The 144179-nt window shown below is 40.6% G+C and overlaps 8 protein-coding genes and 1 long non-coding RNA gene across 12 annotated transcripts; 3 read left to right on the plus strand and 6 right to left on the minus strand.

The window, feature by feature from the left end:
- Window positions 1-231: 231 nt before the first annotated feature.
- smpd2b (sphingomyelin phosphodiesterase 2b) lies at window positions 232-15232 on the minus strand. The gene is made up of 11 exons (XM_034205826.1): window positions 14968-15232; window positions 7291-7404; window positions 7104-7200; window positions 6852-6928; window positions 6288-6381; window positions 5654-5743; window positions 5485-5567; window positions 5109-5241; window positions 2953-3057; window positions 2664-2835; window positions 232-1750 (listed from the first exon to the last, which is right to left on the minus strand). The coding sequence occupies exons 2-11, from the start codon at window positions 7338-7340 to the stop codon at window positions 1326-1328; spliced, it is 1326 nt and encodes a 441-aa protein (XP_034061717.1). The 5' UTR covers window positions 7341-7404; window positions 14968-15232; the 3' UTR covers window positions 232-1325.
- Window positions 15233-16112: 880 nt separating this feature from the next.
- Window positions 16113-58358, minus strand: tead3b (TEA domain family member 3 b). 2 transcript variants are annotated; one of them, XM_034205699.1, is made up of 15 exons: window positions 58188-58358; window positions 57714-57859; window positions 44424-44678; window positions 31310-31374; window positions 29855-29917; window positions 22986-22997; window positions 21947-22072; window positions 21796-21836; window positions 21546-21602; window positions 21035-21099; window positions 20813-20949; window positions 20272-20445; window positions 19576-19719; window positions 19319-19471; window positions 16113-18280 (listed from the first exon to the last, which is right to left on the minus strand). In XM_034205699.1, exons 3-15 carry the CDS (start codon window positions 44428-44430, stop codon window positions 18167-18169), a joined length of 1158 nt encoding a protein of 385 aa, XP_034061590.1. In that variant the 5' UTR covers window positions 44431-44678; window positions 57714-57859; window positions 58188-58358; the 3' UTR covers window positions 16113-18166. The 2 variants fall into 2 exon arrangements, with proteins under 2 accessions (XP_034061590.1, XP_034061591.1); XM_034205700.1 differs by lacking the exons at window positions 22986-22997; window positions 29855-29917 and adding an exon at window positions 29648-29710.
- A 2507-nt stretch (window positions 58359-60865) lies between these two features.
- LOC117539579 (tubby-related protein 1-like) lies at window positions 60866-83035 on the minus strand. 3 transcript variants are annotated; one of them, XM_034205794.1, is made up of 16 exons: window positions 82974-83011; window positions 72649-72763; window positions 72466-72553; window positions 71491-71530; window positions 68764-68896; window positions 68523-68639; window positions 68257-68385; window positions 64898-65023; window positions 64568-64732; window positions 64396-64478; window positions 64122-64286; window positions 63662-63774; window positions 63460-63568; window positions 63214-63312; window positions 62692-62863; window positions 60866-61896 (listed from the first exon to the last, which is right to left on the minus strand). In XM_034205794.1, exons 3-16 carry the CDS (start codon window positions 72510-72512, stop codon window positions 61763-61765), a joined length of 1632 nt encoding a protein of 543 aa, XP_034061685.1. In that variant the 5' UTR covers window positions 72513-72553; window positions 72649-72763; window positions 82974-83011; the 3' UTR covers window positions 60866-61762. The 3 variants fall into 3 exon arrangements, with proteins under 3 accessions (XP_034061685.1, XP_034061687.1, XP_034061686.1); XM_034205796.1 differs by having other exon boundaries at window positions 72466-72763; window positions 82974-83035; XM_034205795.1 differs by lacking the exon at window positions 82974-83011 and having other exon boundaries at window positions 72649-72775.
- On the plus strand, window positions 78889-89571 carry LOC117539582. The gene is made up of 2 exons (XR_004568037.1): window positions 78889-78985; window positions 88550-89571. It is a non-coding gene; the product is annotated as an uncharacterized LOC117539582 (long non-coding RNA).
- A 2372-nt stretch (window positions 89572-91943) lies between these two features.
- On the minus strand, window positions 91944-93764 carry LOC117539581 (adenosine receptor A1-like). Its single transcript, XM_034205798.1, has 2 exons — window positions 93392-93764; window positions 91944-93151 (listed from the first exon to the last, which is right to left on the minus strand). Exons 1-2 carry the CDS (start codon window positions 93718-93720, stop codon window positions 92503-92505), a joined length of 978 nt encoding a protein of 325 aa, XP_034061689.1. The 5' UTR covers window positions 93721-93764; the 3' UTR covers window positions 91944-92502.
- Window positions 93765-101269: 7505 nt separating this feature from the next.
- Window positions 101270-106823, plus strand: LOC117539580 (adenosine receptor A1). Its single transcript, XM_034205797.1, has 2 exons — window positions 101270-102396; window positions 103936-106823. Exons 1-2 carry the CDS (start codon window positions 102041-102043, stop codon window positions 104573-104575), a joined length of 996 nt encoding a protein of 331 aa, XP_034061688.1. The 5' UTR covers window positions 101270-102040; the 3' UTR covers window positions 104576-106823.
- Window positions 106824-107819: 996 nt separating this feature from the next.
- rplp2 (ribosomal protein, large P2) lies at window positions 107820-109757 on the plus strand. The gene is made up of 5 exons (XM_034205754.1): window positions 107820-107912; window positions 108938-109061; window positions 109165-109213; window positions 109302-109400; window positions 109630-109757. Exons 2-5 carry the CDS (start codon window positions 108939-108941, stop codon window positions 109704-109706), a joined length of 348 nt encoding a protein of 115 aa, XP_034061645.1. The 5' UTR covers window positions 107820-107912; window position 108938; the 3' UTR covers window positions 109707-109757.
- A 2066-nt stretch (window positions 109758-111823) lies between these two features.
- LOC117539572 lies at window positions 111824-115825 on the minus strand. The gene is made up of 6 exons (XM_034205786.1): window positions 115657-115825; window positions 114174-114781; window positions 113953-114063; window positions 113559-113620; window positions 112627-112887; window positions 111824-112457 (listed from the first exon to the last, which is right to left on the minus strand). Exons 1-6 carry the CDS (start codon window positions 115659-115661, stop codon window positions 112419-112421), a joined length of 1086 nt encoding a protein of 361 aa, XP_034061677.1. The 5' UTR covers window positions 115662-115825; the 3' UTR covers window positions 111824-112418.
- An 8237-nt stretch (window positions 115826-124062) lies between these two features.
- Window positions 124063-125748, minus strand: LOC117539519 (potassium voltage-gated channel subfamily A member 10). The gene has a single exon (XM_034205715.1). It carries the CDS (start codon window positions 125746-125748, stop codon window positions 124063-124065), a length of 1686 nt encoding a protein of 561 aa, XP_034061606.1.
- Between the last annotated feature and the right edge of the window lie 18431 nt (window positions 125749-144179).

Genomic DNA, 144179 nt, shown 5'->3' on the forward strand with positions numbered 1-144179 from the left:
TTAAGTGTACCACACCCATGGGTGCCTTTTCTTTAGTGCCAGTTGGTATTTGGTACATTTGGCTGTCATCCCACATGCTCCGAGATCTTTGCAACTGCTGATGAAGTGTCAGTGTGGGGTGAATGCTCCCATCCGTTAGCGTGAAGTTATAATGGCCTCTAGTGGCGAATGTGAAGAACCCATCATGCACTGCCATTCCCATTCATCCAGAGCCTCAGCAGTCAGGAAGGGTGGATTTATAGTTTTTATTATTGCTTTCATAATCATGCCCATCACAATTTTCAATTGGAATGAACTTCATGTTTTATTTTACATTTTATTACCTTTATGAGATAAATAACTACTTGTGCTTTTCCAACACTGAGTGTAAGAATACTGTTAAAATTATCAATACAGTCATGGTTAGGTTTCAGCTGAGTCTTAACACTGTTTTCCAGCAGCATGGATCATTAAGTACTTTCACATAACAGGAAGTAGTGTATCTGGTTAGTCAGCTAAGTGCACTGCACACTAATGATATATTAAGCATTCATAGTTCTCTACACAGTACATGATGTTTCTTTTAAAAAGTAATTCAAGTGATCCAATTAGATCAAGTTTGAAAGTATATATACACACACACACACACAGTGCATTATCAATGCGATACTTTGGGAAATAAGAGTGTAGATGGTCTAACATTAAAATACTTTACTGTGTAATACAGTAAACATGACATGCAGATCTTACAATACTAAAAATAAAAGTATTCACTGGCGCATGAGTTTTCATATAAGTGCTTATGGACGCTCTAAACAATCTGGTCAAAATAAAAAGGTACTGACTTAAATGTAAACCTTCAACATTAGTCTGTGTCTTCGTGCAGTGGAGTGCACAGGGTTTCTCTTTGCAAGTACATCAGCAAACAGTCTGGACCCACTATGATTGTGTCCAGATCACAAAAGGGAAGCATGAAAACAGAAACATCTGGTCCCGCTGAAACTACTGGTTGGTGGAATGCAAGTCGGACAAGCGGCTTAAGAAACACAAATGGTCACAGTTATGAGCGTTAAGAACAGCAGTAGCACACAAGTGTCATGTTATGTAACAGGAAGTGTTTGTTTAGCTGAAGAGGGAAATCTAGGGGTGAAGACGAGTATATAAAAAGTATAAAAAGCATGTGTCCTGCACTACTTTCAGAAAAGTCCTTCAAAAACGTTTGCATTCTGCAGTATAAATCTTAAGAGCATAAAACACATTCATAGGACTTTCTCCAACATTCATCTTAAAGCTCACTTCAAAGGCTCCTCTCACAGAGCCCACTTTGACCGCAGTCTGCTCCTCTTTTATTCCTCCGGGGCCAATGCACTGGGCTCATGACCCTCTGGGGGCCTCCGCGGGGCGTTGTGGGGCTGAGCCAGAGGAAAGCCCCTGAGCTTCTCCTGCAGACTCCCCACAGCCAGCCTCATCTGGTCTTCAGCCCCCTGCAGAGCCTTCAGCTCCATGGTGTAGAAGATGTACAGCAGGAAGGTGGTCAGCAAGATGGCGAAGCACAGAGCAGCCAGCAGGTAGAAGGAGGTACGAGGGAAAGGCTGTTCTGTCCCCAGGGCCAACCAGGGCACCGCAGCGATGGCCAGCTCCAGGACCAGCAGAGCCAACCCCATCACTCCGGTGCGCGTTGCCGTGTAGCGCATCCCCTCAGCGCAATGCAGGCCCACTTTGACTTCAGTGCGCGCCTCTGTCACAATGTCCACCAACGCAGCCAGCTTCCCTGAAGACAGGACGGACAGAAGAGGCAATTCAACTTTTGCAACAGTTGACTTCAACACAATTTCATCTGTGTGTTTAATACCAGTTGAACAGTGAAGCAGAAAAAGGCTGTGCATGATTTTCACATATTAGATCACTTGGGGGCAAATCTACTGTAACTTCAAGTAATTCACAGCATGTCAAAGAGCTACAGACAGGAGGCTTCGGAGCAGTTCTGGGACTACTACGGGTCACAGAGGTGGCTTGGCGAATTGTTTAACTGTTCGCTCCATCTATTAATTCTCCACTTATGTCCTGGCCTCAGTTTAGAGGTATTTATCTGTCTGTACAGACAGCAGTCATTTGGCCTCTCTTGTATCAAGATTAGCTTGAGCCTGTATTCTGGGGCTCTCTTCATCAGCTATGTTAGTGGATGTCCTCCTTGTTAATTCTGAATATGCATAAAGCAAGATTGTAAACATTCTCTCCTTCAGACAATGACAGGACTAAACATGTTATTTGTCAGAGAGTAAACCTAATCTGGAGCCTGCGCCTCTGCAAGGAATGTAACTGGTTATCTCTTGCTGATGGAATTATCAGCTTTCTATTTGGTAACAAATGTTTAGGGTACAGAACTTCAGAGTTAGTTGGTCATAGCTGTGTCATTACAGTGCCTCAGCAAATGTCTTTGTCAATTTGCACACACAAGATTGTGTCTTCCAGTGTCTAATGCTCTGTCACTGTCAGATCTGCTCTATGAGGTGTTGACATTAGAGGTGTTGACATTAAAGGTGACTGCAAGGTGTCTGTGCATTTCTTTGATTTGAATAGAATTGTACAATCCTGTTTGTCAAAGTAGTGTACAAGAAAGCAAACCATGTGCCATAGAAATATTTATTATTTTTTTTAATGTCATTCATTTGCTATAAACATACCTGCAGCAGAGTCCTTAATCTTTGGTTGCCTGTCACTTTGTGTCTGAGTGTGTGTCTCCAGCCTCAGTCCAGCAGTCAGAGCCTCATGGTCGGAGTATGGGAAAGGATGGTTTGGGGCGGAGCCTTTGGTGGTGGACATGTAATCACAATAAATGTCTGTTTTGGTAGAACCCTGGGAATAAAAGAGGAAATGGGCTTTAGGAATTAAAACACATTACAAATGAATCCTTTGACTCAAACATCTTGCTGAAGCCACGAGGTGATACAAATACCGAAAGCTTTCACCCACCTTGAACAGGATGTAGTCGATTCGAATTCCCTTTTCAAAGGGACAAAGCTCCTTTTTATTGATAAAAGGATTGTCGGCTATAAGGGTCATACCATCCTCACATCCCTGCAACAGAAAAGCATTTTTAACATTTATAAAATATTTTATAAAGTATATACACATAGTAAAGAAAAACTAAATGTCTTCTTCTTCATGTTTTTATAGTCTTCTTGACAATCTTTGGCAGCCACAATGACTCTGCCTGGTACAGCTTTAAAGGTCCAATGTCATGGCGATTCTACTGATCATAATTCCATTGTTGTTAAGTTACCATAGCTATGCGGATGACACACACATTTACATAACAATTTCACCAGGAGACTATGCTCCAATTCAAACACTGAGTAAGTGCATTGAACAAATCAATGACTGGATGTGTCAGAACTTTCTCCAATTAAACAAAGATAAAACTGAGGTAATGGTTTTTGGCGCCAAGTCAGAACGTATAAAAGTTAGCGCTGAGCTTCAGTCTGCAATGTTCAAAACAACAGATAAAGCCAGAAATCTAGGTGTAGTCATGGACTCTGACCTGAGTTTCAACAGTCACATTAAAACAGTTACTAAATCAGCCTACTATCACCTAAAGAATATATCTAGGATTAAAAGACTAATGTCACAGCAGGATTTGGAACAACTTGTCCATGCTTTTATCTTCAGTAGACTCGACTACTGCAATGGTGTCTTCACAGGTCTCACTACAAAATATATTAGAAAGCTGCAGCTGATTCAGAACGCCGCTGCTCGAGTCCTCACTAACACTAAGAAAGTGGATCACATCACTCCTGTTCTGAAGTCTTTACACTGGCTTCCTGTGTGTCAAAGAATAGATTTCAAAATACTGCTGCTGGTTTATAAAGCACTGAATGGTTTAGGCCCAAAATACATTTCTGATCTTCTGCTAAATTATGAACCATCCAGATCTCTCAGGTCTTCAGGGACTGGTCAGCTTTCTGTCCCCAGAGTCAGAACTAAACATGGTAAAGCAGCGTTCAGTTATTATGCTCCAAATAACTGGAACAAACTCCCAGAAACCTGCAGGTCCGCTGCAACTCTGACTACTTTTAAATCCAGGCTGAAGACTTTTCTTTTTGTCGCTGCTTTTAATTGAAACTGAGCCGTTGTGTTCATCAGTAAAGTGGAACTTCTGTGTGAACTATTCATATCTTAAACTGCACTGTAACTTTTTATTCATGTACTTTTTATTCATGTATTTTTTCTTTTAATGTTTATTTTATTATCTTTTCTTTTTAATGACTGATTTTAAATGTCTTTCATTTTTTGTAAAGCACTTTGAAGCTAAACCCAGCCCGAAACACACAAACACCCGCAGCCTGGCTGGGAGTTTGTATGTGTGCTCAGGCTGAGTTCCGCTGTGTCTCTCTGACCCCACACCAGTGAGCCAGCTCACACTGTCCGCTCCTCGCAGCAGCGAGCCTCGCAACGTCCCGCCGAGTATGTGTGTGTGTGTGAGGAAGTCCGCGGATTGGTCCAAACGTAACGGACGTCCGCGGACGTAACGGCTCCGCGGACGTAACGGCTCTGCGGACGTAACGCACGTCACTATAGCCAAATATGTCACTATACCCAAGAAGTAAAAAATGGAAAAAGAGAAATCTCCAAACAGGCGTTCTGGGGCAGCATAGACAGGTATTTTCTGTGTTAGAGTTTTACTCGCTACAGGGTGTACTTTGAGGGTTTGTGACTCTGCAGACCGTTTACATGCAGAAAAAGCTACTTAACACACAAGGGGACGGGTAATAACCGGAAAAGCATGACATGGGACCTTTAACATTTTGCAGAACTACTCTTTGACAACGTGCACTTTTTTAAGTTGTGTGTGCAAGTGCCTTGGGTGATTATGGTCTACTCTTAGTGTCACATTCACATCAAAAGTTGAAAGACTGCCGTAACATTTGCGGGGTGTTTTTTAAAACAAGCCTAAATGCTAGCCATCTGTGCTGTTGTAAAGATGTCTACCACTGTCATTGTGCCCCATATTTCGTCATTAACCATATAACATGTCAAATAAATGTAAAAGTATGGCCAAAACTACAAGAATAAGTACATTGCTATAACTGAGTTTTCTCTTAATTACTGTATCAGCAGACACCACCTACATCAAATTTAGCAGTCTCCAAATAAGCGTCTTGGAGTCCAGTGTAAGACCTGAGGAGTCTGTTGCCGAGGTCCTGGGGGTGCATGTTCAGGTCCCCTCCCAGAATCACCATATCTGCTCCAGCGGAGGTGTGACTAATGGGTACAGAAAAATACATTATAACCAATCCTGCAAATGATGTTAAAACTGTATCAATAAGTAATAACTGATTAGGAATACTGTAGTTTAAACCCTACTGTCAGGGACTGCAGTGTTGCTTTACAGTGCCTTGAAAAAACAACAGGGGAAGTTCTGAGAATAATATGCAAATTTACACCAGAGTAAACAAATACTGGCTCAGTCTCTTTACACAGATTTAACAAACAAAGCCTCTCTACCGGATGAACTGCTGCAGCTCCCAGGCCTGGACCACTCTGTGAGGTAGATAAGAGTCCTTGTCTCTGCAGTACTCAGCATGCAGCTGCAATCAATACACAGGGACAACAGCACATTGATCAATAACTGTAGACAATACATAAAGCTAGGGTTGATGTTAGGAAACCTTACATGAGTCACATAGACGTTTGCAGTCAGGCTGCCAATGTTTAAGACAGCCATCCCAACAGCTTTACCTCCAAACCAGTCTCCATGGTGAGCCTAAATATAAGGTAAATACAAAAATAAAAGTTAGAAGAAAAAAAGAAAAGACTGCAAATAATGTCAATTCAGCTTTATATTAGCTCAATATATGTTTTAAAAAGATAGTTGATCTCCTTTAAGGCATATATGAGACTTGCGCCCCACTCTTTTGCAGACTTGCTAGCTCGATACCTGCCCAAGTTAAACATAACATTCCAGGACTTTTCAAACCCAATCCCCTCAGATCAAAGGACCAACACATCCGATATTGAGGCCAGGACACAGATTGTTCACTGTTACATGCCTAATATTTTGTATAGGCACACAAGGCGTCTGAAACAATGGTCCAACTTCAGCAGAAACGCATGCAGACAGCGGATCGTCGCCTATATCATACACAGTAGATTCCATTGCACAATGCATGTTTTGATTTTGTGACTTGTTGTTTATAGGAATAAAGTTATGAATTTTGTATTTGACAAATGATGAGATTATTATGTTTACTGGTGTTTTGTATCATACAGAACAGACACGTTCTCTGTCTCAGGCTCTCCAGACTTACCATGTAAGGATAACCATTCAGTGAGTAGCGAAACAGAAATGTGTCATGGATTCTGTGTATGGAGAAAATAGCCAGTCCACTGCCGATGACTCCGCTGAAGAAAGAGAGGAAGAACAGGACATGATGAGAAGTTATATATTCCAGTCTTAACTACAGATTATTAAAGAAAGTCCGATCATTGGTTTACATGTAGATCTACATTTTTCTTAAGAATGTGTTATCTGTAGTACTGTAGATGTGAGAAGGCATCAACTAGAGTAGATTTCTCTTTGAGTTGCAGAGGGGATTAGTTAAAGGCCTTGGATTCATCTCATTTTTGTGCTTTGTATGGAGTTCAAAAAGAATTAAGCTGCATAAGTTAATCCTTTAGGTTGTGCCTAGGCTTCAATACATGTTGGGTCTTTGGATCAATGCTATGCAAGTACATTTTTCTGACAGAGGGGCACTTCAGAGACCTTATGAAAAAAAAAAAACACTTACTCATGACTTTTTAATTATAGAATAAAAGAGTGAAAAGATTCAGAAAATATGCACATCGACCTTGGGATGATAGTAAAAATGTACCTCTTGAAGTAATGCGAGTGAGGATGACTACAGGCGAGTTTCTTTTTCAGGGAGAGATAGTCTTTCTCACTCCACACCTGGAAGAAAATCAATCTGTCACTTAAAAAGTTAAATTTAGCCATCTCTGCATTATTTATATTGCTCCTAGGAGTTTACAAGAAGATCAAGGTTGTTTTCATTGCTAATATCACCAAATTCAACTGAGGACATGAGCTAATGAAGGTCAGATGACTTTGCATGGCCTCCACTTACCTCCTGCAGTAAGACGATATCGTGCTCTTCCTTGCACAACATATCTCCAATCATTGCATAGCGCTGAGGACACTGTTTGCTGAGGTAGCGAATCCCCCTGGAAAATAACAACACATTGTGCTTTACTTAATGCGTCAAGACAAAAAATATAATGCATTAAGAACCAATACAAACCACAGCCACTGACCAGCAATTCAGAGAGAGGACCCGGACTTTGACTGAGTCTGTGTTAGCCATGCTGTCCTGGGGGGGGTCAGTCGATGTGATGATGGGGGGTCAGATCAGGTGACCTGGGCAGCTCCTGATGTGACATATAAACATTATTTATGTTAGAAGTTTTAAGGTCAACTTTTGTTATGTAATGTAGTGGCTCTCAAGGGACATCCAAAGGGGTCACAACATAATGTGTAGATGGTTTTGGAGGGAAGGAAAACATTTAGAATGGGAAATGGTTTTTATATTAAATCGCCTATATTTTTTAATATAATTTGTGCTTTGCTGAGGGGTTTACAGCAAGCGTATGCCAACCTTTTTAGAAATCAAATAGCATTCAACCACTTTGAGCATAGGCATGGCGGGGGGTTGATAACATAATCTGCATTTTTCTGGGTGTTGCAACTTGAAAAGCTTGATGCCCCGGCCACACGAGGACGAAAACGGTCGTTTGCGTTACTGTTTAGTGTCATATAGACCGTTCGGCCACACGAGGACGACCGAATACGGCACTAAACGACTGCGGAAACGATAACGGGTCCCAAGGTGGATAGAACGGCATACGCAACGCTCTGGGGGGGTCCAACGGCTCCGTGTGTACGCCCTATACGATCATTTTCTGATAATGATGAGGCAATAGCCCTGCCTCTCCCCACCTCTGTTGCTCACCCCCGCGTCAAAGTAAACTGCACACTGAATTCAGATTATTTATCTTTCTCTCGATATGGACATAAACGCGAGTGAAGTCTTTCTGACAGGACGGAGACACCTCTCAAACTACCTAAACTAGTTATAAATATGTTTATTTTTACTGTCGGCCGGGTCACTCATTACTGGATCAGCTGCTGCATGAAACAGACACTGACGCTGTCCGAAGAGAGGGAGGAAAAAGAGAGGCTCCGTCGTAGGGCTGTGCCATTATGGCAAAAATCATAATCACGATTATTTGGGTCAATAATTGATATCACGATTATTTTGACGATTATTCATTGACCATTTATTGAACTTTAAAACAAATAATATTTTACCAATAAACAAGATCAACAAATATGTTGGAGCGCACTTCCAAAACCATACTAAACATATTATTAATATGATAAATACAAATAAATTAGACCAAAATAAATTAAATATGATGCAGTGCACTGTCACAACCTACTGAAAACTCCTTAACATATTACATTACATTGCATTTAGCTGACGCTTTTATCCAAAGCGACTTACAATAAGTACATTCGACCAGGAAGACACAACCTTGAAGAAAACAGAATCATATAAGTACATCAGGTTTCATAGAGCCAAACATTTCAAGTGCTACTCAACTGGCTTTAGGTAAGCCAGTCCTTTATTAGTATAAAAGTGCTTCGTTAATAGTTCTAACGCTCGAAGTGGAGTCGAAAGAGATGAGTTTTCAGTTTGCGCCGGAAGATGTGCAAGCTATCTGCCGTCCTGATGTCAATGGGGAGCTCATTCCACCATCTTGGAGCCAGGACAGCAAACCCACGTGTTTTCGCCGATGGGAACTTGGGTCCCCCTCGCTGCGAGGGCGCAACGAGTCGTTTGGCTGATGCAGAGCGTAGTGCACGCGCTGGGGTGTACGGTTTAACCATGTCCTGGATGTAGGAAGGGCCAGATCCATTCGCAGCATGGTAAGCAAGTACCAGTGTCTTGAAGTGGATTCTAGCAGTTACCGGAAGCCAGTGAAGGGAGCGGAGGAGCGGAGTGGTATGGGAGAATTTAGGAAGGTTGAAGACCAGACGAGCCGCTGCATTCTGGATGAGCTGCAGAGGTCGGATGGCACATGCAGGTAGACCAGCCAGGAGGGAGTTGCAGTAGTCTAGGCGTGAGATGACGAGAGCCTGGACCAGAACCTGAGTCGCTTTCTGAGTCAGCTGGGGACGTATCTTCCTGATGTTGTAAAGCGTGTATCTGCAGCAACGGGTTGTAGCAGCGATGTTTGCAGTGAAGGACAGGTTGTTATCTAGGGTCACACCCAGATTCCTTGCAGTCTGAGTCGGGGAAACAACTGAGGTGCCGATGTTGATTGTTAGGTCAAGAGTGGGACAATCTTTTCCCGGGAGGAAGAGCAGCTCAGTCTTGTCAAGGTTGAGCTTGAGGTGGTGAGCAGACATCCACAGAGATTTCAGCAAGACAAGCAGAGATGCGTGCAACGACCTGGGTCTCTGAGCGGGGAAAGGACAGAATTAATTGGGTGTCGTCAGCGTAGCAGTGGTAAGAAAAACCATGCGGGCTAATGACTGATCCGAGCGAGTTTGTGTACAGGGAGAAGAGGAAGGGACCAAGAACAGAGCCCTGAGGGACCCCCGTAGTTAATTGACAAGGGTCGGACTCAGACCCTCTCCAAGTCACCCTGTAGGTACGGTCTTTCAGGTATGAGGTGAAGAGGGAAAGTGCAGAGCCTGAAACTCCAAGTTTTTGGAGAGTGCGAAGGAGGATCTGATGATTCACCGTGTCGAATGCAGCAGACAGGTCCAACAGGATGATGACAGAGGAGAGGGATGCAGTTTTGGCAGTGTGCAGTTCCTCCGTGACAGCAATGAGAGCAGTTTCTGTGGAGTGACCTGCCTTGAAACCAGACTGGTGCGGATCCAGAAGGTTGTTCTGATTGAGATAACAGGAGAGTTGTTTAAAGACAGCGCGTTCAAGTGATTTAGACAGGAACGGGAGGAGAGAGACAGGCCTGTAGTTTATAACATCAGACGGGTTGAGAGTGGGTTTCTTTAGGAGAGGGTTTACTCTTGCCTCCTTGAGACTGTTTGGAAAGTGACCAGAAGTTAGAGAAGTGTTGATGAAATGGGTGAGAAACGGTAGAATATCAGGAGCGATAGTCTGAAGGAGGTTTGAAGGGATAGGGTCCAGAGGACAGGTGGTAGGGCGGGCAGAGGTAATGAGGGTAAGAACCTCACTTGGAGAGAGAGGGTAAAAGGAGGTAAGTGTGTTGGTGGAAGGAGGGTCTGGTGACCCAGCGGTGAGTAAAGGTGAGTCAGAAAAAGAAGAGCGAATATCATCAACCTTTTTTTCAAAGTGGGTAACAAAGTCGCTTGACAGAAGTGAGGAGGGGGGAGGAGCTTTTGGAGGGTCCAAGAGGGTGGAGAAGATGGAAAATAGTTTTTTAGGATTGGAATAGGAAGATTGGATCTTATCTTGAAAGAAAGTGCTTTTTGCCTGAGAGATCGAAGCAGAGAAAGAGGAGAGGAGAGCTTGATAGGTTAGGAGGTCGTCACGGTGTTTGGATTTCCACCATTTCCGCTCTGCTGCCCTAAGGACGGTTCTATTAGCACGCAGTGCATCATTTAGCCAGGGAGCAGGAGGGGACTGACGAGCCTGCCGAGATGTGAGAGGACAGAGCGAGTCCAGAGTGGATGAGAGAGTAGAGAGGAGAGTTTCTGCAGCAGAGTTTGGAGGCAGGAGTTGGAACGAATCAGAGGAAGGGAGGGCTGAGAGCACCGACGAGGCAAAGGTAGAGGGGGAGAGGGAGCGAAGGTTACGGCGGACAAGTGCAGGATGGGAAGAGATTAGTTTGTTATGTTTGGAAAGGGATAGAGAGAATGAAATTAAGAAGTGATCGGATGTGTGGAGCGGGTTTACAGAGAGGTTAGAAGTAGCGCAGTTCCTTGAGAATATGAGATCAAGGACATTGCCAGCTTTATGAGTCGGTGGGGATGGAGACAGTGAGAAAGCAAAGCCGGTTAACAGAGATGTTAGTTCGTCTATCTTCCCCGTCTGGAGGTTGAAGTCTCAGAGAAGTACAGCGGGAGGGCCAGTTTCAGGGATGAGTGAGAGGAGATTATCTAATTCCTCCAAGAAGTCCCCCAAGGCGCCTGGTGGACGGTAGAGAACAACAATGGTTAACTGTATAGGATGGGTTACTGTGACGGCATGGAATTCAAAGGTGGAAGGAGTGAAGTTAGGTAGCTTGAAGAGGGAAAAGCTCCATTTGGGAGAGAGCAGGAGACCAGTGCCACCTCCTCTGCCAGTGGGTCTGGGTGTATGGGAGAAGGAATATGCAGTGGAGAGAGCTGCTGGGGTGGATGTGTTGGATGGAGTAATCCAGGTCTCAGTGAGAGCAAGGAAATCCAGAGACTGCAGGGAGGCGTAGCCAGAGATGAAGTCAGCCTTAGGAACAGCTGACTGGCAGTTCCACAGGCCACCTGAAACTAGATGTTGGATCTCAGTGGAGCATGTGGGATAGACGAGAGCAGGCCGGTTATATCGATTACGAGATACACGGGGCCAGTGATAATTGCGAGAAGACACATGAACAGGAATGGAGAAAATACACATGATTATAGCATGAGGGGCTAAACAACAAAATAAAATGAAACAAAATAAAAAATAAAAACACCAGCGATATTTAGCTCAATCAAAGTAGGATTTGCCTCCTCTTTGCCTCCCTCGTGACTCCTGTAGGACTCCAATGTCTTTGTCAGTCTTACTCCTGTAGGACTCCAATGTCTTTGTCAGTCTTACTCCTGTAGGACTCCAATGTCTTTGTCAGTCTTCGGCTGTCTGACGCTGAAGCTGACGCTCCAGGAAAGAGCTACCTAAAATGGACGCCTGATTGCTCAGTTCTCTCAGCTGTAGGGGCACACCCCTCTAATTAGTTAACTGATGGGCGACAATAGACTGGCCCTGCCTATATTAATAATGCAGGCTTGAGTGCTGAGACCTGTGAAGGAGGTTTCGCCTGAGCAGATCTGAGATTTAAAATCTCTCAAAAGCGATTTAGTCGTTTAAGCTACAATAACAATTATACAGAGTCGAATAAATGAAACCGAGAAGTCTAATTAAACAAGAATATAACTTACAGTGGTTGCTGCGTCAATAGGTAATGTCGTCACCGGGTCCAGATGCACACATATAGCCAACATTTTGGTAAAACATATTCAACATATTCCACTCAGTTAAACGTTGAAGGCTGGCCAACCGTCATGGTCCAGAAGTAACAGGAAATAAATGTTGAACTACAATTTAAGACCAAATAAAAATGTTTAGGCCACCATGGCAAATGCTGGTAGGGCTGCTCATGTCATCTCTTAAAGATTTTTTGCAAGAAACACCAGCCTGTTTACATGGTCTGGTTTCAGAGATGAGCGCAGGGAGGTGACAATATTGCCACCTGTACTGAAGACCCTCAGCCACGCCCCGACACATGGGGTGACGCCGGCCAATCACAAAGCTTTGATGCGTTCAAGTGCATTATTCTGGCACAGGAAGATTATGTTACAGGACATTAACGATAAAACAGAATATTGTTGTTCTATTTTTAGACACATCTCGCGATCGACTGGTTGGGCACCCCTGGGCTAGACCATAGGTCTGTTGTGGTAGCAAAGTAGTCAGCTGAAGCCACATCTCTCTCAACTTCCCCACGGCATTTGTCATATAGTGCAGGCAGCGCAGACCTGCTGAAATAATACCGAGACGGCATCGCGTAACGCTTGTCCAACGTGTTGACAAATTGCTTAAAGCCCTGGTTGCTAACAGTGCTAACTGGGCAGATATCTTTAGCGATGTGGAATGTAATGGCAAAGTACTTGCAAATAGTGGAAATAGTTGTACCCTTCTTTTTAACGAGTTGCTGCTCTTGTTCTGACATCTTCGCTCGCGCTGAACACTCACAACACATGTCACTCCCACGTGGCCGAGTGGGCTTTTAGGGAGGGGCGAAAACGCACCCAGCAAAATAATCGTATTTTGTCAATTATGCTGTTTTCATAATCGTCGCAAGCCATAATCGTAATCGCGATTAATTGCACAGCCCTAGCTCCGTGTATTTTATTATATAGATTCGTTATTTATTTGTTTTAAAGCTCAATAAATAACAAAGAAGACCTTTGACCGGCACTTTTATAATTTTGTCGGAAGATTTAAACTTTAATACACGTTGACTGGCGAAAAACTCTGCCCAGTTCCCTCGGCCCCCACCGCGGAGAATAAACAGAAGGGAAACCATGACAACCATGCTTCTTCGCTGCTTTTGTGGAGGAAGTTACAGCGCCACGTACAGGCTCCTGCATATGTACTGCAGCTTCTCCAGCGGTTGGAGCTAAACGGAGCTGTCTCGTGTGGACAGACACTATCCGGATGACTATTGCGTGTGGACGGAAGCTTTTTTGCGATTGCGTTTGCGTTAATCCTATGCGTTTAGCCGTTTTCGTCCTCGTGTGGCCGGGGCATGAGAATCACTACTAATCCTACTTGGACACAATAAATACATACATCTACAGCATTAAAATGGACGTAATGAAGCGAGGAAGAACAATATTACATTTTAATAACTGGAACTTATACATCAAATGCACACATATTATTTCAATTAAAAAACTATGAACTGAAAAAGCACAGGCACATGTCTCAGAAAGAAATAGTGGTAAAAGACTTTAAAATAACCATTACAAACGGCAAAGTAAGCACAAGAAGTGCAAACTAAGCAGGTCGCAGCGTGACTTTAGTTCAAGATATTGCCCTTTAACTGCTTTAATGATTCAGCAGATTTTTCACATTTAACTGGAAAACTAAGCGTAATCTGATTTGCTACTCTTGAAAAAAACACTGAAAACAATTATATTTTACAATACTAACATAATGACATGGCATTCATAAAAGCATAGTCAGTTGGATCTGAAAATAGGCAATTATGTTGTTTTTTTAAGAATGTATTACACGGAGCTGACCCTGACAGGCCTTGCTGTGTCACGCAGCGGGGAAATGTTGATCTTTTCAAACAGAGACATAGTAAAGAGGCGATTGCATTCACTCCTCTCTCCTGGGAGTGCAACAATACACCAACCATAAACAGTGCTGACATGGCTCTGCTCAGTCTGGAGAAATAGGAGGAAGCAGCAACGCAGTGAGGCATCAAGGGGCTTTGGTGTCAGAGGGAGAATGGGTTGTTCAACACAGAGAGAGCAAACAGAATAAATACAATTTCCCAGCAATTCCTGAGGCTAAACATTAACCTTAAGTTGAACAAAGCATCTGGAGAAGGATGTGTATTCACAAAGGAGTGTGCAGATGGGGGATGCCGTAGCCAGGTAACAGTGAGAGGCACTGGGACTGGACTTTAACCTATGAGGTACACACAATGACACTACATCTCAAATAAACTGGTAAATTGGGTCTAATCAATGTCACTTTAATAGCATGCATGTCACTTGGATGTCCATATACTTTAGACCAGGTCGAATTCAAAAACCTAAGACTTGTCAAACTTGCATTAAAGAAGCAAGAGAGTCTTTAAGACACAGTTACAGTCTTGTGAAGCCTTTAATCTAATTGGGTCAGGTAAAGTACAGGGATTTATCAGGGAAAGTGGATACAGTTTTGGCTAACGCAAATGCTACACTTACTAGCCAACTCTTTGTTAGTGGATACTTTGATGAAAGCCAGTCACCCTCATTATCAGGTAACGTCAACTGTTAGAGACCACTGTTAATCACCTACGTTACAGGTAACGTTGACGTATCGTTGAGCAGTATAAACCTTTATATATACAGTCTATGGTATAAACACGTTAACAACTCTAGCTAGCCATTGACGTACTTTAGTACAGGTACTGTGGACGGCTCCAGTTTCTCATTGCTTGTTACCAACATGTTTTATTAATTGATAAGCTAATATAACTCACCTTACGAAACTGTTGGCGTCAGCTGAAGTTAAGGGGACCGTTTGTCCCTTCGTGCCGAAATGTGTGTTTTGGCTGTCGAACCAAAACCCTTCCAGTGTGCGTGCTAGTTAGAAAACTATTTGTGAAATCTTACATAAATAATATCACCATGGTTGGTTGGTGAGCATCTCCTATAACAAACACTAATTTAGCAGTGTTTGGCCAATTGCATTGCTACGTGCTCTCCTACCACTGTTAAGTCAGCTGGTATATAAATCATTATGCAGTTATTTCCGGTTGTGACCTTCCTTCAAAATAAAACAGGAACTTGATCAGTGTCCGTATTTCACCGATTGAACAACGATGAGCACACACGTATACATGAATAGTAACTCAAATGAATGTATTGGAAACAATGGTTCGAATTTAAACGAATAACAATTTATTTCCGCAACATTTTCATTTGGAGTGATTCACCAACATCCGGTTTTATTTTAATGTATTTAAGAAACGTTTCCGGTTGGAGGTGACGTTCTTTCCGTGAAAAGCTTGGTGCATGTAAGTAAAAGTCCTTCATTCAAAGCCCGAAAAGTACAAAAGTATTATTAGATAAATTAACTTAAAGTTCCAAAAGTAAAACATGCAGTAGGCAGTAAAGTGGTCCTTGTTAAAAATAGTTCATACAAACTAGCAAAGTTCCCCCTCAAAATGTAGTGAAGTTAAAAGTAGGCTAATAGAAGAAAGGTAAAACCTCCATGTTTATTTATAGTATTTACTGAACCAAATGCTGTATGATCTTATTAATATAATGATAGTATATTATTCGGTTGTGCTATATTCCTTCATAATATCAAATATTGAAGGTTATGCTCTATTCTGATTTCAATATAGGCTACCGTCCGTCCCATATACCAAATTCCCTCACCTGTCAAATTTTATAATGCATAAGATACAAGCTTTTGTATTGGCAATACCGGTCACAGAATCTGATTGGTCACAGAATGTGGTGCAACAAGACCCAATTGAAAACTGTGAAATAAATGCTAAGCTACACCTTTCTTTCATTACAATTGGTAGAATCTGACCTTGAGCCAGCTCATATACACAACATTTAGTTTCATAGGTGTGTGCGATAATAAAATAAAATGAACGGTCATGGACAAAACAAATGTACAAACATCTTTTAATACGTTTTCTGGGGGGAAATGGCCCCAAAGGCACCATGCGTCTTTTATTGTTGGATACATTTGTTTGATTACATAGTCCAAACTCTACTTTGAAGTATAAAATTGCAATGCACAATGGTAACAAAGACAACAGTAAACCACCTTAAACCAAACAAAACAAAAACAGAAAAACTGCCCACACCATTCAGAATATGATACATTAGATATCTCATTATTAATTATCAATATCAGCACAATCACACATTATTTTCAGTGAAGCATATGGCAAACACTGAAAGTCAAAAGACAACAGAATCAAAACATTAATATTGATAATGGCGAAACATGTCTGTATAAAAGATAAATTGAGAGACCTGCTAAAGTAGAAGTGTTATTGAATCTAGCTTGTGAAATATGACATTCAAAGCCAGGTGCAACTTTTCCGCCATACAATATCTTAAATGTGAACTCTTTATAGCACAATTGTCCAGTGAACCACACAGAGTAGACACTTGTCTAGCAGGATCCATGAAGAGACAGTTCTCTTGTCTCTAATACGGGGGCCTGCAATACTTTAAATATCTCCATCACAGTGGAACATGATCAATACACCTCCAGTTCCCCACCCTGCCCTCCCACTATTTCTTTTCCAACCCCTATAAATAACAATCAATCGTCATACTACACAGCACAGAGACAATAGCCCTCATTCAAGACAGTTATTTTGGGTTTGTAAAAAAGAATTGTCTTAAATATCAAAACTGAACTTTTATCAACAGATGCAGCTTCTCCACACATTACAGCGGAGAACAGTGAAGCAAATGAACCAGCTTCACAGCATACAATGTCTTTTTTAAACAAAAGAAACAGTGTTTAACTTCTCTCCACTTAAACCATGGTCTCTGTGCTGAGTTACTTGATCACAAATATGAACAGAAAGTCCCCCTCCAAAAAATACTCCTATGTAACACATATTCCTTTAGCATCCACTGACTCACAGTACAGAAACAAATGATTTTTCAATTAGGCTACATAACTCAAGGCAGAAAATAAGCACTGCTGTTGCTTCACCACCCCTTCTTGATCTTTTAAGTGCAACCAAGCACACGTCTTCAAACAGAGAGAAATAACATGGGATCTTGTAAGGATGGCAAAGCCCGGGCTTTATGTCTGACAATGGTACAAGGCATCCCTAGTGTCAAAAGTCAGTAATAGATAGATGCTTGTAAGACCTGATTTTTAAAACTAATAAAACATTTTAAAAAAGCAGAAACTAAATAGTACGGTTACACAAAAACCTTCTCCCTATACATGTGGACTGTAAAACTTGGGACGATCTTTTGTAAAAACAATAGGCTATGAAAATTAGTACTCCTATCCCATTCCTCTGTGTGCCCAAATATAAAAACCTGCTCAAAAGATGTCAATCTAAGAGGTTTCTTTCCAATTTTTTTGGACAAAATACACCAGTCTGACTATTTTTCTGTTTGTTTAAAAACAAGAGGTAGTAAAAAAAGGCAATCCAAAGTGGCAGGCAATGATAAAATCTTTGGAGAAAAGGCACTTGCTTTTCTTACAAACCTACTGTAACAACACCACTTGGCTCTGGTTTTCCCCTTCCGTGGTCCTGTTGTCTCTCTACTTCTTCAATCTTATATACACTTCTCTTACTGCTCAGAGTGTGATCCCCTTGCATGCTAAAACAGGTCTTTTCAACCCTAAACACATTCTCGTTCCCTCAATTAACATTTCAAGCTCCATCAATTACCTTTGCAAAAGTGACCCACTTCATCTAAAGCATGTTTAAACACACGGAAAATAGCTGGTTGTTCGAAAGATCCGTTATTCTTCAACATTTCTTTGTGTGTTGGCACGTTGAGATTCACTCTTTTTTTCCCTTGCGAACAAGACTTTCTTTTTAAAGCAATAAATGTGTCCATGTTAGTTCGGTCTAGCAATGTTTGAATGTTTGTTTTTCCTGGATGGTTGAGCTGGTCAAAGAGAGATTGTTTCACGCTTTTGTCTGGCTTTTCCAGAACCTCCCTGAAGAGCTGTTAGTCTTTAACAAGTCTGTAGACATGATACTGAGCTCCGTGTTCACTCGTGGAAACCTCAAAAACAAAAGCTATACAGAGCAAGGTCTCCTGGGTGTCACGGTTCGTCACCACCTGAAGGGCAAAAGGAAAAATGTCAAATGAAGCAGCCTGTTTAGAAATACTGAAGTTAAATAAAATGTGATTGTTTCTTTATTTGGTAAAAATAACAGTTTTGGGAAAAAGGCAAAGGTTGGCTTTCTTGCAGAGAATAAGATTTGAAGATTCATGGTGCCTCTCTCACACCTGTACATCAAATGTGAAGCTACAGCCAGCAGCTGATGAGTTTAGCTTAGCTGAGCTTAGCGTAGCTTAGCGTAGTGTAAAGGCTGACAGAAGGAAAAAAGAAAACTAGCCTGGCACTGTTTTTAGGTCACACAATTGTCTAAACACACATCTAAAGCCAAATAGTAAACAGATGTATCTAATTTGTTTATTATGAACGATTAAGTGATCATATAGCTAACTGTACGTTTCCTCCTGTTTCCAGTCGTTGTGCTAAGCTAGGCTAAGAAGATGCTGACTATAGCTTCATATTGTGATGGGATTTGTGGACCAAAACACTGGAAACACATGAAATACACTGAAGGGCTTCAAATTGATGTCCGACACCAAGTGAAGGTGGTAGAATTAGCTAAGACACCATAGTCACACTGCCTCTGCCCAAACAACATTGAAGTTAAGACATATGCTCAACATTGTATTAACTGAGTACAAACTGTCCCCAAGGAGTCATCAACCTTATTGATTGACTCCAATGTGTCTTTCCTGCTCTCTGACCCTCTTCGTCAACTCTGTTACTGTTTGAAGAAGGGAGGTCCTATAGCTAAGACACACCACAGCTGAAAACCAGTGAGTAAAGAAAGGGCCTGTCTTATCACACAGAGACATTGTAAAAGTCCAAGTCCATTAAAGAGGAGTGAGAGGGCAGGTGAAAGCTGAGAGGATTTCAAGTAAAGGGACGTATGAATAATTCCCTATCACAAAATTGACCATACAGACATGAGAGTGGTATCTATCATCTTATCTAAACTTCTTAAAGTAAAATAATATTAAATACATTTCCCAAAATGTCCTTCCTCCTTCAACAATCTCAATTTAAACGTGTGTTACCTGTAGGATAGTGAAGTTTTCGAGAACACTATTCATCATGTATTTTTCAGGCAAGTGTTTGAGTTTGTGGATAAAGTTGATCATGTACTCGCACATAGGAGAACGATGGATCCTGTAAACACACCTTCCTCCTTCCAGGCGGGCGTACTCTGTCTGAAACACACAATCATAGACAAACAAGTAGTAAACGAAAGATGAGCGGCTGGTTGTATATGCGTTGTTTGAGAAGAGAATACAGAACCAGTGCACGCTCTTACCTCTACTTTCTCCACAACCTGCTTGCCGAACGAGCAGACTTTGGTTGAAACAGTGATGGTCATGTTCTCCAGGCTGCTGTACTGGCTGCTGACGCCATAGAAAGAGCCAGGGCCGTCCTGCATGCCGCTGCTGTTCAGGTCCGCCTGCAATCATTTGTTCAGATTGGTTATGATCATCACATACTTGGATGTAACTCAAATGTCCTCGTATCCTGGGGTTGCACAATGATTTTAGGGTATTTTCAAGTTTTTCGACAAACTTCTTGAGACTAGATATTTGTGGACAACATAAAGTGTGCAGAGACAATTGAAGATAAATGCAGTTAACCAATCTATTTATAAAAACACTGTTGTTTCATAAGAAAAGGAAGTGGTTTGCATAAGCTGTAATTTGCTACCACAATTGTGTTGTAGGCCTCTCAGTACACAATCCAGTCACTGATAGAACAAAACATTGACATTTTATGGGCTTTTTGTCAGAAAAATGTAATTACATTTGCAATTATTTAAAAATAATTTACATAGTCAGTTTTGTATTTTTAAATATGGTTGTTGTTACTCTATTAGTTTGAACAAAAAAGTTGTACATAAATACATTTCACACTTTTCCATATTTTGATAATAAGCATAAAACAGACAAAGAAAGACAAATGCACAAAGCAATGAATAACTGGTCGATGATCTTCTAAAACTCACCCAGAATTTAACTAAGAAGAAAGCGTTCTGAGGGCCTTTCTCATAAAGATCTTTGAGCCCGCCCTTCTTCTCAGGGAACTTGTCGTATATCTGCCGGATGTCCACAGCCTCGAGGAGCGGGTCGCTGTAGGAGGGGTTTGTCTGTCCAATGTGGACAAACAAGTGTTTGCTGTACTGCAGTGGACAGAGACAGGAGGGACGAGAGGGCGGGGTTAACCTTAGCTCATCAGCTGCAGAACTACATATGATAATCTGCTCACTTTTGAGGAAAAGGAAAGAGGAGAGTATTAGGTTGTACTAATATTCTGTTTTGTTGTAGTACAAGATCGTTTTTCAACATTAACATTGACTTGTAAAACACATTCTAACTATTTCATTAGGATCAGGAGCAACAAACACGTTAATGACATTCTTCTATTAACTAAGCTCTGTGCCTATGGGAAGAAAAAAAACTTCCCCTGGCCCCCCCATCCCTGCCAGGCCTGTGCTGTTCTCTATCTATTTCTGTATGCGGAAAGCCTTATTGTGCATTTTCACTCACGTTTTCAGGGTCTCTCTGGACCTCCATGAAGGCTAAATACTCCAGCATCCGCAGCTTTGAGGAGGCGATGGTCCGGTCCTGCCACACCGGCACTGCAGTAGCAGACGGAGGAAGGGGGGGCGCCAGGGCCTCATAACCTGGAGGCACACACACAAACATTTAACAACAAGTATACTGTGGTTACATTTGTTTTATTCTCGCAGATTGTTCCCTCATACTTACTTGGTATGGATTGCTGTACAGGACCTGATAGGCTTGGGTATGGGGGCTGTGCAAAAGATTTGATACTGAAACAAAACACATTTTTCAGTGAGACAATGACTTCGACAACAGACAATCAGTAGCAGATGTTAACGGCACTTTGGTCATTCTATATTTGTATTTCTGATAAAAGCATTTTATTGTGAAAATCTGTTAGTGTCAAAATATGAGCTTGTGTTGTTGCACCAGCTAGTCCACCTACTTCATTGCTTCTTAATGATGCAAAATAGCATCAATTAATTGTGCATTTACTGACAAATGAAAACAATTTTTTATTTTTTGTTTTAAATGTAAAACATAAAAAAAGACGAGGATTGATCTCCCCCATTTCTTTCTTCTCAATTGAATTTGAAGCAGTTAATTTGCCTGGTGGCAGTTTACATCAGTGCAGGAAACATACAGTAGTGCAGTGATGAAGGAGAGTTAGTTCTGGTTTGTGCTCACAGCGGGACTTCGGCTAGGGGGAACTTACGAATGACTAGTGCGACCAAGCCCATGATTCCTTCCCGGGTTGAGATCTAGAACCAGCCTGGTGTGCAAAAAAGTGATCCGTTAAACATGCCCTGCAATACCCACCTGCTATAGGGTTAGGTTACTATACCCTGCACTGCCTCAGTCACTCTTAATGCACTTTTTACACATCAATAACACCAATCTCTCTCCTCATGATCTAAATATAACCCCACAAGCATCCTGCAGGGTCAACAGAGGGGCTTACTTACTCCTGAGAGGGTCCAGGCTGTCCTGGGATTGAAGACCAGAACTGCAGAGCAAGAAAATAAATGTTACTTGCTTTTGAAAGACGAATAAATGTTGTTTCTACTCAGATATTCAAAACAAAAATGTGTGTAAGAGAACAAGAGGTGGGCTAACTCTGGGTGGCCCGTAGGGGGCAGGAGGCAGTGGCGGAAGGTGATTCTTTATCATACTCGGGGAGACGATCTGTGCAGACGACAGTGCTGCCATGTTCTGCAGGGCTTTGTCTTTAGATGCCTGATCCTGTAGAGTGAAACAGAGGAATAACATGAGCCACAAGAGGGCAGTACAACCTAAACACCACCTACTGCTGTATAAGAGTGGAGTGAATAGACTAACACAACCATGTATTTATTTGTATGTGCTTAATAAATAATTAAAACAACACTTGAATGTTGACTATGTTTCACAACCTTTAGGAGAACTTAACATGAGCCTCAATAAAAACAGCTATTTTAATTATTCCAATAGACATTTTCTTTTTATTGCAGCTTGACAGAATGAAGCAAAGGTAGGAAGAAAAAGCTGCATTTGTATTTAATCTTAGGTCACGAGAATAATTGAATGTCAGTGTGTTACCAGGATCACCACAGGAAAAGTAGAGTAGAGAGGGCATTTGTATGAAATGCAGGTTTGTATTTGTGTTGCATACATTTTTTTTTCCATCAGCAAATTAAATTCCTGCTTTGCAATGAAAGCAGTACTATGTCAGTGAAATACAAAATATACAGACATATAACATGATGAATGAGACGTATTTCATGATTGACAAAAATATCAAATCTTTTAAAAAAAATTATTATCTTGCTTTTTTATCGTGTTTGCAAAATAATGCACTCACACTAATTTAGCTGTGACTTTGCAATGTAAGGACAGATGCCTCAGAAGCGTGACCCCCGAATCAAATAGACACCTTAATGCAAAGCAAGCAAGAATTTGGCTTTTTGGGAGAGGCTGGGGGGATTACACTACATCAGGAGGGGTGGCAGCAGTATGGTGTTCAAAGCGTGGCTGTTTCCTAAGCATTGTTTCATTAGAGGATAGTAACGGGGCGGGGGACGCCATGCCAGCAGAGGGCCACAGCAAGGGGACAGTGCACTGGTGCTGCCAAACAAAGGGAGGAAGGAAGCATATTGCACAAGTCAGATCCACTTACCAAATTCATCGCCTGGATCAAAAAAGAGAGAAACCATTAGTACTCAGCAGTTCTAAATGATGTTTTAAGATGAATTAGTTTATGTTGATATAAAATGTGTTTTTTAATCCTGGTCTGCCTCTTCTGTTTTTAAACTGTAAAAGTGGTGGGTAAAATCTTACATTTGCCCTGGTTCAGTACTAATTAAGGTGTTAGAAGAAGGCATAAATACAGAATTATCACATCTTTCAAAGGTCCCCTATTATACAGTTTTTCATCAATATATTATAGGTCTCAGATATATACAAAACATGTCTCTGAAGTGTTTGGCTCAAGATACCAAACAGATCATGCATTGCAGCATCCCATAAACCCCTCTGTTTCAGCCCTGTTTCCAAAGTGCTGATTCTCTGTCTGTTACTTTAGATGAAAAATAAGGAGCCCCTCCCCACGCCCCTCTGAGAAATATTTGGTTAAAAATAACACAACGGTGCTCTAGGAGGGGATTCAGGTAATAAGGTGGGGGGGTACCTTGGTTGGTGGTTGGTTAATGGTTACACAAGTCAACAAATCGTTATGACATCATAAAGTGGCCAACATCTGATCAGCTCATTTTCAGACAGGTTTTTATATAAATGGATCAGGACAAAAAGAGAGAATCTTTTTTCCTGAAACTTTCAGAGTCTCTCTACACAGAGGGGACACATGTTGATGTATTACAGACATGAAAAAGTGTATTTTACATAATAGGTGACCTTTAAAAACTGTTGAGTAAGTATGTGTTGCCAGAAACTTTAACATTACATCATCTAATGTAATCTATTATCTAATTTCATTGGACAACATAACAAGGTTGAAATAATACACGTAGTTCATGGAATTTAAAATCATGTTTAAAGACCATGAAGGAAAGTGTAAGGCTATATTATTATACGGATTTTCTTTTAGTAAAGCCAATAAAAATACAGTATAATTTGGGAGCATAACCCCTTATAACACTAAACTTGTTCCACACTACAAGATTGACAGAGGAAATTCATCAAAGAGCAATTAGTTCAAAGATGAAATCCTTGGAGGTATACTGCACTACAAGGCTTCAGTGTATTACGTCCAATGGACAGCTACTAGTGTGTAGCCATTTTAGCAGTAACACTTTAACTTCCTGTTTGTTCAGCTGATGCTACAGTTTCCCTTTAATCCCCAGGGGAAGGAGTTGCTCTTTGTCTGCCATCGGAACTTAAAAGAGTTACTTGGAAACTGTGTTTGTCTTTGCCAAAAAACAATTTGGCTCAACTTCATAAAGGCTTGATAAACACTTGAACAAGGCGTTGGTAGAGCTGCGACTGCATACACTCTTTATAAGTCGATATTTAACATTTAAAATATACAGGAAAATATATATGAACAGCATTTAAAGATTCATTTGAGTGCTGCCAATGCTGTCCTCAAACTAAAGTGAACTTGTTCATCATAAAAGCTAAATTACATTACAACATTTAATATGCATGATTTGATGTACATGGGGTAAACAAGAACACAGAAGAATGAGGATATTTTTTTCATATTACATATTTTTGCTAGAACAAAACTGTCAACCTATACTTTATGCCATGTTGTGTGAAGGAGACAAAATACAGATGGTTGTGTGTGCAACAAAAGTCATCACAGACGGAAGAGAAGAGGAGTAAAGTCACAAAACAGAATATAATACAATCCTTGAAAAACCCTAAAACCTGATTTTAAATGCACAATTCTTTAAAATTGGTCAAATCAATTTAAGAGTGTATTTTCCACTGGAATGGTTCAGATATGCCCTAGATATGAAGATAAGTGATTTTTAAGCTCTGCAAACATTGGAATTTAAACCTAATTCTTCATACCATAATGTGACATAATGTAAGACGAGTAGAGGGGGGGGGGGGGGGGGGGGGGGGGGGGGGGTTAAGTGGGGGTGTAATAATGGCTGCTCTGTTCTGTAAGTCCTGTGACTTTAAAACAAAATTATGGAGAGCCTTGCATGATGAATAATTTGCATTCAAGATTTGTTTGACATTTATGGAAAGCTCACACACTTGTATCATTGGATGAACAAGTTAAGGCTTCCAACTGCACTTTATAGAATCACAAGGTCAAAGTGTGTAAGGGAAGTAAAGAGCCATTGTTGGTTCAACTAAACTACATATGACACAAGTGAAAAGATTGTTAATGTATCTTTTTCGATTTCTTGTGTATGCTGAATGATGTCCACTGCCGGATTAGTCAAAAAAAGGGGTTAGGTTCAACTGAAGTTATCACTAGAGAATGCCACAATTGCGGCTTTCACACCAGCCCTTTTCCCTTTCTAGCTCCGAGCTAGAGCTTTTCTGGTTCAGCTCCGGTTTCCCTTTTCTGCTCCCGCTCTGTTCACACCGCCCAGCACCCGACTGGTGCTGCCGCTGCTGCGTCATGACGTCACCGTTTACATCGCTGATTTGCTCCCCAACGGCATTACGGCGCTCACAACAACAACGGGGAACTGCGTCGGGTCGATGATCGTGTTGCTTTTAATCACACGAAGCCAGAATAAATTGAATAACTACTTCTCCAACCTTATACTTTGCTCCAGAGTGCCGTGGTTAATTGTTTATTAATGTGTTTCTGCAGCATTTACCGACCGCTGCAGTGTTGGCTGCTCTTCCACGGGAGTTTATTCTCCTCCGTTAGCTCCCGGTTAACTCACATTGCAGCGGCCGCTCTAAAGTATTCACTGTCCGACTCACACAAGCAGCTGATACATATCCCCAGTTCTCCTTAGCCTAAGTGAATGTGTGTCAGTCTGAATTGACGCTGTTTGGTATCACAACGCTGTTATGAATGTTTCTCTGGTATAAAATGGGTGATGTTAGCATAGCAACCGAAGCTAAACTGACTACTTGCTATTGCTATCCTATTGTGGCATAAACCGTTTTCTACAGGCACATTTTACCGGCGTATTTTTATTATGATTCTACTTGTGATAGTCGGACACGACAACCTGTGCAGCCCATGTATTGATTCCATCCGATAGCTGCTATAATACAAAACAAAACGTCTGCCTCTCTCCACAATGATCAATAACAGTGAACGGATGGTCAAAGTAAGGTACAAATAAACAGAATTACACGAAGCCTGGTTAGTGTTGCCTGACTTTATAAAGTGTGTTTATAAGCACTACTGCTTGTAGGCAGGCATGACAGTCGACCCATGTTCAGGGGAGGTGGGTTTAGTTTCCTGCACGCCTCGATGTAAGAGAGACGTAAGCGACGCCACCTCTTAGCTCCGAAGCTCTTGCCTCTAGACCAGGGGTGGCAAACATACGGCCCGCGGGCCGGATCCGGCCCGGGAGGCATTCCAGCTTGGCCCACGGAGCTGAAGGATTTTGCTAAGTAGGCTACTGTATGAGAGGAGGGGAAAAAAACTGCTATTTTGAATCCTTCCACTAGTGGGCGCACTACCGCACCGGTATCAGTGAGAGCGCAGCCAGACTGTAAAAAAAGTGATGAGTAAGAGTAGTGATTGCAGTCAATAACCTCTGACACTCTCATCCCCAAATGTCTCTGTCAAAAAAGAGAAAAGTGGACACGGAGTGCCGAGTTTTCCAAGAAAAATGGACCGCATCCTATTTTTTTACAGAGGTAAATGGAAAACCTGTATGCTTGGTGTGTTCGCAGCAAGTTGCTGTGCCCAAAGAATATAATATTCGCCGCCATTATGAGACTCACCATGGAGAGAAATACGACTGCTTGCAAGGACAACGGAGAAAAGAAAAGATAAATGACCTGCTATCAGGTCTAAAGAAACAACAGGCCGTTTTTACCCGGAGCCGAGATATAAGTGACGCAGCCGTGAAAGCCAGCTATCTCATTGCTAACGAAATAGCATCAGCCTCAAAGCCATACTCTGAGGGTGAGTTTGTGAAAACATGCATGCTGAAGGCTGCAGAAATCGTGTGTCCTGAGAAGCGACAGGCTTTTTCCAACATTAGTCTAACGAGGAATACAGTGAAGGATAGGATTGCCGATCTTTCAGCAGATTTGGATAGCCAGAAAAAAATAAAAGTCAAGTCATTCGTAGCATTTTCAGTTGCAATCGATGAGAGCACTGACATTACAGATGTTGCTCAACTGGCCATATTCATTCGTGGTGTAGATGAGACTTTGACGGTCACCGAAGAGTTCCTTGAGTTGGTTCCTATGACAGACACCACTAAAGCGGATGACATTTTTAGCGCTCTCGTTGAAGCACTGGACAGGGTCGGAGTGGACTGGACCCGTGCTGTCAGTCTGGCTACAGACGGCGCACCATCAATGATCGGGAAAAAAGCAGGTGTTGCCACGAAATGCAGGGAGAAAGTACAAGCAGCAAATGGAGGAGATCGTTTTTGGACATTCCACTGTATTTTGCACCAGGAGGCATTGTGTTGCAAGACGTTAAAAATGGATCACGTCATGAAAGTGGTTGTCCAAACTGTTAATTTCATCCGAGCCAGAGGGCTGAATCACCGTCAGTTCGACAGCCTCCTCAGTGATAAAGACATCACCTGTAGCCTACCATATCACACTGAAGTAAGGTGGTTGAGCCGAGGTGCCGTGCTGAAGCGTTTTTCTGATCTACGCGAGGAAATTGGACAGTTCATGGAGAAAAAGGGTAAGCCAGTGCATGAATTAAAAAACCCAGAATGGCTGCAGGACCTTGCATTTATGGTGGATATTTCAGAGCACTTGAATAATCTAAATATAACGATGCAAGGTCGCAAAAAAGTTGTCACAGAATATTATGACAGCATACGCGCATTTAAGTTGAAGCTGGCTTTGTGGGAGACACAGCTGTCAAGTGGTGACCCTGCTCATTTCCCTCATCTAAGAAATGTGCATATGACCGGAGTTACTGCTGACATGAGTCGGTACAAAGACAACATTACGGAATTGCTGCGGGAGTTTGAGTGGCGGTTTCAGGTCTTTGGTGAGCTTGAGACAGAGTTTGCAGTGTTTCGCTCGCCATTTGCAGTTAAGGCTGCGGATCTGCCCGTCGACATACAACTTGAGATAATCGACTTACAATGTGATCAGGATTTAAAGGACACATTTGCCTCATCGGACTTGGGCACATTTTATCGGTATCTTTTGCCAGGATACCCCAAATTGACAGCCCTGGCAGCAAAAGTTTTGAGCATGTTTGGGACCACCTACCTTTGTGAACAGGTTTTCTCTGTAATGAACATTACTAAAACAAAGCTGCGCTCAAGACTCACACACAAGTGCCTGAATGAACTCATTAAATTGGCTGCTAGTCAGGATTTTAAGCCTGATATTGATGCCATTGTGAGGGCTAAAAGATGTCAAGTTTCAGGAGCAAATTAATCAGTGACGTGAAAATAAGAACCTACTGAAATATTTGAACATGTTATATTATTATGTCATAGAACATTGTGTATTATAATGTCAATCAGCAGCTGCATTAGGCAAACAATAGTTTGATTTGATGTGGCACTGCCCAACTTCTTTTTAAAATATAGAAATGTTATATCTTCAAGGCAAGGGGGGTAACTCAAACTCCTCACTTAATAGCTCCCACGTTTTTATTTGTATTTTGTGGTGAGTCAGTTCAGGTGGAAACTGTGATCTGTTGTAAAGAACATATGTGTAGCACTTGAAATTGCACTTGTTTTTTCTTAATAAATGTCAGTTTGTTCATAACGTTTTGCGTCTCATTACATGTGGACATTTTCCGAATGTACTTGTAGCCTACTTATTTGCACTTAAACAGAAATATTGTCGTTATAGGGCCTGTGGGTTATTATGCTATGATTTTACTGGTCCGGCCCACTTTAGATCAAAGTGGGCAGTATGTGGCCCCTTAACTGAAATGAGTTTGCCACCCCTGCTCTAGACCGACAATTTTTTGGAGCTGGAAGTGAACCGGATTCCGGAGCTAAGAGCCGGCGCCGCTGCGGTGTGAACAGGAAAAACCGGTGCTTTTCAGGCTCCAGCTCCAAGCCGGAGCTGAAAAAGCGCTGGTGTGAAAGGGGCAAATGTCTCCAGTATTTACACAGGTCTGCATTATGAGTGAAAGAGGATAGACAATTAGGAAAAAAAGTACAAGGAAAGAACATAGGGACTGAAAGGGCTACAAAACAAGTCATAAGGAGTCATATGATGAAGATGAATGCAGTTTATGAAAACACATCAGAAACACATTGAAGGAACTAAAGGTATCAAAGTAGAGAGAGTTTTAGGGAAGATTAAGTCTTAGAAAGGTACAGTATGCTGCAGAGGCAGAGCTGGAACAACATGCAGCTGGATGACAGTTCAGTGGGCTCATCATATCAGCTAGTGTAGCATTCCCTTAAAGCAGAAACTATACTATTTAACTATTGAGTGGTGATGTTAGTCTTACAAGTAATGGAGCTCTGACCTAGAAGTTAGAAAGTGTTGTGTGTGTGCAATACATGCATGGTACAGTAGCAAGACAGTGTCGGAGAATGACCTCCTTAAGCATAGTTTTATATCTGATTTATACTTCAACAATGTATTTTACTTGCATTCACTTATCTAGCTGAAACTGATTGCACAAAAGCAAGTGATACTTTTTTTCTCACAAATATGGTGGTTAGTGCAAAGCCAAGCCTTTACCAGCCCCCGCCGAGCCCGCGGTGAAGCGCATACCTTTAGCTTTGACTGGATCTCGCGAGATTTTCTCCGGGCGAGAACCTGCAAGTGGCTAGAAACCTGCACAGAGGAATAGCCAAGAGGAGGGAAGAGGAAAAGGTGACAGAGGAAAAGACAGGGGAAGAAAGAGAGAGAGAGAAGCCGTAACCAAAGAGGAAAGAGACGCCCAGTCAGTGTTGCCCGGAGGCTGTTGGTGGCACCTACCTTTATACCCGCCTGGTATTCACGAATTTTCTTCCGTGCTAACACCTGTATGTGACTAGAGACCTAAAGGGGTGCGAAACAGTTTTTGAGCATAAAAACAACATGCACTCAGATGCGTTCACACACATATACATGCACGTGCAGACACACACATGATCACAGAGATATAATCTATAGTAGTTCATGCAAACAATAACAACAATATGGGTTGGCAATAATCTATTTTATGGAAAATCCTCATGCAAAGACCAAAATGATGGATGAACTGATCCCATTTAGCCTGTGGAGCTAAAGCCTGATAAAGCTACTTATGAGACCCCCATTGTTTTCCAAAAAACACACAATGAGTCAACCTGTTGCACTGCGTTTTTATTATTATACACACAGGCACCGTAGTTTAAGTGAGTGTGACTCAATCCCACATCTGCAACGTGGTGATTCTCAAAGTAGGTACATTTTTTGAATCTATAATTGTTATATAATGAGCCCAAATCTAACAAATCTATTACACTTAAATATGTTTAATATCCTTCTAAAACATTTCTCTTTCGCTGGTATATACGTCAAATTATTCCAAGGGATATACACAAGGGGTCTTGATAGTGCCTATCTTGTAAGTAGTCCTACACCAGTGCATCAAATGTGTATTCATCCGCTGATCCTGAATCGGAAAATAGTTCACAATTAATACACTATTTACTCCTGCTTGAGTAGTGTGCACTTAAAACTAGAGTGCCTAGCTATTTTAAGAAACCACTTTCCCTTTTAAAAAACTTTTAATTTGTAACCAACAGCATTTTAAAATGTGCATATTCAGAAGAAACAGAAAAAGGTTTGTGAGCCACATGGTAGGTTAATTTAAATTGATCCTGACATTTTTTGGTTTTGGTCTTTCATGGGATTTTTAGACCAAAATAAATATTTACAGTATATATCAAACCAGACTTGTACATAATTACTTGTGGTCCAGGCTTTTTGGTAATTCAGTTTTGTCATGTGGATCTAAATAATTATATTAAGTATCTAAGGCAGGGGTGTCAAACTCAATTTAATTGCGGGCAACATTAACATTATGGTTGCACTCAAAGGGACGGTTGTAACTTAAAGACTATATAAATATACATATATAAATATATAATATATATAAAATAATGTATTATATTACATTATTGGCTCTGCCTTGGATTATTATCAGTTCTGGTAATAAATTCATACATAACTACGTCTGAAAGCAGAAGTCTAGGGCACATAATTGAAAGCAAATATTCAACAATTACACCAATTGTATTGTATATTATATTCTTTGCAAGCTCTTGCGGGCCACATAAAATGAGGTCAGGGATGGCCTTGAGTTTGACACCCCTGAGCTAAGGTAGCTGTTATGTCTTGTACTGTCAGTAACTAAAAGCAAACTCATGCAATATTATTTTATTCCAGTCATTAAAACGTGTGTACCTGTTTTCTTGTGCGGGTTTTGCCCGTCCTCAGCTTGATGTACCTTGCTATCAATTCATTGCGACCTGGAACACAAAACAGAAAGGAAGGTCAAGCACAAAAACAATGACATTCAAAATGACAAAGGATAATTCATTTTTACATCATTGACAGTTCCCTTAAATGGACAGAAGGTGGCACTCTGGTCATTTGTTGAATAACCATTTTCCAGCAGCGTGACCTTTCCCAGAACTCCTCAGACCTGAGGCAAACACTTTGTCACAGGTCACAAGCACCTCAGCTTCCTATAGCAGACTGTAATTCATGTTCTGTGTTTTATTTGAAATACAAAATAAATAAGGTATTAAAGTTGTTTTTTTGTTTAGTTTTACCCACAACTTTTATTAGCTTGTTTCACACCTACTTATTGTCTGCTCACGTGGCCCTGAAGCCTAATTATAGAGAGTGCTAAGAAAACGGACCATGTTTTTCATCCCATAACATCTACTCTCGACATTCTGCACAAACAGGTTGTGCAGAGAACAACTTCTATTCTGGGATTTCATGGTCCTCTTTGCTGTGCACAACATTTACAGTAACAAGCACTGCCTTTTCAGCAAAATGCAGCTGGAATCAGGCAAAAATCACCATTGGATGAAGTGTAACGCGCATTATTATGTTGTCTTGAGGGGAAATCAGTCCATCAGTGTTTTTCACTTTGTTTCTTTGCCAGGTCACGTTTACTGGGTTTCTGTGGCTGAAAGTTGGGCCAAAAGGAGAGGTCGGACTGCTGTATCATTATGTATAATGACCTTAACTCTTCAAAACTTGCTTACAGAAATTGAAACCAATACAAATCGGTCAATATGTTCCCCCTTAAACCCACACACAAAAGACTGTGTGTCTAGGAAGTTGAACAGTCTTTGCAGTATCCAGACACACAATGACAGGAGAAACAAGTCCTGGTTTTTCACACACTCTGTAGCACTTGGCCTCCAGAAGGCCCTGGTTAGTGCAATTACCATACAAGTCCTGCCGGCCATCTCCGGCAGGCTTGCAGCCCTCACCGTCCTCTCCAAAAGAGTCAGCCGGCGGTGGGCCAGCAGAGGAACTGTCTGCCGATACTCAGCTAGCCCGTCCCCTCTGCCCCGGGCCAGGGATGGACACGCCCGCTCCAGCGCCTCCGCATTCCTAGCATTCCTCTAAGCCTGTCACATCTGTGCTAGCCAGTCTGATTGGCCTGGACCTGCGAACACAGCCGGGGCTCGGGTGAACACACACATGCACTTCCAGCTCTGGGAGTAGTAGGGGTTAGAGCCGGGGTGAGGGCCATTAGGTTGGGGTAGGGGGTCGTCGGTCGAAGGGGCAAAAGGGGCAGCTGATGCAGTAACTCTTGGAGGAAACACAAAGCCATAACTGTCTCTGCCAACAACTGCCACCTGGCAGCAGCCCCCTATTCCCAAAACAACACCAGCGTGTGACCCTGCACTCAACGGACTGCAGCACCTGCTGCCGGCCATCCCAGCGCAGGATGGCAGAGGAAGAACAATGCCAGCCCGACCCCCGCGCAACTGTCACTCTCAATCTCTTCAGCAGAGGAGCAAAAGGGGGGGACACATTACATTGTCCCAACCACAGAGTTCTGCCTTTAATTTCACAGATATCTCATTGCAAAGTACTGACATACAGTATGAACTACAGTTTGACTAAGAAAGAAACAGATAAGAACTTCTTGGTGTTCTTACATTAAAATGAAATACACAGCAAACTTTTGGACTTTGAAAGGTCCAGAAAAAAATGTAATCTCTTATTCAAAAAATGATGGTTATAAGTTCAAGTAAAAAGACAATATGCATTTTTCTTAGAGTGTTCAGCTCAGAAATTATATTGCGTGGTAAATCAAAAATGTGTTTGGTTCACCTGTTGAACAGTGCACTTCTGTGGATGTGAGCTGCGATGATATCTCTTTTTTTTCAAAACATCTGGTTGGTTTTGTAATATTTTAAGTTACAGCTTTTGTTTTATATGATATGTAGTTTGCTGCAGAAGCACCACTTTAAAGCAGGCTGGACGAATCACTTCAGTGTTTGATTTCAAAGTTTCAAATAAAGTTTTTATAAAGTTTAATGTTAAAATTATTTGTAAATGGAACTGTAAGAGACATTCCCTGACACTACTCTTTCTGCTCGCTGGAAAAAGACAAACCTGATCCTGATAGAACTGCAACAAATTGACAAAAGCCTGGATTTATCATCAACTGTTACATCCTAAAAGTTATATCGGACTAACTCATAAAAACACAAATGTGATGGGAGCAAAATCAACGCTGAGATAGTGAGTCCCAAATCCCTCATCCTACACTTTAACCTTTGCACTTGAAGAACATATACACATTTTGAGAGGCAACATAATCACTCAGCAGATCTGTGTTCAACCCGTCTTCAGACACAAAAAGCTGCTGAATTGTTTATTCAAGAGACTCTCGATCCCTAAAGTGTGGGTATGATGCATTCAGAAAAAACCTGTAGCTGTATGAGATTCATCTATTTAATAAATAAAAAAATAAAAACCTGACATAAGTGTTAGAAAAAAGTACCAGGTGTGCAAAGGACCATTTAATGCCTGATTTTGTCAGAACAGCAACCAAGAATGGGTGGTCATAATAGTAAATATGTTTTGCACAGTGTTCTATGTAACTTCAACAAAGAGTATAAGAGACGTGATCTGTGTGTTGTGAGTGGCAGCTGCAGCCGTGGCAACAGAGATCTGCTCAGACTTGGTGGAGGTCAGACAGATCGTGAAAAGGCTGCTGTTGCACCCAGCAGGGGAACATGAGAGGTGCTAACAGACACACAGAGCTGCAGCCATTAAACATCTATTGACCAGACGATAAACAGAAAAATAATCACCAACTATATTGAACAATTGATGAATAGTCTAAACTAGGGCCGGGACTTTAACGCGTTAATTAAGATTAATTAATTACACAAAAATTAACGCGTTAAAAAAATTAACGCATTTTAATCGCACTTATTTTTGCACCGCGGAACGTTTCTCACTGGATGAGTTTCAGGCGTACCGATTATACTGGAGCACCAACTAACGTTCATGACTTCAGACAACAACAAACCACAGTGAACAACAGTGGGAAATGTTGTTTTAAAAAACGGACGGATGGAAGCGTCGATAAGAGCACGGTTGTGTGCAAATTATGCAAAAAGGAATTCGCATATCACCGCAGCACATCAAGCCTCAAGTATCACCTCAATGCAAAACATATAGCAGCTAGCGTGGAAGCTAGCGTGGACGTTAGCCTCTTTTATCGCGTTCACACCAAAAAGAGCTGGTACTAAAATTAGTTCATAAGAACCTTTTTACCCCCACGAAAGTCCCTGCTAGAGAGCAGAGAGCTGCTAGAGAGCAGGGACTTTCGTACGGCTCTCTTGTGAGAAAAGAGCTATATGTCTGATTGGCTGGGCGGATTGCAAACCACGCCCCGTAAAACTCCCAAAAAGTTTTGTGAAGCCGCCATTTTATTATCCTCGCATTAGCATTATTAGCATTAGCCCAGCGCAGAAACGCAGAGAGACTAACTTATGGCAACACAAAATAAAACATGGGAGCGGTGGAGATGAGGAGGTGTCGGCGTTCTGGCGATTTACTCGGAAGGCTTCAGTAGAAGCTGCTGGGACTCCCAGCAGCTTCTACTGAAGCCAGTCCCCAACTCCGGGGACTTCCGGCCGGGGACTTTGGGCGGCAGTATCCCATGGGCAGTATACGCCGTTTGCGGCCTGCCAGTAAACCCAAAGCAGAAGAAGAAGTGACGTCAGCGGCTTCATTTGCCTAATCCACCCCAGGTTCAAAGAGTTCTCATGAACTAAATTCTCATGAACCTTTATGGGAAAAGTACTGCGGTGTGAATGCGCCTAATGGTATACTAAAATCCATGTGAAAAAAATTGCTTCTCACTGTTCTCAGGTCAAATATTTATATGTGATTAAAAATGCGATTAATTTCGATTAATTAATTACAAAGCCTCCAATTAATTAGATTAATTTTTTTAATCGAGTCCCGGCCCTAGTCTAAACATATTCATGCAAAAATGGCTTAAAATGCTTTACTGAATTCGTATTCTTTTGTAAAATGTGAATATCATTAGGTGTTTTTTCAACCTCACTTTTTTCTAACTAACTTAATGATTCTGTCTTTTTTCCTTATGTATTGCATATATGTACTTGGATTTCGTGACTTGTAATGTTTCTGTTATTGTTACCCGCCTGAGAAATACAGATGTCAATGAGCATTTTTCAGGCAGCTTGACATAATTACATTACATTACATTGCATTTAGCTGACGCTTTTATCCAAAGCGACTTACAATAAGTACATTCGACCGGGAAGACACAACCTTGAAGAAAACAGAATCATATAAGTACATCAGGTTTCATAGAGCCAAACATTTCAAGTGCTACTCAACTGGCTTTAGGTACATAATGTATGTTGTACTCATTTTCATTTATTTGCAATGTCCCTATGAAATAAACTAATAAATACAGCTCGAAATTATTTTAGCAGAAGTGATTAATAATGAAAATAATAGTCCTAGAGAGACGCTCTAGTAAAATCACAGTCACGGCCTCACTTGTCGTCAGCCTCTTACATGATCACAATCGCTATCTCTCCATATCTCTACCCTCTTTTTAAACTGCTTATGATTTCCATGCTGATTGCTCAACACGGCTCAGATCGCTGCAGGCTGCAGTTCTTAACCTCTTCCCCGGCAGGACACGCCTATCTTTTTATTTTACTACATGACCGCTGGAATTTTCCACTTCCATGCTAAGATAGTGGGCAAAAAGGTAATCTCTCCTCCCTCCCCGTAACCCCCCCCCTCTACAGTACCTCTCTTTCTCTCCAGCTCAGTCTCCCTCCTGAACCCTTTCTCCACCCATATTCTCTGCCCTCCTCCCTTCTCATAACATTGAGGTAATCCTAAATTGCTAACATACTGCTCAGCCATGACTGAAAACATTCCTAACATCTCAGCGAGTGGGCTGACAGGGAAGGCCTGCTCAGTCATCATTACAGAGCTCAGCCCCCTCCCCTATACCTCCTCACACATCTTCTCTCACAACTTCACACATGCACACACTGGATCTGCTGCTAGGTCCTAATGTGGTCTGCATAGGTGAAAACAGACATAAGCCTCCCTCTAGCACTGAGGTCTTTCTCTTCTTTTGTACCCAGATGCTTTGCAGTAAAGACAGCTGCAGAAAAAGAGAGAGAGAGAGAGAGAGAGAGAGAGAGAGAGAGAGAGAGAGAGAGAGAGAGAGAGAGAGAGAGAGAGAGAGAGAGAGAGAGAGAGGTGTGTGCTTGGGGTTTGACGTACCTGTCGAGGCCAGAATACTCCGAGGAAAGACATGTCAGTACAGCCCCAGAGCAAAACAAGACAAGCAACATTTCTGTGACACGCACACACTTCCTCTGAACTCAGGTCGCAAAATGTGCCAACTATTAAATTCCAACAAGGCATTCCAATGTACCAAAACTGTTATTTGCTTATAGACAGTGTTAATTGCTTTCTGAAAATCAAAGGAATCAAAAGTTAGATTTCTTGCCAAGTCAGATGAGAAGTATAACACACACTCTCTCACATCTCTCTGTTGAATATAAGGCTATGGCAGCAGCTAGTTAGCCTAGCTTAGCGTAGCATAACGTTGGAGACAGGGGGAGAAGCTAGCTTTCCTTTGTTCAAAGATAGAACACCTGCTATAAGGATCTCTGAAGCTAACCTGTGATATAAACCAAAGGTTGCAAAAAATCAACATGTTGTTGTTTGATGAGGGTTATACTTGTCTATTTATTTACAAGGGACATTGATCATTATGTTGTGACCTTCTACTATGTATTAACGGCAAATTCACAGCTAACGAATACACAGCGATTTTGAGTTTCAGGTGACTATGCACTAATGACAACATAGTTATCAAAATATTATCTATTTCTCCTAGCAGTTCAGACTAAATCTATTTTACCAATGACAGAGCCTAGCAAGATGTTTTCCTCTGTTTAGAGCCTCTATGCTAAGCTAAGCTAACTGGCGGCTGGCTTCATCCCAACATATGTTTACCATACAGACATCATAAAAGGTGGAAATGGGAATTTGTGCTAGTATCACTGAGGAAATCTTGATTTGTACTCAGTACAAAGTACTCAGTGATTGTTGAACATATGTGTGACTTATTGAAATTAAAATGTATGCTCTTTTGAACTTTTTGTCAACCCTAAACTTCGCAAATGCTTGGCAATGCTTCTGGTAAGTCTAGACAGGTTGTAAGGGCAAAGAACACACACATGTAAGAAGCAGTCATCTTGCTAAGGCGATGGAAATCTGCAAAAGGTTCCTCACCAATTGAAAAAAATCCTGGCAGAAAAAGTGGAATTCCCAATGGGAAGGATGACTTATTTTAGAGGCCACTGGAAGTCTGAGACTGCAAGGTAGACAGTATTACACAGTGCAATCGTTAACATTCCCCTAAGCTCACGTCAGGGCAGCTTTTAGATGTCTGAGGTAATCACCTTGTGAGACGGCTTCTTCTTGGGCATGCCTGCGCTTCCAGCAGAGCCTCAGATGACTTATTGTAAATGGAGAGGGTGTTTAGTGCTCTAGAAAAAAACGGGCCTCTAAAAGGCCTCCTGACAGTTTGTTGCTAAGGGGGCAGGTTTGTGAACAGCCGGCCTCTTTGTTGACATTCTCATGACAAATGTATAGAGCCTGGGACACAACACTATACTGCTAAACAGGCCTGAAGAGTTATTTGGGTAAATGTAAAGATGCCTGCAGTGATTTGTGGACAAGGTCTGTACGCATGTTGTAAAGTAGTTGTGCCATTCTGGAAAAGTATTATTATTTTTAAGCATAAGTCCCTCTAGTTTGCCTAAAATTAATATTTGATTAATTTTATTAGATGAATTTAGATTTCAAAATGTAAATTTACTACTGAATCAAGCTCAGAAATGCTTTAACATGGTAGCATGAGTTTAATCAGTATGCAGTTTTTCTGTTCTAGTGCTGAAGCCAATTTCTTTTTTTTAATTATTGATTATTTATGCAAAGTTTAGTTTTTCCTTAAATGTCAGAAAAATAGTGCCTGTGTTGAGCCCGAGGCAATGTCTTTACATTTTAAATAACCAACAGTCCAAAAGGTGGAATCAGCTAATGTGTGGCTTTTTTGTTTGATAAATTACTTTAATGATTAAAGAATCAGAAAACAAAAGCTGTTGATTCATATTCTGTTTAGTAATCGATCTATCCACTACTTGTGTCATCACTATTATGATTCCTAAGCCAGGATCAACAAAAGCTGAAACAGTGGCAGAGTTATTTCAGGTATGTGCCCGTCCTTGAATACCCAAATCTGCCTGAAAAATTATAGGTTGAGAAGAATCTCGTCAAGTAAAGACAGCCAAAAAAAAACATTGCTTTAAAGGCCCCATGTCATGGCCATTTCTACTGATCATAATTCCATTGTTGAGGTCTACTAGAATATATTTACAATGTTCAATGTTCCAAACTCACATTGGTTTCTCATACAGCATCTCTGTATAGTATGTGTATTCACCAGGTATTCACTCTCTGTCCTAAACGGCTTGTTGGAGCTCCTGCACCACCCTCCCTGTGAGCCCACTGTGCTCTGATTGGTCAGCTCGCCCACTCTGTTCTGATGAGTCCACCACCGTTACAGCGGAACATCAGTGATTATGTTTTACAATGACGTTTGTTAGCAACCAGAAAATGACACCAGTAAGGACAAACAGATGAGAATGCTGCGTGGGGTCTGGGTGCCGTGTTGGCGGGACGTTGCGGGGCTCGCTGCTCCGCCCTTTGAGGCTCGAGGAGCGGACAGTGTGAGCTGGACTACTGGTGTAGTTTCCTGGTTGCTGCGTGGGGTCTGTGAGACAGCGAGACACCGCAGAACTCAGCCTGAGCACACACACACACTCACAGCCAGGCTGATGGATTTTTTTTAACAATGACGGAAAAATCTGAAAGCAGTCCGTCATTTTGGCAGATTAGAACAAACTCAGAACAGCGCCAAAGCTAACACCGCGCTACAGTTCACGAGCATGCTCTCTCTCTCTTCCCCCCCGTCAGAGTTGTCTAAAGCTACAACGGAGCCTCCCTCCCCCCACCACCCCTCTCCAAACACCGGTTGCTGTAACGGACAAAGACAAATATCTGCAAACTGACGACATTGTGCATTTAAGCAACAAAAATGGACTACATATTTTTCATCTGAACACTAACAGCCTGAGACACAAACTGGCTGAACTCAGGCAGCTATTCATGAACGGTAAGGCAAGCATATTATGCTTTTCTGAGACCAAATTGGACAATTCCATTACAGATTCAGAGATTGAAATTGAAGATTATTTTGTAGTGAGAAGGGACAGGAATGTGAATGGAGGTGGTGTCTGCATGTACATACATAAAGACACCAATTTCAAAAACCGTACTGACCTGCATCATGAAAATATTGAATCTGTGTGGGTTGAAATTCTTTTTGACAATGCTAAATCTGTAATAGTCGGGACAATCTATAGACCACCGGAACAGAGTGACTTTTATGATACATTAGATGGGTGTTTGGCTGATGTGGGGGATGTAGAGACAATTATTATTGGAGACTGGAACACGGATATGCAACGTAAAGACACGTCCGTCTTCAAGTCCTTCAGTAGGATTTGTGATCTGCACGGCTTCAGCCAGCTAATCACCCAACCCAACCGGGTATGTGAAACAACACAAACTACCATTGATCTCATTCTGACCTCTGACAAGTCCAGGATCTCCAGTAAAGGGGTTATAGCATGCGGTTTAAGTGATCATTATATGATATTCTGTACCCGCAAAAAGCTAAAACAAAGGGCCGGCTGTCACAAAACAGTCATATCTAGAGACCTCAAAAACTACTCTAGCGAGGCCTTTAACCTAGAACTGGAGAGCCTGGACTTGTCAGATGAGCTCAGTGGTACACAAGTTGAAGAAACATGGCTTGGTTTCAAAAACAAATTCTCTGCAATACTCAATGATTTGGCCCCCCTAAGAACAACCAGGATAAAAAATCGCGCTGAGCCGTGGATGCACTCCGGCATACTGACCGCCATGAAAACCAGAGACAAAAAATGCTCTGAGTTTCATAAAGTCAGTCAATGCTTTCCAAAAGCACGAGCAGTGAACTCCAGGCCCACGTGACTGAACTAAAAATTGAAAGAAACAGACTAAGAAATGACGTAAGCTCCATGATCAAAACTGCCAAAAAGAGTTTCAACAATGTCAAAACTGAGGAAAACAAAAATAAACCCCGTGAACTTTGGAAATTACTCAATAACCAGCTTGGCTGCAGTAAAAAACTCAAAACGAGATTTTCTAACTTAAACATAAAGACAGATAACAGGCTCATCACAGACAAACTGGATGTGGCCAAGTACTTGAACATTTTTTTTCACAAACATAGCCACAACTCTTGTAAATAAATTACCCTCCCACTCAGGGCTTTTTGGAGTAGATCACATCATGACCTACTACAAAAACCTAGGGGTACGCAAAGATGATTTCAGTCTAGCAAGGGTAACAACAGCAGAGGTACTCATTAAACTGAGCGCCCTCCAACCTAACAAGGCCACTGGCCACGACAATATCCCCTCCAAATTCCTCAGAGACACAGCAACCGCCATCTCACCAGTCATAGCTCACATAACTAACCTCTCCATAAAACAGGGAAAAGTACCCAAAGACTTCAAAATTGCAAGAGTAACCCCCCTGCACAAAAAGGGCAGCAAATTGGACCCAGGCAACTACCGCCCTGTTTCTATACTTACCTCCATCTCGAAAGTCATGGAAAAAATAGTATATGAACAGGTCGAAAAGTACCTCGCGGAAAAGAAACTAATCTATGAATTTCAATCTGGCTTTAGAACATCCCACTCCACGGACACATGCCTTCTTTATTTGAGCGACCACATCAAACAAGAGGTGGACGAGGGCAAGTACTGCGGCATGGTGATGCTGGACCTACAAAAGGCTTTCGACACTGTCAATCACCCCATTCTGATTAACAAGCTAAAAGCAATTGGTTTTGATAAACTATCGGTGAGCTGGATGCAATCCTACCTGGAGGGGAGAGAACAGATGGTGGAGGTAAACGGTACTCTGTCCCCCCCCCTCCCAGTGAGCTGTGGTGTTCCACAAGGAAGCATATTAGGTCCGTTACTGTTCCTAATTTATGTAAATGACATGTCATCAGCATGTGACTGCAACTTGTTCCTGTTCGCGGACGACTCAGCCCTGCTGGTCTCTGACAGGAGCAGGTTGCAGGTTGAAAAAACCCTCAGCTCCGAGCTCGGCAGAATCTGCACCTGGCTCGCCGATAATAAATTATCATTACACCTGGGTAAAACAGAGTCCATTCTCTTCGGTTCGAAACATAATCTTAGCAAATCTGACGACTTCTCAGTTGCAGTGGGCGACATTATTGTCACAAGTAAGAAGGAAATTACATACCTAGGATCTATTCTTGAGGCAAACCTCTCCTGTGACAAAATGGCATCCAATGTAATAAAAAAAGTCAATCAAAGAACTAGATTCCTATACCGGATCTCCTCTCTGGTAAACAAAAACACCCTGAAAACTCTGGCAGGAGCACTCATTCAAGGGTACTATGACTATGCTTGCACGTCATGGTACCATAGCACCTCCAAGGCGCTAAAAATAAAACTTCAAACATCGCAAAATAAACTGGTCAGACTACTGCTTGACCTTTCATCTAGAACCCACCTCACCTCTGCCCACTTTGACAACCTAGGATGGCTTAGAGTAGACGACAGAGTACAGCTACTTGCAATGGGCCTGGTCTACAAGATCCACTACACCTCTATGGTACCCATGCACATGTCAAAATTCTTCCCAAAGGTCAAGGAATACCATGATCATAACACCAGAGGGAGCTCCACAAATCATGTGAAACCCAGATTTGGCACAAAAAAGGGGGAATACACGTTTCGCAATTATGCCACATCAAGGTGGAACGCTCTTCCCACAACTGTAAAGGAAAGTAAAACTATACTTACCTTCAAAACCTCTCTTAAAGAGCACCTTCGGGGGAGAGCATTGCAAAACTGGCCCCGGTAATGGTACAAATCTCAACCTGTCGTTCAATGGACAGCTTCCCCCCCCCCCCCATCTATGTATATACTCGCATTTTAGACTCTGTTACTAACTGTATATCTGTAGACTTGGTATGTCTTAAATGTCCGGTTAGGATGTATTAGAACGAAATCTAAAATGAAAATTGTAAATAAGCAATCTGTATGTAAAAAACCACCAGTATGTAAATTGTAAATAAGCCATCTGTATGACAAATATGTCTTATATGTCTTAAATGATATGATGAATTGGAAATGGGGGACCCTGATGTAAACAAGACGAAAGTCTTTCTCTGGTCTGCATCCCCTTAACAATTGTATGTTTTGAGCTGTACTGTACTGTACCCAATATACAAGCTGTTAATAAACTTTTCAATCAATCAATCAATAAAGACCAACGGGTAATACGGGATTTTGACGGAAACGTTACGATCCTGTCCGTCAAAATGACGGGCCGCAAAAAAGTCTAGCGCTACCTCTGGTGCGGAGATCCGTGGAGATCCGCGGCTGAGAAAAGATAAGGCTGAGTGAGTGTGTGTCCGTTACGTCACTATTGCAAGGAAGAAAAAAAATGGAAAAAGAGAAATCTCCAACGAGGCGTTCTGGGGCAGCATAGACAGGTATTTTCTGTGTTAGAGTTTTACTCGCTACAGGGTGTACTTTGAGGGTTTGTGACTCTGCAGACCGTTTACATGCAGAAAAAGCTACTTAACACACAAGGGGACGGGTAATAACCAGAAAAGCATGTAATGGGACCTTTAAAAACAAACAGTAATGTGTCTAAAATAAACAGCCTCACGGAGACTTTGGTGGCACTGATTGATGGTTTTATGGTTCCTCTGAAGCCGGAATCAATTTTCAAGTTTTTGAGTCATGATTGACAATAATTAAAGGGCAGGAAAAGCTTACAAAGCATGGCTAGAAGGAGTTAGATTTCAATGGTGAATAAAACATAATTTCACAAAGCCTAAAGGGGGTTTGTTAAGGACAACTGCGTGTAAAACAGTAAAGAAAGCAACACAGTTCCTGTCAATCAACATTTGTTGCTGTTCACCAAAATTCCAAGCTTCAAATGCTAACTGTAATTAGCAGAGCGTGCTTTGTCTCAACAACAGCAATGGGAAAGTGGGATCAAAATAATGAAAGACAAATGTGCGCAATGCCTTACACCTGGATGTCAGTGATTCCACCAGAAGACTTGCCAACATATCCATCTGGAGCTTTTCATGGCATTAAAGGCTCAACACCTGCACATTAATGAATACACTGCAGGAAACAGCATTAATATTCTGAAACCATGTGGATGTTTAAAATCTTAAACATTCCAAAGTGATGTTATTGTTCCTGAACCTGGATTCACGCTGCGCTAATTATTGCCAATTTACCCGAGCCATCCTGCATCAAACGCAACACTTCTCCAGAAACCAGCTCCAGCCCACAGGCAAAACTCTCCCCGCAGTACCGGTTTGTGGAGAAACAAGCACATGGCGCTCAGCGAAGAGCAGGTTTTGCGACTGAAAGTGTAGCGAGGAAGAGAAGAGGCCATAAAACAGTGTGCTGTAAAGAAAAACAGAGTAGAAAAAGACAGGTGTAAATCAAGAGGAGAGGAGCGGAGATGATCTCAGGATGGCAATAACTGGCTCTGAGAGACTGGAAGAACCTGGCCCGGGGTCACAACTCAACAGGTACAGACTTGTTTAAGAGAGCACCGAGTGGAAAGAAAACACCTCTGTGTCAAAGCAGTGACAAGAGCACAAGAGGGAGAAAAGTACTTTTCTCATTTTTCTTTAGGGCCTCATGGTGCGTGTTTTCTTTTAACCACAAATCTCTGTGGGATGGATGGTTTTCTCATTTTGGTGCATTCATTATGGGACTGTTTTCTATGGAATTGTTGTTCCTTTGTTGCTCTGGCTGTTATCCAACATACTTACCATACATTTTTCCCTCATCTGACAGGATGATTTTCCTCCTGCCGCAGGGGGGGTATATGGCGAGGGCCTCCTGGAAGCTCTGCTCGATGTCCGGGCTCCACACGCCCTCGGCGTCCCCGTCAATGGCCTTGTCATCGTTCTCCCCGTCCAGCCCATCTTCAGGGCTACCGTTGGCACTCCACTCGTTGGACGCAATGGTGGCGGCTCCCCCTGGGCCCGACCCCGAGCCCCAAAATCAAGGGATCTGTAGGAGACCTTTGAGAGAAAGGCATAGGATGCTTAGATTATTTTATATCTTCATATTGATTTAAATTATTTAGCAAATGTTAACAAATAATTAACTTTGAAATCTAAACAGTGGAAAGAAAATGTTAAAGAATTTGTTATTATCAACAAAAGCTATGACAACACCAAATCAACAATAACTAGGCACTAGGCAGGTAATGTCAGTGCAGCCGAAGCCTGGTATAGTTTATAAACTATAGAGCTCCATTGTTACTCCAACAAGAAGCCTATGATTGCTGTTGGGCTTCTTCGGCTTATTAACAAAAGAACTAGTGGCCTGATTTTCATTACATTCGGTGAAAGGATGTACCATGGGCAAAAGAAGAAGCCATTACATGTTGGTGCTGATCTGAATCCCATAGAAGCAGTATTCTTTTTCGCTTTCGTCAAATTGCAAAAAAATAGGGCATTTGGCCATGGCAAAGTTCTGTGCTCTCTGAGTGACCTTCTTGTTATCTAACATTATTTAAAACACATTATTGAGCTACATAATTGCAATCTGTGGCATGTTTCGTATGAGTGAGGGCACTGTGAGTCAATCTAACAAGTCCTGGTGATGTAAATACTCACTAGTGCATCGAATCTGTATTGATCCGCTGCTGCACATAGTTCCCCAACAAGTGCCATGTTTACTTCTGTTTGCTATAAAGCTCTTAGGACATTACTTCTTATTTAAGAAAAACACGTTATATATAAGGCATTGTTTAAGGATTTATAATTTAAGTGGGAATTCATATTCATAAGCAAATCACATGAACAACATTGAGTTGTTCATTTGCTACCAATAACAGAAATGAGTGCAGCAATAAGCCATCATTTTCATAATTGTAATAAGGAAACTCTTCTGCTTGAACCACAACATGTACATCTTACTACAAAACTATAAAAAAAAACAATAATTTTAGGCAGTGAAAATTGTACAAACTATTGTATCAATTTTGGTCAATCGGCCACAGTCGTAAATGTGGGTCATGTGATGCTAAATGCATTGCTATGAGGAAAATCATGCCTCACAATAACTATTTTATTAGGTCTACCATACTGTCTTATTACAAACCGCCTTTTGTTTTATCAACATATTCTTCTTTTTGAGATTGACATGTAGAAACTCAGCCAGTAAACTGCTGTAAAAATGTTTTTATATTTGGCACAAGTTGCATGAATCTTGGAAAAATGTTCTCAGAAAACATCCACGGTTTTTTGCCTTCATTTTGACAAACTGAGCTGTAATAACAAACAGGTTAGTGTAATGGATTTGTATTTGTTGCCTTGTTTCGACTCTAGCAACTCGGCTTATAATCAGAAGCAAATTTCAATAAGATCAATAAAATAAAGGAGAACATGATTTCTGATTTTAAGTAATGTCGGCTACCTCATTAACAGCTTGCCATGCTGTGTGAACTTCAACCCGGCTTAGCTTCTCTACAAGTAATGAACATAAAGTGGCTTTAAAGAGCTGAGTGAGTTCATGTTAAGCATAATGAGAGTTGAAAAGGGAATGTCATTCATGTGTAGGTCGTTACTTTGCCTCTCTTTGACAATGTCTTTATTGCTGTCATTAAATCTGAATGAATAAACAATGCTAACCGTAATTATTACTGTAATTTCCTCAATTTTATTTTCCTGAAATGGCCAAATGAATTCAAGATATTCCATAAAATGTAGTTTAAAGACCTCACTAATCAGAGCTGGCCTCAAAGAATTCTTGTGGTGTGGGAACTGTGTCCCAGTGTGGTTGGCTCATGACTGACTGCAGGCTAAGATCTTAAGTATTTTTCAAGCTGCCTTTCAGCATTGTATTGTTTCTGAACGTCTATGAGGTAACCACGATCTTCCCAAGATGCTTGTGTTTCTGCTGTAGCATTTCTGCAGATGTTGACATAAATAAAGCATAATAGAGAGAGTTGTATTATACTGAAATGTAGAGTTTATATGATAGAATGTAAAACAAGTATGTTACATTATCTGTTTTCAGCTGTTATTTCCCCGATATGAGCCATATTTTAAGTCTTTTAAGAGGTTTTGCAGAGTTAGGGAGTCAAATATGGACAGTTTAATTATTTCACATAAAAATAAATCCAGAAATTAAGCTTCCTTTGTTTCGTACTTAAAATATTATCTAACATGTGAAAAATGTCTATGTAAACAAGTGAAACCATTATACTCAAGGCCACAGAAGTGTGTATAATTATTTGGAGTATAATTACACCAAAACTCTGCCGCCAAAAAGTGGTTTTATTTTATCTGGAATTTTGTCATGATGACCATGATAGTTTTGAAATCCCTCTATCTCCCCCTTCTGTTTATCTCTCATTATTTAGAAAAAGTCACACTTTTTCACCACATACTGGTGAAAAAGCAGAGGTGAAGGATTAGTGACGCTTCCTTTCGCTTCCCATCATCATAAAAGAGGAATTAAAAAAGATCAAAGGCGGGTAGATACGTTTTATCCCGCAGCGATATCCATCCAAACGCTACATACAACATTTACTTTATGGACGTCACTGAAGCCAGACGGGAGTTTGGCTAATATCCACAAGTCCAGCAGCTAATTTTAGCTGAGAGGGTATTGGTTATGGCGGGCCCTCTGCAACAGGGTCACGGTGTTAAAACTCAACACTGAAACTGAGCACTCATCAGCAGCTCAAGTGATGCGTGTCTGTCCTCGCAGATCACACTGGATCCTCCCAATCACTGCTCACTGGAGTCAGGGTTAGTTTAATCATACTCTGAAAAAACGTAATTTTAAATACAATGACTAAAAACAAAGACATGTGGATATGCGAGTGAATAAATCAATATAATTGAAGCTGCAACAAATGAAATGAAATGTGTCTACAAGTCCTTTGATAAAATATTATTGTCTCTTCATTTTCTTTCTTTTTAAAATGTGAGAATTTTTCATCTATTGTTGTGTTGTATTATAGTAAACTGAATATTGTGTTTTGTGAATTGAATTAGGGCTGCTGCAGGTAATGAATATTTCCATTAGTCTGCATATCATTTTCTCAATCAATCAATTTCTGTCTATACAATGCGAAAGATTTGAGAAAAATGTCTGAGAAATCGATGCTAAATATTTTGTTTATCCTGTAGGAGCATCAATCCAGCAAGTACTTGCAATTTCTGCCTTAGAATTAAAAACAATAGTTCAGTTAGTCGTTCAGATCAAGTAGTTCTAGTCATTGAAATTATTTAAGAGTTTAAATGTCAACTTTGGACCTTTCTGGAGAATTGTGAGCACACATTAACACATCATGTAATAGTTACCCCAACTTTTCCAGCAGCCTGTGATGACAAACTAATTTTACTTTCATTGTGTAGTTGTCAGCAGCCTGTTTGTTGGTACAACTTAAAAACAGAAACATCTTTCGGCCCAAAGAGCCATTAACATCAACACTTCTGTGAACCCTGAACACACACCAGGCCACACAAGTCTGCTGTTAGAGTGTCTCTCAGGCAGTATTTCATTAATGAACGCACAGGTGCTGCAGGGCAACTGCTCCAGTCGAGCCGGGGCAATAATCAGAGACTGGTGGCACAGTGAGGGAGGGGCGGCCGCTCTATTGTTTATCTCCAATTATAGCAGAGAAAACACTGCAAACCTCCTCCACACTGCGAGCTGAGCAGCAAGCAGCGCTCAGATCTGACGGCCTCGATGGAGCTCAGAGTGCGTTCAAGAGAGGCTCTTCAGCGAGAGAGGGGCCTGAATTCCAGACATGTCCTTATTAAGAAAGGGCTGCGAGTGCTCACTGTTTCTCCTCCTGCCTCCCTTGTGTCAACCCAACGCCCTCCCTCCCTCCTCTTCTGCCAGCCCCCCCACCACCACCACCACCACCCTCCACCCAGCGCTCAGAACGTCTCTACCCAAATAAGGACAGGAGACCAGGGGATGCGTGTATGGGAGGAGTGGGTGGTGGTTGGCTTGGTTGGTTGGTTGGAGAGCAGACGGGGGAAAGGGGGTGTGTATGTGGGGTGGGGGTGTTGTCCAATTTAGGCGTCCACTTTGGGGTCTGGAAAACAGTGGGATTGTTCCAGCTGGAATGCAACATCAGCAGTGAACACGCTCAGAGCTCAGACTAGAGGCAGGCCATTGTCAGTGGAGCCATTTTTCAATGCATCCTCGTGTGGAGTCACAGGATTCTAAATCTGAACAATAGTCATGGCTCGATGGTGAAAAGTTAAAGGACAGTTTTATGGGCTGAAATACAACAGCTAGTTGGACCCAAGATGGAGGGATTCGCTTCTCCGACACAATTTACTGCCAGCATGTCGTTTGAAAATAAAAGCTGTTGTAATTAACATATTGATTACATTACAACAGCTGTTTGTATTTGAGCAAAGTTCGGGTGATAAACTCAGGCATAGCAATGACTTACAGAACAAAATAAACTGCGGATGCACAAAGCTGAGTGTATACAGTGTAATACATAAAGACAGCTACTGATAACCTGAAACAGCGGATTAATCGCTCAACAGAAAATGAATGAACCTAAAACTATTTTGATAAGTTAAACACTTAAGTATTTTCTGCTGCTCTATTGTGAGGTTTATTCTGTTTCATGTGATAATAAATACAAATTGTTTAGACTTTGGTCTGGTGGTCAAACAATAGGGCTGGCTGATAATTCAATAATGTAATAAATGATCATCGTTTCGTGGAATAATATTGTGATGAAACCATATATTGAGATAACAGAATTAGGATACAGAATTGCACATACTAACTCAAACTCTCAAAATTAAATGAGAAAATACTCATTGTTAATTTATACAGTGGTATACAAATATAGGCTATTTATATAGAATATTCATTTTAAATATCTGAAAACATAATAGGCAATCGGCAAACATCACTACTGAGATAATGTAATGACCAATATTAGGTCATCTCGCGCAGGGCTATCAAACTAAAATAATAACATTTCATGACATAAATGAACCTTTCGTAAATTCTGATAGCAACTTCTTTTAGTACTTTACTCCTTCTCGTATCGACTAAATGAATAATGTATGAAACTTGAAAATAATCTCCAGATTAATGGATAAAGAAAGCAAACTGCAGTTCTTCTCGAGCACAAACCTGTGAGTGAGACTCTTAAATGTGGCTGCCAGATGGGAAGCTTTATTAAAAGGATCTGAATAGACACATTAAAAACTACATTCAGGGACACACCTCCCCTCCTGCTTTCTGGGAGTCACGCCATGAGAGTAACATGCTACAGAATTCCAATGTGCAGCAGGGATAATGCTGCAAAGCTATGTGTTTTGCACGTCCATTCAAACGGCACCATTCATGCTCCCCGGACCCTCGTCCCATTCTCCCAGCCCCGAACAGAGCCATCACATTGCAGTCTGTTTTCAGAAATCAGCTTATCTCCACTCCGACTCCATCCATGACCCAACCAGAGTTTATTGGCACCACACTGAGTTTCCTTTTATTTTCCTTTCCTAGACAGGATTGTGTGTGGTGAAATGTCCCAATGAATTCCAGTAATTCTCCTGAGTCACCGTGAGGCTACTGAGTCACATGTAGCAAAGCTGCCGGGATAACCTAAATCAGGAGAGGGATTCCATCGTAGGTATTTGTTTAAGCGTGCCACAGACAGTAGGAAATCCCTTACAAACACCTACAGGCAGGAAAACAAACACAGCCTGTTTCCACGGCATTCAGGAGCTGACACAATAATACTTATTCACAGAAAGAGAGGACTTTTATTTTCCACATTGCCAGTTTTTTACTGCTCAAATTTTGTCTTCCACTTAAAATGAGATCATCTTGGTACTCGCAGATGCACCAACCAGATGGGTTTCTACTTATTGCAGAAAATCAAAGACTTTAGTAAGACCTTGAGGTCAAGATTATTCTGTCATGTCTCATGATTTCTATGGCCTGATGGCAACATCTTTTCTCCAGTCCTCCCGACTTTCACGACCAAGAAGAGATCATAGAAATATATGCAGAGACTAAACAGCCTACCATGAGAGCCATGTGAGCCCATTGAGCTAAAACATTAGTATGAGTACAAAAAGCACAGCGGGTTACTTGTAAGTTTATTTCACACGTTTTACTTATTTCATTCTGCCTAAGTGTTTATTGACTTTAACTGTGGTTTCTCAAAGCAACTGAGTTTCAACAAATTCCCGTCTTAGAGAGCAAAACAACCGTCAGAGAAACTTTTATTGTAATGATGTCAAATCAGGCTGAGCTGGCTGCATGGAAAACATGAGCTTTTTGATGTTACTTGTTAAATACCAAAAGGCAACACAACAAATCCAGACAGAAAAGTTCCAGCAGAAAAAACCTCTAATGCTTTTTGAGGCTCAGAAGACAACATTTGAAAAGGTCCACCATGTTAATGCACCTGGTACATTGGATTGAAGATGCATTTGGTGCTTGGTGTTAAACAGAAAACTGAGACGACATGTTGCTCATGTAGGCATCAACGGTACATTCTCTCAGGTGCTTTGGAGAACTGTGCGCCAGCTGTCATCGAGCATCTTTGTTCTACTGTACGTCTTTACTCAGAACAATGCAGCATGTCATCTGATGAGTGCAAACGTTTTAAGGCATATTTACTGTAACATCTGTTTTTTCACAAGATCAGACAATGTCGACTCAGGAGGAGTCTTGGTGGTAGTTTTTCATTTGAAACCCTTTTTTATGCATCAGAAAAATAATAATCAAACATGGGTGTTCTTCAAGTGCATAAAGGGTTTACTTTGATGCCATTGTAAATGCAATACAAGAAAAGCTAATACAAACTTGCAAATAGGTAAAACTTGGTAACTTAAAAGTATCTTTGTCTCTGTTTTTACCTCTGGTTTGGGCTCCACCGACTCCTCAATTCTCCACCATGTTCACCGGTTGTTTTTGTGCTTAGCATGTTGTCTACAGAGGGTTTATCAAAGGGTTGTTGCTACAACAAATAAATAAAGTAAAGTAGTAGTAAAGTAGTTGCTGCATAATAATGAGCTGAAAGTCTGTTTTTTATGTTACTCGTAGTATTTACAAAATAACAATTATATCAAATCAGCTTTAAAGAAAAAATCTGTTACTGGTTTTTGATTTGTATATATATTTTCTATTATTCTTCTTAATCATGGTAATTGTTGGTCATATCACACCCACACACTCAGTGAGATGAGCCTCCCACTCCTGTCCGTAAGTCTGCACCCTGAAGACCATGACTCAAGTCTACTGACTCACATCCCCAAGCAGATTCCCTTCACATCTATCTCTACCTCTGTTGTTCCTTCCTCTCCATTTCGTACTGACATAATGTATGTACCTTTGTCTGTTTGTTAACCAATACACCACAGGATTTGTTCCTGCCTTCAAAAATGCAGCCTTTATTGAGCTGCTGCTTGACTTAGGACACTTGTTGGCAGAGAACAGACCCCTGCTGGCAGCCGAAAGCCCCCCTGCTTAGCCGAGACTTAAACACACCGACACCGATCTTAACATTTTATACACAGTAACGAATCCAGAGCCTGAAACTCCTCCAGACGTCTTGTTAAGGTTGAGGGGCACTCACAGATGTCACAGTGAGACCCCCAACCCACATACACACACACACACACACACACACACACACACACACACACACACACACACACACACACACACACACACACACACACACACACACACACACACACACACACACACACACACACACACACACACACACACACACACACACACACACACACACACACACACACACACACACACACACACACACACACACACACACACACACACACACACACACACTCTCTTGACAGGCGAAACAACAGGACTTGGTGGCAGAAGGAGCAGCTGCTCGCTAAGGTCAGATTACAGATAAAGAAAATATTTTCAGGCCAGGAGAGCTGCTCTCTGACTAGAACCGGAGACGCTGCCTTATCCCTCCTGACACACACAAACGCGCAGAATGCATTCACAGCAAATGCACATGTTTTGCTGCTTTTATAAATGAAAAGGTGATGAGCTGGCTTAAGTGTTGGCATGTCTGTTCAAAGATTGCTGCCACTGCCTTCTTCAGACTCATAAAACCACAAGGCCCATCTCCAAAAAAAAAAGTCAGTCACTACCCTCCCTTCTCTGTCTGTGTTTGGCCCTAATAAATTCTCCCCAGCTCCTCCAATAACTTCCTGCTACTTCCTATCTGGCACAGCGCTCAGGAAACAATCAGAGCTCAGAGTGAGAGGAGGGCTGGACGGCTAACGGCTCACACGGCAGAGGGAGAAGGTTGAGACGCACACACACACACACACACACACACACACACACACACACACACACACACACACACACACACGTGAACACACACCAAATGCTCCCCTTGTCAAGTCAAACATTTGTGGTTTGATACCAGCTGCATGCCCAAGAAAAACAATAACGCTCAGAGTAACATCTTGCACGCTAGAAACAGGAATGTGTGAAAGCGATCCGAGTTGGAAAATCTTTTCCAAACAGTTACACCATGAAACTCGCCACAACTGATTCTTATTTGTTGTTTTCTTGTAAACAAATCTCACCGCGTGGAAACAGACTAACTGACTCTGAGGTAAGAAGAGTTTACTGGATTCCTAAATGAGTCACTGAGAGATAAATGGGTGTGAATGGAGTCAGAGCTCGAACATAAGGTAGATTTACTAATGTGTTGTTCTTTTTTATAGCTGCTGGCTAAGTGGTATAGCTTGAATTGTCACACTTTAAGAGAATTAAGCCTAAAATCCATCTGAAGAGGGAAAGACTGACACAAAACGGCGCGGGTGAGCCAGAGTGTTTTCTCTTTTTTGTACAGCCTGAATCAGCATTTTAATCGGAAATTTTCCAGCAAAAGCAGCAGACAAGCCGTTCTAGCCTGAATTGGTCATTTTGTGGTGAGGGGAGCGGTTTGAAGCCATAATCTGTGAAACCTTTAAGACATGCATAACTTTGCAGCAGAATGAACGAGCCAATAACTCATCTAACCATATCAATTGTGGAACAAGGCATTAAGAGCAGTCATGGCTTTGATCGGGCCTCATAGAAAGGATTTTCACAAGGAAAAGCTGAGATTTAACATAAAAACAGAACCAGAGAGGAAACTTATAGGACTGTTGCACATTTGATGTAAGTATATACACTCATAAAGGCCTCAGAATCATTTAGACACCTGTGTTGTTTTATATTAGGAGCAATAAGAACCAATAACTCTGTGCTGCAGAAGGGGATCATCCCCCTTCCCAAAACACTCTATGCAAAGGGATTAAAGGGGTTTCACATGAGTGCCCATGGGTCACAGGAGCTCCAGTGCGACACACAGGCCTCACACACGGCACACACACACACACACACACACACACACACACACACACACACACACACACACACACACACACACACACACACACACACACACACACACACACACACACACACACACACCACACACACACACACACACACACACACACACACACACACACACACACACACACACACACACACACACACACACACACACACACACACACACACACACCACACACACCATGTATACATCACTTCAGGGGACATTACATTGACTTACATGCATTTCCTGGAGACTTATCCTAACCTTAACCATAACCAACACATGCCTAACCCTAACCCTTACCCGAACCAAGTCTTCACCCTAAAATGAATGATTCCCCTCATGGGGACCTCCAATTTGTCCCCATAAGGGAGGCGAGTCCCCACACGTGACAGTGTAAACAGATTTAGGTCCCCACAAGTATAGTAATGCTAGGCCACACACACACACCACACACACACCCCACACACACACACACCCACACACACACACACACACACACACACACACACACACACACCACACACACACACACACACACACACACACACACACACACACACACACACACACACACACACACACACTACACACACACACACACACACACACACACACACACAACACACACACACACACACACACACACACACACACACACACACACACACACACACCACACACACACACACACACACACACACACACACACACACACACACACACACACACACACACACACACACACACACACACACACACACACACACACACACACACACACACACACACACACACACACACACGTCTCTGCAACACCAGACGGGCTCAGTGAGCCTCATGTTATCTATAATGGAGGCCCGGGGAGCCACAGACACTGGCACACATACCCACAGACATCTATTTTCTGAGCTCTTCGCCTGTAGAGAACATTTATTTGGAACATCTCTCTGTCGCCAGAGAAAGAACAACTAAAACGTTTAGCAACTTGGGCACAACCGACACAAAGGCTATACTGTTCTAGGCCACTCCCCGGCTCCTCCCCTCAGTGGTCCGAATAGGAGGCCGGAAAGCTTATCTGTTAAAACCTCATGGTTTGGAGGATATGTAAACATGTGCAGTGCATTAACATGAATACAATGTTGATAAATGATGTTGCTGGATACTTGGGAAACTGAAGTATATGTTTAAAGATTGCTCAGCTTTTGTTGTATCACTGTAATAAATAACTCAAATTCATCAACACAACTGCACTCTTTAACCCGATGCTGCCAGTTAGACTGCATATTGTACTCCAGATTGTCATTAATGCCCTTCTGCTGGGGCCTGCAGGCTTCTCTCTAAGGCCCTCTGTGTGCTCACCAGGCAGACATAAGTGCTATTTGTTCAGATCTGGGTTGACAGAGGGGCAAGTGTCCACCATTTGGACGAGCACTTCTGGGGATGGTGCTAAAAAGAAACCAACGTCTGCACAAATGGGCAAAAGCTCATTAGGCGCTCTGCTGTGGGTTTAACACAAACGGGTGAAGCTGTTGCTGACAAACGGTCAACAGACCTGCGTAAACACTCTGCAGGGCAAAGAGAGGATGCACTAAACGCTGGAATACACAGCACCACATGTGAAATACCTTCAGGATCTCTTCACTTTTGGATTTGATAAAAAAGAGAGATTTTTTAAACCCTCATGAAGAAAACACTCATTACCTCTTCCGTCCCGATAAGCGGCCTCAAGGAATACAGCTGGCAAGTAAAAAGAGACGAAAGTGCCACTTTAAGAGGATATTACCCCAAGTAATCGAATTGACCTCCGTGACATGGGTGAAGCTGTAAAACGTTCCCTCTGCATTTAACTCTCACACAGCTTACAAAATGCATAACGGCTGAGAAACATAAAGTGCGTTCAAGGAGAGGAAGAAAGAGACCACATTGTACATTGGGAGGCCTGATGCATTCATGCTGCATGAAAACAATGAAGGGGAATCTGTCGGAGCAGCAGAATGCCTAATCCTTTCCAGATTTACCCATCAGCATCAACATCTATTAATAGGCATCTTGGCGTGTCTCATTTACCAAGGACACATTGTTTGGTCGTACTGGTAGGCCGCTGCGTTTCAGAATATCGTTTCCACATGTTAATAGAAATGAGTTCTAATACTGCAGCCTCTCAACCGTTACCTAAAATAAACAACAAGAACGTTTTCCTACAATATTCATATTGTCTTTATCAGTGTTGATGTACACAATTGTAGCTCTAACACACGGCCTCACATGAATCCTGCCGCATTTACACTCACAGCCTTATGGAATTAAGACAGATCTGTGAACATTGTTCCCAGGTTACACAACATTGTTTCCCCCACAACCTTGGTGAAAAAACTAAAACAAGGAAATAAATGAAATGGAAATATAATGTGTAATGCCTTTAAGTAGGCCTATTGCTGCTGCAGTAATACAAGGAGACAGATAAGGAGCCAACAGAAACGTTAACAGGTTATTCTGCTTGTTGAGACTAACCTGACAGACTGCATTCTGGTGTTCAGTCAAACCTGTTGACTGCCACTGATTTAACTATGCAGCTCCCCTGACTGTACCAATCCTAACATGTCGGGTTTTTTTACATTTTCCAATCAGCGGGTGAGAGCAGGTGGAGCCCGAGGTGCCTCTTCTATAATTATAAAATTAGCTCGCAAACATATCCATGCATCTCAAATCCTCACCTATGAATTATGTACTTAGTAATACTTTGCACAGTATCATCACATTGCCCTGTTCATTGGCACGAAAGAAAGAAGTAAAACATATAGATAGATAGATAGATAGATAGATAGATAGATAGATAGATAGATAGATAGATAGATAGATAGATAGATAGATAGATAGATAGATAGATAGATAGATAGATAGATAGATAGATAGTATTGCGTTTACATTTTAAATAAAGTCAAGATTATATTAAGGAATTTCATGCTGAGGAAAAGTTACTCAATATACAAAAACTATGTTGTCAGATGTTTTTGACAGACAGACTATAGTCACGTATTTCTTATGGCTTCAGAATGTCCTATACATTGACCAAAAATAAAGGAAGAAAAAAATGTTGCAGAATTATTCCTGATCAGCTTTTAACTAAAAAAGAAGGTTTGGTATTTCCTAAATATTCCATAATAGCAATGACGTTACACAAATCCTTGTTGGTATGCAGGAGTGTGTAGCTCCAGGTCTGCATACACATGGCTTTTACTTTATTCATAATGTATCATACATTATGTGTCATGTGTTTGTCAACCAGGTAGTATTATATTGTACTAACTTCATGCAATGTATATTGTGTTAAAAAATAAAGTTTATGTAAATGCCTGAAACAAGTTTTCTAATTTAAAACTGAATGCAAACAATGATACAAAATATAGGACATAACCGTAATGAGTGTCTTTATAAATGATCAACATGTAGTCAAAATGGAAATGGAAATCTCATCACTGCCAGATAAAAAAAAAAAAAAGTACATGTGGCTCAATTTGGTTCAAACAGATTAATAAGAAATCTGTTTAAAATTATTTTTGAAATGTTGTGTTTGTCTAATAAATGTGTGAGGACAGTTGTATAAACAGACAGCTTCCCTCCACTAAACTAAGCTGACAGAACAACACATTACCTTTAGGATGCAGAGGTCCAAAGCACACTGAAGTTGTGTATTCCTCCAAATCGTTCTTGTTTGAGTCTCTCTCTGAGCCTGTAGGTAAAACTGTTGGATTCCTCTGGAGGAACAAGGCTGGAGGCTTTGGATGATCCAGGTATGAACTGTGCGAGAAAGAAAACAAACATATTCCCTGCTGTCAAAAGAGACGCTTTGTGTTTCTTTTTAGTAATAGTGTGTGTCAATGAGCGGGGCTACCGGTGGAAATCTGATTTCACAGAGCCTGTCAAAGATAGCCCTGCACACTGGGAAAGTCAAACACAATAGAGTATGAATCTGCAAATGTTTTCTTCCCTCCCAACGCAGGGAGCTCCGCGGAAAAATGTAAAAAATGACAATGATCTGAAAACTTCACCGAGACAAGCGGCGTGAAAAAACTCACCCAGAAAAAAGCCTCTAAAGTGAAAGAGGGAACATTTGTACAAAACTTACCTTTTTTATTCTGCCAGGCTACTGGTTCTTCTCAATGAGAGCAGCTGGTCACTTTAGATAGTTTGTTATATTTTGGCGCCTTGTTGTTTTCCGTAATATTTCTCAGAGGTTTGACAGTATAAGTGGAATGTTAAGTATGACTTTGGTATGAAATCAACGCACTACACTGGAAAACGAAGGGGGAGGGAAAGACAGACTTGCAAGGAGGAGCCACCGGTGCGCGTCAATCAACAGGCCAGGGGGGCGGGGACTTCACTGCAGGCCCCGCCCCGCTCAAAACAAACTGCAGGCCTCATGTATGGTGGCTAATATACCGTATATCACTGCTGGGTTTAGGGATAAATAAATGCATCAGTTAACATTGGCAGTGTTGCAAAAAATCATGAATTTGATATGTTACAGTGTTGGAAGTATATACACTGTTAAAAGTTAAAGTCAAGCACTAAAATGTTTTAATTACATTAAATTAGTCATGCAATTATCGATAACGCAGAATGACGTGTTTCTGAATAATACATATTTTATCACCAGATTATATTATGTTTATCCGACTTTTATATTGTGTTAGCTGTAAATTAGCCCTTCCATAGCGTTGTATTTGTCAGATAGTTTACAGATATCTTCACTGTCGACCTTTACATTTGAGCTCTTTTAGTTCCATTTGATCTTTTATTTTGATATGTTTATATTTTATAATTGTTTGTTTTCTACTCTTTTTGTATTTGTAATTATGTGCAATACTTTGTTTTACATGCTGCAACGAAAAAAAATCCCAATTTGCGATCAATGAAGTATATCTTATCTTATTATGTTATTTTATTATATGAATAAATACTTATGATGCATCATGTGTACTTTAATGTGAAAGGTAATGGTCAAGATTGAGCTTATATATACATAAACAGACTGCTGTTAGTGACGCATCCTAAACCCCGGAAGTAAGCTGCACATGGGTTCCAAAAAAGGAATGCAATTTCTCCATAGGATTTTGGAAAATAGCTCGAAATAAGGTCTGTGGTTGACACATATTTAAGAGACGGATCACGTTTTCTTCAGTCGGATAATCTCCACATGTCTACCCTACTTTCATCATTTTCGAATCATAAATCTAATCGATAGGTTTATGATTAGAAAATTATAAAAGTAGGGTAGACATGTGGAGATTATCCGACTCTTAAACGTGTGTCAACCACAGACCTTATTTCGAGCTAGTTTCCAAAATCCTATGGAGAAATCCCATTGCTTTTTTGTCGAATGAACCATGGAAGGAACCCATGCGCAGCTTACTTCCGGGTTTTAAGACGCGTCACTGTGGCACTCTATACTTAATGGTAATGCTCAAAACAAATGCTAAAGGTTTACGTGGAGTGTGTAAATTAGTTTAAAAGACATGTAATAAATAAGAGTTATATAGTGCTTTGCTGTAGCGATGGAGTATTCAGACTCAGCAGCCATTTTAAGATTGCTGAAATATTTTAATAATAAATAACAATGAAAGAGATGATTCATCACAAAGATGACTCACTTACATTACATACACTGTAATGACAAGTATTTTATTCACTGCCTGACTTCTATGACTGATAGTGTTTTTTGTTTAGAGCCCTTGTGTGTTCCCATACATATATTTTCAATCACTGTGTCCATACGACTCAATACTGAGTGCATTGCAGGTTAATTAAATGGTATCTACATTTTAAATAAATTGTACTTTTTTATATAATTACACACTTAAGCATGGTTTTGCTTTTTGAAACATCAAATCAAATCTGAAGTTGGATTAATAATACGAAGTTTAAAAATACTTTTTTTTTAATTCACCAGCTAATCAGATATTGTCAAACTGCTCTCCTTAAGTACCACACTTGAAATACAAATAGATAACTGTTAACACTGAATGATATAAAAGGAAATATGTGCTTTTGTTTTATCTCAGGGCTAATTCAAAGGGAACATATATTCTATCTATCTAGAATATGTACATCACTATAAACAAAATAGACCTTGAATCCAGCAACAGCTCCTTCTGTTGGTCAACAGCGTGGTTGCAGCTGTTAAGCAGAATTCCAATATTAAAGCAGAGTTGCTGCTTATGCAGATGGTGTGACAACAAATCACTCATTGATGCACTAATTGTATCAGTGTCTAAGTATGACTACAGAAATATTGGCAGTTGTTGCACTGGAATTCACGTAACAGAAAAAGACAATGAGAGGAGAAAAACTCACCTTGCAGCATCTGTCCAGAAGAGCTGCCAGCTTCAGGCTTCTTTTAATTTGCGAGTTTGGACAACTGCCTGAGCAGGTTCAGGCAGAATATACACACTTCTCACGTACTCTTCAGGGCCTCGGCTCAAACTGGTTTTTCATTCAGAGTGAAGCTCTCCTCTCAACATGTCACACAACAACTGGAGAGCAGCGTGGGTGTCTCTCAGAACGGCAACTATAAGACATCCTACTGATTATCTGCCGGTTCACTGAAGAGGATACTGTCTGAAACACAATTTAAAACAGACTTCCTACATTTCATCAATGAGGGATTAGGCCCAAAATTACCTACATATATTTTTTGAAATATTTTAAGAATTTTGGACACACTTACTATAAATAAGAGACAAGATAAGGTTGACAGAAACATGTATTTTCACAACAGATGTTTACTTTGGGGAAGTTATTTAGTATAGTTTATTAAATGTATTTTGTATAAAAACACTTATCTCAAACAAGGAGAAGAGATGACCATGATCTGCAGTCCATGCAGGAACACACAACCATCAATGTAACAAATGCAAATTGTACACATACAAGTTCAAAAGTTCACATACTTTAATTAATAAATATGATAATAACACAGCTAGAAATACTAAAAAGAAAAGGCAGTGTTCAGAAATAAATACATTTTACAAAATGATGGAACCAAAAGAAAATGATCCTGCAGGATCTCAGATCATCTGAGATCCACAGAGAAATATGAATATTTTGTCAAAACGTCACATTGTACATATATCAAGACATTCCTATTCCTCTGTATATGTTACTCTAACAACGTCTGGAATGTAAAAGTCCCTGAACATATTTTTTCTCTCAAAGAAGGCTTGCCGTTATGATTTAGTACCCGTTTTCGTTCAAATAAAAGTACTTCCCTTATTCTTTTTAACGTTATTTTTGCGAGAATAACAATGTTTGCATATCACAGTCACATCCGACACAAGACATTTTTTACCTATCATTATTTTAAACACACAGCACAACAAAGCCCGAACAACATTGACGTCTTATAATGATGCCAATAGCCGTCATCATTGTGTGATTCACAGAAATACTTATCCACTGAAAAAAAATTAAAAGAACAAGACTTTCCTGTGCCATGCAGTGCCAGGTTACAGGATCATATCAAACCAAGTTTTGTTTCTCACTCCTGGAGGAAGTCACACACCCTTAAAAGGCAACAACCAGGAGCAGGTATTGTCACTTTAGACTTAGAGGAACTGTCATTCGTTATTGTCGCCTATCGTAGGAAGATGTGGGTGTGTTGCGTACTGGTTTATGCGTGAGTAGGAACTGGGCATCCTACTGTTACTCGCAGGCGATTTTGCCATCAAAGCTGGAGAGTGCGATAGCAAAGGCCTGCAAGGCACACATCGGGTAGTTGTAGTCCAGCGTGAAAATGTCATCAGCTATTCGACCAAACTGCATCACGATGTAGTCAACTGAAAGAGGCAGGAGGATTGTTCAAAGTTAGTTGGTAAATATTTAATTATGAATGTTAATTATTTTTATTTAAAACATCATCGCATCATTTCAGGATTTCAGGAATGTCAGCCTCATATTGAAGTAGACTCAGTAGGTTTCATCCTCTGGGGAAAATAAATAACATGGCAACCCTCCAACTGTTAAGGTGATTCAGTCCAAAGTGGTAGACTGATATCCATAAAGCCATGAGATAATAATAACTAGCATACAGTATAGGACATGATGTCATACGTTGTGTTATTTTAGTAGTTATGTCATAAGTAGATCACATTTAGGGTTTTTTGTGATCAGCTATTAAACTAATACAGGAGGTTTTGTGTTTTTAAATTGGCATAAATACCTATGATGTAATAGAACATAGTTTAACTTTGCTTTGTAATCTAAAACTTCATCTAAGAAATATCCAAACATTGTTCAAATAAGACATGTTAGTGAATCATTGAATGAGTCCCTAATAAACGTATTTCAATTGTTTGACGCCTGTCTCTATTATGAGATATCAAATTGTTTGAGAATTGCCATTCAAGTTATTCTTATAGATACATTTCATTATTCTCAGACAAAACTTAGGAGAAAGTACATCCAAATTAACCATCTTTGTCTTTTTACGAGGTTTTACATGTAAATGTTTGTTGGGACTTGACAGTAAACTGCTTTGTGTTTCTTTGACTAGTAACTTCATTGTAAAGGTCAGGAGTGTTTGTTTCATACGTATTTAGTTTGAAAAGGTAGCAGTAGATGTGAGTACTCACGGTCTTTGCTATGGACTATCTGGAAGTTCTTGATGGAGGCCTGGGTGACCCTGCCGTTGAAGTTGAGCACATGGGACGAACTATCTTCATTCCACACAGGCGTCTTGTTTTGAAGTTCAATCAGATTGTCCATGCGCCTATTCTGGTGCCTTATCAACAAGCCGTCAAGTTCCTGCAAGGAATTATCCAAACACAAATAAGGAAAAAAATGCAGACAAAGGGTAATCAAGTTTTACATGTTGGCCTTGTGTTGCTCTCATTATTTAATTATCATGAATACTGTGTGCAGTTTCGATACAGTGTGAAAACATTATGTATAGAAGCAGGGGATTCTGGGAGGGCTGACTTTGCTAATAGGCCATCAGATTATTTTACGCACATGATGTTTAACAAACAAGGTTAAAGACGCAAACTTGATAAATATAAAATTATACTGGTGGTCTATATGGTATTTTATTTTTTTGCAGTATTTTTTTATTTACCACTAAAAATTAAAAAATTGAGTTTAAAATGTAAAGTTACACTTCTTGGTCGGAGAGGCACTCGGTCGTTGTTTTTGTCCATCCCTGGAATGATAACCATCATTCTTCTGGGTCCTTTCATCCCTAAGACATTCGTTTCCTGGTGCCGGAAATAAAAACAGACAAAATTAAGATCAAATCAAATGTACTTTAACACATGAAATTCAATGTATGGAAAGCTCTCGAAAAGATATTATGGATTGATGCATACTGTTGATAGATCATTTTTTGTCCAAGAGTGACTTACATAAACGATGCCAGCCATCTCCTGCCGCGCATTAGACATGTCTGGAAGAGCTCTGTCTGGATTCAGAGCGTTGTCAAAGACAGTGAACTTAGTCCCCATTAGGTTAGACCTGGACAATACATATTACATAATTAATAACTCACAGTAAAATAAAAACTTGGATGATATATTGCTCCTTTTGAGGAAGGAATGATTATTGTACCTCAGCTTTCCAACAAAATTCTCTCCACCTCTCGATAAATCTGTGGAATCGATGGAGATCAGGTAATTTGAGGTTGCACATTTCTTCCTTTTCCTCCCAGCCAGCAGGAATGTCTATAAAGAAAAAACAAATCAAATAGTCCTTTTATCAAATCAAATCAAGTTTTATTTATATAGCACATTTATAAACGATTTTTGGTCGAGCCAAAGTGCTGTACATATAATAAAAATAGCCTACAGTAGAGACACTTTACAGCAAATACAACAGCACAGATTGTTCAGAATATCAGTATGAGAAAAAACGACACCCTCTATCCTTAGACCCTTTTAGATATTAAGAAAGTGAGAATTCACTTCATAAAATTATACATAAGGACTACTCCTATATTTTGTTACTCTGCTAGCAAAGTTAGATCCCAAAGACCTGAACGATAAGACTGTGATGAAGAGAAATCCCTGACCTTCTTCTCGTTGTCAAGGTGAAAGTAATACAGAGGGTAGAAGCCCTTGTCCATCCCTCTTTGGTCCCGAGTCACTCTGCATTTCACCGTCACGCCCTGCGGAGCTGGCTCTATCACAAACTTCTCCAAGTTGTCAAACTCAATCTCTGGTGAAGGAGCTCTGTCCTGATGAAGAAGCATTCAAATAAATGTAATCTGTTATTCTGAAATTTAAAATGATGCTATGTTGGCTTGTCTTATTTTATTAATGAGTGTAATTTGAGATTTAAGATACCTTTTTCTTCTTCCCTTTGCCCTTTTTCTTCTTTGATTTCTCTTCTTTTTCTGAGTCAGAATCATCACTCTGTTCTGCCTTTGCTGAAATGTACAACAACAAATATTACATTCTTGTTCTTTAGTTTATTCTTTAGTCACTCAAAGTACAATTAAGGTGCTGGTTAACTTGCCTTTTTTCTTTGTCTTCTTGTCTTTGTCTTTGTCTTTATCTTTGTCTTTATCTTTGTCCTTGTCCAATGATGTTTGGAAGAGGGATGTTGCGCTGGCGCTGGATTTCTTCTTAGATTTGGTTGACTTTGTCTCCTCTTCACTCTCATCACTGTCGGATTTGGCAGCTGCTCAGAGGATTGATATAAAGATTATCAATGAATTTCATAATTTGTAAAAACTCTTACAGACAGATTATTTTCTAAAATAGAGTCAACATCAGCATTAAGAAGGAAGCTAAGATGCAGTTTGATGGATGGATACAATGCAAAATGCAGTTGCAATAAAACTACCTTTCTTCTTGCTTTTTGAGTCTTTGTCTCCGTTTATCTGGAACATTGATGCTGGTTCTTTCTTCTTGTCCTTCTCCTTCTCCTTTGACTTGGATTTTTTTTCTTTTCCATCAGGATCTTTTTCCTCTGAGACATGACAATAATGTAACAATTTAGAAAATGTTATCCGTCCTTGAATGGAATACCAAACTGGAGAGTCATCTGAGCACACACTGAGAATGTAATCTTTTTTCTTTTATTGCCAGAGGCAAATCATGTAAATCACATTCCTTTGTGTACTAGACAGTGGGAAAACAAATCCAAACTGCAATTCAACCAGCAAGCAAGGACTTTTGACTGGAACCTTTTGCATATATCTGCTTGGAATTCACATGTTTAGCATACTGTGCAGAACACAAGAAATCGAGGCAAGGGATGCCACATTTTTCACACAAAACAAGTAGCAAATATCTATTGTACTCAAAACCTTAAATACATTCTGCATACTGTCGATACTCACAATACAAATGTGTGTTACACAATACCGAATCCACCCCAACATGAACTTATATATTTAGCTGTCGACAGAATAAAGAAATTAACTCCAGGGATCGAATTTAGGTAAGCGACTGAGTATTGTGCTAATTGTGGTTAGACACTGGTCTAATGTTGTCTGGTTGGTGAAACCTAGGAAGTCAAGGTTGGACATTTCTTTACCCTTTGTCATGTGAATACATATTGTGTAGATTTGAGACAATTTGTTTATATTTTATCCGTTATAAATACATAAGTTAGGAAGATGCAAGCATCAAATAACTCCAACTTACATTTTCAACCTGCAGTCTTTAGTATGCCTAATGTAGTCCAATATTGACTCCTATTTTAGCTTTGTATTGGTCGCATACATCATATCTGGTCCTGGTAAATGCTCCATTATGTAGTAGCCTAAACAAAAGCTCTGATGTTGTCAAATAAATTAAATACTACCAAAGGTTTGAATTATATCAAGAAAACTCATTTCTAAAACTTAGGAAAAAGTAATGAATTGTTATTTTGTAATTGTTATTAAAATGTTGTTAACTGTTTGACAACATGTGAAATGTTGATTGAACTTAAACTCTATAATCAAGTTTGGATCAAGTTTTGTAAATGTGGAGGAAACAATCTTCTTAAACAATATTTTAACTTACTCACCTTAAATACATTGAGAAGTATCATAATTTTGAATTAGACAACAGAAATAAATATGTTGCCATATCTACCATAAAGTATTCTATTAATATAATGCACTCCATTATCACTCTCCCAGTAAACAGATAGATAGATATTGTTAACTACGCAAGGAATAATACTTGAAGTGGTTACCTGTTACAAATACCTTGGTATCTGGCTTGATGATTGTCTCACTTTTAAACGTCATGTAAATAACCTGCTTAAAAAACTGAGGGTTAGGCTAGGTTTCTTCTACAGGAACAAGTCCTGTTTCTCGCTTGAGGCCAGGAAAAGGCTAGTCACTGTGACCTTTTTACTTGTGCTGGACTATGGTGATTTGATGTATATGAATGCACCTGCCAATTGCCTGGTCAAGTTAGATGCTGCGTATCACAGCGCACTGAGATTTGTGACAAACTGTAAAGCATTAACGCATCACTGTACCCTGTATGCAAGGGCTGGTTTGCTTTCACTAACTGTACGGAGGCTCAGTCACTGGTACATTTTTATATACAAAGCCATGTTAGGGAAACTTCCATCCTACATCTGCTCCCTGATCTCACGGCGAATTGTAAGTGGCTACTGCCTGAGATCGAATGCTGTGGTTTTATTAAAAGTGCCAACTGCTAGGACTGTCTTAGGGAAGACAGCTTTTAGATGCGCAGCTCCTCTGTCTTGGAATAGTCTGCAATTGAAATGGAAACTGAGCAATCTGGTGCCACTAAATGTTTTTAAAGCTCGGTCGGATGCTACTCAATCGGAAACTGTTGGTACCTGTTCATGTGGATAGTTATGTCAATTGTAAATCCCTGTAATGATGCTGTATGATGTCCTTTTTGTTGTTCTGTTTATGTTTCATGTGGAACCTACTTGAGCAGGTCTCCCTTGAAAAAGAGATCAATGATCTCAATGGGATTCACCTGGATAAATAAAGGTTTGAAATGAAAATGAAACAGAGCACCTGGCTGCCCTTTACTCTACAGGAGGAGCACAGAGCCATAAACACAAGTTGGAGCAGGTTTCCCTGACATGACTGATGGTTGATCTGAGGTGCAGGAAGGTTAAGTTCAGCTCAGAGGCAAACTCTCTGAAGGCGATCCAAGCAAAGTAATCGAAAAGAGCAACAACACTCTGGGCTATATCTGACAGAGAGTCAGTGTTGAAGTGATAATCAAGAAACATCTCTACACAGATAATCGCTTGTCATAGCTCAAGTTAAGTGAATGAGGAGCTAACCATGTCTAAAGTTGTGCCTCCCTACACTGTTAATGAAACAAACTGTCAACCCAAACGAATACTTAGTGATATTCAGTAAGTGCTGACAAAGGCAAAGAACCTGAAGCAGTGAATGGATATTTTAGGACTAGACTGGTCATGCTAGCTGCTCTGTTAACCATCTCTGTACTTTAGGGTGTAAGCATGCTAACATTAGCTAATTAGCACCAAACACAAAGCAAACAAAAGACTGATGGGGATTTTGCAGATGTTTGGTCATGAAAATTGAAAGTTAAAGAATTGCCAGATTATTTACCATGATGTAAACATCGACATCTGTATCAAATTAAATGGCATTTAGCCAATAGTTAACATTTGACTCCAAACTATAAATATCAATCTAATGGGGGTGCAACAGGAAAGGTCAGGCTAAGTCATAATTATACTCTGGGGACCAAGGAAATCTGGACTAAATATCATTGCATGTTATCCAGTTGATATTTTCGTCAGGGCCAAAGTGATGGCCAATGTCTTAATTATTCCTCATTAATCAGTTGTTATACTTAAACTAATTGTGAATGAGCTGGTCGGTTTGTAAAGACAAAATGTAAGCTTCTAACATCATGTTCTCTTTTACTTCGTGCAAAGTAAAAGTGTTGCAACATGCCACAGAGAAGTCTGTCCACACATCATTTTTAACTTAATTTAAATTAGATCTAAAAGGGAAATTGTAAGGATTTTAATGTTGCAAAATGAACTTTAAAGGTTGATTTCTTGAGGGAAACCTCACTTGACTGCTGTGATTTAGCCTCTGCCACCAAGTGAGTCAGGGTGCACGTGCTTGTGATTACACAATCAAATCATTTAATCTTCTCAACAACATTAGTCTGGTCTCATAACAGTTATTTAGGTCCCACTGTTAATTCCCTAATAAAACAGTTTTCCTGCCATACCTTTTGATTTAGATTTCTTTTCTTTGGCAGTGGTTGAAGACGGAGAACTGTCTTTTGTTGTTTTTTTCTTAGTCTTCTTTTTGGAGGTGTCTTCATCATCGTCATCATCGTCGTTATCGGTGCCTGAACCTGCAGACATGGAAAAAGTAGCGTATTATTATAATCATTTTCCAAAAGTACATTTGATTTATGAGTTTAATTGTATGGTATTTTTTTTAAGTTAGGTCTTTAAGGTTTTTAGACTCCCGGTTTTAACATTGACGTACCTTTTTTCTTTTTTGGAGCACTTTTGGATTTCTTTTTTGGCTCTTTCTCCTTTTCTTTTCCCTTTTCTGGTTCTTCTTGATCTTTTTCTGGTTTCTTTTTCTTCACCTTCTTTCCATCTATAATGTTGATACAAAAAAACAGCAGTGTGACCAATGTGGATGACCAATGTGGATGACCACAGTGTTCGGTTTGTCTGCTAGAAATGCTTAAAATATCTTAGTCTTTGAAAAAGTTCCTTACTTTGGATGGCAGGAATTTCCTCTTCGGATCCATCTTCATTTTTTTTTGTCTTTGTTTTTTTGGGCTTGGCTTCTTTTGCAATGGGCTTGGCTTCTGGTGTGCTGTTGGTTTCCTCTTTCTTCTTTTTTGGCTTCTATTGATTTTCTTTAAAAAGGTACAAAACGGATTAGTAGAGATTAGCTTGAGCAAATTGGAAGGACAGGAGAGAAGAGAAAACATGACAAGGACTGAACACAATAATAGAAATAAAAGAAATATAGGATAACTAAAAATAGCACTTAAGGACCTTTATCATTTATAAACACTCACCATTAAAAGTCAGACGTGAAAGGTAGCGAGGGGCAGAAAGAAAAAAAGAACAATTAAGTTGTAACTACTTCTACAGCTGTTATTAATATTGTTCTAGTATATAATAAACATTATTTATGCTCATTGGTTTGCATACAATGTCTAAGTAAGTCATGCTCGCAGTCTTAAAAGCGAGTCATGCTGTCTCAAATGAAAAAAATAGTAGTGCAATGAATTATATTTAATTTCTTGTAAAGCTGTATTTTAAGTTAGTGAAAGAGAATGTAATGATTACTATTATTTATAAATACAGACCTGCTACACAAAAAGGTTATAAAACAAGTGTATGCAACTCGCTCAAGCTTCTTCCGGAGTACTGAGAAACACTAAATACATTACACAATCACTCTTTACATCACACAAGATGGCAAGTCAATTAATTTAAAGAATCCCTGTAAATACATTTCATGGAATTACCTTTTTCTCTTCTGATTTTCTTTATATAAAATACACTGGATTTGGTCATTAATGCTTAATGAAATCAATCTTTGCAGTTCTTCCTTCATCACCTGCATTATATGCTGTCATCTTCTAGACACAAGCTTAAGGTATAGTACGACCAACAGTCCCATTCACACGCCTTTGTCTATGTATTACTATGTATATCATACAATAGTCAAATATATCCCTGTTTCAATGAATAGAAAGGGAACCAAGATGTGTTTTTAACAAGCATTTCACACATGTGATGACTAAACCATTGATAGGGGCAGCGTGTCCAGCCCAAGTCACAGAGAAGGAGGTCAGTGTGATTGCCGAGACAATAAAGGTAATCCTATTAGAGGCAGATCCTGCATTGATGGAAGTCTATTTTAGTTCCTTGACAATCTACAACTCACAATTATATAGCAGATTTGACATTTGTAATATTGTGATTCATTGTTATGAAAAGTGATTAAATGCCATATAACACTCCACCCATTTCAGAAAATAATATGTTTCTATTGAACTGTCGCCATTTTATTTTTAATTACAGTCCTTTACACAAAACTTTAAAATAGAAATAGATGTTTCATGTATGTACTTAACACAATCGCACTGAGGCGGCAAAGTATATCCGAACACTCTGAAATTATTCTGATGAAACACATGTTTTTAATGAATGTGTCTAAAACAATACTGTACTAATGTGAGGCATCGTTATGTAGCTCTGAAGGAGCCAACACATATGTTGCATGATTATTGCAATTCCCTGAGAGGATTTAGAACAGATTAGTATGAAATTATGATCCAATAATCACCCTTTAGTGTTGACCTAGTTTTGGCATTTGATGATAATTAGATTACTTGTTGACACATATGGTAATGCTCAAAGTAAATAGAGTAGGAATTAAAGAAGAAAATGGCATAATGAAAGTACTGCCGTTGCATATGGTTTGGACGTCGCCACAGTAAGCGGTGAGCTGGATTACTGACAGCCTTCAATCCCTTGTGCGTGCTTTTGCAGATGCACTGCTCGGCCAATGAGTGTCACACAAACATGTACATTTTTATTCCAAAATGCAACTTAATGTCAGATATGAATGCAATCCATGATGTAGTGTCTAGAGATGCTTTCCAGTTTTGAAATCCCTTCTGAATTCTGCCTTGCCTTATTCCTCTACTGTCATTTGTATATAGAGCAGTTACCTCACATGTGGGTCAGAGATAAACTAAAGTAAACACAAGGGGAAAAATGATTGAAGGATATCCCATGAATGCAGTGGGTCACAACTTTGCATACACAGTCCAACTGTAAATATTGTTGCATGACAACAGCAACAACATTATTTAACTCTTATTAAATGGACCTCCATCCCTTAGGCCTCTCTCCAGTTACCACATCACATTTTAAAGTAAATAAAAAAAGATCTGCCAAACCACAACCCCACCCTTTACCTTCTCTGCAGACATGGTGTGGCCTCTGCCTTCAGCTTTACCACTGCTTCTTGTCAGGGGTTAGAAAATAAAAAAAGCAGGCCTCTCAGCGGAGATAATGAAAGAGTGAGAAAGCCCTGTACTCAGACTCCATCAGCAGAAAGTTGTTAATAGGATTTATGTGTAAAGCCATCTGCTCTGTAGAAACACGTCAACGGGAGAAACCAACAAAGGCTCAGGAGGAGGGAGAAGACTTGTTTATCACGTGTGTCCACTGTCCACTATCCACAGACCAAACACTTGTTGTGTCCGGGGTACTCATGCAAGTCTCAGCAAAGATGTCATAAGGGGATGTTCCTTTTGTCTTTCCTTCACACCTACTGTTCTGTAGGTCAGACACTAGCAGTATCTAGAAATAAAGTCTTAGAGGTTTTATATAGTTTAAATGTTCAGTATTTATAAATTGGAAAAGTGTTGTATGAAAAAGTTGAAATCTATATAAAATAAAAATAAAATAATTACCTGAACTAGGGCTGAAACAGAATCCTCATCCTCTTGACTCCTGGGGCAAAAACAGTTATAAACAGATTGTAATTGATAGTAATGAAACAATATGTAAGTTGCTATAATGTAACTGCATGATTTATTACAATATTGTCATTTTAGTGTCCACTAAATACATAATGTTCCCAAAGTAAGGCTTTTAGTTTTCTATACAGTATGAACCTTTGCACGTGTGATCTGGAATAGGGCCGTAAAAATGTTTTTAAAATATCTATTAACCTTTGTTTTAAAAATCATTTTCTTGTCTTCATTCAAGAATTGTTCGTTTGGACATAAAATGTAACAGTAAAGCTGCCATTTTCATATTGCTCATTTTATTATACTGCCAGTCGAAACCAAATATTATTTACTATAATAACCCTTTGAACACAAAATACTCGTGGAATGATTACTTTATTAGGAATACCTATTGCTGTATATTCCATACTCTCACATATCTGCGTATAAACATATATTTGTACAGTTTTTTAAAAACATTTATCTTTGGCTTTCTATTTGCCATACTTTTCTTTTTTTTTTAAAACACCTCATCTAACCATATAAGAATGTATAATACAAAAATAATTAAATATAGCCTCCAAGTTTTACCCACAAAGAAAGTATTATAGCCCAATGAACTATGTGATATAAATACAATGTAATTCTAACAGTACCAGGTCACATTGATGTGCTAAGCACTGCAGTGCAGGCCATAGGTCTACCTGACAGCAACACAAAGATTTCCCATAATACTTACTGGTTTAGCGCCTCTTGGCTAGTGCCAGCGGAAAGAGGGCGTGGGAAAGCAGTGATTAACACTCAGTGAAACACATGGTCTCAAATAGGTTAGTAATGGTAGGGACGAGGAGGATAATTTATCCAACATTTAGACGGCCTCATATAAAATGCTAGGATATACATTTGCAAAGTTTGGTTCTGGTTATGCTGACATACCTGTTCCGTGTCCAGGCCTCTTTCACAATGTGATTGTGGAGAGGCATGGCTGATGTGTTAAGATGTTACAGCACATCCAGCCTTTGGTCTTAATAGGAAACATTAGAAAGAGAGTGTACTGACAGAAAATATCCAATGCAATGTATAGGAACATTTATATCATGAATTAACACAAGCTCTCACCAAGGATGATGTGTTTTTTCTAGGCTGCAGTGTGATTGTCTCCATCCAGCTTGTGAATGGCGACAAGGCTCCATACACATCCTGTAGCCCACAGAGGGGTCACGTGACCCGGCTTCTAAGAGGATTTTTAACAAAGCAACAGGTTTCCCAATCAACAACGCACCAGCACCAGCATGCCTGACCCTTCTAGTGGGATTACTCTAATCAGCTGCTCACCATCTGTGAGCATTTCTAAGGAGGTTCCCAAGAAACAGAAATATGGCTTGAGTGTAATTTCACTCAAGGGGAAAGGAAAACTGATTCAGGTAAAACAAAACAAAAAGCAACTTAAATTCTCCTTTTACTTAACCGGAGATAACAATTCACATCCATCAAGAGTTTGGAAATGAGAGAGGGCTCTTAATGGCAAGAAAGTCTATGGTTTGGATTTCAGATAAATAAATGTAATTAACAAAAAGTTATTTTCAGTTTAACAATGTCTATTAGCTCCAAATTAACTGCTGAGTGGCAGTTTATTTCACTAAGGGTACGACTGTGTAAGAGTGATGAAGGACGATGTTTAAATATATGGTATGAGATTAAAAGGAAGTGTCAGCACAGTAGATTACAAGAAAAGTGTGCTTTCTTCAGTCAACCACCAGATGTTGCTGGACCCCAAGAGACAAAAAACAGCAGGAAGCAGCTGTGAGGCACCAGGGGGCACATGGAGCTCCTGTTACTCATATTAAAAAAAATGATAGACTAAACGCACATGGTAGTATTAAAGAAGTTAGAAAACCTCATTATCTGTGGTGAGGTGGTTTTCTACAACTTCAAACCCTTCCTCAGTCCTGTCTGTTTGCAGTCTGTGAGCTCACAAAGGGAGATGGTAAGAGAGTATTCACAGCTTAAGTGAACAATAACACATGTGAATAAAGCAGGGAAAGTAATGTGTTTTGTAGTTTTATAAGGCCAGGTCCTTTGTCTCTCCACATCACCGTGCTCCTCACGCTGTCCAGTCTGCTGACTGGTGAAAAGCGGTCTAGACTAATGGCTTTGCTGGCATTTCTGCAAACGCTTGACAGTAACATGGCAGTTGGCAGGCAGCCTGAGGAAGGCCAGCGACCTCAAGGGAGCAGCGGAGGAGCCATCAAGATCTTAAAGGGACAGAGACTTCAGTGCCTTTCTCACCATATACTGTGTTCCCAATCCATTTTTAAGTCAGTTTTATTTTATTACTGTGAGCAATATTGTAAACATTGTTGAAGCAATGAGAAGCAGCGGGAGTATAGCAGAGAGGCTGTAAAAGCAGCTCTTACTATACCAACAACTGTAACAACAAGCCTGACTGAAATGAAAACACATCAATCAGAGTTATGGTGAAACAGGGACCGTTCAGAGCAGTTGTACAAACACTAAGCCAGGAAGAATTATGATAAATACATAAAGGTAGAGCTTCCAGTGGCAGGGACCAGTGTTTTATGAGGGGGTATGATGATGATATTTTAGTTCACAAATGGGTTGAGTGCTGAAACAGTCGTTGAGGACGTGAACTCGGTGACACTGTAGAGCCGGTGAATCATCAACTCAGAAGGGCCCGTATCTCAGGAAGGACAAACAATGAAGACAAAACAGGAAAACCTGGGTTTAATGAGTCTATCCCCAACAGAGGCATTGTTTGAGGAAGGTAAAGGGGTTCAAGAGAAGACAATGGGTCATGAAAGGAAAGATGTTAGTCCGGTGCAAAAATAGTCTCTTGGGTTGTATATACATTTAAACTCAATCTTATGCTGATGATTCACCAAGGACACATCCTAAATGGAGATAATAGGTTATTATTCTTACTGTTTTTAATCCATGTGAGGCAAAGTACAAATGTTGGCCTATGATTCGCAATATTGAGGGAATGTGGATATCCAATTAAAAGTGTCAAGCTCAGCTCTACATTGTCAGACTTTGCTATGCTTTAAATAGCTGCTGGGGTATTTTTTCCAATATAGCTAAGATAATGTTAATACTGTAAACAATTCTTAAAGTAAAGTTACAAGATCCATTTGTCATCTTTGGACTTGATCCAAGAAGTGTATTGCTCTTCTGAGGATTATGCTAGGCTGGGTGTTTCTGTCCAATAAGAGGTTTTTTCCTAGACCAAAGTGTTGGACAATCAGACCTAAATATAAGCATTTCTGTCCCTGACATGGAAAAAATAGAGAAGAAATTGGTTTTCTAAACGTTGGCTCAAGTATTTTGTGCTTTCACACCGGAGTACTTTTCCCCGTACTTTTCCCATTTAGTTCCGAGAGTGCCTGGAATTTTGCGTTCACACCAAAAAGAGAACTTAGTTCAGAGAACTTTTACCCCCATTTGTAGTAGCCTGCTAGAGAGGTGGTACTTTCCTGAGGCGAAAAAAGTTCCAATTTCTGATTGGCTGGGCGAATTGCAAACCACGCCCCGTAAAACTCAGAAAAGTATTTTGACGCCGCCATTGTATGTGCTGGCATTAGCATTATTAGCATTAGCCCCGCGCACCAACGGAGAGAGAATAACTTATGGCAACACAAAACATTGGAGCGGTGGAGTGATGAGGAGGTGTCGGCGTTCTGGCGATTTACTCAGAAGGCTTCAGTAGAAGCAGCTGAGAGTCCCAGCAGCTTCTACTGAAGCCAGTCCCTAACTCCGGGGACTTCCGGCCAGGGACTTCGGGTGGCAGTATACGCCGTGAAGTGGTTTGCGGCCTGCCAGTAAACCCAAAGCAGAAGAAGAAGAAGTGACGTCAGTGGCTTCATTTGCATAATCTTCCCTCAGGGAACTTATTCCGGTGTGAACCAAGCCCCCTGGAAGTGCGCCGGACTCTGTGCCCAACATTCTTTGTGTCCAAACGGCGGTACTGCAACTTCCGTATCAGTCCGTGACGTCACCCGGCCCAAAACAACTTTTTCCCATTGACTAACATGGGGAAAGAGACGTCTGTAAATCGGTGGATAGCATGCGCCCCTTAAGCCCCGCCCCCCAAGCTCCCACTCTCGGCTCATTAGAATGAATGGAGAGAGAAAATAAATGTAGATTCGGCTTTTAGTGCATTTTACAACTTTAAGGACCTAATGATTCTAATAAGGACTATAACATATTTAATACTGGGTAGTTGTATCCCCTTGTGGGGTCCTTTGGTTTGTCTCAGTTAGAATATCAAGTTTCTATTCGTGTCACAAAATGATTTGTTTGTTAGTACACACGTGGTATTGGACCAAAGGTTTGGCTTCGTGAGAAGATAAAGAGACAACACTGAAACAAAAGTTCCCCATGAAGGTTCAAGCAGGAACGTGTCAAATCTAATAAAGGGCAAATTGAGAACATCCCTTCACTCTGTTCTTTGACAACAGAATCTTATCAGCATCCTAAAAGGGGATCGTATTATTGCCATACAGTGAAACACATGGTGCATGATTTGCCCTGAGTGACCCATAAGAACTGAAGTACACAATGACTGTCCTGATGATGTCACTGCTGTATTGTGAGCAGGCTCTCAACTGGATGGTCCCAGTGGAGAGACCTCAGACGCTGGCGCCATGAAAACTATTAGGAACAACTCAATCCTCATAAGTACACAAACATAGATGCATTCCAATGTGTGTGATTATTCACTGCACAAACACAACCACAAACACACGTGACTGTAGGGCTGGATAAAAGCATACTTTTATAAGATTTGGACCATTAGTGACGAATTAAAGGAATCCTTCACCTCCATAGTTCCCATTTAAATATCAGTTACCTACCCTGTGGACCCTTGAATTAGAACACTTTGCTTTTTGCATGCCTTGTTTGTGAACAAAGAATTAATGTATAAGAAACAGCAAATGGTTGAAATGTTGAATGAATGGAAGTAAATGGGGCCTGTGTTTGTGGCAAAATGATATCAAAACATCCGTTTACCGCCTTGCACATAACTCGTGCTCAGTCTCAATAATCCACAATCATAAAGGTTGAGAGTTTGTAAGTGTATGATTTCACCAGCTGGAAGAGCATGTTTTCATAGAATGTGCAGTGTTTTCTTTAGCATCCTGTACAGTATGCTGCTTATTGTAAGTTGCAGAGAGAACTGTGTTTTTATAACCTCTGAGAAGGAGCAGTTGTTTCTGATAACTTCTACAGCTTACAGTGGTCATGTGATCTTTACACCCTTCCCATTGCACAGATAGCTGTGTGAAGGGTCAGTGTGTTTCTGAAGTGCTGACAGCTTTTTAGACGATAGGGAAACAAAGACAGTCTTAATTCCAGAAAGTTTTAATAGGCTTTACAATAATGTGAGCAGAGGGAGAGCTTACCCTAGGAATATGAGAATAACACTAGTGACAGTTAAAGTGTGTTGGGAACATACACTTTTGTGCACTTTATATCAAGTGCATTATTTTTTTAGGGCAAATGTTGCAGGTTAACACCACACAAGAGAAATACATCTTGAAAAGTGGTGACAAATAAACAACATGGAAGGTTAGATGAGAAACCCTAAGCAACTCAAAGCAGAAATGAAGGCAGAAGCTTGTGTGTGCTGTAACACAAGCAGCGCCGAGCCTCGTGAGAGCTTGACACACATCTGAAATGGAGGACAAAGTATCCAGGAAATAGTGCTGTAGCTTGCATTTCCTATTCTCTAGGTGTCTGTTATATAAAGGACAGCCTCTTCACAGTGATCCAGAGAGCTGTGGATCCCTTACAGACGAGCAGATGCCTGAGCTGGCACGAGGTGGCATTACCCTGAGAGCAGAGAGTAAAAGTCCTGGGAGCGGTCACTGCCCCGAGTCCCTGAGAGGCGGGAGAGAGAGTACAAAGAGCCGGCGCTCCCCTTGCAGACTTGTCCCCTGCGTTTTTCTGAAACAGGCAGTGCTTTTTTGAAACGTTGCCAATAGAGGCAGACCCGAATCCTTGCAGCTGAAACTTTTACAAGCTCAGTGTTCGTGAGCAGGAAGAGAAAGACACAGAGTTAAGATTTGTTAGCAGCTCCTCTCTTCTCCTCGAATCTGCCTGAGATGTCAGCACAGTGATTCATGCTTGCTTCTTTGTTTAATTAAACTACCAATTCTTGAAGGATATGAAGAGAAAATGTCCTGGAAAGAAGACTGCATGAGGAGATAAAGGATTTCAAGTTTATGTATGGACATAGTTGCTTTAAAAAAAAAATGAAGAGTCAGTGACGTCACACAGGAAGCTGTCTTGGATATTGCCTGAGGAAAGACTTTCTGTGGCACTCTGTAGCGTGGACACATTAAAGAAATTAAATCGTTGTGCTCTACTCAAGACTCGCACATTGGATTATTTTAGTGTATTCCTTCAATCTGTTGGAGAAGGTCTACGTTAAACCTTTTTTTGGATTTCTTGCTCGCAGAGATTTACCCTTTCCTTGCCCTTATCTCGCTTCAGAGCTCCATGACACAGATTTAAGGATAATTACCCGTTTAATCTGTTATGTTGACAGTAATGACTGCTTTCTATTCAATATTCCACTCAAATTAAATCAGAATCTCAGGTGTTACATTTCCTCTCTATCGACTCAGCAGAACATATGAAAAAAACCACAGGCAGGTGCAGAACAACTAAAGACGTTCGGAGTAACTACTGCAAATGGGAACTCTGAGGCATGTACTACCTGGGAATGGTGCCAACTGCTGACAAAAGGCTTTACTGCACGGAGAGCAGTCTTTAACTCATTTACTTTGAAATGCTTCAGGAATATCTGGCACTGAATTGTTTGACCAACTTTAGATAAATCTGTCAAACCCTCTGGCTGTGCTTCAAGACAGCGTGTAAGTATCACTTCTGATTTTCTTTCCCGACCTTACTTCTCTGTCTATTTCTCCCCCCCACCCCCTAATCCTACTGTCAAGTGAGATGTGTTTTTGATGACACATAATCTACAGTTCATATGACTGATCCCCTTTATGTGGTGGTGAGTTAAGTCTATTAACTGTGAGTTCTCCCTAAAGCACAGCTAATTGTATGCATATTACGGGTGGATTGTATATCTTTACTAGAGCCTTGTAAGCACAAATGTGTGACTTCATGATTTATTTTCCTGCGTCTCTTTCTCCTTGCTGTCTCTGCCTCTTGGCAGCGGGGCAAAAGTGGGCAGGGAGAGAGGAGGGCATGGCCCAGAATCTGCTCTCAAGCCCCAGCCCTTGTTCAAGTGGGGTTGCTGGTACACTGCTCAGCCTTTCCCTTGTCTTGCAGGCGAAAGAGAGGGATGTGGAAATACATTCTTGTCTGCTTCCTAACCCGCCTTTTTTTTTCTTTTCGCCGCCAACCTGGCCTAATTCTCTGAAGGTGAACACAAGCCCGACCTGTACAAAAAACTCACCTCCAGGTATTTCTAATTTTTAATTCTGCTTCTGTTTAGGTATTGATATTCCTCTTTGTACTGAAGTCTCCCTTTATTCCTTTCTTTTGCACTTCCTTTATGGTCACCTTCCATACTGTACACGTGTCTGCTTTGCACTAAACGCAATGCCTTAATCTCAAACGTTTCAGTTCGATTAATACACAGTAGGATTTACTTTTAAATACGGTAGTTTCTTGTTTCGAATGCATCCATAAATAATTATACAAAGCCTTTTTTTATAGTTACTGTAACGATCAGCCTGTTTACACAAACTGAACGATATAAACAAATGCCCCGAGTAAAAGACGTTTTTGTGGTTGTGTTACTGCCTCTTAAAGTACAGGACTAGTAAAAACCCAAATTTAAGTATAATTTACTGCAAGTCAGGGCCTTAAGACACTACAACTCGGCACTTTGAACAAACGCATTTCACCCAATCAAGAGTGATAATTGCCTCTAAGTTTCAAACAGGACATTCTAGGGGGAGATAAAAGCCATTTAGCCCTTTTGATTAAACATTTTGGTTTCTGTGTTGCAGGGTTGCTTCGAAGGTGCGAGAAATCTGCAAGGCAATACATTATATTCTATAACTATACTGTGACTACTGTTCATCATTTATCAAACCACAGAATGAAAAAGTATCCCACAGGCTGGTATAAGCATCTTAAAAATATCTGTGGTTTGTATATCACACAAGCAAATCATATCACTTCTTGACATGTTCTTGAACGCTGCGGTTTGATAGACCTGTTCACAAACCAGTATGAACCAGATCTCTCTGTTGCAAGCATTGTTCTATACATGAAGGGGCTTGCATTGTAAGATGGCAGGGTCTTGGTTTTAGATCAAGACTGGTTTGTTTTTTCTAACCACAAGAGGTGCAAAAGCTATAAAAACATTACTAAAATGGTACATAAACAAGAATAACTAACTTTCTTTACTTTACAGATTGCCCTCAAACTGTATATCAACCGACCAGTCTTGTTGTGGACTGATTGCAAACATTTTGGCATACGATACTTGCTGTGCAGCTGTGTGTGGTTTTGTTTGCATACAGTCGAGTCAGCATTTGTGTTTGTGTTTAAGTGTGTGATAAGGGCAGATTGTGGCATACTGTACATACGGTGAATGAAGAAAAAAAAAGGGGAGGGCGCAGTGAGGATGGGCAGTAAGAGAGAAAATGTACTTATTTCCTCCTCCCCCAGTTATCCTCACATGAACTTGCTTGATGACATGTTGTTTGGAAAGCCATATCCTCTGCTATTTGCACTTCTCTCCTCCCCTTGGTTCAATTGACTCCGTGGTTAACAGGATCAAAGTCTATTTTTGTTTTGGGTTGGTGCTTTTATCAGTTCATACCGCATACACATATTCAGCTCTTCCTGTTTGTTAGCAAAACAGACTTATGGCCTATAAACAGCATTTGATCTGATTATTCTGACCATGGCCATTTCACATTTAAAATACTACAAGTTAAAACTGTTCTACTTTTGAGCAAATGCTATTAGAAATCTATCTTGAGAGTAACATCTGAAAGGTCCAGAGTTCTATAAGAGGCCTTGCATTTGTCTTAAAGTGTGAAATATTAAATTGGCAGGTTTCCTGCGGCAAAATACAGCCATGTATATATGACAATAGTTTACTTAAAGGGGACCTATCATGCAAAATGCACTTTGTGATGTCTTTTATACATAAATATGTGTCCCTGGTGCGTCGGGAAACTCACGCAGCGTCAGAAAATAAAACCCTCTCTCTTTTCCTCCGTACCCAAATCTTTTAAAAACAGGGGTACAACGAGCGGATACAGATTTGCTGCCTATCTGACGTCAAATCGGCAGCGGACCCACAGAAAATTGCTATCAGAAACTCTGGCCGTTTCTCAATCTCGAGGATACTAGCTTCCAAGCCAATATTTCAAGGATGCTACGTCATCTAGTGCCGCCGAAGGACTGTTCCAATCTCCAGCATACTTGGAATTCCACCGAGGCCGCGTCCTTGGTTTGGGGGTAATTTCGAGGCTGCACATGGGTAGTCTTCGCATCCTTAAAATCCCCACAATGCTTTGCGCACGGACCAATTTCAAAAACCCTTGCGGAGAATGGCTGAACCGACACAGCACACATTTAAATGTAAGTATGTAGTGGCGTAGAACATCAGGGTTGCCAACTTTGGGTACCTGGCTGGAGTGAGATTTTGATATCATGGGTTTAATTACACAAATGCGCACAAAATGACTGCTATCGTGTCAGCAGTGGGACCTTAGCATATATATAGGATATATATATACAAATACACAATATTGGACACAGACTATAAAGGGCACACAGTTTCATTCAGTAATGAAAATCAAACACATGTTTGTTTCCACTGTTTTATTGTGTGCCTGTTGCGATAAGCAATTAATTGACTTATCGTACGATAAATAAAAATGAACTCGATACATTTCCATTTACATGAGGATGTGACTAGCAGTTTGAAAGGATGTACTTGAATTATTATTATATGTTATCATTATGTCAGTGGTCTAAAATGGTCATACAACGGTGCCGACAATATTATCGTTTATCGCAATAATTTCCGGGAAAATGTATCCAACAAAATTAATTATCGTGAGAGTCCTATACATGAAACACACACACAAACAAATCTACAGACTTACTCCAAACTGCCAAATATATTAATTAACACACTCTCACTCTAATATACTCTTTGACTCTATTTTGACCTAGTAGAACAATAAGCAGCAGACTTTTACTTTTTATAATTTCTACCGGATCTTAGATCTGCGCATGCGCAATACGGGTCGGCAGTTGCGGCTCCAGAGTTTTTTTGTTGGATTTTCCATAATAGGGCTAACCCATACAGTGGTGGGGCTCAAGTCAGTATTTGCAATGCAATTACATACACGCTCCCCTTGACAGTGAAATGCTACGCGTGAGGTTTAGATTATTTCCCTGTCTCAATCCAAATTGAGCTGTATGAAATAAAAAGGCACATTTGTCTTGTAGTAAATAAAAAGGGCGACCTGGAGCCAATCCTGCAATTTCCCCACAAGTGAAAGAGTTGACATGCTGAAAACCCAACCCCTGGGGGAATTGTCTCATAGGAGATTTTTTGAAATACTAACATAAAATACACATTCTGGTACTCTCTTGAGAAGAAAAAATAAATAAATCTATTGCTACACCACATATTTAAAAAAATGTATGCAATTTTAGTTTTTTGTTACTTTGTTCTGAAAGCTGAACCTGCTGCTCCTCACAGAGAGAAGAGTGAAGAGGCTGTGTGAATTACTTTACACTGTAAAGTTTACAGTGTGGATAAGGGTGGATAGCCCCATTGTTCTGTGTCTCAAAATGAAAGACAGCCCACACACCTATCAATCATCAAACCGTGGGGTCTTATTTCATTACGTGTTGATTTCTATCAACACGTAATGTTGTATCGATGTAGAGATGTACTACAGCAAAAGTATTCTCCGTCGGGACTTCCTGCAACAACACCACGCCGTTATCTTGATTCTGATTGTCCAGAAGACATTATCAAAGATGTTCTATTGAGAAGACGATCACTACGTGACAAAAGTTTTCAAAACCCGTTTCTAGTCTTCGGTATTCTTGTTTTTGGCGTGAGAATAGTTTAGGCAGCGTGATATTCAGAGTGAAAGCGTTGTCGTTTCTCAATCGCGAGGATGCTGGCTTGGTAGTCGCGTACCAAGTCACTTCCTTCAGAAAATGAACCCAGTATACTTCCAAGCCACGGCTTCGGAAAACGAAGAAGAATGGAACAGACTAACAAGTGTGCCACTCTCTCTAACGGTTTCAACATAAACTGTACCGAAAATAAATACCTCACGATGTCTATCTAATAATGAACTTGCTTTACTTTCGCGGAACACATTTTTGGTGATAACAAACAAATGTAACAAAGTAACATATTTACCAACATATGTTCTACGCCACTACATACTTACATTTAAATGTGTGCTCCGTTCAGCCATTCTCCGTAAGGGTTTTTGAAATTGGTCCGTGCGCAAAGCATTGTGGGGCATTTTAAGGACGCGTAGTCTACCCATGTGCAGCCTCGAAATTACCCCCAAACCAAGGACGCGGCCTCGGTGGAATTCCAAGTATGCTGGAGATTGGAACAGTCCTTCGGCAGCACTCGATGACGTAGCATCCTTGAAATATTGGCTTGGAAGCCAGTTTCCTCGAGATTGAGAAACGGCCCGTGTCCCACGCCAGATGCGTGAGAGTTGGCAAGCCTGGCGTAGAACATGTGTTGGTAAATATGTTTTGTTACATTTGTTATCACCAAAAATGTGTTCCGTGAAAGTAAAGCAAGTTCATAATTAGATAGACATCGTGAGGTATTTATTTTCGGTACAGTTTATGTTGAAACCCTTAGAGAGAGTGGTACTTGTTAGCCTGTTCCATTCTTCTTCGTTTTCCGAAGCCGTGGCTTGGAAGTATACTTGCTTCGTTTCTGAAGGAAGTGACTTGGAAGTACGCGACTACCAAACCAGTATCCTCGAGATTGAGAAACGGCCAGTGCCTGACGTGTTTTGGACTTAATCTCGTCTTTGTTTACATTAGCAAGCCTTGCTAACACTCAGAGCTAACCTGTAGCCTACTGTAGAAGAGCACATGTGTTTAAATAGCAGGAAATAAAAAAAGGAACTCACCTTGTGATAAACCCGCAAGAGAAAAAGCATTTGAGCTCCATACTGTTTCAGAAATAATCTTTGATGTGGTTTAGTTTAACAGGATGGCGTTTTATCACAGCAGAATTTAACTTTATCTCCGGTAGAATTCTGATCAGGCATTAGCTCCGCCTCCTCTCTTCTTCTTTTTTCAAGCTAAGGACCCAAAATCCGCGTTTCTCTAACAGGGCTGCAACAGAGGGGTATGAGCAGTATGAGGCATGGCTACAATGGGTGAACTGTTTGGTATTTTAAGCAAAAAACTTGGCCTTACAATATATTTTTCCAATATAGCATAATAGGTCCACTTTAACTTTCAACTCCAAACATTCTCCTCATACTGTTTAAGCTTTCAGGCCTTTGTATTGAAATCAAGCAGCTTAACAAATGTGCTCATTTTAAGATTTTGTAATATCCCTCAAACCCTTACATTTTTGTTATAAAAATGTACTAATACTTGAACAGAAAAGTAATTTTGTACCGGGAAAATAAGAGAAAATAAATAGAATAAAGTCAGGAGAATGGAATTTTAAATTAAATAAATAACGTTGTGTTTAATTGTACATTTCCCAAAAGATTACTAACTGATTCAATAGTTTAAAGACCTGAATTTCCTTGTGGAAAAAACACCATCACAGTCAAAGCCCCAAAGAAGTCCTCTCTAGAAGTGTCTGTAAGTGTATCTATTGGCTCCGCACATTAAAATCAGTCCAGTTTATACTGAAACGTTAATGCTCTCAACGTTAATCTGTGTTAAACATAACAACAGATAGGATTACTCTTCTGGATTCAATTGAGAAGTAGTTTTTGTAATAAAATACGACTCGGTTATATGGTGCTTTCCTTTGAAATTACAATTAGCTCATAGTGTAGAATTGATGTTCTAATAAAGATGTCAAGACACATCAGCTGCCAAGAAGAGGTAAACTCCTGAGTCGCATACAAAACATAACCACTTGTCCAACATAAAGACAAAGTCTTCTTATGGCACAATGGACTTTTCTATAAAACACCTAGCTTACATGGCAAGGACACTGAGCATCTGGCAGCAAGCTATGCCACTATACCTTATTGTGTGGTGGTATCATAGCCTCTTTCTGACATGGCATTGTCTCATTGCTTGGCTGCCAATACTCTCCTCCCCCCTCAGTGATGGGTTCTGCCATGCTGCATCCACGACATCTCCCCCTTTTTGTCTCATTGAGATTCAGCTTGGCACGCAGACAATGCCCATTTCTTGGCACCAAATATTGGAGAGAGCAGCACAACAGAAACAATCAGTCTGTCCCTCACAGTCGTCCCTCGTTTCCGTCGATCATCGTGGACTAACGCCAACCTGTAAAGGGTATTTTTTTGCAACTTCATCTACTATATTCTTATTTTAGATGTGCATTTGACATCACGGATATCTTTATTAAGTTCAACGTTTACCACTTTTAGACAAGCAGCTATAGGCATCTCTATTCAAGGCAACAGTGAAGGAACGTGTCAGTGATATGTTTTTTGGGACATTGATTGTTCCAAATGAGTCTTACATGAAGGTCATGGATTTATAATACTATTCCTTCGTTATACTCTGCAACAGGGCAGCCATTTTCCTATCATCTGCAGCTTGGGGACTGACTTACTGTCAAAGGCAAACCATCACACCAAATGGGAACATTTGAACAAGATAAGAACCAGGGGCGGACTGGGGGGAAAAAGTGGCCCGGGGATTAATTGACAGACAGGCCCACTTAATGAGCGGCATGTATCGGCCGGCCGGCGACGAAAGTATGTTACTTAACAAAAAACCCTATGCATTTTATGTTATTTTGGACAATTATTCATATAGTAATCACATTACCTGATCCCTTGAGTTGCCTAGAGCAAAAATAGTTACAGCATATATTTAGTGATTTTAATGTTAACAGATCATTGATGCAATAACATTTTGACCCAATTTGCCTGACTTGACACATGGAATAAAACATAGGCGTAGGAAGGTCAGGATGAGCTTGCCCTTTTTTTTTTTTAATGTTGAAGTTAAATGCATCAATCTGGTGCACTTTGAGAGCAAAATTAGGGACTAAATCTATGGCAGTCAGTAGGGGCTTGGACTGTGAGCCGTAGGGTCGCCGGTTCAAGTCCCCGACCAGACCTACATTTGGAGTGTGGACTTCTACTTGGAGAGGTCCCAGTTTACCTCCTGCCCTGCCGTGGTGCCCTTGAGCAAGGCACCGGACATCCCCCTTCCCCCCTCACTCCCATTGCTCCCCGGGCGCTGTACAATAGCTGCCCACTGCTCCTAGTACTAGACTCCTGGTACTAGGATGGGTTAAAAGCAGAGAACACATTTCACTGTGTGTGCTGTGTGCTCTGCATGTGTGACCATTAAAGAGGGTTTCATCCCTCCATATTATTCTTCTTCAACACCCATATAAAACAGAACTGTTAACAGATTTAGTTTTTCTTTCAACATTTATTTGAACAGCAAGTGGAGGCAAAAGTGACTGCACCCAAAATAATAAACCTGCTAGCTAACTAGCTTAAACTCAGTAACAGAATGTGGGCAACACGTTCTTCTCCACAGCCGCGCAACCTCTGAGTCAGACGTCACTTCCCCCTTTTCTATCCTACGGGTACAGCCATACAGCGCACTGGGCTGGGCCGGAACACTTACAAATATGGGCCGGTAGGATTTAGGTAAGCAAAAAAAATAAAAAGGGAGTGGCCGGAACACTTACAAATGTTGGGCCGGTAGGATTCAGGCACCACACACAGCACCGGCCCACCGGGGAAACTCCCGGTATTCCCAATGGCCAGTCCGCCCCTGATAAGAACCATTGCTTTAGTTTTACGATTGTAACCTACCCACACTTAATCGTAAAGGAGGTACTAGTTGGAGTTTAGATCTAGCAGCTTTGGTTTTAATGCATTAACAAACAGGATATTGGGAAACAATCAAGGTAAGAATGACTAAAAAAAGTGTACCAGTCTGCATGCCTAACTGGCCTGGGATTGTGTGATGTATTTGCTTGGGAATTACAACTTGTCTAAAGTTGTAGTAGCTGTAGAAGAACTGATGTTTCAATCAGACTGGCTGCTGTTCATTTAATGAAAGAATGCAAAAAACACTTTATGTTTTTAGTCTGATATTATTTTTCATATGTTATATAACTTAAGATGGATGAGCACACATCTAGAAACAAATAAATGTTTCTAGAAGTTTTCAATGCATCACCATCAAACAGAATAATAGTCACCACAACAAATGTTTATATCCCACAACTTTTCCTGTATAGAAAGTTGAGTCCACTTCTGCTTTCACTCCTTCCTCTTTGCGTTGGCGAGGCATTTAGAAGATTTTGATACCATTTACTGTCTAATTAATTCAACATCTCAATTAAGGCCTCCCACTCGCTGATGCCCTTGTGCCTTTTCATTCTGCCCCAATGTGCATGCCCTGGCACCATAGCTGAAAAGCTTGCCAAAACATTTCAATCACTGTCGGCATTAATTAGGCCAAAGAGAAATTCCGAATGTTAATGACCTGCCCAGCTGCTTTTCAGCCACCATGGTTCACATGCTAATTTATGCAAAGCACCCTGGCTTTTGCATGGGTTGACCATCGTTGTCTACCATAACATTGTCTAGGCTCAGTCTGCTCAGCCAAAGTACGGCTCTGTCGGGGACCAGACAGCTCTGCCCAGCTTGTGTCCCAGACTCTAGCTGTTGGCACGGTAAACAGACTCCCTTTTCAATGGACTTTAAGTGGCTTTCACACGGAGCAAAAAGGGCAATATTCTAAAGTCAAACCTTCCGCTCCCCTATTAAACGACCTCAAGCGAAAACTAAAAATCACTTGCTGGATATCTTGGCACGCATTTGGGAATCAGCAACAATCAAGTCTGTGAAGTAATTTATGAACAAGCAATTCTTTTAGCCAGTCTCAACATCCCCTCTGCTATTCTTTGAGGGAAAATAAACAGTATTTCTTCTAGATAGGGGTTGGAAGGAAGAGGCAAAAGTTAACAGGTTGCACCACAGATGTTTGGTACTGGTGCCAAACTACTTTCTAAGATGGCCGAGGTACTGCCATTTTCCATCGTTTTTCCTTTGCTTTCTGGTTGTAGAGACAGAAATGACTGAACTGGGTGAAACATGCTTAAACTTTGCTTTTTCAAATCTCTGAGGGATAGGAGCTGGAGAGCCAAGTTTTCGAGTAAAATAGGCACTGATACTTGGCACAGCTGCCCTACATGATAAACCTTTTTCATGAAAGTAAGCTCTCTGGGTTCTACAGTGGTTTATATTGTATTTAAAGTACTAATCATTAAGAAAGCAGCATTTATTTTGCACATCACCAGAATGGGCAGTGTAGCCGATCACCTGTTGTTCTAAAACACTGGCAAAATACTTGTGGAGAGCAATGCTATCGGTCAGATACTGAACAACACTTACACACAGTTGCACTGTCAAGCTAGTTGTAAGTATGGTGAACTGACCCTTGAGTTTACAACTCTCCAGCTAAAATGTGATAAGCATAGAGACTGTATGCTCCTAGAAGGTAATTACTTATAAAACTGTTAACAGAATACCTAATTTCATGGTGATGGGGTTGTCATTTGAATAATGTTGTTTAACAGTTGGTATTTGTGAATGTTGTTTTTGATATTGCAGCAGCTTACGGCAACCAAAGTCACAATTACATGTCATAGGGAATTTATTTTAGAGTACTAAATGGACAACATGCAGGAAAACCTTCACATCTTGGCCAATACACATGTTGAAAATACTTGTTAACAATTGTTTGTCTCAGGTGGATCCAAAAGATAACTTATTCTCTCTTTGTTTTTGTCTCACAGTTGGACCAAATAGATGTCTACTGCTGCCTGCAAGAGTATCTGTACTTAAGGCTGAGGTAGTAGATTGAATAGTTGTGGGGTTTTTGTCCTCCCTCTGAGATAACTATACAATCTACTGTCTTTCCTAAGGAGACAGGTTGATCTTCCAAGCCAAAGCCTGTACATGGGAGGCTCTGTGGATAAAAGGAACTCATGGACACATCAAGTAAAGTGGATTTAGGAGATAGCGCGTTCTTCACCTTTGAGTAGAAGACTATATAGTATATAGACACATATACTGATGGAACTAGTCTAATCTAATGACAACACGTACTGAAGTTGGCACATAGAATAAAGTCATGATATTTGGTTCCGGAAATTGAGCCTGGCAAGGTGAGGTAGTAGGTTGTATAGTTTGTGGGATGGAGTAAATCCTACTCAGGCGATAACTATACAGTCTAATACCTTTCTTGAGAGGTACAATGAGTGCTTGGGATGAAGCTCATTCACATGGGTGACGCCATCATGTGGCCAAAGACTATCATCACTCTGAAGATTATGGAAAGTTTGGTAACTATACTCTGTGTATCTAGGGTCATGTTCACAAACATCGTAAGGCTCATTGTAATACTGACATATAAAGGCACTTTCATGGCCATCACTGCGTAATTCAGTCACATTTTTACCGAATCAAAGTATGAAAAATTGTCAGCTTGAAATAGCTTAAATATTAGCTTAAATATTACATTCCCATGTTTTTTTACCAAATGTTTTTTTTAACGTTAGATTTAACACCAATGATGTTAAATGCTAGATGCTAAAATATTTAAAATAGTGTTATGAATAAAATCTATGAATATATTTCTAATTGTTGAGTATTTTGTTCCATTTTCTGTGTGTTTTATTTGACATTTTAATTGTTTTGCCTGATTGAATTTAATTTGTGAAAATAAAAAGTCATTTATTATTATTAATGGATTGTACAGCAAGAGATGTGTATCAGATACATTGTTAATCAATTAAATAAAGCCATACGAAACTCATTTGGATTGCCTCAAATGTAGAATGTTGTTTAGTGTGATAGTTACTGAATCTGATGCTGATTGCTAAAAAAAAAAAAAAGTTTTAATAGATCCTTTGAGAAAATAGTTACAAAATGAGTCACTATAAACTCAATGTGTTTGGATATGATTCTGTACAGTATGCAAACTTCATACTTCAAACTTCGACTCCACTTCGAGCAATACAATTACTAACAAAGCACTTATACTAACAAAGGACTGGCTTATCTAAAGCCAGTTGAGTAGCACTTAAAATGGTTTGGCTCTATGAAATCTGATGTACTTATACGATTCTGTTTTATTCAAGTTTGTATCTTCTTGGTCGAATGCACTTATTGTAAGCGTCAGCTAAATGTAATGTAATGTTCATGATAAAATAGGAAATGACATTGTGGTTAATGCCTTCGCAACAGGAAGTTTTATTTTTTATTTAGCTGCATGCTGTATTACAAGTTGAAAAGCTGATTTGAAAGTGCCCCTGTTTAATGTAGACTAAAGGAGTGATTCTCAAAAAGTGTTCAGTGGAACCTGGGGGTTTGTAAAATAGTTTGGTATAAATTATATTTATTATATTTTGGGCCAATAGAAACTGACACAATTGTAAATATTACATCAATACGTTTTAGGATAAAACTACTTTCAATGGCATAAGAGTACAACTCGTAGTGAGCCCTGAAAAGTTTGAGAACCTCTGGACTTTCAAAATGTAAAAGTACACTGGCTAAAAATTGTGGCTCGTAAATATGCAAAACCGATTTACCGAAGACAGAAAAGTAAATGCTCACTAATAGACTTTATTCATGAACATTACAGACAATTTCAATTGACTTTGGACTAATTACAAAAGCTGCTGTAGGTAAAGAAGAATGTAGCTATATACAGTGGATTTCTTGATGAGGAAATAAGGAACTTAAAAAATAAAAACTTTTGATTTCAGATCTAATAACCACTCCTACTACTTCAACTGAATTTCAGAAATAACAAAGTAAGACAAACATAAATCACAAAACAAATGACAGGCTAATAAAATAAATACTGCTCACGGAAGAAAACTTTTATTCATCTTTGAATTAAATTGATGTACCAATGAAATCAGGTCTCAGTGCCATTATTTGTGAGAAGCTGACGGTTTGGTGTCTATTCATTAAAATCTCTCCTGGCTACACAAATACTATATCTTGTTGTGACTCATTAATAGCATTTAAATAACTGACTGATTTAGATGTATTTTTACATTTAGCAGACCTAAATTAATTTCTCCAAGAACGTGGGTTTGGTTGTGAACCAGTAGGAAAAATAAAATGTCTATAGTATTTGGTTAATGCTTCTTGTTAACGATGGCAGATAAATAAATAGTTTGTTATGTTCGAGGGATAAAGAAGCCATTGAACAGAAAAATGTGAACATATATGTTACATAATAAAATCCAATACAACAGCTCTACAATACATTTCTCCTTCCTAAAATGTGAAAGGTTTGTGTCAGAGATTAGTTCCTTCAACTCTTTGGTCATTTATCTAGGCTTTTTTGTGGTATTGTTGTGTTACACTGAATCTTTTTAAATGTGTCTGGTGTTTTTTCTTCTTCCTTTTTGGACCGCCAATAAAAAAAATCTATACAAATGATACAGTATATGATACAGTCTGAACATAAAATAACATGTTGCAGAGCTTTTGAATAATGTGTCATTGGTTTCTAATGGCGCTTTTCCACTGCAGGACCTAGCATGGCTTAGTACGGTATGGTTAGGACTTGGTAGGCCAGGCTCACATTATGCTGCGTTTCCATTACAGTTTTGGAACTGGGGTAGTAACTATAGTAACGCAGTGTAGGCAGGGCAATCGGCTGTTTGGCGGGCGGAGTGACGCTGCGTAAAACTGCCGTGACGTCATCTTCAATGCAAACCATGATGCGAACCACAAGTCCAAAACATCAGCCGTTAGCTGTTAGCACTCAGAGCTCACAGCTCCTCATATCTGTTCAGAAACTAGGCAAAAGTTAAACAAGTACAAACCACAGACTGTCTGTGTCATGGCGAATACAGTCGCTGGTTTATTTATGTCTGTATAGGCCGTTGTTGTGAGTGTGGACGGAGCATATACAACGTTAGCTTGGCCTGATCGATCCGATCTCCATTCAGAAAACACGCATTTCAAAAGGTTTTTCGCCTGCCGTCTTATCTGCAGACCGGTATCAGTATGTTGTTACTTCGGCATAATTTTGAAACGTGTATTACAATTAAATCAAGGTTAAATATGTCCATTTTTTTGTAGCCCCCTTGCCAGCGATTCTCTCTGACCATTCAGCAGTCGAGAGTGTTTACGTCACTAGTTTAGCATATTCAGCCCGGTTGTTGGCCCGGTAAGAACCTCGATTTTGGAGGGCCAGAAAAAAAGGTGAAAAAGTAGCCCTGAGCCCTACCGCTAGTGGAAAAGCAAAAAAAAGCTTAAACCGTGCTACGTGCTGCAGTGGAAAAGTGCCATCATTTTATTATTAAGTTTACAAGCAGTACAAGAATGTTTCTAAAGTATAGATAACAATGATAATTGTGCTTGAGATTTCTGGAAACAGACCTGGTTTTTAAAGATTCTCTTTCGAAGATTGTGAAGGTTTTTACCATCAAACAGCGCTTTCTGTTGAAATAGGTTGAAATACACATGAAGAACTGAAACTTGATGGAAACAGAAAAATAACACTGATGTGAAACTAAAATAAAGCTCTTAGACAAGTGGAAGTTGCCCTTCTTCTCTGCAAGACTGTTTTTGCTACACTCCCACTCACACACAATCCTGAACATAACATATCTTTCTGAGGCTAGATGTGTTTACCGTATCAATACATCTTGTGCTATCATCTTATGCCATTATCCCAAATACTAACAAAAGAAGCGAAGACAAACAAGGACATTTTCCTTCACTCATTATTGGCATCACTGTTACTACTGGGAGTATTGTCTGTTGTCTGGCTTGTCTGAGATCCTTGATTTATTTCTCCACATGAGATGTACTGTCTCCAGAGCTTTAGGTACGCTGTCTTGATCTTTTCTATTTTGAACGCATACACAACTGGGTTTACAGCCGAGTTAGCATGAGAAAGCAGGATGCCAACATGGATATATACAACTGGTATATTGTTATTCCCACGGAAGTAAGTAATGCAGTTTATAATGTGGATAGGGAGCCAGGACAAGGCAAACAGAGCCAAGACCAGGGACAGAGATCCTGCCAGCTGTTTCTCTTTCTTCAGGTACTTCTGACACTGTTTCTGGGCCCCGTTGCCTGGTTTATCTCGAAGTTTTCCTCGGATGGTGCAAAAGATGTAGCCGTAAAGAGCGGTCATCACCAACAGAGGTATCAGGTTGCAGAGAATAAAGTTGAAGTAAACCAGGTATGACATGGGGATGACAGCAATAAACTCACAGATAATGGTGGAGTTTACTGACTTAGACAGGGTGTCATGGTTGTACCATCCAAGCATGGGAGCAAAACTCAGTGGTATTGCAACAAGCCAACATGCTGCGACCACAAGGCAAGAATGTCTCTGCATCACAGTCCTTTTGTACCTACAAAGAAAAAAATGCATTACTGATAACATTAATTATGTACACACAGTGCATTTACAAATTATATGAAACAATCAAGTCATTGTAGTGATATGTTTTTTATAGTGCAAGCCATGCAAAAGGGCAAGAGATGAGTTTAAGATAAAATAGATATTGATGTAAGGCTTATGATATAAAGCCAAATTGAGCAGCAATATTTAACTTTTCTCTGCACAATAAACGATCGAGAAGAGGTCTTACCAGAGAGGGATATGCACCCGGAGGAAGCGGTCCACAGAAATAGCCGTGAGGGACAAAACTGAGACCAGAGTCAACAGGACGACCACACAGCTGATGAAGACACAGCCATGAAATGAAGTGGGCACTCGTCCGTCCACCACCACAGCCATCGGTATGGCAACGCAGCCGACCAGAAAGTCAGCCACAGCCAGACTGACGATAAGACTGAAGGTGGGCTCCTGAATGCTTTTACTGGTCCACAGCGCCAAAATCACCAACATATTACCAAGACAGCAGCTAACAGCAATAAGCACCTCAAAAAACGTGTAGATCATTTCCTCCACATCCATTGTGCTTCCTGTGACTCTCTGTCTAATGTTTGATAGCTGATGTGGTTGCGTGTCTGAATGTGAGTCTGAAATTGTGCTGTTGGGCATTTATATCATTCATCTAGTTATTGTGAAACCTTTGAGGAAGTACTTGGTCACACAAGTTTTGTTTGATTTGCCTTCAAGATATGCATCTGCATCTTTTTGCAGGCTTATGACATTATACTTGTTTGTCATTGCATTATAGAATTTCATTTTTTTTTAATGCTGAATAAAATAAAAATATTGTGGTTTCAAGAAGAAAAAAAAAAAATTGACAACAAATATATCTTACACAAGTAACTTTACCGTTTAAAGTAATTTTACCTTAGATACCACATTTTAGGTGTTGTGATTATTGACACAGATTTGTGACCATGCAAAATACTTTGTTTTTAAACTGCTGCCCTAAAGCATGGAAGGTAAGTAAGCCACAACCACATTCACCATGCAAACATCAAGGTCAACAAGCCACTATTCCACTAATCCATGAGTTTCTTTCAGGTACAATGTCACAGTCAACACTGAGCTGATTTGTATTGTGCTGCATTTGTCAATTCAGTTGAGTAACAACATAATACTTTTGATACCAATAAGAATCCCACATCCTTGTTCTTAAACTCTGAGAATTGTTTTCTCTCACGTATCTGCTGTGTTGTCTTTGTACCACTGGTGGTGTATTTGTCATCTTATAATATGCACCAAAAGAATGAATGTTACTGACTTACATACAATACTTGATTACCATATTTACGTTCAACTATCGAATTAGCCCAAATTACACTTGAATTATTATTTTAAATTAAGTTTGTTTATATGTCTATAATTGACATTTTGCAAAGGTGACAGTGGTATTTGCTGCCATTAACTTGTCATGTATAAAGTTTATTCTGTCACAGAAAAAAATTATAAAGCCAGTTAACAATTATTTAAACTATACTTTCAATAAAAAATTATTCTCCAAAGACTATTCAATTATACAGACAGTGAATTGGGGCCCTGCAGTGGCCTGATTAATTAGAGATTACTGTAAAAAGGGAAATTATTTCAGATTAAGATTCAACTTTATTGTCATTACATAGTACATGTCATGTACTAGTGACAAAATGTAAATTAGACATCTGACCAGAAGTGCAAAATAGCAGTGCAGGAGTCTACATAATAAGAATAATTATAAATAGAATAATTATAATAGGCTATAAACAGATGAATATATCAGTGACATGCGGTGAGGTTCATGGCTGGTGAGGCACTGACTCTTTCAGAGTCAGATTTACAAATATTCTATTTTGACCGTAATCGAAATATTCTGCTATTTTCAAAAGCTTTTTTAGTCTGATGCTTCGATTCATTTTAAACAGACCGTTCAACAAAAGGATACCCAAAATGTAAATATTAGATTGTTCTCTCTTAGTAAGATCCCATTTTCATTACAATTGTAGTCTTACCTTGACTTGAAGATTAAGTCCATTTGCCTATCCTTCTGGACAACAATCTCTATAACTTTTTTTGTAAAAGTCCTCCTTATCTTCCTCTAGTTTCAAAAGTCTAGCTTGCTGTTTGCGTCTCCCGTCTCCGTATAGAATAACAGTAGCAACAATAACCTGTGGGCTCACGTGCGGGCCCTTCAGTGCGGCAGAGGTTATGGCTGCCTCCCCTGGTGCTTTCTCATTGTCGTTGTATGATGAGACTAAATATAAATATCATATTTATATATATATTTATATTTAGTCTTAGGTAACCTTAAACCTTATTGGAACATTATTTGAAAAAATAAACATCCTAAAAAGGTTATTTGAACATCAGATTAAAACGTTTCTTTAAAACATTATTAGAACCTGTAGGTAACGTTAGCCAACGTTGTGAGAATGTTCCCCGCTAGCTGGGTGACTGCTCAGAGCAGCAGACTTCAGATAATGGTTTATGGTCCTGCCCTCAACAGCTCTACATCAATGTAGCTCCAATGGACACGGTCCGATCGTCCCCCAAACTTCACTTGTATATCACCTCTCCATGCCTCAACAGCTCTACGTCAAATATGACATCTAACCATATGCCGTTTCCATGGAAACGCATCCCTCGCTATACAATACTATGTTGTCGTAACGCCAATGACAAGGGTCAAAACAGCACCAGACTTCAGATAATGGTTAACGGTCCAGCCCTCAACAGCTCTACGTCAATTATGGGGTGTTATCATATGCCGTTTCCATGGAAACGCATCCCTCGCCATAAAAGACAATGTCGCTATAACTCCTATCAAAAAGTGCTCAAACTTCACATGTGCCAACAGTCCAGCCGTGAAGACATCTACTGGACAGCAACACAATGCTCACCATGAAACACGGTTTTCTCATAACTTCAGTGAAAATGCTCCAAACGGCCCAAAACTTCACAGGTTTGGTAACGATACAGCAATCAACGCATCTAAGAGTGTTATGGGATGTCATCAAATGCCGTTTGCATGGCGGCAGATCATTCGCCATCAAATTAGTTCAAAAGTTTGCAGTTCAAATATTCTGCTGCTTTTCCGAGCCTTTTTAGTTTATTTTCTTCTCTCATCACACATTCAAGCCCCCTGTGTTCATGTATCATTTCAATCTAAATTCTTCACTTTCTTCTTACACATTACATTTCAGCATAGCAGTTTAGCGTCAGCTTTTCAGCATAAAGCATTCCCACTAGCAATTTCTTCAGGAATTGCATTCTCTAGTTCTCTTCTGTTCAACATATTGGATTGTGTACTGTGTCTAGTCAGGGTCATTTTTATTTGTACGTTACTTTGGAAGAACAAATGTGATGCAATTAATAAGCTTCATTTGAACTGAAGTCACACAAAATGTCATATTTAATATTTAAACAAATGATTTCCTTGTCATTAAAGCATTGACTAGGCTATTCATCGTCCTTAAATGCAGGCATTAAGTTACATGTTCACGTTCTACAGCCATAATAAGTTGGTTTCACAAGTTCAATGAATTCATTTCACGTACAGTACGCCGCTCTTCAATCCAACTTTGATGTTAGCTAGTCTACACATAATTGATCATAACAAATTTAAATTAACCTTTCTCTAACTTACAAAGATGACCTTATTTTACCAACCTCATACAGACCCCTTTTGTTCTACAGTATTATCTCTCTTAATATATACCACTTCTCTATTAGGTTTTAACTTGGATTCTACGATTAGCATCGTTAGCGCATATGGAGTTGATTGGTACATATAATATTAAAAACCACTGCCTGATTCTTTTTTTTATTGATTCAAACACTAATACCATTTCTGAAACTCCTGAGGTTGACCAATTAACAGGGCCGTCCCTGGCCAACTTGGGGCCCCAAGCGACATTATGAGATGAGGCCCCCTGCGCGAGGCCCCCTGCGCAATGTGAGGCCCCATGCAGCCTGCATGATCGGCCTGTAGGGAGGGACGGCCCTGCCAATTAATATAGACACAAACAGAGACAGCAGAGCACTAGAATAATGATGTAAAGTGAAATTAATTCAGCATTTAGCTGGGCTGCTCTGTGAGGACTTTGGGAATAATTTGGTTAATTGGAACCGGTAACAGGAGCTTTAATGTCATGTAATCTCTGTGGCACATGTGCAAACAGATCCCTGCAAAACCATAATCAAATTCATTACTTCTCTTTATAGATATTGATGTTTTTGTTTGGTACAACAAAGGGGAGTCTTCTGTAGAGGAATACCAGTGGAATATATCATTATGTATGGTTACCAATCAGGCCCGGACTGGCCATCGGGAGGACCGGGAGGTTTCCCGATGGCCTGGCCTGCTAAGAGGCCTGCTGGCCTGAGGACTTCTTTTTTTTATGTAAGCCTATGTATTGTGAACGCAACGCTACGTAAATGTGGGTCTGACTCTGCCTCACAGAGTGTGACTGGCTGTCTACATGATGTGGCCTGCCGACATGGCCACTTTCATACAGATCATACTAATGCCCTCGATTGGTCTCTGTGTGTCATTCAAGCTCGGGAGGGTGTGTGTTATGTGTGGCGCGAGCGAGTGAGATAAAGCACGCGCACCAGTTACGTGTATTGTTGTTGTTGTTAGCATCTGGTGCTAGCTAGCTGCGCTAACGGATATAAGGAGCTTTTTCAACAACAAGGTGGAGGAGAGTCCTCTGCTGTCAGACTGAGAGACTGATAACTACAGCTCAGGTGAGGTAAAGGACTCTCTGAGTGTTTAGATAGTTAACTTATGGCGCGTTTCCACTGCAGCGGGGTAGCCCCGTTTAAGCGTCCCTAAGCGTCCTCGCTCTGGCCTCGGGCTGCCTCGCTGGCCGGCCCAGGCCGTGGCGCATTTCCATTACAGTTTAGGACCTGGGGTAGCAACGCAGTGTAGGCGGGGCGATCGGCTTTGTTTTTGTTCACATTTCGAGTTGTTCCGTCGAGCTCCCGCTGGATTTGATCATCCCCAATGAGATGTAGGAACGTCGTCACCTCCTCGGTCGACCACGGTGTGCTTTTCTTATTAGACGTAGCCATTTTGTAGCTCATCCGTTTACAAAATGCTGTTTATAAAAATGCTGCAAGCTTGCTTCTAAATATATATGCGACGCTAGGGATGAACTCGCGCGCAATCTTGTGACGATTCTCTCTGACCAATCAGCAGTCGAGAGTGTTGACATCACTAGTTCAGCCCTGGCCCTGGTCTGAGGGAACCACGATTTTATGGGGCCGGAAAAAGAGGGAGAAAGTACCCGCTAGCCGGTACTAGGCTATATGGAAACGCCACCAAAAATCGGCCTGGCCGCTTGAGGACGGTTAAGGACGCTTAAACGGGGCTACCCGCTGCAGTGGAAACGCGCCATTAGTCAAAGTTATCCCAGTGGGTCTCAAACGGTTTGGTCACCATTTATGTAAACACATATTTCCATTTGAGGGGGGAGTGATTAGTAAAATATGCATGAATAATAAAAAATAAAAACGTTAACTAGGTGAAAAAAGGTAAGATAAACTATTAAAACTTGTTGAGAGCTAAAACTAGTCTTTGCTGCTGCCTCAAATAGGAGCAGGGGGGAGAGGGGGGAGACAGGTGAGGCTGGTTCAGGAGCCCAGACACACTCACAACTATAAATGAACCAAAAACAAATAAATAAACAAGTTTCAATGTTTTTCCATATTGGATATGGGATGTTATTGGTTATGGCCATGTTCTTATGATTTTATGATTATTTAAATGTATACAGTTATGTTTCATATGGGTGTAGTCTCTTTATTTCCCCCTCAAAGTGCACCAGATTGATGCATTTAAGTCCAACATTAAAAAAAATCTTATCGGGGAGCATGCCCCCGGACCCTGCTATAGGGACAGGGACGGGTGGCGCAGTGGTCTGTGCATCCGATCATCAGATCAAGGGGGAGTGCTGGGGAACTCCAGTTCGAAACCCGCTCCTGCCGCCACTGTGTCAGGCCGTTGTGTCCTTGGGCAAGACACTTCACCCGGATTTGCTCCTGTGGGTATTGTCCACAGTACATGTATAATACTAATGTGTATCTGTAAAAGCGCCTCGATGTCTTCGAGGCGTGAAGATGGACGGTGTGGCGCAGTGCGCTGTGCAATGATCATCAGATCAAGGGGTGAAACCCGCCGCTGCTGCGTCTGTAAAGCCGGTGTGTCCTTGGGCAAGACACTTCACCTGAACTTGCTCCTGTGGGTATTGTCCACAGTATCTGACCATTGCATGTATCATATATGTGTAATGTGTGTATATGTAAAGCGCTTTGAGTCATTGATAAAGCGCTATAATAAATGTAAGGAAATATTATTATTATAGGAGTTGAGGTCCACCCCCACTTAAAATATGTTCACTAAATAGATTTGCAATTTTTTTTTAAATAGTAACCCATGTCCATATGTTTATTTTTGGGTAGTAGATTTAGAGGGCTATCACTACGGGCAGCAACGCTGTAAATATTGACAAATAAATCCAGCAAAATGGCACAAAAAACTGGTAGTGGCCTGACTGGGTGTATAATTCCCGGCCTGACTTATTGTCCCAGTCCGGCCCTGTTACCAATGATGTCATATGTCTAATGTTTTTTTTCATTAAAATGTGTAGTGATATGATAATGTTACTTATAAATCACATCAATTATTGGGGGTACTCAAATAGTATATTATTGTTACTAGAATTGCTCATATATAACCACACTATAAAATAAGCTTTACAGTACTGAATCAATCTGAGGAAGACCTAAATGAATATGTTGGAAGATACTGCAGTGTTTTTGACATTTACAGTTATTGCATATTCGTAAGTGTTAATGCTTTCCTCTTAAACTAATGAAGGCATATAGGACGACAGGCTTAATAAAACTGATTTATTGTCAGCTCATGAACACTACATGGACCAGAGCCTGAGAACATATAGGCAATGTCCTATAACACAACATCCTGACTCATCTCTTCCTTTATATCAAAAAACAAGTTAAGTAAGTGACCGGACTGAATATATTTATAGGCAGACACTGAATTTGCTTCCTTAAGCAACTGAAGACCATCTCATTGATTGCTTGCTCAGTGATAGTTCTGCCAAAGGCTTTTCTCGAACAGAAAATAAGATTTAGTATTTTTTTTTTTAAAGTGATTGAACATTTGGATCTTATTCAGTTTACCCTGCAGAGTACAAGTTATAGAAAATATTGGAAATTAAAAAAATAAAACACCACTTAACTGTGGACATTAAAACAGCATAAATACCCATAAATAATTTGTAAATGTAAAGTTCTTTGCAGCTTTTGGACAGAATTCTTAAGCAAAACACAGAGTTACTAATGAAATATGATTTACAAATATAGTTGATGGATTAAATGAGGATTAAGCATATCACAATAACTGCAAATAACCTCATGTATCTCTCTTTTTTATGTTGCAGAATTCAAATGCAACATGTATGACCGGTCACTGTGTCCTGGATCGCGAGCCCTAGATCTTGAATCGTGGCTGTGGTCCTGGATCATAGGTCCTGGATGGATATCCTTGTGGATTCATCTTCCTATTATACACACATGCATTTCCAAACATTTGGACTACCTATGTTGCAAATGTATTATCTTTTCAATTTACACACGGCATCTATTGCATGTCTGTCCGTCCTGGGAGAGGGATCCCTCCTCTGTTGCTCTCCCTGAGGTTTCTCCCATTTTTCCCTTTAAACTGTGGGTTTTCTCTGGAAGTTTTTCCTTGTACGATGTGAGGGTCTAAGGACAGAGGGTGTCATATTGTCATACTGATATTCTGTACACACTGTGAAGACCACTGAGACAAATGCAACATTTGTGATATTGGGCTATATAAATAAACATTGATTGATTGATGACCATATTTTAGGTCCACACAAAGAAAGGAAGAATCTTCAGGTCTACTAAAAAAGATTTTTAACAATAATAGGAATAATACATTATAAAAACAGCAATACAATAATCATATAATTTGCTTGCATTATTGCCCTCAATAAAAATGAGAAGATAATTTCCTTTAAAAGAAAAAAAAGAAGGAAAGAAAAAGAAAAAAGAAGGAAATTCACATTTTAGGAAGGATTCTTGCTCTTTATTTTCTTTCTTGACAAAAGCAAGGCACAAACATTATGGATAAGGATCCCTTAGGTGTTGTGATCAATAGAGAATGGTAACGAGGATGAGCAGGACATGTTATATTTATAAATTCAACTTGTTTTTTGACTTTGTTTTAAAGCATCTCTTTGGCAATGCACTTTCATCCACTTACTTCCACGCTGATATGGATGAATTTGTATTAAGATAAAGCTCTAATGCACATCAATCTTCAGTTGAGAGCTTGTCATTATTAACACCCTTATCAAAATGCATCCTGACAGTGATTATGTAATGGCCCACAGTACCTCTCATAAACCACACACACGCACAAACACTTAATGTGAGCAAAACTATTGCTGCAGGGTGCTGCGGAAGGCAAAGTCCCTCCCCTTGATTTCATGATCCGTTTTTCGCAGACCAGTGAGAGAGTGACTAAGAGAGAGAAGGATGTAGAAGAGTAGTGATGCACTGGTATCCAGTCCTGAGCAAAGCTTGAACAACATGCTGAGGATTAAACATCCAACATCCCTTTAGGAGCACAAGGGCCATTCGTTGTGTAATTTTGGCAAAGAGAAAAGTACACTTCTTTCTCAGAGGGAGCATAATGGGAGTTGTTTTTTTATCTGAAAGAACCCAAAGTGGAGTCAAGAACTTTCATTAGCCAATTCTTTTTTTTTTTCTCTATCTGAGTAAAGGTAAAGGTTTGTAAAGAGCAGAAATGTCTTCTTCTCCTGGTATCAAGCGTCGGGAGCATGTGGACATGATGTACATCTCCATTGAGACAGCTATTGCCCTGGCCTCTGTGGTGGGTAATGTGCTGGTGGTTTTGGCTGTGTGTGTGAACCGGGCTCTCCGCAACACCACCTTCTGCTTCATCGTGTCTCTAGCCGTGGCTGATATTGCAGTAGGAGTTCTGGTCATCCCTCTGGCTATCATCATTAGCCTGGGATTTAACACTCAGTTTTACACCTGCCTCTTCCTGTCCTGCCTGCTGCTGATCATCACCCAGAGCTCTATCCTTTCCCTGCTGGCCATCGCCATCGACCGATATCTGCGAGTCAAGATTCCCACCAGGTGAGGAACTGTTGTATTTTTATCTTTATGGTTATTAAGGAAAGGTAAGTAACATTAATCAATGTCACACAAAACAGCATTTATAGTCCAAGGTAATTTGCAATACATAATAGGCAACTGTGGCTCAGTGGATAGTGTGCTGGACTTCGAATCAGGGGGTAGCAAGTTCGAGTCCCACTGCAGTCAGCATGTCGTTGTGTCCCTGGGCAAGACACTTCTCCCAAATTGCTCCTGTGGGGATTGCCCACAGTACTTTGGATAAAAGCGTCTAACAAATGACATGTAATAATAATACATACAATTCAACAACAAATAAACAATAGGCAGATACATTTCAACACAAAACACATAACTAGAAAACACAAGACTCAAACAAATACAATAAAGCAGCACAAAACTATGCACTTGGTCATTTAGGGCTGAAAATTATTACAGTCAGGATTTAGTTTGAGTTCTGTAAGTAATGAATTTTGCATGTTAATCCTACAAAAACAAAAATCAGTTTGTTAAATGAGGAAGAACACAATTCCTGTTCCACGTGTTACTAAGCCTGAAGCACTGAGGTAACTGAGCACCATGGGATCCTGGTAACTAGCCATTGACAGATTAAACCAAATGTAACAATATCTTGGTGAAATGTAATCTAATCTGCATGCTTTCTAAAGTTTCTTTACCATATAAGAGACTTGGTTTATGTAGATGTTGCTTGTTACAGAACTTTGCACAAGTAAAGATTATCAGACAAAAGAATCCATTTGTTTTTCTCAGGATTTATAGTCAGATTAATAGAAAATAGAGATTAGTTTGGCCTGGTTGTGATGGATGAAGGATATGGTGACGACACAGTTTAGAGCAGTATTACAATATCAAGTACACTCTGTTTACCGTAAACACAATAAAATATTTATAACTGAGACCAAAAGGAAGCGGATGTCTGCATAATCCCTGACTGGATATGATTGTGTATTTGACGTAAGTGCTATTTATTCTCAGACCGAAATTTAATTGATACCACATTATACAGCTTCCCATACAAGTATAATCAAATCAAGTACATCCTTATTTATATAGAAAATGGTCTTATATCGTACCAAAACCAACATGTGGGTGACCATCAGTGAATATAATTACTTTCTCAAACAGGAAAACCCTAATTTTTCTGATCCTCCTTGTTTTTCCCCTTTAACCAACAGATAATGTACAGTATGTGCTTTAAAGAGTCAAGGAGTTGGTCTTCAGTGTCAATGTCTGACATGGCACAATATATATTGTTGTCTGCATCATTGGGGCAAATTGATGGGCCAGACACCAGAAGCTTTTAAGCAAATGAAAATGTTCCTGTCTGCCTAAATAACGTACACAGTTTGGGACTTTGGCAGTTGCCCATACTTTTTGTTTATCAGTCGAATCAAGATGTCAGAAGCTGGCACTTGAGAAAAATGCTTCTGAACAATAATGTATAGACTGGCATTTGTTCAAAGAACCGGTAGCACAGTGTGCATTAAAGTGATTAAAAACTCCATTTGTTTTCCTTCTCAGGTACACCACCATAGTGACGCAGAGGAGGGCATGTGTGGCAGTCTGTCTGTGTTGGATCCTCTCCTTCCTCACTGGATTGGTTCCAATGCTTGGATGGAATAACCTCGATAATCTCGAAGGGAACCTCACCAGTTCCAGCGAAATAGTTTGTGAATTCACCGCTGTCATGAGGATGGACTACATGGTGTACTTCAATTTCTTTGGCTGGGTTGTGGTTCCTCTGTCCATAATGATCGCTCTGTATGCGGAGATCTTTAGGGTGATCCGGCGACAGCTCAACCGGCGCGCTGAAGCCACGTGTGATGCAGAGAGGTACTTTCGGAAGGAGCTGAAACTGGCCAAATCTCTGGCCTTGGTGGTGTTCCTCTTCGCTGTGTGTTGGCTGCCAATACACATCATGAACTGCATTGACTTCTTCTGCCCTGAGTGTAGCATACCCAAGTTTGCCATGTATGTGGGCATTTTCATGTCCCATGTGAACTCAGCACTCAACCCAATGGTTTATGCGTTCAGGATAAAGGTGTTCCGTCTCACGCTGATCAAGATCACTCGCCACTGCATGTTATGTAAACCCTCAGAGCCCACCCCGTGCCCCACCAGCACACCTACCCTGACTGAGAAGGTGGATGTAAAAATTTAACAAAGAACAAGGGATGTGCAAAATGAACAAACACATCTTGTTGAAGTAATTTGGCCGGCCTGTACCAGGTAACAGTGGTCATGAGTCCCAGAGTTTTCCCAACTGCTGCTCACTCATGCGGGCTGTCGGATAATGGTGCAGTCGCTCATGTCTAAACTGATGATAACTCAATGCATTGAAGAGAAGTCTTATGGGACGGTCAGCACTAGCTGTCAAATGTGCATGTGTTATTGAAAAACTTTCGCCATATTATGCAAAAAAAGTCAAACTTGAAAGATTTGATACATTGACATGTATCAACTTAATGGAACCGATAATGTGAAAAGGGTCAACCCATCGCTACAAAGAACTACAGCCCTCCTTTGTAGATGGCAGTAAGATGGTGCCCCGATGGCACTCATGAGATAATTGATATTTGGAATGTTGAGTCGTGGGACAAGTTCATATCTGGCCCATTTGTATCTCTTTGACACAAAAGATTTTAAGAAAAGTAAGCCTCATCAAGTTGCATTATTTTGTTTTTATTTAAGGCCTCCTTATTTGATTCATATTGAATTGTACTATATTGTCAACAGGATAAGTGATGCAAACACACATTTCTTTCTAAATTCACCAGAATAAACAAGCATGCCATTTTCATTTATAATACTAATGTTACTGTTCTTATTTCGCATGTACAACTATTTAAATGTTATATGTAAATTGTTTAAATATTTTAAACAAGAGTCTGCAGCAACGTTGGGGCTGTATTTGAGCAAAATGGTTATTTGAGGTAAATACTAACTCAATGATCAATTCTAGCATCTAGAATGCTAATTATCCATAAAGCTACAAAACCAAATGGAGCAATTTAATAGTATAGTATAATAGTAACATGTAATCAATCCAGCCATTACTCTTTGTCACAGGATGCATCTCTTCAGCTAATTCAGTTAGTTTGAGCCATTTTTCAATAGTCGTGGCAAGGTGTTGAAAAGGCTCTGAAGTATTTGAGCAAATTACCAAGAGAGCTTTATGCTGTGGTGATTTATTCCAACTGTAAAGCTAAAGCTTCAGCTAAAGCTGCACCAGTTCTGCTTTGTCATCAGTTTGACTTCCCCCTGGATCCCTTCCGTGCCACACTGAACAGAACCTAAAGCATAAGAAAAAAATGTCTAAACTTGTTTAGAATATGCAAGTTTAAGTTTTTGATTCGATATGTGCATTTGATGTGCCTATTGCATGTTATTGTTTTGACCAATTTTTGTGTTAATTCACTACTCTGGTATGCTTGGTCCATTTGTAAATGACACTTTCCTTGTAAACCCTCACTCTCTATCTGTCTGTCTCAGTGTGTCCCTCACAAACATATCAATACGTTTTTTACCATCTGTCACCTTCATCCTCGATGAGGGATTTAAAACTGCTGAGTGTGTTCTAATCCCCAGCCCTCTTCTTAGTGAGGGAGGTGCTGCATCACCAGCCTGGCATTAACCATCTTAGCACCACACACTCCTGTGGCCCTGCAAGGTGCTGAAGGGGCATGAGCATGGTCTAACTTACTGTGAAGACAAAAAGCCAAGAGGTTCAATTTTGTGTGCGCATCTTATTTTGCTCCTAAACTAATCATCTTTGAGGTAAGACCATTCACATTCATCTTAAAACCAAAAAAAAAACAGTACTTGGGTATGCTAAATGTATTTCCTTAAACTTTATCATATCAATTTTCTCAGACAACTAAAGAAAACTTGAATATTCCAGCACGAAAACCACATTAAAATGGCTGATGCTGATGCAGCAGACGGTGCCCAGGACCCTGAGGCTCCGGTGGAAGAGCTGGATACCGAACATGAAGCTTTGCTACACTTTGGTAAATACTCTGAAGCTCAGCACTCCATACCTTGGGAGCAGAAGACCTTTAGACAAAAGGCAAACTTTCATATGGACCGCATCTTCCTCGGATTCTTGGTCATTTTTTTCCTTGTGTTTCTGGGAGAGTTTGTCTATAAAATGTGGTATGTGACAAATGTGAAAGCGATTGCAGAGTTTGTGTCAGATTGCTTGGTCTTTCTGTTCAACTGGCTCTTTACCCAGACAAGACAGGAGGAGTTGTTTGAATTGTAGGTTGTGAAAAGAGGATAACCAATTATATGTATTATCTTATGTGTGTTTTCTAAATAACAAATGGCCAGTAAAGAGTTATAGCTAACCGTCCTAACCAGAGATACAGCAATGTAACGATTTCTGGACTATGTTTTTTGATGGATCTACGGAAATAAATAATGTATGCAAATAACCAGATCCTTGTTCTGTCATATACTGTTCTGCTTTTGTTGATCAAGTTAGGATTCTGTTCTGGCTAAAGCCATTGCAACATGCAATATAAATGCATCTTTTATTGTACTCTTTAAATATTTGTTTTCATTGTAAATTAAGTATCAGAGTAGATAATTTACTTAACTTGTTGTGTATTACCTCCCCAACTATTCAATAATATCCATTTATACCAACCACAACATTATCATGCTACATATAAATACATTAGTAGGCCTAATAATAATCTAAAAATATAATAAAACACTCTGAAAGAAGAAAAATAAACTGTGTTGATGCATTATGGGTTATTTTAAAATAGGTTACATTTTACCGGGAATATACTTCGGCATTACGCAAAACTGATAATACAGGATTGTTATACACAAGAAAAACAATTAAGCCACAAAGAATAAACAAAGGTTTGGGACATAGAAAAATCGAGAAGAAACAGAAAATCATACAAACTACATATACTCCAACATACTTCCAGTGGTGGACTGTACATCTACGCATCTACGCATGTACTAGTACTTAAGCATTTCAGGTAAACTACTTTACTCAACTTAATTGTTTTATTTTCATGCATCTTACTTTTACTATTTTAGTATATTTAAGAGGAAACTGTTGCACTTATTATTAGTGAATCACCTGAATACTTTCTGAACTACTGGACACTTGGTAGTATTCTGTTTTCATATAGCTTACTGTATTTAATGGAGATGATCTTAAAGCATTACTTATATAACATAATAAAAGCACTGAATCATGATAATGTTTAACATCACTTTAATAAGCCATTATTTAATATAGGGATATAAAGTGTTAACATTTTGTTGATGAAATACTAACATAGCGTAGGCCGTAGGCTACAGTAGTGTGCATTCACTTGTGTATTCTAATCATGGATTCTAATAATGACTCCGTCACTCCAGCGGACCAATCAAATCAACGCATTTTCACTCCTCTCAAATCCCGGCCCTTCCTCTTCCCCTCTTCTGGATTCTCTAGCGTGACCGACGTTTCGTGTCTGTTAAGACTTAAAGTAAGTCAACATGTGAATAACTTAAACAGTAAATGTCGATTAGATACTGTATATTATTTCTAATGGTATATGTATTCGACTATTGCTTTTTGTTTCTGAAAGATGTGGCGCAGTAGATAAATATTGTTGTCAAAAATGGAGGACAGTGAGAGACGCTGGTCCGCCATGCTGTCCCTATTAGCTTTAACTTAAATACATCACCGCCAAACATGGTGACACTTCTGAAGAAGAAAGGACAGCTCAAATGTGTAAAATGCTATCTTACCACTGGCCTGTGATTCTTGATTTGCTGTGACTGTGTGTTGGAGGTCTAAGCATCGTTTCAATGTTAGCTAAAGCTTATAGCTAAGCTAACGTCAAACTGGGCTCCTCCCAAACATATTCATCAGAGAGATAAATAACGTTCCGCATTCAGAAAATGTATATTATTCTGGAGGAACAACTCATATTATATTCCCGAGTAATGTGTTCTTAAGGTTTTACTCAAGGTACGTACACCACAACGTCGCAATAGTTAGTTAAAAATAACCCTGCTGCGTGGAAAGCATGAATATCAGCTTCCTAGTAGTGATTACAAGCAATGCTGCAACAGTGGGCTTTATCAGTAATAACATCCCTGCAAAATACACGTGGGCCCTTTTTCATACTAGTTCAGTTATTATTAAGCACATGATTATGGCCGCTGGTCGTATATTAGACCACAATAAGAGAAGATACTATTAATATTCGATTATATTTGTCAACAGAGTATAACAAATCGTTTATGTATATCATTGCTTTAATTATCTTCACACAATGATTTTAAAATGTCAAATATTTGTTTCAAATTTCACATCACAAATAACTAGGGTCCATGTTGACATATTTACAATCCTTTTTTTGATCCAATCAAATGTCTAACTCAAAGATAATTTGAGACGGGAACAAATAGGAAATAAGGATTGAGACACCAAAGTTGTATACCTTGAAAGTGTGCATATAAATTGTCAACCCATCATCTTATAATAACTTTTCTTTCAATATAGAATGCGTTACGTGGCCGCTTACCTCCTGGCTGTGCTCGGTGGAAACACCAGCCCCTCTGCAAAGGACATCAAGGCCATCTTGGGCAGCGTAGGAATCGAGGCCGATGACGACCGTTTAAACAAAGTATGCCATTTAACAACTTTACATTATGCAATCTTAAAACTGTTGAGCTTTATTTTCCTGAATATGCTCTGTGGCTAAAGTTGAGTCTTATTTTTCTCTGCAGGTCATCAGCGAGTTGAATGGAAAAGACATCAACGAAGTCATGAACTCAGGTCAGCCCTTCTAGAAAACATGCATTGAAGATGTTAAGATGTTTTTAAAGGAAGACGGCTAACATTTGTTTCTACCTTTTTTCCACAGGCCTCTCTAAGTTAACCTCCGTACCAGCAGGTGGTGCTGTGGCGGCTCCTGCCGCCGCTGCTGCTGCTGCTGTTGGGGCTGGGGCTGCACCTGCTGCTGGTGTGTATACTACTCAATATTAACTTTAATTTATAAATAGATGTTTTCAGTTTCTGTAGAATTGTTTTAAATTGTATTTTCATATCAAATAATTAACTGCCCTTGCAAATGAATCAAATTGTGATGGCATCTAGAAATCCTAAAGTTGATTATTGAACAAAAGTGCTGTTAAATATTGTAATTGACATTTGTCTGTAGTAGTGATTGTTGTCTTATTTCTCGATTCCAGCGGAAGAGAAAAAGGAGGAGAAGAAAGAGGAATCGGAAGAGTCAGATGAAGACATGGGCTTCGGACTCTTCGATTAATCTGCATTCTCTCTCTAAAAAGCAATAAAAAAGTAAAAGGTTTACACTCAACATATTGTCTTTCTGTCATTTTCAATTACTTTAAAGTGACTTTCACCAACTGTGCAATCGTTATTATTCCCAAATAATTACCATTAGGAGTTGGAAATAAAATGCCTGGCTTTAAAGGCTTGAAGTTATTTTTGTTGTCGGCTAAAAATAGTCCAGACTGAGCAACCTGCCATCATTAAGCAACCCAGAGTCTGCATGTGGTCGGTCTGCTCCGTCCTGCTGCTGGACAGAAAGCTGAAGCCACATAATGACTGCAGCTTAAAGGGATAAACCATGATCCAACTGACCACCACGATACAAAACACCTGCCGCTTTACACTTATTTGACACTTTGGCTGTTATCTTTTGTATTAAAAAAACGCATGTAATTGCTAAGTTCTTTATAGGTGTTATTGTTGAACATCAGCTAAACACGCCTTTAACTAATGGTAAGATAAGAGCTCCATTTACAGTAATAGGTAACACAATTATGTTCTCTAACTCACATTTTATGGTGAGACGGTTCAACTTTCTTTGCTTTAATAGATGTCTGTCACTGCCTTTTATCTGGTAACATTAGTAATGGCTGCAGTCCAGAAGCAGGAGCCGTGTATTGCTAAAGGGAAGCAACATGGCAGAAATAATGTTCCCCTCCTTGCTGTGACGAGCCAACAGTCTGCTGGGAAAAACATCTATGACACAGTATTTGTGTTGATCTGACAGCCTGACATGTGAGTCATCAGTCATATCACAATTCATCTTTTGTTATTTAATACAAACTACATTTCGATTGAACTACTTATTTCGTCACTGAACTTCGCACTACTCTTAAGCAATCCTGGGAGGAAATGAGACCATAGATTTGTCCACAACCTGCTTCATGGCATCTTTTTTTTTTGTGTGTTACATAAGCAGCGTCAAAGATTTAACTGGGCAAAGGGTCAACATGCACCAAGAAGTCTCTGAATCCCCCTGCACAAAATAGAAACATAAATATTTATATTATATCCAGTTTAATTTATGCACTAATTAGTATTAAAGTTTCTCCAATATGTTGTAAATGTAAACTTTTCTAACCTTTTTTTCCTCACACTACCGAACAGTCACCTGAATTAATGAACAAAGTAACTTGAATCATCTTTAAAAAATAGAAAAACTCCTGAGTGTAAAGAAGAAACATGAATGTTTTATGTTAGGGGTTAGAGTTAGCTTAGATTTCACACGGCAGTCAATGAAAAAAGTGTCCATCTTTTTCTACATTTGCTCTACCACCCTATTTTCCACTGATGCATGCCAGTTTGCAGGATGCACATTATATGTGGCAGGATCTTAATAAAGCAGTCTTTAGTTGTGTTGCTAAGGCTTCCTGCCTGCAGGTAAACCCGCTCCAAAGGTGAGAGGCATCACTGCGTGCCTTAAGCACAGAGCTGACAGCCTTTCACATCTCATAATTACCCGATGGCTGGGAATGTAGCTGTCAACAATTATAATACTGAAGAACAAAATCTATCAATGTGTAGCTGCTCCACCCTAACTGTGCTTACAGTTACAGCATTTACGGGCAGGAATGCACTTCCACACAAAAACTTCCCTGCTGCAAGCTGTGGACTCTGCAGTTCAGAAAGTAGGCAGTAAAGTATGTACTAGAGAGGTGTGGCAGAAGTATTGTTCATTCCTACATCTTGACACGATAGCCTGCCTTATATAATAGGGCAGTGCTTATTGATCTTTTTAACTTGTGAACCCAAAACAAATATTGCCTGCTTGCTTCATTCACTGAAAAGAGTTGGATTGATTATCTTTTAATTGTTTTGTTGGCATAATTCATCCTGCGACCCTGTGCCAGTGGCCCTAGGGAATCACTACCATTACTTACAGTGTTAAAAAATATCTTGTTGTTCACTAGTATGTTATCTTTTTTTTCTTTTATAAATCCAATAGATTTGACCTTTGAAGAAAAGTGCCATGAGCAAGGCGTGTTTAAGAAAGCCTTATTCATTGCACAGTTCAAGATAACCAAGTTATATTTCCAACTAGTGAATCATGACAGTGACTTATGGTTTGATAATAACAAACAAACAAACATGTAAGCATTTCATTAAATATGTTTTTAATTTGAGTAGGTTATATGAATGCCAGCATTCATATTTGCAAACATTGTATAAATTATGTAAATGTCACATTTCAGTGTAGTTGTAGATAAAGCTCAATTAAAAATTCTACAAAAATATTGCACAGTGTCTAGCTTACAACAGTTATTACATTGCTCATAATTACACATTAATGTACAGAAAGTATACAACTCAATGGTGGACTTGTAAAAAAGAGCATCACATTTGAGTGTTTTTGTAGAATGAGCCATTTGGGATTCTAAAACATTGCTACATGTTCTAGGAGTCCGTACGTTTTAAGTTATTTTTCCTTTCAATTTTAAAAGTGCACATTGCTCTTTCCCAAGCCATTCAACTGGTTTTTCACATAACATCCTGGCACAGCAGAAGAACATGTGTTTTTTTCTCACAAAGCAGACCATTCCCACAAACTATGTGTGGTTTGAAAGCTTAAAATGTCTTTTAGGTAGCCCATTGTGTTCTTAAAAGGGGAAATTCAACTTGCGACATCATCTTTCACCACATCTGTGGCACTGAGAGAAGTTGAACGCTTCCCTTGCAGCAATGTTTCTCAGTCATCATAGTCCGACACTGGATGATCCGAACATGCCTGAAAAACAACAAGGAAGAGTTTTTAAACACCTTTTGGCAGTCAGATTCCTTTTTCGTGACTGAATCACTGTGAGGTTTAAAGGTAGCAAAAATAGACCACCAAAGCTGTCTATCTGTGCCGTTCTGTGTTTTCTATTTGATCTCTTTTCAACAGGTGGGATTCTTACCTGTTGGTATTCGAATCGGTCCTGAAGGTAACGGTTCCCCAGACCGGTGATGTGACCTATATTTTGTTTGGAGAGCCCGACTATCCTGGCTGTAAAGTCGAGTGTGAAGGCCAACTTAACAAGCTCAGGTGCTGTGGGGAGGACGGTGGGAGGATTGTGGGTCGGCAACGCCTCCGTCTCCAGATACGCATCAGCCAACTTCTGGAAGGAAGAGTACGACATCCCCTGGAAGAAGCTGCTCAGGGTGGGGTTGTCTTTCAGCTGGAGATAAGGAGAGGAAGACTGTCAGTGACTCAAGAACACTTTGACCTGTAAGGGAGTTTACTGCTAGTAAAATAGCCTTTCTTTAGTTGTAATATTCCTGCAGGTTCCCAGCTAAAGTTAGTAATACTTTCAACTGAAGTCATAGGACATTTGCTGTAATTTTCAAGCAAGGTTTAACAATAAGACATTTAACACTTCCACTTAATCTGCTGATTATTTTCTTTAAAATGTACAGAGAGTGAACCAACACTGACAAAACCAAGACCGGTTTTGGCAAGACTTGATTTTGAATTGCTTTATTTCATCAGATCAGAAAATGAAAAGCTATTGCACCAGAAAATGTTACTCACTACATAACATAGAATGATGAAGTACGAATGTATAACAGGTTGTTGATTCAACATCAGGCTATGTGGTGGAGTTTGTACTTCTTATCATTGAGAATTATTTATAGCAGCGATCATGGTTTATTGATGTGCTTTTGCTTTCTGTTGAAACTGCTCGATCACCATCGTTATTCTTTAATAATTAACAGATTATATAATCTTATGAAGAACCAAAGAGTGAAGCATTAAGAGTATCGGTCATGTCAATATTTCCAAATGATCAAACGCCAAACAAAGTTTCATCTAGCTTGTTTTTTACTCAAAGCAGCAATACATACCAACCTTGTCATCTATGGCATCACCCTCCTCTTTTGTCAATGCAATGATCCTGTTGATTACTTCCTCTGAGAGAAAACAAAGCTGATTATACCTCCCGCTTGCAAGTATAATCAATATACTTAATATAATAATGTATGGCATTATAGTGATTATAGTAATGCAGAACTAAAATGCTAAGCCAAGACAAATGACAGGATGGAGAAGTTTTGTAACTCCACGAAGACAAAGCAACTTTTCATATTCAACCCATTACATTTATCAGAGAAATTGTGTTGTGAGTTGAACTGACTTGTTTTGTTTGAACACTACATTTTCTGTCAAATTCAAAATGCTCTTTTAAAGCATTTGTATACTGCCAGGCACAGCTAAAGGAAAGTGAAGAGAAACAGTTTCTCACCATCAGACAGAGGTTTAACTTCCTCTTTTTCTTGGACCTCGTGGATAATTTTTTCAAATTCCTCTGACACCTTCTCGTAGTAATGTGGTGTTGGTTCCACGCTGACAAAAGCTGTAAAAACAATACATTATTTGTTCATTTACATCTGATATTTCCACTTATTCTGGTCGAATTTTTTTGAACATTGAATCATATATTTTGTTACATTTTATAGAGCTTACATTCAACTCGAGTGATGTCAGCAGAGTTGAGTTGAACAATTCTATTTGATTTATTCAGAGATATCCGCCTTTTGGAGAACCTTCTCTTTAACGATTTCCTCCTCATGGACTTTCTTTTTGGTGAACTGACTGGAGTAGTTGGCTGGCTGGGGGTCACAGTGTCAGAGGCCTCTGGTATTTCTGGTGGACTGTCCTCTTCATCGTTATCCTCACTATTCTTTCGAGAGAATAAACCAAGGAAGCTTTTCCAGAATGATGGCTTCTTGTTCTTCTTAGACTTTTTGGTGGGTTTCTCGATTTCCCTCTGAGGTTTCTCGGGCTCAACTACGAGGGTTTCAGCTGGATAAAATTTACCAATTTCCCCATCGTCTTTTAATCCATCGACCAGGTAAGAGGAAGGGTCGCTGGAGCGTCGTCTAAGCTTCCTTGGCATTGTCACCCACTTTTCTTTCCTCTCAGCCCTCCTGTGCCCCAGTGTCCCGTCATTTAAGCTGAGGCTGCGCTGGACGTATGTCTCCAGCAGGCGGATTGTATCCTTGTGAGGCACATAGATCAACTGGCCGTTATGAGGCCTTTGTTTTTCTGTTTGTGTTTCCATGGTGGAAAGACTACAGGTGAAATAAACAACATACAATAGGTTAAGATGGGTTTGCAATGAACTTTCTGCCAATTCAAGTCACAAATCACGTGTGATCTAAGCAGCATTTTGGAAAAAAGCCTAAGAGCTAATATGACAGGTTGATTAATCGATTAATCAATTGACCAAAAAAGTCAGTATTCAGACAAAAAGCCAAACAATGCGATGTCCCAAGCTCTCAATTGTGAGGATTTTCGGATTTTCTGTAATTACTGTCTTATGTGATAATTAAAGTGAACATCTTTGGGTTTCCATCGGACAATACAAGATATTTCAAGACGTCAATCTGGGCATTTTTCCAAAAAAAATGAAGGATGAACAATTAATCAAAATTTACATCAAATAAATTGATAAGGAAAGTTGTCCTTATTTGCAGCCGTAGAGGTTGAAACAAAGAACTGTTTAATTTTGAATCAACAATACATTTAAAATGTAATCATTCGGTCTTAAAAAATGTAAGTAAATGTAGCTACACTTCTCTGAAACCAATGTTGACTTGTTGACAGCTTGTTTGTCTGAGCAACAGGCAAAAACCGAAAGCTACTCAGTTTATTATCACAGGACAGTTTCGGAATCAGGAAGCGAGAACTACTTTTTGCTTAAAAAACAACGTAAGCAATTTATCAATAAAACAGTTAATCAAGCTACATAGAGAAATACTTATTTCACATTATATACTTCTTTAGAATGTTACCAGAAATAGCCCTGCATTAACCTATGTATTGTATTACAGTGCTACTCTTTGGATGTCATAGCTGCAGACATGTAAAAACGTTTTTCACAGCTCTTAAATGAGAGAAATAGGAAGTAAGTAGTGCAGTAGTCTTTGAGTGTCAGTGGACTCACCTCATCTCCTACAGCAACAGAGCAACAGTGTGACTCCCTGCAGAGATCTGTGTAAGTACTCAGCAGGTACACAGTGTGAAGTTGTGTCTCATGAAGGGACTGTGCGCAAAGCGTTTACCTGCTCGCATTCTCCACCCATGTTTGGACACGTCCCTGCCTCCTTACCTTACCTGGAGCCGCATGACGTCACATTCACTAAATGACAGTGGGCGTGGGACGAGGAAAAAATACTTCCTGGTGTGCAGGTGAGCGCACAGACGTCAGGTTTCATTCAACTCTTGTTGTTTACAGTGTCACCGCTTCTACTGTAAATGCCCCCTCCCCGCTGGCTGGGCCACGTTTTACAGGAAGAGCGTGCTGCGGAGCTCATTTCCTTTAAGAGACCGGCTTTAGAAGAAACACCCCCATGTATCTTTATCATAGACTGTATATATAAAGGTCTTTATGCTGTTTCCTGAAAACACTTAGAAATGAAATATGTAACATGAGTGAGCCTAACAAACTGCATCCCACGTACATTATGTTCAATGGGAATGTAAATAAATATGTATTTACCCAAGTATAGCCTATACTGTACTGAAGTAAAATGTTGAGTTATTTTACTTTGAGTATTTATATTTCCTGCTCCTTTACACTTTTAGTCCATTAGATTTTGTAATCCAATATTTTACCCTTTACTCCACTACATGTATATCACAGCTTTAACAGCTTCAGATTATTAGCTAAGGCAAAACAATAACAACAACTAGTAAATAAATGATGAAATTGTAGGTTATAAGATATCCAGCAGCAATATACAAAGTAAATATATATTAAACTCCACATTTACCGGCTGTGATGAACACATTAATGCATCAATAGTCATAATCCAGTCATTCAATACGATTCTGAAATGGGCTTTTACGCACGATAAACATTCATCAATTTTAATGGAATACTGATTTGCAGTATCGGTACATCATTCAACATAATAACACAGAAGCAATACGTCTGCATATGGCAGAGAACAACAGTAAACAGCAGACATTATAGGTAGAATAGTCTTCCATTAAATATACAGTTGAATTAAACAAGAGGGATTGTCTGAGGTTATAGTTCTTATGTATACAGAATAAGATGAATTATTACATTTTACTTGAGCAATTAACCTTTTTTATATATATTTTGTGTTAGCTGTATTGACAACTGGTTTATTGTTGTACATTTTTTTAATATGTTTGTCTATATTTGACTTATTTGTAAATCTTCAAAACACACAATCCAAGGAATAAGATGTGACAGGCAATTGTATTGAATACACTTAATACGATCATTTTGTTTTTCTAATTCCAATTTATGGTCAACTTAGTGTCTTTAGTTTGTATTTCTTATACATTTGATATATTTCTATCAATAAAGGTATTTAAAACATTGTAAATACCTAATATTTGAATACCTTAAGATAACATTGCCTGCTTAACTAGGTTTATGTATGGGATATATTATACAAGTAGACTATGTTATAATTTAGCAATTATTTAAAATATGATAAATAATTTTTCATGTTGAATCGTTTGGTGTAAAAAATGTATCCAAAACGTAAGGTTTGATTTGGCTATCCACATAGCTGCTGATTCATTTGTTACTTTTGAAGGAAAGGCAGTGTTGAAAACATATTTCTATGGTTATAACGATGATCTAAAATACATTTTCACAAACAATGTGGTTAGTCATTCACAACGAGCAACACGCTTCCAGTTAAAGGACCAAGTTATTATGACTTCACCTAAAGGGACTTTTTGTACTTTTTGTAATGCCTACATTTTCCTCCAATGTGTAAATATACATGAACTAAGATTGGCCTGATACAACTGTACAATGTAAAGCTGTAGTGAATGTGAGCAAAGTTAAACTATTTTGCATAGGAGGAAACACAGCTTCTCCTCTTGTTTATTTCCCTACTGAGCAACTGTTTTTATGACTAGTCACTAGTACATCTGATTTCATGAGTTATCTCTTATCTGACTGGTGTACTGGAAACACAAGACGCTTTCAGTTACATCACAGCTTTAATGTCGAGCTTGTTATTGTGTAACTGGGTATAGAGTTTACACATCATCTTATTTTTGTTTGTCCTGCATTTTCCAAAGAGGACAGAACACTTTTATCAAAATGAGTGTGTCCTTGTGATACAAATTGGCCTAAATATCTCTATTTTATGCTCTTGTGGAAAGTTAGAAATACTCCTACATATACAAATATGGCTTTCCACACTTATCCTAATATTTAAGCAGCGAAGTGAGAATTAATCCAGGACCTGTATTATATATTAAAAAGGAGAATGGTAGATATAAAGGAAAATATGTATTTAAAACAAGCCAACACACTTACACAAAAGCAAACAAATCAGTAAATACCTTCCAAGATCTTGCTTTAGTGTAGTACCACAGAAAAACCACAAGGTGTCAAGCTAAACACTTCGAAAAAAGATACCTGCTAACATGCAGCCTAACCCTGTTCAGTACAAATAAAAATACAATGTACCCATACTTATACTTTACTATTTTTACTACTAAATATTTTAGGTTCTACTCCAATACATTTAGCACTTTGTTGAAATGTAAAAGTGTTAAATAATCTCCGTGCTGACCAGCTACAAAGTAAAACGGTCATTTATTACTCACATATTGATGCATAAATTATACTATAATACAATAATGCTCATGCACTTTAACGCCTGACTTATTTTTATTTTTTGTCACAAATCTGGCATCAATAAACTGTTCAAACTAAATATGTTTGGGGATATGATTTAAATATTTGTAGCGGCCAAAATCATATATAAATGAAACTGATAATTAACTTAAAAAAACTCTGCCGCTCAGTTAAATATAATACTTCCCATTTTCAAAGCAGACCTAACCTTAACCCTAGCTCTAACTGTAACATGAAATGAGGTATTTCTAAGTTGCAGTATTTGTATTTTTACTTGGGTGAGCTGATTACTTTCTCATCACGCTCTCCCAGTCAATTTTTAGATATTGAAACAAATGTTAAGAAAATGGTTAGTTTGTGAAGCGACCAATACACAATACCAATAACAATCATGTTATTAACTAAACAATGAAATTTAAATACAGGACTTTATTCTGGAAGCTATGCCTTTGGTTGTAATCAGAAGTTTTTCTCATTATCAGAATAAATAAGGTATTTTTTCTATGTTGTGTTCCAGGTTCATCTTTGGTATGCACTACAGCTGGATCACTCCTGTTCTTTGTTTATTGTCTCTCTAAATAGTTATTTACATTTGTTCCTTTCCCAGAAGTGAAGAGCAGCCTGCGGGCACCTGAAGGCAACACTGTTCCCAGCTAATCTCAGGTGACCCTCTTCATTTTTCACGAGTGTTAAGCAGGGCAAATGAAGGACTCACATTTCGGCCCACAAACTCTGTCCGCTGACCTCCAGGGCTGACGCACTGCAGCTGAGTGGGCGCTGTCATAAATCTTTATCGCTTTGAATCATTACTCGCCCTCTCTGTCCTGGGACTCCCCTCTCTAATCTTAAAGTGATAGATGGTTCATCCAGGCAGAGCAAAACTGAGCAAAAAAGCATTATAGTACTCCAGTAATGTATAAAATGAAATTATGAACTACCTGTGTATAGATATACCCTAAATGCTTTATTGATTTAGGATGACATTAATTATAATGGTGTATTTGATATATGGAGAGCTGGTCATCAGAAGCGTTACCTCAAGCCACTCTGAATTATTAAAGTAGACCAAAATGTCATTTGAATAATTTAAGTTTAAGCCCTTCTACCATGAAGTCTCGATAAGATCACAGCAGTTTCTTGTTATATCAGTAAAAGGAGAGCGTAAGAGAGAATACATTATTGTGAGCGACATATTCTGTGACAACTTCAGAAATACTAGTATCTCGCCCACAAAGGCTAAAATGAACAAATGGAAGTTAATATACAACTTTAAATGAGGAGATAATGCAACAGATATCATGAAAGGGCTTTGAAGTACAGTAGCTCTAACTGGGCACTGTAGTTTTAAATAGAAGTTTGGAGAACTAAAGTTAACGTCGTATTGTGTTGGAGACTATATTGTTTGACAGCATCAGGTTTGTGTGTCGAAATCAAACTACAGTAGTTGAGTAACTATAGAACATTAAAGCCTACTGGGCCACATTTTTCTACAATGGAGCACAGAGAAATAAGGTAGATACCCTGGTTCTCATAGTAACAACTTTACACTATTAAATCGTTTTCTTACTGTTAATGCAGGCAGGCAAACATAAACCCTGCCTGAGTATTTTTTATGATAGTTCATAATATCATAATTTGTATCCTTTCAAGCAAGCGTCAATGGGGTCACCGTTTAGACATTATGTTGCATTTTAAACTGGTCATACATTAACAATGGCCTAAAGTGCCATGTACAGTATAAACATATACCTTTTGATGGCGCACTCAATAAGAAACTATAAAGAATTATAATTCTTAGCCACAACTTTGCCATGATGAATAGTTGTGACACAGTGCTTTAGCATAGGTTACAGTCACAGGATTGATTACATGCTTTGTTTTCGTCACATATAGGCCCATTTATCTTTTACATATATAAGAAAGATAAACCCTAACCTTTCAAAACATTATCAAACAATCATGTGGGGGGCCCTATAGTAACCCTTGGGGTCACAGAACTCCTTTTGAAGACCCATGCATTAAAGTAATAGCAGAGGAAGAAATGCCCATTTATTGTTTAACTATTATCGAGATAATATTATATGACATATTCAAGTTGAGTCATGTGTCAAAGTGATATCTCAGACAGCAATAAACGGGAGGACGTGCAGGATGCCTTAATGATATCAGGGATTTCCAGCATAGGGGAAGCAAATAAATTAAAAAATTAAAAAACTGGATTACTTCCAGAACATGAGTGTTTTATCACACTGTTTTAGGATGGCTGATCTCCCATCACCCACGTATGAAGCAGGTTGGGTCCACCTGTCTGTCCTCCATCCGCTCCAGTGCTGAGAGAGCAGATGGAGCCTCACAAGCTTAGTTCACCCCAAGCCAAAAATGTGCTGCCCATTTGCCTTAATGCAGCCTTCCCCTTTTGGTGAAAACCACGTCTGATTTCCTGTTCAATCATATTAGCCCTGGCGTCAATAAAGAAGCTACACAAGTAATGCAAAACCCATGTCTGAATATTCTTGGTCAGCAAAGTCAGAGCAGAGAATCAATGGCTCAAGTAATACAGTAGGTGCTGAACTCTGATCAATATTTAACCCATGAGGATTGCTTTGTCACTCAATATTACACCTGCTGCGCTACAAAGCAGAACTGCATTCACACTTTGATCAAAAATATAATGGCAAGGTCACAACAGCAGTGCTGCAGCCTGATGCCACCATGTGCTCTGTCCTGCGTGCAGGAGAGTTAGCGTCAGTGGAAGAAACAGGAGACCTTGGACGGATTTAAAATAAACACAAGCCGCCCAGCTCCAACTTTGACTTTGCCCTCTGGAGGGAGGGAACGTACAGCCTGCTGTCTATGCAGGCCTGAAATTGACTTATAAAGTGTCTGCTGACAAAACAGAAACCTAATCTACTGATATGAGACTCACAGTCTGAGCTTTCGTGTGAGATCCATCCTTTGTTTCCTTTCAGGGAAAGGGGCACAGCTTGTCAAAGAGTGAAGGGAAGAACAGAGTCATGCAACAATAATATATTTTTAGATCCATTAAGGGTTGCAGTACAGTCTGCTGTGTCACAGTGATTGGACACTCTGCCGGTCTTTGAATAGATTTCTTTGGGTAAATCTTTATCTAAGGCAGGATGGATGTGATCTCCTTGTGGAACACCCGATGAATTATAAATGGCAGCATCACATTAGCTTTGACCTTGAGCCACCTGTCTGTTAAATGCTAAAAAGCTATCTGGAGTTGTTTTTGGGGTATCGCTGTACGATCAGTGATCAGAGGGGCAAAAGGGCAGCTCGCTGACTTGACCACTAACTAGTGACAAGACCATCAAAAAAACAGGCAGCATGTTTCAGCAGGAAGTGACTTTAACAGCTTACAGTGGAAGTAATCGCCCGAGATAATCATAATGAGATATTGTTTTAACTTTGAGAATGATTAGACATTTTTGGACAGAAAAGCATCAAATGAAACAGCCAGCTTGCAGTCTTGTAGGCCAAGATAGATAATCTTATAAATGATTCATTTGGTTCTGCATATTTAATTTGGTGCTTTTGCTTTTGAAGCTATCCCCGTCAGAACATTGTCAAGCTCACAGCACTCACGATTTCTCCATCTAGTGAAGATTTCTGACAATAGAAAAAAAAAAGTTTATTTTACTGATACCGCCCAACAACTACAAAAACGTCTCAATATGTCAGCTTTGCATCTTTTGCATATACTGTATGCATGATTTGGTCAACACTTGTTATGGTCCCTTCTGTACTCATTTCTTAATTAGATAGCATGTTGTCACAGAACACACACAGCGAGAAAACGTCTGCTCCTCCAGCCTGCCATCTACATCACGACACTAGATATATATAAAAAAACACTAACCAGGCTCTTAATCCCTCAAATAATGTGACATGTTGGAGAGAGAGAAAGAGAGGCAGAACGGGAGTGAGAGAGGGATGCCATCATGACATCAGTGAAGTGAGAAGGCGTTAATAAATGCTAACATGAGGTGATCATGAGTATTTCAACTCTGCAGACACTCTCACCTCCATTCATCACATTGTGGTACATTCTTAAATTGGCTTGATGTCACAAGAACAGTTTATCCCATGCAGAAGGGAAATCATCAGAGGGAAGCTTCACATAGTTAGGATACATGTTTAATGAAAGGCACATAACATAACATAGTAAAGTGCTGAGTACTAACGTGACTAACTGATGTCACCTTATTGCATATCAATTCAATTAATTACAAGTATTGCTCTTTCCATGGGGGAAAAACACCCACTTGTCGTCATTATTGCATATTGTAGGATTATTATAAAGGCATTGATTGTATTACATCCACTGCCATTCCAATACAAGCGGTGTTCATATATTTAATACACTCACATACAAGTTTGAAATGTGGCATGCATATACAGTATGGGACCAATTTCCTGATGAGACACAAACCACATCATTTTACAAATCCAGTTTAAGTATTGGCTTTTCCTATCACATGAAATATAATGATTATTACTATATGATTGATATAATATATTAAGGTACAATTAATATGTCAAACTATCAGTTGCTGATAATAACTGACAACTCTTACGGATTAAACCTTGTTTCAGCACACTATGCCATGCAATACAAGTGAGAGAACAAAGGTAAACGGAGACGGAAAAAGAGTGCACCGTCTTTGCTCTCTCTGCTATTCCCTTCATCTGATCACAAATACATATATATTTCATCACCCTTTGCTAAACACTAAGACATGTGTTTTTCCAGCCAGCAGCTGATGGTGTTAAGCTCCAAAAGTGCTCAAAAGATATGGGAAAAAACTCTCAGTGCATCATTTAATATGATTTTAAAGTGTGTACATCATAATAATGGTAGAAGATTAAAATCTAGTGCAAAATGCCAGATAATACAAAAATTGAAACCATGAGAATAAAAACAGTCATTTTAAAAGCATGTAAATAGGGCATGTACTATAATGCAGTGAATGCCATTGCAGATATTTATTTTTGCAGCTTTTTTTACAAGAGCAACCGCAGATGTGCAAAACATTCATCACACAGCACAGATATTGTTACGCTGTGTCATATGGAGAGGTGCTGCTGGCTGAGCATTCACATCTTTAGATTTGCTGAGAACACAAAGTGTGAGCTCAGGTCCGCATGCCTTACACTGGATGCATTCGCCTGACCTTGAAAATCATGCCAAGTTCTATATAGGTTTTGCTGATTATACTAAAGTGTAGACTAAATGCGATGAGGTAATACAAGCTCTAAGTATGCTTACAGTATAAGTGCTTCGATTATCACAGCAGTGTTTTCTTTTGTGGGATAACAGTAGTTTTACACACACCCTCAAGGACATTTTGGTCAAATATACATAACATATATATATACAGGTGAATGTCTTTAAATTGCACTGAAAGAAAGATGATAATAAACCTCTATTGGAAGTTAACTGACCGAGTAATTGCTGAGTAGTTGTGTTAATTGCACTTTGACACATCCACAAGCGGACAGACAACTTGTGTAAAGGCTGTCCCACCACACAGGTCCTTTTAATACTGTCATTATATGAACAAAATAATGCTGCCATGTTCCGAGTACAAAATACTGAGAAAGATAAACAGCAGCGCATCTCACTGCTGGTTTGATTTGTCCATGTGTCTCTCATGCCCTTGATAAATATAAAGAGTTTCTCTTACTATATTAGCAGTTTGTGCCATTTTTCTCGTTCTGCCAGTTGCCGTTACTTTTGTTTAGTGAGGGTGTGCTTCCATACTTGTTTGCGGCTGACATTTTCTGGGCAGCCTCTGCAGCCGCATCCATCACCTGTTTCTCCTCCTGCTCATTCTCACGATGGTAAAAATAGTTAAAGTTAGAGACGATGACAGGGACGGGCAAGGCGATGGTCAGGACACCGGCAATGGCACAGAGGGTGCCCACCATTTTGCCTCCCATTGTGATGGGGCACATGTCTCCGTATCCCACAGTGGTCATTGTCACCACCGCCCACCAGAAGCCGTCGGGGATGCTCACAAACTGCGTCTCCGGCTCATCCACTTCTGCAAAGTAGATGGCACTTGAGAACAGGATGACTCCTATGAAAAGGAAGAAGATGAGCAGCCCAAGTTCCCTCATACTGGCTTTCAAGGTCTGCCCCAGGATCTGAAGCCCTTTGGAGTGTCTGGAAAGTTTAAAAATCCTGAAGACTCTCACTAGACGGATGATTCTTAGGATTGCCAGGGACATGTTCTGACTGGAGTTCAAATCCTCGTCAGGGGTCGTAGCCAGCTCAGTACCAAGGGTCACAAAGTAGGGAATTATAGAGACAATGTCGATGGTGTTCATGATGTTATTGAAGAAATCTCTTTTGCTGGGACACACGATAAAACGGACACCGACTTCAAAGCAGAACCAAATGATGCAGATAGTCTCCACAATGAAAAAGGGGTCTGTTAAATATGCAAACACATCTTTAATGGGAGGACCAGAACCTTGGGTCCCGTTGATGAGTTGGGTTAAAGCTGGATAATAGTCAGAGTCTTCTCTGAACACCGGCAGAGTCTCTAGGCAGAAGATGACGATTGAAATGACGATGACAAACACAGAAACCAGAGCGACAGATTTGGCTGCACTAGAGCTTTCTGGGTATTCAAACAGGAGCCAGAATTGCCGTTTGAGTTCATTGGTGGGTAAAAGGACCTCCGGCTCTTTGACAAACCCTTCGTCTTCGCGGAACTGCTCCATGGCTTCATGACCCAACTCATAGAAGACCATTTCGTTGGCGAAAACATCTAAGGGAACATTGGCCGGTCTGCGGATTCGCCCCCCTGACTGGTAGTAGTACAGAACGCCATCAAAAGATGGGCGGTTTCTGTCAAAAAAGTACTCGTTTTTCATCGGGTCAAAGTATCTTATCCTCTTCATTGGGTCACCCAGCAGTGTCTCTGGAAAGTTATTCAAGGTACTAAGCTGGGTCTCGAACATCAGACCCGAAACATTGATGACAACTTTCTCGTCTTTTTCTTCAATACAGTGCTTTTCAAACAAATCTTCACTCTCGTAGCAATCCTTAGCCATCTTACTGAAGACACTGTCAGTGGGAGACTCACTGTGGATCAGGAGCTTCAGATTAGAGATCAGGCTGCCACTGCTGGAGTTTGCTTTAGCTGTGAGAGATGGAGGAGTGGAAGGTGATAGTCCTTCATGACCAGAATGATGTCTACGTCGTCCTCTGTGTGGCGATTGATGAGGTGAACTCAGGCGGTGGGGCAAAAGATTCTGATTGGGAGCCTCTGAGGGGGGTGAAGTCGGGTACCCGGAGTCATTCGGGTCCCCCAGGTTAATGCCAACATCATCCATGTTCTCAAAATTAACAAGGGGCACCTCCATTGTCCGTCTTGTGGCTATCCACAGCGCCGGCTATCAGCCTGGTTCACATGCAGAAGACAGAGGGGGCACCGCGACCGGAGCCAGGCTGAAGAGGCTGGCAGGGGTTCCCTCCTCCTGGTTATCATTCAGGCAGCCGTATGCCACGTTTTGATTTAGTCCTCGGTGTAATCTGTAGATGTGGAAGGAAAAATACCATTTTATATTTTGTCAAATAGTGCGAAACAGTTTTGTCGGTAAAGAGATTTTCTGTCAGCTCGTGTTTGCATCAGCAGAGAATTGGCCATCGGATACTGTGCTTGTATAGTTATTTTTCAATTCTCAAGCATGAACTAAATGAAAACACAAGCTCTGCAAAATCAGCCATGAAAGTGCTTACATAGGAAATAGGTAGCACTTGCTATTGCTGATCATGTGCGGCAAAACTGAACATGTTTGATTTCCTAATGAAAAAATACATCATATCTTATGACTGGAAGCAGACACTCATCAAAACCATTGATTTCCTTTTGTTTGAACGTCAGTGTCTAAACTGTTTCAGTCAATCCCTGCTCACATTAACTTTATCTCTAAGTAGCTGTTTATCATTCCATTTGTCATTTAGACAGGTAACTAAATCCTGACACACTTTTTAGCTGCAACCCCTGTGTCCACTTGACACCAAAGGCCCTGCGCACTCAGAGACACTCATCTGGTTCTATTCCCATTTGCATCGTAGCAGATAACGTAACAGTCCAGGGTATGCGCCTGTATCTTCTTATCGAAGGTCATCATGATACGATATGAGCAAAAAAATAAATGATTTGATTGTGCAATTTTAGCAAAGAGGTGTTATTGAGTCCAAGACAAAGGACAGGTGAAGATACAGCAAACTGAAAAAAGTGTTGTAAATCTACCTTTGTCTTAGACACTTTTTATTCTTTCTAATGTACTTTTTGTGACTAAAATCTTACTTTACTAACTTCATCTCACACAGCATTGAAATAAAACAGATACACTGACATGACATCACTACCCTTATCAAAGCATCCACAAAAACATACAAATATGTTTTTATTTTAAGTGTAAAGTTTAAATCCAGCTGTGTGCGTAGGTCCGCACCACTCACCCGTGTCCCCGGCTCTGCTCTTAGTTGTTGTGCCCGCTCTGTCCTGCCTGGCAGCTCCGCTCTGCTCCCCCTTCCTCCCTTCAATCTCTCTCATCCAGACTCACAATTGAGAGTGTCTCTAGCTCTATTAAAGCTCCCATTGGGTAATTTAACACCCTATACGAAACCAGAGATCCCAGAGGTAACCACACACAAACTTACACATGCACAAACTAAGACAAACACACACACACACACAAAGGAAACTCACTGTTTTGAATGTGGGGGTCACCTGGCTCTGTTCTCCCTGTTCTCTCCTCTGTCAGTGGGATAAGTGAGGAAGATAAAGGTAGCTCTCTGATAGGAGATTTACCCTGAAGGAGCCAATCACTGTTTGATGTGGTGAGGGGAGAGTGGGACCCTCTCTTTCCTGCAGAGTAAGCATCCACATGCACGATCATCCAATCCCGCCTCACCTTGGGGATTATACTGTATTCTTCCCCTGATACAGCACTTGTCACAGCTCTCAATACCTGCAGCAGCATACATCTGCCCAGTAGATTCAGCCCTGTCTGGTTTATATCCTTAGCGATACCATTTTCTATGAAACTGTCACAAATGTTTTCCAACTCCAACCTGAAATCTAAATCTTATTTTATTTCTGTATGCCTTTGCTGAAATCCATAGACACATGCCAATTTGTGCCAAAAAACAAGAATTAAGCAGCACTCTAGGATCAATACCATTGATAAATACTTGAGGTTTTCACTGAGGTCATTTATTCTGGGCACTCGTTTGCCCTAGAGGTGTCGATTATAGATTTATAGGAGTGTTTACAGTGTTTAGAATAACAGACTTTTCTGGAAAATCCTGCAGATGTGTTTGTCTCATTTATTTTGTCCCTGCCAACTCCAGCACCTGCCAGCTACTGAACATATGTCACATTAAAACAGTAGCTCTCTGGCTGTGAAAAATATGTCATAGAATTATGCAATATACCAAGCCTAATTCAAAGGTCAAATTATAATCACAGAAAGACTGCACTTCCTTGTATTACTCCACTTGAATACCCTCAAGGAGCGCAAACTTTAATCAAAGTTAATCTTCTTTTTCAGAAGGGCGGCCAATTTGGCAACATAAGTTGAATATTGTGTTACCTGATAGAGAACCAGTTGCCTAAAGTCAGGAAGAAATCATCCCCTCCTCTCACTCCGCTCGTGCCGCAGCCTGGAGTTAGCTGCCTGCAGATCCTCTGTAACATTGCGGCGCGAGCAGCACCACTGCAGGCACGAGCAGATGCATCCAAGGTCACTGAAGACTGTTTCAAGACTTTGCTATACATCATCATGCACTGTCACCTCAAGAAATCTCATTATGTGTACTACAATAATGTGGAGGGAGAATCTTCTCCATTCAGACTGAGAGGAGTGTTTAGATAGTTCCATTTAGTCTAAGTTATCTCAGTGGGTCTCAAACGTTTTGATCACAAATTATGTAAACACATATTTCCAAGGCACTCCTTTATAATTATTAGGATAAATAAAAACGGGTTTGAAATCATTTCAATGTCTACTATAGGACAGTAAACCAAAAATATCCTTTAAAACTGGAGAGATAAAAAATATGCATAAATAAAAAAATGTTAACTAAGTAAAATAAGATATAAATGAACAACAAAAATAAAATAAGTTACATGTATTTGTTATTGGCTATGGTAGGTTACTGGTTATGTTCACATACTTATTTGATTATTAAAATGTAAACCAATCTTTTTCATACGGGTGTTTAGAGTTGTACCCCCTAGATCTAGTCTCTACTAATTCTGCTCAAAGTGCACCAGATTGAAGCATTTGACTTTAAAATGTTCAAACATTTGTTCCCGGGGGGAGCATACCCCGGACCCCCCTTGAAGATGTGACGTCCATCTCCCATTCCATTGTGTGTTTCCTATACATGTCATTGAGAACGCAGTCAGCTGAGGCATGACCCGCCACTTAAACACTTCATAATATAATTTGCTACAGGCAGAGAGACAGGAAGACAGACAGTGATGGGACTGCAGGAGTCAGACTGAGAGGGTAAATAATCGATCCATTCCCCTGCTAACCGATTTGTGTCAGAAAGAGAGGGAGAGGGGAGGTTAATGGGTGAGATACGAGCCACAGGATGAGGTGGGCTGCAGCTACTGCAGTGTCACTCGTCTCAGGGATATCGTCCCTCCGTCCGTCCTTCATTCATCCCTCCCTGCGTCCATCCCTCCCCCAATGACACTGTCACCTTACCCGTTAACAGTGTTGACGAAGCAGTTTCTCGATCAGCTTGGTTGTGCATGTACTGATGATGCAGAGGTATAAACACGTCCTGCGCACCTTCACACAGCTCGTCTTTGTGCGATAGGAATATAAGGGAAATAAACTTCAACACCGAAGTGATCTAAAAAGCTCTAGTGTGTTCAGTAAAAGTAAAATGAACGACTGTGAAAATAATTAATAACAGGTTATTCATAATTCATAATATTTTATGAGTCATATATTTTTAGGGGATCTTGTGTTGTTTTTTAAAATCTGATAATATTAGTTTTCTCTACTCTTAATATTGTTTTCCTTGTATTCTTTTTTGCTAACTTGTAACTGTGAATAATAACTTTTTTGTTTTACCAGTTATTGCATATTTACAGCAATATCCGATGAATGCTTGTCTCTGTTAGATACATTTATAAATAATATAGATTTACTTAAAACAATTAACTCTTTATCCAGGAAAGTAGCTCCTGTGAGTGTTATTTATGTTATAATTAGGGCCAGTTTTATAATTTTTGTTGGGTAGATTATTTTAAAAAGATGCATTATATTTTCTAACACTCGTCTAGTATAAACTCTTGTTCAAGTTTTTTTTTCTGGAAAGAAGAGGAGGGATGTAATGCAAGAAAAGCCCCTGGTCCGGCTTAAACATGAACGCGTGCACCAGGCACTCTGATTTTTAAAGTAAGTCATACGAAATGAAGAAGAGCAATAATATAAAGACGCATGATATGTAAATACAAAGGACTTGTGAATTAGTCAAAACTTGCAATGCTGATTTCTTTGGGGGCCACTAAGGGGCCAACAAATATTATTTAGATACCCTGCATTTTAAGAAAAAAAACTCAGCATTCATTTGGAGACGTGTTTCCTGCCAATGTATATATTTCGCTGTACATCGGTTTTCATTAAAGAAAAATATGGTTATTTATCTCCTTAATGCTCCAGTATTTTCAACAGATAAAGCCTACTATGGTTGTCTGCCAATCCAAAACCTTTTAGGGCAAGATATATGCATTATCATTCTCTACTGTCCTGCTTTTTAATGTCCCATCCATCCATCCATCTTCTTCCGCTTATCCGTGGTCGGGTCGCGGGGGGTAGCAGTTCCAGCAGAGAGCCCAAACTTATTTTCCCTGGCGACATCAACCAGCTCTGACTGGGGGATCCCAAGGCGCTCCCAGGCCAGCGAAGAGATATAATCCTCCACCTGGTCCTAGGTCTACCCCCTTGGTCTCTTCCCAGCTGGAACGTGCCTGGAACACCTCCCTAGGGAGGCGCCCAGGTGGCATCCTAACTAGGTGCCCGAACCACCTCACTGGCCTCCTTTCGACGCGAAGGAGGAGCGGCTCAACTCCGAGTCCCTCCCTGATGACCGAACTTCTCACCTTATCCCTAAGGGAGACACCAGCCACCCTGCGGAGAAAACCCATCTCGGCCGCTTGTATTTAATGTACTTTGACATATTTTCTATGATAAGTGTTTCCTGTTGGATGTTTTGTGGGATCCCTGCCTTACATTTGAGTGAATTGTTGATGAAGTAGATTAGATTTGTCCATTTATAATAACTTTTTTTAAGTTTAATTTCAAATGTATTTGAATTTGTCTATTTGTCTGTATTTTCTTAATGTGTGGTGCTGTATCAGATAGATTTCCCCTCAGTCAATATCTTTTCACATTATCCAGCTCTGCTCTGATGAATCCAGTCAGAGTACACATATTCTCAATCATAAAAATCACAGCCGGAGTGTTTGTGTCTATGGTTATTGGTTCAAGTGATTGGTTGCTTGATGGGGAATCTCTGGGTAAACGTTAGGGTCTTTTGTCTGACTTTTTCTTTTTTGACATGCACCTCTAGACTTATTTCCCTACACTCTATGAGTCTTTGTAAATGTCAAAGTAACTAAATCTGTGGGCTCTCATCTTGTGCACATGATCTGAGTAATTCTATCTTAAAAGCCCATATGCTTGTCCATTAAGGGTGACAGGATTTCAAAGTGCATGTCAGGTAGCACAGATTAGATATTCCAGCCTGGTAATCTTATAGCAGTTGTAAAGGCAGCTGGTTATTCCAGTCTAGTAATCCTATATATTCAGGCAGAGGTTCTCCTCATTGAAAATAACATACAAGGTTGGGTCAGGAGCATACAAGGGCATAACAGACACAGTATAGAAAACCGCACACAGCTCAAAGAGAGCTCAGAGTGCCACAAGTTCAAATGTATTCAGTGTCAAACAGTGACCAGGGTTTCTCAATTACAGGTTTGTGATCCCTTGTTGGGTCACTTGCTACCTAGATGGTGGACACATAATTCTAATGTCCCTAAATGTTGTGGCTTCTTAATTTAAAGCTTTAATGAGATTAAATATTCTCTTTCTTAAAACTGTCCCGGCCAACATACGCAGCAAAGAACAATGACAGAAGACACTAAACAAAAAATATACCTTAAGTCTGAAAAAACAGAAATGCAATTGTAGAAATGTAATTTAAAAAAAGTTGAAATTACAATCATACAAACCGCACTTAGCACATAACTCACGTAGCGATATTTTATACTTCAACCTAGATAGCATTATGAAAGCTGAGATTCCACAGATTCCATTGGTAGGCTATAAGTATCATCACTGTGCGACCAAAACTCACGGCAGCGAAAGCCAGGAAAGACAACACACAACTTCACTTTACGGGGCCAAAACGGCAAATACGTCTTACCTTGCTGTTTCTGATCAAAAGTTGTTGTCAGGGCATTACAACGCATATAAACGCTGCTGAAGGTTAAATCCATGTCTCTGTGTCCTTTGAAATGATTACTGATAATAACATTTATGGCAATAAACGTATTTTTCATATAGAGTGTAACGGAGCTTCCGGTTTTGGGCAAGCTACGTGTGCGTATCACTCTCACTCCTCAATGGAATCTAAACATTACCAAATCCATCTAAACTTTAGATGGATTTAGGAACGTCCTCTCAATTCTATTGGCTCTAACGGTTACAAAGAGGTGTCAATCACCCACATCGACCAATGGGTTCCAGAGATATGGCAAATATACCCAGAGGTGACTCCGCCTGGACCTACTTTTTCTAACCCTCTCTAAAAAGGTCAAATTTCACTTGTTTTGCATCAATCTTGATACAGGGTACTTATATGTTATAGTTTGGATTCCTAAAGGTTTTTGGCTACTATCCCATTATTCATAACAAACACCATGTTCGAACATAAGGATGCTCATAAGTGTACGTGGTACCAGAGCACCCTAGGCAGAAGGTCCATGATCGATTTCGTTATCGTATCATCGGACCTGAGGCCGTATGTTTTGGACACTCGGGTAAAGAGAGGGGCGGAGTTGTCAACTGATCACCATCTGGTGGTGAGTTGGGGTCGAGTGGCGGGGGAAGCCTCTGGATAGACCTGGTAAGCCCAAACGTGTAGTTCGGGTGAACTGGGAACGTCTGGAGGAGGCCCAATTTCAGGAGGCCCTTCAACTCACACCTCCGCGGAGCTTTTCGGGCATTCCTGTGGAGGTTTGGGGACATTGAACCAGAGTGGGCGGTGTTCAAAGCCTCTATTGCCGAAGCCGCGCGGGGAGCTGTGGTCTCAAGGTCCTAGGTGCCTCAAGGGGCGGTAACCCTCGAACCTCCTGGTGGACACCGGTGGTCAGGGAAGCTGTCCGACTGAAGAAGGAGGCCTTCAGGATTTGTTATCCCGGGGGGACTCCCGAGGCAGTTGCAAGGTACCGACAGGCCCGAAGGGCAGCAGCCTCATCCGTGGCCGAGGCAAAAGCAGCGGTGTGGGAGAAGTTCGGAGAAGACATGGAGAAGGACTTTCGGGCGGCACCAAAGTTGTTCTGGAAAACTGTCCGACACCTCAGGAGGGGGAAGCAGGGAACCATCCAAACTGTGTACAGTAAGGATGGGACGTTGTTGACCTCAACTGATGGAGTGTTGGAGCGTTGGAAGGAACACTTTGAGGAACTCCTGAACCCGACAACTCCGCCCTCTATGTTAGAGGCAGAGCTGGAGTATGACGGGGGATCAACACCAATCTCCCGGGGGGAGGTCACTGAGGTCGTCAAACAACTCCACAGTGGCAAAGCCCCGGGGGGTGGATGAGATCCGCCCAGAAATGCTGAAGGCTCTGGGTGTTGAGGGACTGTCATGGTTGACACGTCTCATCAACGTTGCGTGGAAGTCGGAAACAGTACCGAAGGAGTGGCAGACCGGGGTGGTGGTTCCCCTTTTTAAAAAGGGGGATCAGAGGGTGTGTGCCAATTACAGAGGCATCACACTACTCAACCTCCCCGGGAAAGTTTACTCTAAGGTACTCGAAAGGAGGGTCAGGCCGATTGTCGAACCTCAGATTGAGGAGGAACAATGCGGATTCCGTCCTGGTCGTGGAACGACGGATCAGCTTTTTACTCTCGCAAGGATCCTGGAGGGGGCCTGGGGAGTACGCTTATCCGGTCTACATGTGTTTTGTAGACTTGGAGAAGGCGTATGACCGAGTTCCCAGGGAGTTACTGTGGGAGGTGCTGCGGGAGTATGGGGTGAGGGGGTCTCTACTCAGGGCCATCCAATCTCTGTACTCCCAAAGCGAGAGCTGTGTCCGGTCCTCGGCAGTAAGTCGGACCCATTTCCGGTGAGGGTGGCCTCCGCCAGGCTGCGCTTTGTCACCAATCCTGTTTGTAATATACATGGATCGGATTTCGAGGCGTAGTCATGGGGAGGGGGTCTGCAGTTCGGTGGACTAAGGATTGCACCACTGCTTTTTGCAGATGATGTGGTTCTAATGGCTTCATCGGTCTGCGACCTTCAGCACTCACTGGATCGGTTCGCAACCGAGTGTGAAGCGGCTGGGATGAGGATCAGCACCTCCAAATCTGAGGCCATGGTTCTCATGCAGGAAACCGATGGGACTGTCCCACTCCAAGTAGGGAATGAGTCCTTACCCCAAGTGAAGGAGTTCAAGTATCTCGGGGTCTTGTTCTCGAGTGAGGGAACAATGGAGCGTGAGATGGGCCGGAGAATCGGAGCAGCAGCGGGAGCGGTACTGCAGGTCGCTTACCGCACCGTTGTGACGAAAAGGGAGCTGAGCCAGAAGGCAAAGCTCTCTGTCTTCCGGGCCATTTTCGTTCCTACCATCACCTATGGGCATGAAGGATTAGGTCATGACCGAAAGAACGAGATCGCGGATCAAGCGGCCGAGATGGGTTTTCTCCGCAGGGTGGCTGGTGTCCTCCCTTAGGGATAAGGTTAGAAGTTCGGTCATCAGGGAGGGGACTCGGAGTTGAGCCGCTCCTCCTTCGCGTCGAAAGGAGCCAGTTGAGGTGGTTCGGGCACCTAGTTAGGATGCCACCTGGGCGCCTCCCTAGGGAGGTGTTCCAGGCACGTCCAGCTGGGAAGAGACCAAGGGGTAGACCTAGGACCAGGTGGAGGGATTATATCTCTTCGCTGGCCTGGGAGCGCCTTGGGATCCCCCAGTCAGAGCTGGTTGATGTCGCCAGGGAAAAGAAAGTTTGGGGCTCTCTGCTGGAACTGCTACCCCCGCGACCCGACCACGGATAAGCGGGAGAAGATAGATGGATGGATCCCATTATTCAAGGGTGGTTTTCACTATAAGTAATGTTTTTTTTTAATGTTCAATCTGAATTTACTTTAAAATAAAAACATCTGTATTGATTCTGACACTTCTACAGCCAACTCAGAGGTTTATCATTGCTTTGAGAAAAAAGATTATTAATGTACCCCTTTTAGAAGTGAATATATAGTCATGTATTCTGGGCACGTCATTTTCGAGCCTAAGACCTGAAAAACAGGCACCAGGCTTAACAGGTTAACAGGATATAAAAGCCCTTTAACTCAGTTCAGTGTGGACATTTGTTGCATGTCATCCTTCCTCTCTCCCCTTCTTTCCTGTCCTCTCTACGCTATCAAATGAAGGCATGATGCCTGGAAGAGAACATTCCTGTGAAAAGCTGAAATCTGGATGGGGTCATAAAAACCCTAACGCTCCTGAGTTTAACACAACTTTTAACTACTTGCTAAACTTATATAGAGTGTGAAAAGTTTTACTACAATGACACAGGTGTAATTAACCTGTATACAGCCTCATTGCAACAAAGCTGATAACATTGACAATGTTACAAACCTAAAGCAAAAGTACTCTATTTGTAGTTTATGTCTCGTGCTTTTTTTTCTTTTTAGCAAACTTTAATGCCCTAGTAAGTACAAAATGCTGAAAGTTATATCTAGCCAATGATTTAGCCTGATTAAATATATAGAATTAAATGTAGAAATATTTTGTATTCATACTGCTAAACACTATGTCTAAGGTGTGTAAAAAAACATTCCCAGTCCCCTGAGCACTAGAGGTTTAACGTTTTCACATCACACTGAGGTAGATTACATATTTTGACCAGGATTAATTTATAAACTAGTTCTGATATCACAAAGCCCTGCTCATGTCTACATGTCTTAAATTCAGATTTAGGATTATCACAGAGAAACCTTTCACCTTTAAATGAACCGGAAACCATCCACCATCAGGGTCAAACATCAAAGTACCTCAACAACAAGCAGAACCTGTTTTGTTGTGACTGTGGTCAGCTGGTTTGCCAAACAAATTCTGGATTACTACAATATTTGTTCTGTCCTCTATCAGCGCACACTTCCCTTTATTGTTTTGAGAGAAAGATTTGGCCTGTAGCTGACACTGAGGACTTTTACTCCACTAAGGAGATTATAAAACACAGGAGATCAGCCCGGAGAATCACCCTCACAGATAAACTGTGTGTTCTAAATACTACAGGCTTAATTGAAATGTCTGGATGGTTTCCAGCTGCACTAATCAAAAGACAAGTGCTAATCTTGCATGACTCTTTGGACCCTACGCGGTGGGGAGGAGGCGTCTGATCACAACCAATCAGAGTGCTGCAACCACATTAACACTGCAATCCTACGTGGTTTCAATTGACTGATTTAATAACATTCTTTTTTTTAACAGCATCAGATTTTTCTCGCACTTCTTCTGTTAGAGCATACAAAGACCACAGATAGAGGATACCTATCACAAGCAGTGAGAATAATCATGTTCTGTCCAGCCCCACACAGGGAGGATGAATGCCATGCACCACCCACTATTTGGATATCAACATTGCTCACCATTGGACGGGGAGGGTCCATGGCTGCAGGCGTGTCATGCTCAGCGCAAGCCTCCCGAATTACAGAGCCTCCTCCTCATTTCCCCATATGGCCTGCTGTAGGTTACAAACATGATAACAGTGAGGAATTATCAATAGGATCATCAAATACTACTTTTTTTCAATTATGATTATCTGGGTGAAAACACTTTTAAAAGACAATCCACAACCAAGGAAATTAGGAACGTTTGGTCAACTAAAACAAATAATAATCAATGTAGCATACTTGTGTATGTTGCTCTTGCTCTCTTGCACTTTTTGCATATCATGTATTTTGTTTTTGCTATGTTTGTCAAATGTAATTTTCTTAAATGTTTTATGTGAGGGACTGCGGATGGAAACTAGCTCAAAGCTAAATCTGGCACTGTTATACGCTTGATACATTTGAATGTTTTAAGTGTTCATTACTGTGCGTTGTCGCTGCCAAATAAACGATTAAATGAAATGAAACATACATTAATACCTAAACTACGGCTACTTTGTTTTCAAAGTATTTGTATTTACATTTTTATTTCACTATCAGCACTGTTAGAAAGCATTACATTATATGTACCTTGTTATCCAGTGGTGAAAGAAGCTTTTCCTAACTCACCCACACATCCTCTCAGATTAAATATCCAAACAGTCAATGGCAGCGTCTTAAGGAGCAGTTCTAAATCTCTCTAAAGCGAGAGGTTTTGACAGAAGGCAGGGCAGATAGAGTTAAATACTCCTTAAACAAGACAGATGTTTTGAGCAACATAGCTTCAATTGATTTGGGTAACTTCCAAATCCTCACAGAGCTTCCTGTTTACATCGTGTTATTGCAGAGTTTGTACAGAATACACTCTCCTGTTTTGTTTTAAATATCCTGCAATAATGTAATAATACTTCAAAGGTAACACAATCCACACGACCTTCACATGAGGACAGTAGATGTCACTCGATACCTCTAAGTTCTTTGTCATCTCAGAATAGAAACCCTGGTCCCTTCACCTGTCTGTCTGTTTGTCCTCTCTTCAGTGTGAGGCGCCCAGAAACTGTGAAAGTGAACTTCTGTTTGTACAGCACAGGGCTAATTTTTCTCAGCGCTAGTAAAGTCCTGAATCCCTGCATCTGCCTGCCAGGTGTTCTTCCTGGGCTCTCTATCACATTTCACACTCGTTTGTAGGATTCATTGGTCACACGCCAGTTTTTGTGTGTGACCTCTCTGCCCTCTCTCTTGTTCATTTAGCCTGTCGTGAAAGTCAGTGGGAGTTGACAGTTTAAATGCACAACAAGCAACAGTGGCAGTGATGCTTTTTGGTTGAGGCATCAGAAAGACAAATACTTTGCTTTACTTTAACATGGCATATCTGACATACAAAGTTTGTTTACAATGACTTTTAGTCATGCTAGTGGTGTAGCTTTTGGGTTGACCATGTTGGTCTGTTGTTTGGTCCATCACTGGGATTACTGACCAATTTTGTTCAAGATTGCATCTTTACAAATTGGAGCCTTCCCTGAGTCTTTGCCAGCAGCAATTGAACGTGTTCACTTATCTAGTGAAATATCCCTATATCTGGATGGTCACAACATTTGGTACATCAATTAGTTTCCCCCTATGGATACATTAGAAATAATTGGTAATCCTCTGACTTAAAAAAACTAGGGATGCACGATATTGGTTTTTTGAAACCGATACCGATACCGATAACTTCCTGCTTCTCAAGACCGATACCGATAATAAAAAAATGTTTACGCCACTAATTATTTTAACGCGATTAACGCATGTGTATTTTTTTTCCTTGGCCGCCCCGTAGTTTCAGAGCGCATCGAGTTTAAAATACCATCTACAAGCTGATGCTGACAGCCCCGCTCCTGCCGCTCGCTTGTGGCAGACCACACTTCCACGCTCACCGGCAGGCACCGACTGGCCATCTGGAGGACCGGGAGGGTGTGTGTATGTGTGGCCCGAGCGAGCGAGAGAGAGACCTTACGTGCATTGTTGTTGTTAGCATATGGTGCTAGCTAGCTGCGCTAACGGATATAAGGAGCTGTTTAAATGAAAACAGAGGAGCGACATTTCGCCACAACTGCGCCGAGCACTTGACTTTATGCAGGAAGCCAGACAGTGGGACATTGTACGAAAAGTCAGCACACTCAGCACGGATAGTGCGCAACATGATTGCAGCGTCCAGGCAGCTACGGTTCGAGCATATGCCTTGAGTTGCACATAGCTCCAACGCCCATACCACCGACGACATGTTTGTTTACTGTCCTGGCTTCACGGCCGCACACCATTTACGTCACAGCCAGGCATGAGTTAGGGAGCACTGGATTTGTGAAGAACTCCCCTCTTCCTAAACCACTAATACCACAGTACTGGCAAAACGGGAGGAGCCGAGTGAAAAACAAGCGCCCCTCATCCCAATCCACCCACAGCGCAGTATTTTTTTATTTTTTTTTACCCAAAAAATATATTGTATATTATCGGGGCTATTAATACTGTTATCGGGTTTATCGGGATGACGTCATAATTCCTATTATCGGACCGATAATTATCGGGCCGATAATTATCGTGCATCCCTAAAAAAAAACCTTGTGCCACAATCACGTCAGCATTTAAATTTGTCCAACCCTGTGGTTTATGACCAAAGACTTTTAAAACTGATGACATTGCCTCTCTGAAGAACCAGCACCTTACCGTGGTAGAGAGGTTTGTGTGCCCTGATGAACCTGGGGGCTGTGTTGTCTGGAACCTTGTGTTCCTGGTAGGGTCTCCCATGGCAAATTGATCTCAGGCAAGGGGCCAGACTAAGATTGGTTCAAAAGACCTCATGAAAGACGACACAGGAAGTGAGGATACCCGGCCCGGAGGAAGCCCGGGGTCCCCTTCTGGAGCCAGGCCCAGAAGGAGGACTCGTCGGCGAGCGTCTGGTGGCCGGGCTTGCCACGGAGCCCGGCCGGGCCCAGCCCGAAAAGGCAACGTGAGCAACACCTCCGCTTCTCCGTCCCGCGGGCCCACCACCTACGGGAAACAGCGATGGGGTCGGGTGCGCTGCCAGAAGGGTGGCAGTGAAAGCGGAGGGTCTCAACGGACCAGACCCGGGCGACAGAAGCTGGCTTTGGGGACGTGGAACATCACCTCTCTGGGGGGGAAGGAGCCGGAGCTTGTGCGGGAGGTGGAGCGTTATCAGTTGGATCTGGTTGGGCTCACCTCTACGCACAGCGTTGGCTCTGGAACCTTACTTCTGGATAGGGGTTGGACTCTATTCTTCTCCGGAGTTGCTCAAGGTGTGAGGCGCCGGGCGGGTGTGGGGATACTCACAAGTCCCCGGTTGGGTGCTTCGTTGTTGGAGTTTACCCCAGTGGACGAGAGGGTCGCCTCCCTACGCCTGCGGGTTATGGGGGGGAAAACTCTGACTGTTGTGTGTGCTTATGCACCCAACAGCAGTTCAGAGTATACGGCCTTCTTGGAGACCCTGGAAAGAGTCCTGTATGGGGCTCCTGAAGGGGACTCTTTAATCTTGCTGGGAGACTTCAACGCACATGTGGGCAATGATGGAGACACTTGGAGGGGCGTGATTGGGAGGAACGGCCCCCCTGATCTGAACCGGAGTGGTGGTTTGTTACTGGACTTCTGTGCTAGTCATGGATTGGCCATAACAAACACCATGTTCGAACATAAGGATGCTCATAAGTGTACGTGGTACCAGAGCACCCTAGGCAGAAGGTCCATGATCGATTTCGTTATCGTATCATCGGACCTAAGGCCGTATGTTTTGGACACTCGGGTAAAGAGAGGGGGGGGGGAGTTGTCAACTGATCACCATCTGGTGGTGAGTTGGGTCGAGTGGCGGGGGAAGCCTCTGGATAGACCTGGTAAGCCCAAACGTGTAGTTCGGGTGAACTGGGAACGTCTGGAGGAGGCCCAAGTTCAGGAGGCCTTCAACTCACACCTCCGGCGGAGCTTTTCGGGCATTCCTGTAGAGGTTGGGGACATTGAACCAGAGTGGTCGGTGTTCAAAGCCTCTATTGCCGAAGCCGCGGCGGGGAGCTGTGGTCTCAAGGTCCTAGGTGCCTCAAGGGGCGGTAACCCTCAAACCTCCTGGTGGACACCGGTGGTCAGGGAAGCCGTCTGACTGAAGAAGGAGGCCTTCAGGGATTTGTTATCCTGGGGGACTCCCGAGGCAGTTGCAAGGTACCGACAGGCCCGAAGGGCAGCAGCCTCATCCGTGGCCGAGGCAAAGCAGCGGGTGTGGGAGAAGTTCGGAGAAGACATGGAGAAGGACTTTCGGGCGGCACCAAAGTTGTTCAGCGAACCATCCAAGCTGTGTACAGTAAGGATGGGACGTTGTTGACCTCAACTGATGGAATGTTAGGGCGTTGGAAGGAACACTTTGAGGAACTCCTGAACCCGACAACTCCGCCCTCTATGTTAGAGGCAGAGCTGGAGTATGACGGGGGATCAACACCAATCTCCCGGGGGGAGGTCATTGAGGTCGTCAAACAACTCCACAGTGGCAAAGCCCCGGGGGTGGATGAGATCCGCCCAGAAATGCTGAAGGCTCTGGGTGTTGAGGGACTGTCATGGTTGACACGTCTCATCAACATTGTGTGGAAGTCGGAAACAGTACCGAAGGAGTGGCAGACCGGGGTGGTGGTTCCCCTTTTTAAAAAGGGAGATCAGAGGGTGTGTGCCAATTACAGAGGCATCACACTACTCAGCCTCCCCGGGAAAGTTTACTCTAAGGTACTAGAAAGGAGGGTCAGGCCGATTGTCGAACCTCAGATTGAGGAGGAACAATGCGGATTCCGTCCTGGTCGTGAAACGACGGATCAGCTTTTTACTCTCGCAAGGATCCTGGAGGGGGCCTGGGAGTACGCTTATCCGGTCTACATGTGTTTTGTAGACTTGGAGAAGGCGTATGACCGAGTTCCCAGGGAGTTACTGTGGGAGGTGCTGCGGGAGTATGGGGTGAGGGGGTCTCTACTCAGGGCCATCCAATCTCTGTACTCCCAAAGCGAGAGCTGTGTCCGGGTCCTCGGCAGTAAGTCGGACCCATTTCCGGTAAGGGTTGGCCTCCGCCAGGGCTGCGCTTTGTCACCAATCCTGTTTGTAATATACATGGATCGGATTTCGAGGCGTAGTCGTGGGGGAGGGGGTCTGCAGTTCGGTGGACTAAGGATTGCACCACTGCTTTTTGCAGATGATGTGGTTCTTATGGCTTCATCGGTCTGCGACCTTCAGCACTCACTGGATCGGTTCGCAACCGAGTGTGAAGCGGCTGGGATGAGGATCAGCACCTCCAAATCTGAGGCCATGGTTCTCAGCAGGAAACCGATGGACTGTCCACTCCAAGTAGGAAATGAGTCCTTACCCCAAGTGAAGGAGTTCAAGTATCTCGGGGTCTTGTTCTCGAGTGAGGGAACAATGGAGTGTGAGATGGGACGGAGAATCGGAGCAGCAGGAGCGGTACTGCAGTCGCTTTACCGCACCGTTGTGACGAAAACGGAGCTGAGCCAGAAGGCAAAGCTCTCTGTCTACCGGGCCATTTTCGTTCCTACCCTCACCTATGGTCATGAAGGATGGGTCATGACCGAAAGAACGAGATCGCGGATACAAGTGGCCGAGATGGGTTTTCTCCGCAGGGTGGCTGGTAGACACCTTAGGGATAAGGTGAGAAGTTCGGTCATCCGGGAGGGACTCGGAGTTGAGCCGCTCCTCCTTCGCGTCGAAAGGAGCCAGTTGAGGTGGTTCGGGGCACCTAGTTAGGATGCCACCTGGGCGCCTCCCTAGGGAGGTGTTCCAGGCACGTCCAGCTGGGAAGAGACCAAGGGGTAGACCTAGGACCAGGTGGAGGGATTATATCTCTTCGCTGGCCTGGGAGCGCCTTGGGATCCCCCAGTCAGAGCTGGTTGATGTCGCCAGGGAAAAGAAAGTTTGGGGCTCTCTGCTGGAACTGCTACCCCCGCGACCCGACCACGGATAAGCGGGAAAAGATGGATGGATGGATGGATGGATGACATTACCACACGCTAAGCTAAGATGGAGGATATGGTTAACATTTGACCTGCCCAACTCCTAAAAGCATGATACAGTATGAGGCTGTCATGCTATTGGTGGCTTTGCCAACACATACAATGACAACCATAGGTGAAAACATCTCAGGGCAACAATATAATATTGTATTTTATTTAAATGCAGGACTATAGTAACCATGAGTAAGTGTTATTTGCTGTTTACCAACATTCAGCAATAAACATGGTACTGTTGTATCCCTGAGAAAGAAAATGCATTCATCCTCTACCTCCCATATCATCTCATTCTCTTGAGTTCAAAATATGCCTTGTTATCAGAGTGCAGCTTTAAAATCTGCACAATAACGATCATCCAAATGCTATTTTCTGCTGGAACTAGATTTATTCTTGGCTTATCAAATATTTCTGCACCAAACACTTGCGCTGTGCCTTGTGTAGCTCCCATTGGTATTAGTATGTGCAGGAAATAGATACCACGGCATGTGTGTCTCAAAGGTACTGAGAAAGCCCAGGTTGCCACCGTGTTGCCGGGGACAGACAGGCAGGTATTCAGCTCTGCCACACAGGCTATCTCCTCATCCAGTGGAGCATTGTTGGCCTTTGTTGCCGTGCTGGGACTGCATGGGTTGCTGCTTCGGAAGAAAAGAGCTGCTATAAATCTTTAAGATTGCAGAAGTAATGGCACTGGTTTAATACGCTTTAGTATAGGTTGAAAAAAAAAAGGAGTAGTTTATTGATAAGCAGTGTGTTCATTTATCACATGTATCTTTGTTATGTGATGGAAAAAATACATTAAATATTGTAAAAGTAATTACATGCTCGATATAACATCATTTCTTCCATTGTGTTTAGGCTCTGTTCACCTCCAAGGTTTTCGACTGCATCACTCTCTTTGATCATACATGAATTATAAATGAAGGCAAGCTGCTAAACCTCCTTCACTGTCTCTCCTCCCTATTGCTTGAAACTGACATGAACGATCCACCAGGAACCCCATTATGTCAGCAAGCAACCAGCTCCAGTGTCTCGTTCAGGATGCAGATGTTGACTTTTTATTTAGAGAAACTCCATTACTAGGAACATTTGAGATTGAAAGCCTTTGTAGACACAAACCGATATCACACACGACAGGAAATGGAAAACCCCAAAAGGCAAAATAGGGCCCCTTTTACAGGAAATATGTGTTTTTTCCTACTGTTTTGGACGGATTTGTATTTGTTATGATAACATTTTGCTCTGGGAAGAATTGTATTAAAATGAGATGATAGGAAGCAATATGACAGTCAATCCTATGTTAACTATACTCCTAAAAGGCAATTCTCAAAGCTATCACACCAAAAACAACAGCAAATATTATATGGATTTACATTAAGTGACTTAAGGCAAATGTTATTATAAGTGATGGCCAAAACAACAAAATTAGACCTACGTTTTGATGAACCCATTAACCTTTAAGGCACCTTATGCAGGTTTTCTTCTTAATCTTAACAATTATTTAGGAGCAGCAGTGTTTCAGTCTGCAGGGACTCATTTCACCTACTGGTCACTGCCGAGGGGCCCTTGAGCAAGGCACCAAACCCCCCAACCCCCGCTCGCCGGTCACTGTACGATAGCTGCCCACTGCTCCTAGGATGGGTAGATACTAGCTATTATATATGGAGGACGGAACATGACTTAAGTATAAATAAATAAATGTATGAAGAAATACAGGAATAAATAAATTACGTACATAAATACAGGAATAAATAAATAAATACGTAAATAAATAAATAAATACAGGAATAAATAAATGACGAAATAAATACAGAAATAAATAAATGTTGAAATGAATACACAAATAAATAA

The sequence above is a fragment of the Gymnodraco acuticeps genome, unplaced genomic scaffold (genome assembly GCF_902827175.1).
Source record: "Gymnodraco acuticeps unplaced genomic scaffold, fGymAcu1.1, whole genome shotgun sequence".
NCBI classification, from domain to species: domain Eukaryota; kingdom Metazoa; phylum Chordata; class Actinopteri; order Perciformes; family Bathydraconidae; genus Gymnodraco; species Gymnodraco acuticeps.

Excerpts from the sequence above, each read along its gene's own strand:
- rplp2 (XM_034205754.1), top strand. The coding sequence starts at position 108,939 with ATGCGTTACGTGGCCGCTTACCTCCTGGCTGTGCTCGGTGGAAACACC. Across the intron at positions 109,062-109,164 it reads ATGACGACCGTTTAAACAAA|GTCATCAGCGAGTTGAATGG; the intron begins GTATGCCATTTA and ends TTTTCTCTGCAG. Across the intron at positions 109,214-109,301 it reads CAACGAAGTCATGAACTCAG|GCCTCTCTAAGTTAACCTCC; the intron begins GTCAGCCCTTCT and ends TTTTTTCCACAG.
- LOC117539580 (XM_034205797.1), top strand. The coding sequence starts at position 102,041 with ATGTCTTCTTCTCCTGGTATCAAGCGTCGGGAGCATGTGGACATGATG. Across the intron at positions 102,397-103,935 it reads CGAGTCAAGATTCCCACCAG|GTACACCACCATAGTGACGC; the intron begins GTGAGGAACTGT and ends TTTCCTTCTCAG.
- LOC117539581 (XM_034205798.1), bottom strand. The coding sequence starts at position 93,720 with ATGGATGTGGAGGAAATGATCTACACGTTTTTTGAGGTGCTTATTGCT. Across the intron at positions 93,152-93,391 it reads CGGGTGCATATCCCTCTCTG|GTACAAAAGGACTGTGATGC; the intron begins GTAAGACCTCTT and ends TTTTCTTTGTAG.
- LOC117539572 (XM_034205786.1), bottom strand. Across the intron at positions 114,064-114,173 it reads TGACATCACTCGAGTTGAAT|CTTTTGTCAGCGTGGAACCA; the intron begins GTAAGCTCTATA and ends TTGTTTTTACAG. Across the intron at positions 112,888-113,558 it reads GTGATGCCATAGATGACAAG|CTGAAAGACAACCCCACCCT; the intron begins GTTGGTATGTAT and ends CCTTATCTCCAG.
- tead3b (XM_034205699.1), bottom strand. Across the intron at positions 20,446-20,812 it reads TCCAGAGAGACCCTGAAAAC|TACAGCAAACACTTGTTTGT; the intron begins GTGAGTGAAAAT and ends TGTCCACTGCAG. Across the intron at positions 19,472-19,575 it reads AGGTTGTGGAGAAAGTAGAG|ACAGAGTACGCCCGCCTGGA; the intron begins GTAAGAGCGTGC and ends TGTGTGTTTCAG.
- smpd2b (XM_034205826.1), bottom strand. The coding sequence starts at position 7,340 with ATGGCTAACACAGACTCAGTCAAAGTCCGGGTCCTCTCTCTGAATTGC. Across the intron at positions 5,568-5,653 it reads CAAACGTCTATGTGACTCAT|CTGCATGCTGAGTACTGCAG; the intron begins GTAAGGTTTCCT and ends TATTGATTGCAG. Across the intron at positions 1,751-2,663 it reads GATTAAGGACTCTGCTGCAG|GGAAGCTGGCTGCGTTGGTG; the intron begins GTATGTTTATAG and ends TCCTGTCTTCAG.
- LOC117539519 (XM_034205715.1), bottom strand. The coding sequence starts at position 125,748 with ATGGAGGTGCCCCTTGTTAATTTTGAGAACATGGATGATGTTGGCATT.
- LOC117539579 (XM_034205796.1), bottom strand. The coding sequence starts at position 72,512 with ATGCCTCTCCACAATCACATTGTGAAAGAGGCCTGGACACGGAACAG. Across the intron at positions 68,897-71,490 it reads CTGTTTCAGCCCTAGTTCAG|AAGCCAAAAAAGAAGAAAGA; the intron begins GTAATTATTTTA and ends GAAAATCAATAG. Across the intron at positions 63,569-63,661 it reads AATTTTGTTGGAAAGCTGAG|GTCTAACCTAATGGGGACTA; the intron begins GTACAATAATCA and ends TGTATTGTCCAG.